The sequence below is a fragment of the Rhinatrema bivittatum genome, chromosome 6, assembly GCF_901001135.1.
Source record: "Rhinatrema bivittatum chromosome 6, aRhiBiv1.1, whole genome shotgun sequence".
In the NCBI taxonomy this organism is placed as follows: Eukaryota; Metazoa; Chordata; class Amphibia; order Gymnophiona; family Rhinatrematidae; genus Rhinatrema; species Rhinatrema bivittatum.
Window position 1 is genome coordinate 352,869,087 of NC_042620.1, and position 121,554 is coordinate 352,990,640.

Genomic DNA, 121,554 nt, shown 5'->3' on the forward strand with positions numbered 1-121,554 from the left:
AATTGAAACATTCCTGTTGCTGTTATAATATACAGCAAGGGTTTGGGGGTTGGGTTGTGGGTTGTGGGAGGTAGGGGGGGGGGGTCCTGTTTTTCTTGTTACCACAAATGTTGTTTTCAGTGACGTTGGGAGCGGGCGCAGAGTTAACCCGTACCCAGACGGTTGTTTCAGTGTATTATGTGAAAAGTTAATAAAAATTGTTTCAACATATATAGCAAGGTCTAGCAGAAGGCGTTTTACTGACATACAGTTATAAATACAAGCATCTACCATATTATTCTCTGCTAGAATACACACTGTCAAGATGCTTAACATCAACATCAGCTTGTAAGTAGCATTTTACAGGGTACAGAGTTTTCCCCATACAGTTTATGACAGTTACAGAAGCAAGTTCCTTATCGGCAGCTATCTCCATCACACAGCCTCTGAAATTGGAGGTGAGGTGGGTCAGCAGATACATTTAACCAGGTCCCTGACACTGTGTCATTCCTTAGCTGGAAGCTCATTACTATCTCTACGTCAATTAAAAAAAAAAATTACAAAACTAAAAGTCAAGACTATTCACGCTGTACATGATTGGCCTAGTACAAATCACAGTACGGATATGAGCAGGTAACCTGATGAAGGCAAACAATAGTGCATTGCCTTCAAGTTGGCCACATCACCTTCAAGTTGGCCAGATCACCTTCAAGTTGGCCAGATCACCCCCCCCCCACACACACACACACACAAACACACACACACACTCTCTCTCTCTCTCTTCCTCTCTCAAATCTGTTGGTGTCCTTTGACATTATTACTTTACCTTATATTAAAAGTGGCTGATTATCAATTTTGTGATGTTAATCTGGGGATAGGGAAATACCTACAGTACCTGAATGTAAACCGATGTGATCGAATGTCGGTATATAAAAATAATACATAAATAAATAAATAAATAAATAAAAATAATCCACTTATTGATGTCCTGTGGACTCTTCTGTATACAGGAAAGGAAACAATGTGCCCAAATATTGGAAAGAGACAGCTCGTTCTACAATTGCAATAAAAATTCGAAACATTTGAAATCGATGCAAAACAGTTTGCATAGCACGTGCTGTAGCTAGCCTATGGCCATAGGTGCCAGTGCAGGAAGGGCATCATAGTGTGATGCAGTAATGCCGGCCACCATATGCAGTTATCCAGGGTACAGGGGTCAGTTAGTATTGGAGGAGCACATACTCATGGCTTTCCCCATGTTTCCATTTTTAGCCTTATTGAGGTGTTATGCCCGTCGGTTGCAGATGGCTGCGACCTCTCATGCTCACCTCTTTTTTCCCTGCACTGTCAATCCTAGGAAAAATGGCGGCCTCCGCCAGCCAATGCCAACCTCCCCGGGTCCCCGGGACAGCGTGGGCACTGCCAACTGCCATCTTGTTTCCGGAATCACCTAAGACACGCGCGCGCGCACGCAAGGGCCTCCTTTGTACACATCATGGCGGGAACCTCGGGGGCATCCCCTCCGGATGATGTCAACTCGCTGCTGTACTTAAGCTGACCAGCCCGTTGCTCTTACGAGTTAGCAAGGAGTTCCCTCGTTGCTGAATCCACTCCATTCTTGAACTTCAGTTCCAGATTCTCTCCTGGCGTAAGGATGCTCTGGATACCCGCTCCTCGGGGGCACTTCTGTGTTCCTAGCTATCCGCTCCTTGGAGGGCCTTCCTGCCTTGGACTTCTATCTGTCTCGCTTCTCGGGACACTCTCCTGGAACTCCTCTTGTGAGTACCTTTCTACAGACTCAACTGTTGCGCCCGTCGGTCGCAGGCAGCTGCGACCTTTGCTGCTCACCTCTCTTTTCCCTGCACCAGCGATTCTGAAGGCCATGGCGGCCTCAGCCTGCAAGCGCTGCCTTCACCGGCGTCACCGAAACAGCGTGGGCAGTCCCGTCCTCCATCTTGAATCGTGGATTACCTAGGGCACGCGTGCACGTGCACGCCAGGGCCTCTCTTATTCACGTCATGGCGGGAACCTCGGGGGCATCCCCTCCGCATGATGTCACCCGCTAAATGTATTTATGCCATCCAGACCATGCTTCCTACAAGTTAGCAAGGACTTCTTTCCTGCTTATTCCACTCCTTTGGAGATGCTTTGCTTCACTACTCTGAACTGGTTCCTGAACTCCTGGACTTAGAACGCCTTAGGTACCCACTCCTCGGGGGCCTTGTTACGTTCAGGCTATCCGCTCCTCGGAGGGCCTTCCTGCCTGGAGAATCCATTTATCCTTGTTTGGGATCCTGCCTGTTCAGCCTTGTGAGTGCTATTCTCACTTCTACCATCTTACTGATGGAACTGCTGGTGTACCTCGTGCCTTGGGCCACTACCATGGTCATCCCAGCTACCTTTCTACACTATGGAGTGAGTACCATCATCTACACTGCTCTGCTGACCTCCTGTACCTCTCTGAACTACTACTTGCTGATCCTCGGCATATCCGGTGCTGTGGGCCACTACCAGATCTAACCTGAGAGGTGTGTCATCAAGAGAGGAGTTTCCTGGAGAACCCTGCTCTGTGGGCCACTACCAGGGATATCATCATCGAGCAGCCTTACTAATCTGGACTGTGTTTTCTCTCCATGCTGTGGGTACTACCCACGTTTCCAGTATAATAAAGCCTCTTACATCTGTGTCTGTCTCAGCTGAGGCCATGCCTATCGTAGTGAGTCCCCACAGGGCTCCTCCCTGTGGGTGGAGTCAGCTCTCACTATGATCCAGGATCCACAACCATACCAGATTATAACATCAATGATACCAGCTTACTGAAGCTTCTCTACGGTGTACCCCATACTCCGGGCCACTACCATCCCTTCTTCAGTAGAAGTTGATCCTGCATACCCTGTGTCACTGGGAAGTGCCATTCCACCTACGAGATCCACTTCCAGGTTCCTGCACCTGACTACCTCACTAGCATCATCTTCAGTACAGACATCCATGGCGTACAATGCTCCGCGGGCCACTACCAGATCTGCATTGCTGAGGTAATCTCTATTCATCTACAGGGGCTTCCTGGCCACTACCAGATCTACACTTCTGAGATACCTCTACTAGTCCGAAGGGACTTCCTGGCGTACCCCACTCTGTGGGCCACTATTGGACCTCTACATCAGTGACATCATCCTGGGTTTACCCCACTGCTCAGAACTGTATTTAATTGCATTTCCCGCTCTGCGGGTTCTGCCTTCCTTCCTTCATAATAAAGTCTCTGCCTAACAGCTGTGTCCTGTGCTACTGGGACCACGCCTGCTGACGGTGAGGCCCACAGGGCTCCTCCCTGTGGATGGAGACACCTCGCACCTCGGCCCAGGGTTCACATCCTTACAGAAACATAACAGGAGGGAAAAGTTGCATCGACAGCTGCTGTGAAGCATAAGGATGGCCAAACAGGAGCTGGAAGAAGGGGTGGCTGGGTTCTGAGTCCTGCTGCTATCTCCTCCTAACCTCCACGCTGCTTCTCCTGGGGGCAGTACATATAAAGCTATCTCATGCATATTCATTATAGATATCCTGAAGGTCAGAATAGCTGGGGGGTTACTCCAGGACAGACTTGAGAAACACTGGTGTACAGGGCAAAAGTGCACTTTTTTAACTTGGCCATAGGTGCCAAATTGCCCTGCTACGAATCTGTGCATAGCTGTTCTAATCAGAACGTGCCAGTTTATAAAGGAAAGTAATAGCACATAAGGCTGACATACATTCAGAAAGCCTGAGCACGACTATATAGCATACTTTAAACAGATATAGAGATGGCTGTTGATGCATTATTCATGAAGTTAAACTTTGAAGCGTGGGTGTATATATATAGGCAGATGTAGGAGAAATTACCACAGCATGTTTTAGACTTCCACAGAGCATTGATGTTTAAATCGACCCATGAAAGTGGCCTCTTAGGGAAATATTACACAATAGGAACTTTTAAGGCTTCCACTGAATAAAACTCTGCTCTGTTACCGTGATATGCCCTGTATAATAAGTGTGTGCTTACTTACGGCACTGCTGGGCAGAGCAGGTCTGGGATATGTGTAACATTAGCAGCTCTTTTTCTATCCACTATTTTCCAGATCCTGCTGGCTGTCTGGGAAACTGACACTGCAGAGTCGAAGCCGTGGACCTGCACTGATCCAAAGTGATAAATATAGAACCAGCTATTAAAACAATTTTGCAAGCATTCAACAAGGGGGGGGGGGAGGGGGGGGTCAGAGTGACTGACAAGCACATATTGCCCTTAAAATGTAATGTCAGATGCTACTCGAAGCGTGAATGCTACGAACTGCTTTCTTGGTCCAGGTAATTCTTCATTTCTTTGGAAGCTGCAGAGATATTGCTGCAGGCTGCCGAGGATCGTAATTAGTGCTACGGGTTTCCCCTGTTTGGGTTTTCGCCATGTGAGGGAATCGAGGTTTCTTTTGACCCTCCAGCTCATCTTTACAAGGTCAGAAAGAGAAACGCACGCAGCTACTTCTGCACCCAAGAAAAGCCAAAGGTACTTAAATGTTCAGGATCTGCCGAACATAGGGAATAGCTGCATTGTCTGACGGTACCTGTAGTTATTAGAGAGTCTGTATCGATCAGGCCAAGTTGTTCGGAACATTATCATGGCTGCTTGCGGTAGTACCGTCAGAGTTAGGGTGGGAAAGCGCATTGCCGCCGGCTCTGCTTTCCTTTGTGCTAATTGTACGATTTTTATTCTCTCGAAGCCATGGAAAGGAATTCCACCAGTGCCGTGGCCGATGACCACCACGCCAATGACCTGTACAAACCAGTAAGTGCTGGAGGGGGGGGGGGGGTGCTGGAAGGGATCCCCTTTCACTCCTGTTTGTTGGCAATTGTAAGTAATTCGTGAGGGAAGTTGCATTTGACCAGCAGCTTCCTGCTAAAACTGTCCTGGCAGATGGAACACTTTATTATTGATTTATTTATCTGATCTATAGTCTGCCTTTCAAAATTGATTAGGTCCAGGTATTTCCCTGTCCCCAGAGGGCTTACAGTCCAAGGGAGGGGGGGGGAGGGGTGCTGTTTACTAAAGGTTTTCTCCCATTCTGTGTCTCTGGGAAAATTGCTTAGTAAATAAGGTCCTAAGTTTGTACCTGCGGCAATGGAGGGTGAAGTGACTTGCCCAAGGTCACCTGTAGGAAAAAAAAAAAAAGTCATTTGGCTGAAATGGAATCGTTCTCAATGAATCAGTGATGAAGCAGCAAGTTCATTTGTAGGGTATGGTCTTATTTGTGCTTTACCCAACTGTACGCAACGGTTTGCTGAGGAAGGTACACAAGAAAAAGCAGACTTTTCCTTGGTCAGGGAAAAGTAGCTATTTGAAGAAGGTTAGTGTTGAAAGTTTGCCTCCAGTAACCACGGGATTATATTAGGGTTTGAAGCAGTGGTCAAGAGAGATACCTAGGGGACAATGTAGTAAAGTGCATTAGCACTGGCCCTTAATGAGTTAATTAGCAAATCAGTTTTGTGTGAAAGTGTTAAAGTTAGCTCAATAATGTGGATGTTTTCTCATAAACCTAACTGCACCTCCTTGAGGTGTAGTTAAGGTTTTAGCATTAATGAACCTGTGCTAACTTTTGTGCATTTTAGTATGAGTTCATTTTATATGTGCTAATGGGTAATGAGCTGTTTTGCACAGTATGTATCTCGTTACCTCACTAGCATAGGTGTTGGCATTAAAACTCACAAGCACTATTCCCTCTAAACGGCGTGCATGCACAGCCACACACGACTGATCTCACAGCTGCATGCAGCTTTTACGCCCCCACGCAGGAAGACCGGCGGGGCCATGGTGGAGACCATCCCACCACAGCCCAAAGAAAAGAAGAGGCCCCAAAACTCTGGGTGCTCCTCTTTCTTCCTGCTGCTCAGTCCCAGAAAAAAAAAAAGTCGCTAGAGCCGCACAGGCAGGAAGGAGGAAGAGCATTGGCCCATGTGCAGAAAATGAGCAGTGTCTGTGGCAGTGCCACCATGGATCCCATCTCGTGGCAGCCCAAGAGGAGGCCCAGAGGGGAGAGGGAAGCTGAGGCCCTGTAGAGAGAGAGAGAGAGAGAGAGTGTGTGTGTAAGTGTGAGAGTGAGTTGAGAGCCTTTGTGTGTGAGAGACAGCATGTGAGAGTGAGAGCCTGTGTGTGTGTGTGTGTATGTGTGTGAGGCAGCATATGAGAGAGACATGTATGAGAGATAACATGTGAAAGTGTGAGCCATATGTGTGAGTGAGACAGCATTTGTGAGAGTAAGTGTGAATGATGAAAGAGAGACAGAATGTGAAAGTTAGAACCATGTGTGTGTGTGAGAGAGACAGTATATAAGAGTGGGAGCTAGTGTGTGTGTGTGTGTGTGTGTGTGAGAGAAAGAGAGAAAGAGCATGTGAGAAAGAGAGCATACAAGAGCTTGTGTGTATGAGAGAGAGCCTATGTGTGAGACAGCATGTGAGAATGGGAGCCTGTGTGTGAGACAGCATGTGAAGTGAGAACATATGTCGAAGAGAGAGAGAGGCAGTGGGTGAGAATGAGAGCCTAAATGTGTGTTTGAGGGAGGAAGGAAAGATAATAGGTGGAGAGAGAAGAAATAGACCCTGTAAAAGGAATTGGGAAAAGACCAAGAAAGGGAACATGGGGGGAAAAAATGCCTGGGATCAACCGATTAGAAAAATAAGACCAAACAACAAAAGAAAAAAATATTTTGAATTTTTAGAACTTGGCATATGTTATCTTTGGGAATATGCATTACATATTTGTATTTTGTTCCTTCTTCAGTATTACACTGTTCAGAGTCTGGTCTCTTGGGCTTGCCATTTTATTTTTGTCTGCATGTTTCTGTTTCTAATTTGTAGTCCCTTATTCTGTATTAGGTAAGGCTCTGCCTGTGTTCTGCATGGGTAGCTGAGATGCAGTATTCTGCTGGCATGTAGTTTCTCTGTAGGGCTTTGTAGCAGTCTGGCTTGTTCTATTAACCTCAGTAGGTGGTGTATTAGTGTTCTAGGGCATGGTATCATATTTGCATTGCTGCCATGTCATAGATAGGGCTGAAGCTGTTTGGGTCATGTGATAGTGTTGTTATGGTATGGCAAGGTTCTAGGTGACTTTTTTTTTGTTTTTCTCAGGGGTTTGTGTTACTTCTTAAAGTGCCTGGCAGTGAAGGGTTTGCAGTTACTGAGATGAATGTGTGTGTGGAAGAGGAGCAGAACTGAATGAGTGCAAATGTTCTTGAGAGTCTGGGGAGTGAATGAAAGAAATGAGTGAGTGTGTGTGTGTTTGTGAGAATGAGCATATGTATATAAGAAAGAGTATGAAAGTGAATATGCAAGTGTGTTGGGAGGTGGGGTGTTTGTGTGTGTATATGAGAAAGTTTGTGTGTAGACTGCTCAAGCCTGTATTTGTCAATAGGCACTTTAGGCTTGTGCCTGGGGCAGCAAGCTGGCTGAGGATTTGCTGCCTCCTGGCTGTGCTGTATCTCACTCAGCAGAGAACACCTTCTGATTCCTGCTCCAGCCCCTCCTCTCTCAGCGCAGAGAACAGGAGGGGAGGGGTAACGCTGGAAAAGACAGAGCAAAGAAAAGCTGCTTTACTCCCTATTCCACACCCTTCCCTACTTTTCTGTGCAGGCAACTAGAGGAGAGGGGTGAGGCCAGCGCACACAGCAGGGAGCAAAGAAAAGCCACTCTGCTACCTAAGGAGCCAATGCAATACAGTATGCTCAGCCCAGCGCACTGTATAACTCGCACGCTGATGTGGGTTAAATAGGCGCTAATCCACCCCTAATGCAATAGGGGGATTAGCGCCTATTTAACCCGCGTTGGATGCGGAGTGAATGTAATAGCGCTCAGCTATTAACGCCTGCCTGGAGCAGGCGTTAATAGCTGAGCGCAGGTAAAAGAAGTACAGAAAAGCAGAAAAAAAAAACGCTTTTCTTTACTTCTTTTTTAAATTAAAAAATAATAAAAAAAAAAAAAAACTCGACAGACTTGCGGGTGCCATGCGTGCGTTGGGAAAGCGGGCACTGACTTTTCAGTGCTCGCTTTCCGCGATTTATATTGCATTGGCCCTAAAGCAGTCCCTGTCTTTCAGGGAATATGAGAAGAGGAGGTGAGCCTGGAGCAGATACAGCAAAGCAAAAAAGGCTGCCCCTTAGACCTTATGCTCTGTTTTCCCTTGTCTGGGGAGGGGGGCGATAGCATGAGCAGTGCCTAGGGGCTGCAAAATCATAAATCCATCCCTGTTGCTGCTACTAATGTTCCTTCTAAGGACTGGGTTGCTGTAAGGATAAAATGGATAATGCTTTTTGCATCAAAGAAAGTAGTGCTCACAGGGTAATGATCAACCTTTTCTGCTCATGAGCAAAAGGTTTTGTACACAGCAACCCAATCCTTAGAGGGAACATTGTTCACAAGCTAATCTAACCAGAGTTAAAAGCAGAATTAACATATAAACTAGATTGCACAAACCAACAGTGCTTTAAACACGGGTTAATGCTTGCAATCACGGTAGTACACTTTAGTAGGGATGTGCATTTGTTTTCATTTGCTAGTTTAAGCTCATTCATTTTTTATGCACATAAAATTAATTTTTTGTGTGTTAAGTAAAACTCACGCACATAAAATTTCAGTTTTATGCATGTAAAATAGCATTTATATGCATAAACTACTGAAACAAACTGAATAAAATGCTGGCAAAAAAAAAAAGCTGAAATGAATGAACAAACCAAACTGAAAATGTCCTTTGCACACCCTTATACCTGATTACATTTAGGCTGCAGGCTGCGTGTTGCTATCAGTGCAGACTGCATTTGCACACCAGGGCTGTGTTGTGCTGGTCTAAGCTGTTCTAAATTGCCCGTTGCTTTGTTTTTAGCTTCCTAGAAGTAAACACATCCTAGGGGGTTGACGTAAGTGTAACAGTGTAGTGGAAAACCCGGCTGCCGGGGCGAATTCTGTGAGCAGGGATTTCCTCCTTTAGAGGAGCGGAGGGTAAAATGCAGGGGATCTGGTGCTGATAGGCACTAGGGTAGCAGGATTATGCAGACTGCCCCACCGGTTGTTGATAGTAAACGCCAGGACACGTGAATTTCGGTGGTGCAGTATTAACATATACAAGCACGTGTGCCTTACTGCACTGGCACTCCAGAGCCAGATCAAACAGGATTGCTCCAGCGTGAAAGAGCAAACATGGCACGGGAATGAAGTACAGCTGACAGGAGGAAGCTGCCTTATTAGCTGACATACAGTAGACCTAGTAAACACCTGCAACACTACAGTAAGTACCTTTCACCCAGCAATTTTAGCCCTGCTAAACAGAGGTGAAATGTAGTGGGAGACTTAAGAAGAGCAAACAGCGTCCCTGAAAGATCCTGGATCTCTGGAATCATTGTCCTGATTTTTTTTTTGTAAATAGTCTGCGACAGGGGTCTCCTGCTCCAGTCATTGAGAGCTGCTTAGCAGTCCGGTTTTCAGGGTATCCTCCATGAAAATCGTTAATTGTATTTGCATGCACTGCCTAGGTTGTATGCAAATAGAATTTATGAATACTAAGTACTATATTGATGTGTTTAATTTATGCTGGGATGTATCTTTTCATGCTGATTGACTTACTAATATGAACTTAATGATTCATCAGAGTATATTATAAACATATACTCAATCAACAACACCCATCCTAAACTCATAATAATCCAGCCTTTTCCTAAGCCGCCTTCTCTTACAAAGGGCTTGGAGTTACAAACTAAATACAGATTTCTAATATTTTCAACCAAAAAACCCTCCCAAATGCCGAAAACTCATTATGGGCTACTTAAACCCTCCAATCACCATAAATAAATCTAACTCAGACTAGCAAAAAAACCCAGACCCATCTCAGCCAATGAGGGGCTATGAGGATTCCACTAAGGGAATGGGAGGATATGCGTAGAGAAGACCCTTGCCCCAATGGTAGGCAAAGGCGTCCAAGGCTGTTTCACTGTCTGTCCTGTACAGGGAGCATAACTGAGTCACCTTTTTGTTGCCGGGGGACACGAATAGATCCATATCTGGACTCCTCCAGAGACAGAAGATCCGATTCACTACCCCCTGGTCTAGGGACCATTCGTGGGGTCTGAAGGCATGACTTAGTCTGTCCACTATCATGTTCTCCGTTCCAGCCAGATACATGGACCTGAGTACCGCCCTGTGGGACCGGGCCCAGAACCAGATCTGGATTGCTTCCTGACAGGAGGTATGATCCAGTGCCTCCCTGCTTGATGACATACCATATTTATTTTATTTTTATTTATTTATAGGTTTTTATATACCGATAGCCGTTTGCACATCGTATCGGTTTACAGATAACTAAAACTTTTTGACAGTGTCATTATACAGAACTTTTGGCACTGCCATTACATAGAACAGTAAACTTTGCATACAAGAGATAAACATCAACAAACAGTAACTGGGTAACTATCTACAGGGAACGACGGTTCTTCAATTGGGAGCAAATGAGGGAAAATTAACAAGAGCACATAGTGACGGTAGTACATGGAAAGCATTGTAATCAACTCAGGAGGTCATAGGGGAGAAGGTAAATGAGAGAAAAAGTCAGCAGAAGCACATTGTAAAGGGTGATACAGGGAATGCATTATACACAGCTTAGGGGGTCATCAGGAGGATGATTGTATATATATATAGCTACTAGGTTGTCTGTTTGGATCAGGACAATTTTGTTGGACAGCCAATCTCTGAAAGCCCACAGAGCGTACCTGATTGCCCGAAGTTCCAGGAAATTGATTTAACCCCATGTTTCCTGAGTGGATCCAAGGCCCTGGGTGCGGAGTCCCTCTTCATAAGCTCCCCACCACAGGGTGGACACATCCGTGGTTAGGACAATTTGGATAGGGGGACTGTGGAAGGATATTTCCCCTTCCAAATTTGAGAGTGCCCGCCACCAGGACAAAGAGTCCCGGAGAGATGGGGTGATTCGGATGTGATCCTGGAGGCTCTGCATGGCTTGGTACCACTGCGACCTCAGGATCCATTGGGCTCTGCGCATGTGCAAATGTGCCCAACAGCCTCAACGTGTGCCGAGCTCAGACTTGCTGGCTCTGCTGAATCACTGCCACCATGGACATCAAAGTGACCACCCTGGAACATGGCAGGAAGGTTTTTGCCTGAGCCATGTCTAGCAAGGCTCTTATGAAGTTCAATTCAGGTGACAGGCTGAGATGGGACTTCAAGTAGTTGATGACGAACCCTGTGACTCCAACATCTGAATGGGCAAGGCATGGACCAAGTGGCTCCTGCCTGAGAAGTGCTCTTGACCAGCCAATCATCCAGATAAGGGAAAACATGCACCCCCAGTCTGCAGAAGTGCGCCCCCACCTCGGCCAGGCATTTTGTGAAGACACATGTTGTGTGGCCGATGCTAGCCCGAACAGCAACACTCTGTACTGGAAGTGCTGTTTTCCCACTACAAATCTGAGATACATCTTGAGACTTGGGAAGATCTCGATGTGAGTGTACGCATCCTTCAAATCGAGGGAGCACAGTCAGTCCCCTTTTTGTAAGAAGGGAATCAAGGGCCTAGGGAAACCATCTTGAACTTTTCTCTTTTTTAGAAACTTGTTTAAGGCCCTCAGGTCAAGGATGGGGCTACTGCATCCCTCACCTTATCTCCAAAGAGATTCTCTCCCATACACGGAAGTCAGCAAGTCTTTCCTGTACTTCCAGTCGTAGATCCAAGGCCTGCTACCATGCCATTCTGCAGGCATCAGTTCCCGCTGCAGAGACTCTTGTTGCCGTCTCAAAAATATCATAGGTTGAACGAACCTCGTGTTTTCCGCACACCAGACCCTTGTGCACCAGTGACATGCGGGTGTCCTGTTGCTGTTTAGACCGCTACTTGGCCACCCCCTGTACCTGCTTCCAGAGGTCCCATGAGTACTGGCTCATGTGGAGCTGGTAGGAGGCAATGCAGGCAACAAGCATGGCTCCCTGGAACTCTTTCCTCCCAAAGAGTATCCATCGCCCTATGATCCTTCCTCGGGGGCACCGAGGAGTGGGTCCGAGAGTGCATGGCCCTCTTCAGGACAGATTCGACTATCACCGATTGGTGAGGCAGCTGATGTTTATTGAATCCGATAGTCTTCTGGATGAGGTAAACCCCATCTGCCTTCCTGTTTACGAGAGGTACTGTGAGGGGATGTTCCCAAATCCACAGCAGCAACTCCTTAAGAATCTCATGCACTGGGACCGCCACAATCTCCTTAGGATCCTCCACAAACTGGAGGATTTCTAGCATTTTTTTTTAATTATTTTATTTTTATTGAAGTTTCAATTCAAAATACATTGAAAACAATGTTTACAGAAAAAGTAGAAATATATCTCCCTTCTTACTCATAATTTTAAGAAATATACCTATTACATATTATAAGAGTAGTGGGAGAACCAAATATCAAAGCGGATACAAAGGAAATATAAGTCCTTTTAAACATTTATCTGAAACACCGTGTCATGCAACCATTCTCATTTAACCAACACCTTTTAGATTATTTAGAAGTGCGAGTCTAAGTATGCACGTAGTTGTTCTGGCTCGGAAAAAATATATCTACCATTTTGATATACCAAAATGCACCTCAAGGAAACCTTAGATAAAATTTAGCACCCTGTGAGATCACTTCACTCTTCATTAATAGAAAATATTTTCTTTTTTCCTGCATTTTCTTAGTAATATCTGGAAATAGTCTTATTTGGTAGCCATAAAAGAGCTGGGTTTGATTTCGAAAGGATAATCTTAATAGATTATGTCTATCTAAAGATTGTATAAAAGTCACTAGCAATGTTGCGCTGGTTTCTATTTTACGCTCATAGGATTTTTCCAATATATCTGTGAGATTATCTGAGGAAATATAGTCCTGTTCTTGCTGTTTCTTTTCTTCTTTTCCAGGCAAATAAAATATTTTAGAGATCACTGGAATACTTATTTCTGGAAAGCCTAAAATATTGATGAAATAACTTTTAAGAAGATCCTTTGGTGCCATCCATTTTGTTTTAGGAAAATTAAAAAATCTTAAATTATTTCTCCTTAACTCATTCTCGAAGAAATCCATCGACTTTGTTACCAAAGTCTCAGATTTTATCAAATTACATTGTAACTCTTTCATACTCTTAATTTCTGTTTCCACCTTGTTCAAAGAGGTTTCCATCAGTTGAATCTTATTTTCCAGCCTATGTGTCTCTTCCATATTTTGTTTACCACATTAGTTAGATCATTTATGGCTTTATTCATTTTTGTAAGTGCTTTCCAAATTTCTTCGAGGGTTATTTTATCTGGCATTTCCAATGAGGTATTCACAACTACTTGTATCTTAGTCTCCTTACATCCCCTCTCCAAGAGGCCATCCTTGTCTAAGTCCAAACGCCGCGCTTCATCTTTATTCCCCCTGGAACCCGAAATCAACGGGCTCTCCAAAAACAACGGTATTATTCCGTCTCTTCTGTGGGTGTCAGCAGATCTTAAAGCAGCTTGTATCCTCGGCGTTAGTATTTGTTGTTCTGTCCCCTCTTCATCCAGAGGCCTGTATGGCAGGGATGGAACTGTTGGTGCTCTGGGACTGAATGACGCTTCTTCGGCCATAGCATCCGATGACTGCTCTCCGCCGTTGATACTAGCGGCCCCACTCTCCGGTGTCTGTTGCATGGTCCGGAAAACCTCCTAGGTCCATGTTTGTCGTAGAGAAACATTGGGAGTAGAGGTAAGGTTGTCCCGAATCCTTGCTTTTCTTTTAGTGTGTGGCATCAGGAAAATAGAATAGGCAATTCAACAAAGGTAAGGATTTCAAGATTACCGTGGAGCTCTGGGGTGTTTCCGTGCTCACGGTATGGCAGCCATCTTGGTTCTCCAGATTTCTAGCATTTTATGCCTGGAATCCTCGTCCATCAACAACTGAAAAGGGATGATCTTGGCCATTGTCCACACAAAACCTGCAGAGGTTAAGTCCTCTGATGGAGACTTTCTTCGTTCCTCTGGAGGAAATGGCTCTGAGGGAAGATCCTCCGAGTCTTCAGAGGAGGAATCTGCAGTATCATTCCCCAGGGGTCATACGGAGCCTCATCCTCACTGTAGCCTACAGGGGAAGGGGCCCTAGGTGCTCGGCCTTTACCAGAGGCATAGGCACCGGTAGCACCAGTGCTGGCCCCGGCAAAGTTGGACAGGGGGGGCTACAGGCCTCAGTGTCCCTGCCAGTCTCAGTGGAGCTTTCTCCATGGAAGAACTGGCAATGACCACCGTATTGGTTGGGGGAAGCATCGGTGCCCTGCCAGGCATTGATGGCATCCCGGGAATCAATGCCAGCTGGGTCGGTAGAGCACCGATGAGCACAATGAGCCGCTCCAACAATAGGTCCAGAATGGATAGTGCTGGCATCTGTACCATTGGTGCCACAGGCCCAATGCCCTGCAATGCTTGTTCCACTGCCAGCTTGAATCGCCACTCCAGCTCCTCCTAGAAAGTTGCCGATGCCACCACTGACTGGGAGGCAGGAGGGGTGGCCAGATCTTCCTTTGGATCCCTGAGATAGACCAGTGACTGGCACCAGGACTGATGGAGACTGTCGAGGATTTGCACTTTTCGCTGCAGGGTCGCTTTGGGGGGGATCTTGGCATGAGCTGGCGTCTCCCCGATCTCGGCACCATACATTGAAGGTGACCGGTGCTGATGTTTTCTCGGCTTCCCTCGGTGCTTGGCCTGGTCTTTCCTAGGTGCTGAGGTCAATGACAATGAACCCGACGTTCTCAACCTTAAAGAAACCAACATGGGCATGTCTCCGATGTCCCTATCTGCCAGCGGTGATAGAACCGAAGGCCCCGCCGATGTCAATGGTGTGGTGACCATCAGTGCGGCTCCAAGGTCCATCGGTAAAGATGCCGTTAATGGCTCGGACTTTCTTGACCTGAAAAGTTTCTCCATCTTATTGAGTCAAGTGCGACATCCCTTGGGGTCAACTGCGCGCACATGCAGCCCCCAGGCAAAGGACACATATCTCATGGGGGTCTGTGATGGACATGGTATTGAGCACTGGGAGCATTGATTAAAACCGGATAAGGCCATGACAAATGAAAAGAAGTAATTCGTGAGCGGTGATGGCAAGCAGTTGAAGCCAGTGAGCACTGAGGCACCGCCGCCATGGGGGAACAATAGTGAATGAAACTTCTCCCAGGACAAGCAGGATGGTAGTCCTCACATATGGGTGACATCATCAGATGGAGCCCTGTCACGGAACACTTTTGTCAAAGTTTCTAGAACTTTGACTGGCACACTGAGCATGCCCAGCATGCCACTAACCCTGTAGCCACCAGGGGTCCCCCTTCAGTCTCTTTTTTTTCTGCACAGCAGTTGCCTTGCGGTTTAGGAGCTCTGTGAGAAATTTCTCACAATTTTCCTCATGGAACTATTTGAAGTTTATCTTCCTAAAAATCCCTCAGCGAGGTCCCCCATCATGCTCCATTCCCTCCAAAGCTCGGTAAGTGCTTTTTCCAGTACTTGTGGTCGGTTCCCGGTGGCTTACTGCTTCGGTGCCCGACGGTCACCGATTGCGCACCCATCAAATTTTTGTCATAGCAACTGGTTTTAGAAAATGCCCCGAGTGTCCGAGGACCATGTCCATAATGGACCTACATGAAGCCTGTGTTTTGTGCTTAGGCCTCTCGCACGACATTCGCCGATACCCTAGTTGCGCACAAATGACCCCCAAAGGCCATCGCGCTCGCCTGGACAAAATGGAGCAGTTATTTCCTTGAAAACGCACTGCTCTATCGACGCCAGTTCAAGCACCACTGACCGTGGAGGGTCCCTCGACCTCGGAGACAATTCGCCAGGAGCATCATGGTCAGGTTGATCGTCTGTCACCGACTCCATTGAGGACATCGGCATCATCGTCCTCGGTGCTGGGGAAAGACCGGACCGAGCACCAAGAGAAACATCGACACTGGCACCGACGGGCGTCCCGACCAGTGCAAGCACCAATCCTGCAGCGGCATCGACTTCCATCAAGCCGCCTGCAAAGAGGGCCCAGGGAGAGGAGCCCCCATCCTCCTCTGGACACGGGACCCCTAGGCCCCCACAGATACCGATGCTGGGTCTCTGTGGAAGCTCCGGTGATGCCTAACCTGCCTCCTACCCCGATTGCTGTGCCACCCAGGCCAGCTTCCCGGGAGGAATTGGATCGCATGGTCCAAGAGGCAGTTCTGAAAGTTTTATGAGGTTTCCAATTGCCGCCGGCGCTGGCCCCCATACTGGCCCCGGAACTGGTTCCCTCGATGTTTGCACCACTCCTCGAGCGCCTTGATACGCTCATCGGTGCCTTATCGACTCCTCTGCCACCGGACACGCTGGCATCAAGTCATCCATCGAGGCCTCCACAGGTCCTGATTCCAGTATCAGGTTCCTCGAAGGAGAAAGGATCGATTCCCGGCCACGTCTCTCCACGGGAACCGTCAATCCCGGAGCCCATGCCAGGGCTATCGGGGCTACCAGTACCCAAGCGCACTTCATCTGCCCCGGTGCCCTCGATGCCAGCACCGATTCAGTCGATGCCACTGCCGCATCCATCGATGCCTTCCCGCCCTCTTGGCTTTGGCATACTTCCTCCTTCAGGAGTTCCATCGGGAGAAGGGGAAAGTCCCTATAATCATTGGAACGATGCATCCTCAGATGATTCTTCACGAACGTCTGAGGACTTGCTCTCAGAGCCTTCACCACCGGAAGAAAGGCGAAGATCTCCTCCAGAAGTCCTCTACTTTGCCAGTTTTGTCAAAGAGATGTCTGAGACTATACCATTTTCACTGGTTACAGAGGAAGACTCTCGCCATAAGATGCTGGAGGTCTTACAAAAGAAATAATGCTCCAAAAGAAATAATGGCAATTCCGGAGCATGAAGTTCTCTTAGACCTTATGCACCGCCTGTGGGAACATCCAGGTACGGTACCTCCAGTCAATAGAAAGACAGATGCTACCTACCTGGTACAACAAACCCCAGGTTTTCAAAAAGTCAGCTGCCCCAACACTCGGTAGTTGTGGAATCAGCTCAGAAAAAGGCTAAATGATTGCGTCCACGTTATCTGCTCCTCCCGGGAAGGAACAGAAGGCGTTGGATGTGTTGGGACGAAGAGTTTTCCAAGGGTCCATGTTGATATCGCGAATTGCAGCATATCAATTATACATGACCCAATATACCAGATATCTCTGGAAACAAGTCCAGGAAATTACGGAGACATTGCCTCAACAACAACAGGAGACTTTGTCCTCCATCCTACAAAAAGGAATGGAAGCAGGCGAACATGAAGTCAGAGCTGCCTACAATTCTTTTGAAACAGCATCCAGAGTCTCAGGAGCGGGCATAAGTGGTAGACGCTGGGCCTCAGATCTATGCCCAGAAGTGCAGGACAAACTGGCAGATCTACCCTGTACTGGAGACAACATGTTCAGGGATAAGATCCAGGACGCAGTGACCCAATTAAAGGACCATCATAAGACCCTGTGCCAGTTGTCAACTCTCTCCTCAGATGTTCCCTCCGTAACCCGCAGGGTCACGCATAGGGAACCCAAGAAACAATTCTACAAGCCACGCAGATATTACCCTCCTGCATCCTGTGCACGACCGGCTCAGGAACCTCAGAGGGCACATGTGTGCCAAGCGAGAACATCTAGACCACAGCCAGCTCCACAAGCTGGCCCTGCAGCTGGATTTTCTCTTTTCCAGAGAGCAGCAACCATATTCCAGTGGGGGGGCTGCCTTTGCCATTTTGCAACAAATTGGCATCCAATTACCACGGACCAGTGGGTATTGTCCATCGTAGTCCATGTTACCATCTAAATATTTGAAAAATACCCCCGGACTTCCCACCCAATCCATCCTGGAGCTGGGACGACCACACAGGAAAACTCGAGTCAGAGCTCTCAACCCTCTGTCAGTCAGAGCCGTGGAACCGGTTCCACCGAATCAGCAAGGAAAGGGGTTCTACTCCAGATATTTCCTAATTCCAAAAAAGACCGGCGGCCTCCGGCCTATTCTGGATCTCTGTGCCTTGAATACGTTCTTTGCAAGGAACGGTTCAGAATGGTATCCCTGGGCACCATGCTTCCACTGATAACACCAGCTGACCACACCCACGGGGGGAAGTCCCGTGACGGGCCACAGGTCAGGATCAGCTCTGGACACACAAACACAGATAGTTCTTTATTTAGACAGTTTGAGAAGCCACCAGAGGTGGCGGTAACGAGTAGAAGATGTAGCCCGGCTGGGCTAGTATTCCCCAGGGCGCTGGAACAGCGGTTTTTCCAGTAGCAGTGCTGTAGTGGAGAGAACTGAGAAAGTGAGTACAATAGAACATTCACAAAGTCCCAAGTATGGAGAAGCCCTGAGATAGGGAGAGCTGGCCCTCGAGGAGCGAGTACCAGATCCCTGGAGGTAGAGAGACTTGTTGGCAAAGTACTCACACAGCGGTTCCACGTAAGAGATGGCACTGACGCTGGAATGGGGGCAGGCCCTCGAGGAGCGAGTACCTGGTTCCAGGGAAACAGCTCTGAGGAGTAGATGACGATAGTACTCACTGATGGTGTCTGTAGCGAATTCTTCCAAGTAGAAGAGGAGATAGATGCAGGCAGCGAGTCAGGGAACATGGGCCCTCGAGGAGCGAGTACTGGTTACCTGATAGCGACCTGAAAGAAACAAAGAGGCCCCCAAGGAGCGGGTACCCCGTTAGCAGAAAGATCCAATACTAGTTGGCAGGCAGAGTAGCTGGGTACGGAGAGCGAATCCCATCCGTAAGATTCCCCGTGCTAACTCAGCGGCTAGTAATAAACAGTAGGCTTAAATATCCGGGCAGTGTGACGTCATCATAGGGGGACGCCCCTGAGGAACGCGCCAATGAGGAAATAAGAATGAGGGCTGTGCGGCGCGCGCTCTAAGGTACCTGGACAGCATGGCGGGAGGCAGCGCCCAAGCTGGTCTGGGGACGCCGGAGAGGATGGCAGCCGGATGCCACGGCAGCCAGGCATCCATCACGAGGAGGAGGCGTCGCAGACAAGGAAAGGTAGGCGAGGTGAAGCCATCGGGCAGCGACTGTCGCAACAGTACCCCCTTCAAAGGGCAGTCTCCTCTGTGGGTACCAGGTTATGGTTTCCAAGGATACGAGAGATGAAACTGATGGAGCATCTCTTTGTCAAGGATTTAGCCAGAGGCTCCCAAAGAATTTTCTTCGGGGCCAAATCCTTCCCACGAAAGAAGGTATTCCCAAGTCTTGCCTTGTCTTCGGACATCAAGAACGGCTTCGACCTTGTATTCTAGGTCATTTTCTGCACTAATGGGAGATGGTTCCTGAGACTTGGAAGAGAACTCACTGAAAATGAGTGGTTTCAAAAGTGAAACATGAAAAGCGTTGTGAATGTTTACTCCAGGTGGTAGCTTCAGACTGTAAGTGATGTTGCCAAGATGTTGGAGGATTGGAAATGGTCCAACGTAGCGAGGAGCAAATCGAGTGGAGGGTAACTTCAGTCTAAGATGCTTAGTGGAAAGCCAGACTTTGTCTCCAGGTTGAAAGACAGGCGCTTTGGAATGGTGAGCGTCATAAAATCTTTTGGCTCGATCACTCGCTTTGAGTAGCATTTCTTTCGTCTGAGTCCATAATTGATGCATATCATCAGCAGTGGATTGAGCTGCTGAGGATGTCACTGAGAGTTTCAGTGGAAGTGGCGGTGATGGTGAACGTCCATATACCACTTCAAAAGGTGTTGATCCAGTGGATGATGCTGGATGAGAATTAGTGGCGAATTCAGCCCATGGTAACAGTTCGGCCCAGTTATTCTGACGGCAACTCACATAGGCCCAAATGAACTGTTTCAGGGTCCTATTCATCCATTCTGTTTGGCTATTTGATTGAGGATGATAGGCTGATGTATAATCTAGAGAGATGTCAAAGAGCTTGCACAAAGCCTTCCAGAATTTTGCCGTAAACTGTGATTCTCGATCCAAGACTATGTGCTTCGGTAGGCCGTGAAGGCGAAAGATGTGGGTTATGAAGAGCTTCGCAAGCTCCAAGGCTGAAGGTTAGCCAGGCAACACCACGAAATGGGCCATCTTGCTGAAGCGGTCAACTGTGACCCAAATAGTATTCATACCTCCAGAGAGGGGAAGATCAACTATAAAGTCAGTAGCGATATGTATCCAGGACTGTTCCGGAGTTGGAAGCGGTTGCAGCAATCCCCACGGTTGGCCAGAAGTAGGTTTGTGCTTGGCACAGTTGGCACAAGATGCTACGTAGGAGAGCGTATCTTCCTTGATAGTTGGCCACCAATAATACTTCTGGAGCTTCAGCAGGGTATGGCGTTGACCAGGATGGCGAGCCAGCTTGGAATCGTGTGCCCAATAGAGCACTTTCTTCCTGAGATGTTTAGGCACGATGGTTTTACCAGCGGGCACAGTATGAGTAGCCGCCAAGATGACTTTCTTTGGGTCGATTATATGCTGAGGTTCTTCTGGAACATCCTCCGAGAGAAAGGAGCATGACAGGGCATCAGCTCTGGTATTCTTGTCTCCGGGGCGATATTTCAGCATGAAGTCAAAACGGTTAAAAAATAAGGACCATCTGGCTTGTCTATGGTTAAGATGTTGCGCATGGCGGAGATACTCTAGATTTTTATGGTCCATAAACACGGTAATTTGATGTTGAGCACCTTAGAGCCAAGGCCGCTATTCCTCGAATGCTAACTTAATAGCCAGGAGCTCTTTATCTCCGATCCCATAGTTCTTCCCTGCCGGAGAGAAACGTTGCGAGAAGAAAGAGCAGGTACATAAGGATTTGGAGTCTCCGGTCTGGCTCAATACAGCCCCCACACCGACATCAGAAGCATCGACCTCCACGATGAATGGCTTGTCGGGGTCTGGATGACGCAGGCATGGTTCAGTGGAAAAGGCAGTCTTTAAATCCTCGAACGCGGATATAGCCTCCACAGACCTTTAGAAGCGTTGGCCCCTTTTCGGATCATTGCAGTTAAGGGCACAGTTAAAGAAGAGTAGTTCTTTATGAAGCTTCTATAGTAATTAGTAAACCCCAAAAATCATCTCAGGGCCTTCAGGCTGGTAGGTTGAGACCAATTTTTAATACTCTAATTTTTAGGGATTCATCTGGAAGCCATTTTTAGACACAATGTAGCCAAGAAAAGGCACAACATCCTTATGGAATTCACACTTAGATTGGCATAGAGCCGATGTTCTCGAAGTCTTTGTAGTACTTGTTTGACGTCCTCTAGATGAGTAGACAGGTCCTGAGAAAATATCAGGATATCATCTAGGTACATTAAGACACTCTTGTACAACAGGTCCCACAAGATGTCATTCATCATGTTCTGGAACACAGCAGGTGCGTTGCACAGACCGAAGGGCATTACTAAGTACTCGAAATGAACATTCGTCGCCACTGCAAATGTGAACTAAGTTATAGGCCCCGTTCAGGTCAAGTTTCGAGAATATCTTGGCAGCTTGAAGCCGGTTGAACAGCTCTGAGATTAAAGGCAGGGGATATTGATCTTTGATCGTGATCTCGTTCAGACCTCGATAGTCGATACAAGGACATAAGGTACAGTCCTTCTTCCCCACAAAGAGGAGACTGGAGACTTTGATGGTCTAATGAATCCTTTCTGTAAGTTCTCCTCGATGTATTTGGACATAGCCTTAGTCTCTATTGCAGAGAGTGGATAGACACGTCCTTTAGGAGGTTCAGTGTTCAGTTTCAGCCTTATGGCACAGTCGTAAGATCTGTGTGGAGGAAGGATGTCAGCAGCTTCTTTGGAAAACACATCAGCGAATGATGCGTATTGAGGCTGCAATCCTGGAATCACTGGAGTTGTAGGCATGCAGAGGACAGGAGAAACCTCCTTAAGGCACTTGCTATGACAACCTGGGCCCCAGCGGGAGAGCTCCAAGGTGGCCCAGTTGAATTGAGGCTGATGCGATTGCAACCAGGGTAACCCCAGATAGGGTGCATGGCCTTCTCTAACACAAAGAAGGAAATTAACTCAGTATGGAGGGTTCCGGTGCGACAGGTCACATCACCCGGCAAAGGCTCTCCATTGATAGATGATAAGAGCAGTGTAATCTTCAAAGTGACGAGGGGAATCCTCAAATGTTCCACTAGGCGTCGTAGTATAAAGTTGCCTCCTGCCCCTGAATCCACCAGGGCAAGAGTTTGAATTTCAGACGGTCTGCAGATCAGGGAGACTGGGAGAGAGAGCGGAGGAGAGGGAGTAGTAAGGCCTAAGAACAGTCCTCCTGCAGGACTTAGGCCCGTCCGTTTCCCGGATGAATTGGGCATGTTGGGACATCGTGACCAGCTTGTCCACAGTACATACACAGGCCATGCCTCTTCTGAAGTCTTCTTTCTTTTGAAGTCAGGTGACTGCGACCAAGTTGCATCGGTTCCTCTCCACTGGCGACAGATATTGGTGGAACCATCTGAAGTGCAAGTTTAGCACAAACCTCCTTCTGAACCGGTCCTTTACTAGGCTTGAGTTCTTTCACCTTATCACGAAGCCGGTGGTCAATTCTAGTAGCCAAAGACAATAGTTCATCCAGCGAGTCAGGTGTCTCACAAGCGGCCAGCTCGTCTTTCAAGTGAGTATCCAGTCCTCTGAAGAAGAGGGATTTCAGACATTTAGAATCCCAGCATAATTCGGTAGCAAGAGTCTTGAACTCTATTGCAAAATCAGCCAGTGGTCGATTGCCTTGCTTCAGCTCCACCAGGGCAGAACCAGCAACACTCACTCGAGCAGGATCATCGAAAATGGATTTAAACAAATCCAGAAAGCCGTCAATATCCTGCAGAATTGGATCCTTACGTTCCCACAGCGTTGAGGCCCAAGACAAGGCCCTTCCATCAAGATAAGATAGAATATAAGTAGTCTTGGCGTAGGCTGTGGGGAAGTGAGAAAGCTGTAATGCAAAATACATGCAGCACTGGTTTAGGAAACCTCTAGTTCTTTGAATCTCTCCAGAGAAACGAATTGGAGCAGCCAGAGGTACCATAGTCTATATAGTTACTTCAGGTAACTGACCTTCATTATTGGAAGCAGCACTTTGATTCTTCTGTGTGTGCAGCTGATGAAACGCAGAAGTGAGTTTCTCCAAGGCATCCTGTTGTTCAGCAATGCACAGGGCCAGGCCGGGAATGGCCTGCAAGGCATTGAGCTGGGCCGGATCCATGGAGTTAGCAATCTGTTATAGTTAGTGAGGTTTTGGGTGGACCCTTGGACACTGTGGCAGCTGACCACGCCCACGGGGGGAAGTCCTGTGAAGGGCCACAGGTCAGGCTCAGCTCTGGACACACAAACACAGATAGTTCTTTATGTAGACAGTATGAGAAGCCACCAGAGGTGGCGGTAGTGAGTAGAAGATGTAGCCCGGCTGGGCTAGAATTCCCCAGGGCGCTGGAACAGTGGTTTCTCTGGTAGCAGTGCTGTAGTGGAGAGAACTGAGAAAGTGAGTACAAGAGAACATTCACAAAATCCCAAGTATGGAGAAGCCCCGAGAGGGAGAGCTGGCCCTCGAGGAGCGAGTACCAGATCCCTGGAGGTAGAGAGACTTGTTGGCAAAGTACTCACACAGCGGTTCCAAGTAAGAGATGGCACTGATGCTGGAATGGGGGCAGGCCCTCGAGGAGCGAGTATCTGGTTCCATAGAAGCAGCTCTGAGGAGTAGATAACGATAGTACTCACTGATGGTGTCTTTAGCGAATTCTTCCAAGTAGAAGAGGAGATAGATGCAGGCAGCGAGTCAGGGAACATGGGCCCTCGAGGAGCGCGTACCGGTTACCTGATAGCGACCTGTCACAAGGTAGGAACAATGGATGGCCCGCGGCATTTTTAAGGATGGCGCCGACTGTCCATTGCTCCTACCATGTGACAGGGGCTGGCCAATGGCACCGATAGCCTCTGTCACATGGTAAGGGCAAAGGGCCATCGGCGCCATTTTGTTTACTGGCAGCCGATGGCCCGAGAGAGAGAGATCCCTCCCGGGACCCTCGCTGGACCACCAGGTACTTTAAGAAAGTTTTTGGGGGGTCGGGAGGGTGGGAGATGCTAAAGAACTAGATTTAAAGGGTCAGGGTGGGTTTGGGGGTTGTTTTTGGGTGCCCTTTCTTCTCGCCCCCCCCCCCCAAACGATAAGAGAACCCCATGAAAATTTTGTGGGGTTTACCTATCGGTTTCGGGGACCCCCCAATATCTGATGAGTTTGAAAATATTGTACGATATTTTCAATCATAAGAAAAACAATTCACATCCCTACCCCTATCTGATTCACATCCCTACCCCTATCTGAAAGAGTAAATAACCAATTCACATCTACTTGTTCTAGACCTCTCATGATTTTAAACACTTCTATCATATCCCCCTTCAGCCGTCTCTTATCCAAGCTGAAAAGTCCTAACCTCTTTAGTCTTTCCTTATAGGGGAGCTTTATCATTTTGGTTGCCCTTCTCTACCGCAACTATATCTTTTTTGAGATGCAGCGACCAGAATTGTACACAGTATTCAAGCTGCGGTCTCACCATGGAGCGATACAGAGGCATTATGACATTTTCCGTTTTATTCACCATTCCCTTTCTAATAATTCCCAACATTCTGTTTGCTTTTTTGACTGCCGCAGCACACTGAACCAACGATTTCAATGTGTTATCCACTATGACAACTAGATCTCTTTCTTGGGTGGTAGCACCTAATATGGAACCTAACATTGTGTAACTATAGCATGGGTTATTTTTCCCTATATGCATTACCTTGCACTTATCCACATTAAATTTCATCTGACATTTGAATGCCCAATTTTCCAATCTCAGAAGGTCTTCCTGCAATTTATCACAATCTGCTTGTGATTTAACTACTCTGAACAATTTTGTATCATCTGCAAATTTGATTACCTCACTTGTCGTATTTCTTTCCAGATCATTTATAAATATATTGAAAAGTAAGGGTCCCAATACAGATCCCTGAGGCACTCCACTGCCCACTCTCTTCCACTGAGAAAATTGTCCATTTAATCCTACTCTCTGTTTCCTGTCTTTTAGCCAGTTTGTAATCCACGAAAGGACATCGCCACCTAGCCCATGACATTTTACTTTTCCTAGAAGCCTCTCATGAGGAACTTTGTCAAACGCCTTCTGAAAATCCAAGTACACTACATCTACCGGTTCACCTTTATCCACATGTTTATTAACTCCTTCAAAAAAGTGAAGCAGATTTGTGAGGCAAGGTCTCATCTATATACCTCTCTGTCTGCCTCAGCTTCTCCAGGTCTGCCACTCTACCCTCCAGAGATTGGACTTGTTCTCTGAGAGCCAGGAACTCTTTGCATCACATGCACATGTACAATTTCTCACCGCCGGATAAAAAATCATACATGTGACACTTGATGCAAAAGACTGGGAAACCCCCCTCTTGCTGCTGGACTGCTGCCTTCATCTCAAATTTGTTCAGTTCCTACTTAAGTTTTAGATTGCTATGGGAGCAGGAATGTGTCTAATTAATGTCCTTTAAATGTATTAGTGAATTCACTCTATGTCTGGTAGTGGCGTACAGGGGAATGATCAAACTCTCAATAAGATGTTTTGTTTTGTTTTAAAGTGGCACCTGCCTATAAAGTAAAGGATGAGCTAGGGGTGGGAGGGTTGGGAGATACAAACAGTCTAACTTCAGTTAGTCAGCCAGAGTGACTCACTGCTCTCTTGATTAACAAATGTTGGTACCTAATCAAACCAAATCACACTACCTCAACACCTTTCCAACGTGAGTTACTGAACTGAACTTTTCAACCTTTTTACTTAGGTATACACTGCTCCTAGCTTATTTCTAGCTTCTGGCTACTTTTTTCTTTTGTTTTTTTGTTTTTAATATACAAACACTCTAACTTTTGCTTACTAGCTGCCTTACAGACTATTAAAAATAAACACACTAACTACTGCTTATTAGCTGCCTTACTGACTGACTATTAAAAAATACAGACAGTCTAACTTCTGTTTATTTGCTGCCTTACTGACTATTAAAAGCACAAACACACTAAACACACAAACACACAAAATAATATTCCCAAATAGTTAGCTTTGCCCCAATTCTTTTAAAAAAGAAAATGTCCCAAGCAAAAACTTACTGATTCCTTTCAGCCACCAGCAAGGTGATCCTCTCCTCTCAGTGCTCCCACTGGAAAGCAGAGTTGCTTACCTGTAACAGGTGTTCTCCCAGGACAGCAGGATGTTAGTCCTCATGAAACCTGCCTGCCACCCTGCAGAGTTGGGTTCGCTTACGTTTTATTATTTTATTTTTTGCTCGTACTTTTGCTACAAACGAGACAGAAGGGGGACCCCTGGTGGCTGCAGGGTTAGTGGCACGCTGGGCATGCTCAGTGTGCCAGTCAAAGTTCTAGAAACTTTGACAAAAGTGTTCCGTGACAGGGCTCCATCTGATGATGTCACCCATATGTGAGGTCTAATATCGTGCTGTCCTGGGAGAACAAGAATTACCAACAATGCTGAAAAACCTAAGGAGCCTAGGGGGAGGAACCGAGAGGGATCTGGATTTGATAGAACATGAAAAAAAAAAAATCAGGTGAAATTTTCAAGAAAAAAGCCAAGAGCTCACTTAACTGAGGCAAAAGCTCCGCAGAAAAAAAGAAACTGAAGAGGGACCCCACGTGGATGTGTGGTATAGGGCATTCTGGGCATGCTCAGTGTGCCTAGTCAAATTTCCAGAAACCTTGACATAAATTTTCCGTGCCAGACTCCATCCAATGATGTCACCCATGTGTGAAGACTACCATCCTGTTTGTCCTAGGAAAATGCTCCCTAAGAAATTGCCATACTGGGCAAAACCAAGGGTCCATCAAGCCCAGCATCCTGTTTCCAACCGTGGCCAATCCAGGCTACAAGTACCTGGCAAGTACCAAAATACTAAGTAGATCCCATGCCACTGATGGCAGTGGCTATCTCTAAGTCAATTTGATTAATAGCAGTTAATAGACTTCTCCTCCAATAACTTATACAAATTTTTTTTAGCTACACTAAATGCACTAATCACATCCTCTGGCAACAAATTCAAGAGCTTAATTGTGCGTTGAGTGAAAATATTTTTCTCCAATTAGTTTTAAATGTGCTACATGCTAAATTCATGGAGTGCCCCCTAGTCCTTCTGTTATCTGTAAGAGTAAATAACCAATTCACATATACCCATTCTAGACCTCTCATGATTTTAAACATCTCTATCATATCCCCCCCTCAGCCATCTCTTCTCCAAGCTGAAAAGTCCTAACCTCTTTAGCCTTTCCTCATAGGGGAGCTGTTCCATCCCCTTTATCATTTTGGTTGCCCTTCTCTGTACCTTCTCCATTGCAACTATATCTTTTTTGAGATGCAGTGACTAGAATTGTACACAGTATTCAAGGTGCAGTCTCACCATGAAGCAATACAGAGGCATTATGACATTTTCTGTTTTATTCACCATTCCCTTCCTAATAACTCCTAACATTCCATTTGCTTTTTGACTGCCATAGCACACTGAGCAGACGATTTCAATGTCTTATCCACTGACACCTAGATCTTTTTCCTGGGTGGTAGCTGCTAATATGGAACCTAACATTGTGTAACTACAGCATAGATTATTTTTCCCTATATGCATCAACTTGCACTTGTTCGCATTAAATTTCATCTGCCATTTGGATGCCCAATCTTCCAGTCTCGGAAGGTCCTCCTGCAATTTATCACAATCCGCTTATGATTTAACTACTGAATAATTTTATATCTTCTGCAAATTTGATTACTTCACTCATCATATTCCTTTCCAGATTATTTATAAATATATTGACAAGCACCGGTCCAAGTACAGATCCCTGAGGCACTCCACTGTTTACCCTTTTTTACTGAGAAAATTGACCATTTAATCCTACTCTCTGTTTTCTGTCTTTTAACCAGTTTGTAATCCACAAAAGGACACCGCCTCCTATCCCATGACTTTTTAGTTTTCTTAGAAGCCTCTTATGAATGAATTTGTCAAATGCCTTCTAAAAATCCAAATACACTACATCTGTTGGTTCACCTTTATCCACTTGTTTATTAACCCCTTGAAAAAAATCAAGCAGATTTGTGAGGCAAGACTTGCCTTGGGTAAATCTAAGCTGACTGTGTTCCATTAAACCATGTCTTTCTGTATGCTCTGTGATTTTGATCTTTAGAATAGTTTCCACTATTTTTCCTGGCACTGAAGTCAGGCTCACTGGTCTATAGTTTCCCGGATCATCCCTGGAGCCCTTTTTAAATATTGGGGTTACATTGGCCACCCTCCAGTCTTCAGGTACAATGAATGATTTTAATGATAGGTTACAAATTTTAACTAATGGATCTGAAATTTCATTTATGAGTTCCATCATAACTCTAGGATGCATACCATCTGGTCCAGGTGATTTGCTACTCTTTAGTTTGTCAATCTGCCTACTACATCTTCCAGTTTTGTAGTGATTTGGTTCAGTTCATCTGAATCATCACCCTTGAAAACCATCTCCGGAACCGGTTTCTCCCCAAAATCCTCATTAAACACAGAAGCAAAGAATTAATTTAGTCTTTCTGCAATGGCCTTATCTTCCTTAAGAGCCCCTTTAACCCCTTGGTCATCTAATGGTCCAACTAACTCCCTCAGAGGTTTCTTGCTTCGGATATATTTTTTAAAGTTTTTATTCTGAGTTTTTGCATCTACAGCCAACTTCTTTTCAAATTCTCTTTTAGCCTGCCTTATCAATGTTTTACACTTAACTTGATAATGCTTATGCTTTTTCCTATTTTCTTCAGATGGATCCTTCTTCCAATTTTTGAAGATTTTTTTTTGGCTAAAATAGCCTCTTTCACCTCACCTTTTAACCATGCCGATAATCATTTTGTCTTCCCCCCACCTTTCTTAATGCATGGAATACATCTGGACTGCGCTTCTAAAATTGTATTTTTAAACAATGTCTATGCCTGTTATACACTTTTAACCTTTGCAGCTGCACCTTTCATTTTTTTTCTATTTTCCTCATTTTATCAAAATTTCCCTTTTGAAAATTTAGTGTTAGAGCTGTAGATTTACATATTGTCCCCCTTCCAATCATTAGTTCAAATTTGATGATATTATGATCACTATTGCCAAATGTCCCCACCACTGTTACCTCTCTCATCAAATCCTGCGTTCCACTAAGAATTAAATCTAAAATAGCTCCCTCTCTCGTTGGTTCCTGAACCAATTGCTCCATGAAGCAGTTGTGTATTCCATCAAGGAATTTTATGTTTAGTATGTCCTGATGTTAAATTTAAACAGTCAATATTGGGGTAATTTAAATATAAATTTGTAAACAAGGAGAGTCAATACAGTAACCCAATCGGTAAACTGTAGAAAGTAAGGGCAACTGAATTAAATTTAAATTATAGCCTAAGTGACGGTGTCATCAAGCCAGACGTTGTGATTTTAACCCAAAACCCAACTGGTCTTCTAATCATTCACCATCACTGTAAGAATTATATTTATTAATTGAAAAATATATTTTTTTGTTTTTTTATATTTTTTGCTGTGAAATTAAACGTCTGTCATAAACTTTCAAAAGCAGTCTTTAGTAGACATACAACTCCAATGACCATATGAAGAAGAGTTAAGTAGCAGTCTCTCTGTGTTTATATTTTGCACAGAGAGACTGCTACTTAACTCTTCTTCATTTGGTCATTGGAGTTGAATGTCTACTAAAGACTGATTTTGAAAGTTTATGACAGACGTTTAATTTCACAGCAAAAAAATATAAAAAAATATATATATTTTTCAATTAATAAATATAATTCTTACAGTGATGGTGAATGATTAGAAGACCGGTTGGGTTTTGGATTAAAATCACAACGTCTGGCTTGATGACACCGTCACTTAGGCTATAATTTAAATTTAATTCAGTTGCCCTTACTTTCTGCAGGTAATTGAAATATCCCATTATTAATGCACTGCCAAATTGGTTAGTTTCCCTGATTTTTCTTAGCATTTCATCATCTGTCTGATCATCTTGGCCAGGTGGACGGTAGTATACTCCTATCATTATACTCATATCCAACACACATGGGATTTCTACCCATATAAATTCTACTGCACATTTACTCTCTTGTATGATCTTTATCCTGTTGGACTCTATACCTTCCCGGACATAAATTGCCACACCCCCACCAAGTTGATCCTCCCTGTCATTGCGATATAATTTGTACCCTGATATAGCACTGTCCCATTGGTTATCCTCCTTCCACCAGGTCTCTTTGATGCCAATTATGTCTGTCTCATTCTATTCTGGCACTGGCATACAGACTTTTCAAAGTGCGTTTTTAGTTTTATATTAACAACCTGCTTTTCAGTTGATATGGATAATTTGGAATTCTTTAGCTCAGGTGATTCTTTACTAATAGGTAGGCACATGGACTGCTTTTGCTTTTATTGGAACCTCTCTGTTGGGATGCCCTAGCTCTCCTATTTCATTAGTATCTTCAAAGTTACATTCCTCCGAACCATGCACTGCTGAGTGACTGTCGGCTTTCCCCTGTTATGGTTTGTGGGTATGTGGGCCCTTGGCCCAAGATGCGAGTTGTTGCCACTTGTGGGGAGGGGCCCCACAGGTCCACACTGTCGGGAGGTGAGGTCAGACACAGCGGGGAGCTCTGGGTGAAGCTATGGAGAGGTTCCGAGGAGCCAGGAGGGTACCCCAGTAAGGAGGTAGGCTAGAGGCAGTACCTGGGCAGGGACCCCAAAGGGGAAGGCACCAGATAGGCTGCAGAGCAGGAGGCATGAGACTGGCCATGCAGGAGGTACTCTGGAGAGGCAACCCCAAGGGGAGGCACTGCGCAGCGTAGAGGATGGTGATGTAATGCCATAGGCCAACCTGCAGAACAGGGAAGCCCGAGCCAAATTTCTACTGATGACGTATGCACAGCCCCGAAGAACGGAGGAGTGCTGGCATAGAACATAAGAACATAAGAAAATGCCATACTGGGTCAGACCAAGGGTCCATCAAGCCCAGCATCCTGTTTCCAACAGTGGCCAATCCAGGCCATAAGAACCTGGCAAGTACCCAAAAACTAAGTCTATACCATGTAACCATTGCTAATGGCAGTCTCAGTATAGTATGTAGACGCGGCCCTGAGGAGCGGCGAGGCATTGACTGTCACAGAGAAGCAGGCGAACACTACCCCGAGGAGCAGGGAAGCTCTGGCAATCACTTGAGTAACACGTAGGTGCGGCACCGAGGAGCGGGGAGGTGCAGAAAGACTTTTACAGGACACAGGCAGCATCCTGTTTCCAACAGTGGCCAATCCAGGCCATAAGAACCTGGCAAATACCCAAAAACTAAGTCTATTCCATGTTACCGTTGCTAGTAATAGCGGTGGTTATTATCTAAATTAATTAATAGCAGATAATGGACTTCTCGTCCAAGAACTTATCCAATCCTTTTTTAAACACAGCTATACTAACTGCACTAACCACATCCTCTGGCAATAAATTCCAGAGTTTAATTGTGCGTTGAGTGAAAAAGAATTTTCTCCAATTAGTTTTAAATGTGCCACATGCTAACTTCATAGAGTGCCCCCTAGTCTTTCTATTATCCAAAAGAGTAAATAACCGATTCACATTTACCCGTTCTAGATCTCTCATGATTTTAAACACCTCTATCATATCCCCCCTCAGCCATCTCTTCTCCGAGCTGAAAAGTCCTAACCTCTTTAGTCTTTCCTCATAGGGGAGCTTTATCATTTTGGTCGCCCTTCTCTACCGCAACTATATCTTTTTTGAGATGCGGTGACCAGAATTGTACACAGTATTCAAGCTGCGGTCTCACCATGGAGTGATACAGAGGCATTATGACATTTTCCGTTTTATTCACCATTCCCGTTCTAATAATTCCCAACATTCTATTTGCTTTATTGACTTCCGCAGCACACTGAACCGATGATTTCAATGTGTTATCCACTATGACGCCTAGATCTCTTTCTTGGGTGGTAGCTTCTAATATGGAACCTAACATTGTGTAACTATAGCATGGGTTATTTTTCCCTATATGCATCACCTTGCACTTATCCACATTAAATTTCATCTGCCATTTTGATGCCCAATTTTCTAGTCTCACAAGGTCTTCCTGCAATTTATCTGCTTGTGATTTAATTACTCTGAACAATTTTGTATCATCTGCAAATTTGATTACCTCACGTGTCTATTTCTTTTCAGATCATTTATAAATATATTGAAAAGTACGGGTCCCAATACAGATCCCTGAGGCACTCCACTGCCCACTCCCATCCACTGAGAAAATTGTCCATTTAATCATACTCTGTTTCCTGTCTTTTAGCCAGTTTGTAATCCACGAAAGGACATCGCCATCTATCCCATGACTTTTTACTTTTCCTAGAAGCCTCTCATGAGGAACTTTGTCAAACGCCTTCTGAAAATCCAAATACACTACATCTACCAGTTCACCTTTATCTACGTTTATTAACTCTTTAAAAAAAAGTGAAGCAAATTTGTGAGGCAAGACTTGCCTTGGGTAAAGCCATGCTGACTTTGTTCCATTAAACCATGTCTTTCTATATATTCTGTGACTTTGATGTTTAGAACACTTTCCACTATTTTTCCTGGCACTGAAGTCAGGCTACCTGGTCTGTAGTTTCCCAGATCGCCCCGGAGCCCTTTTTCAATATTGGGGTTACATTAGCCACCCTCCAGTCTTCAGGTAAAATGGATGATTTTAATGATAGGTTACAAATTTTTACTAATAGGTCTGAAATTTCATTTTTGAGTTCCTTCAGAACCCTGGGGTGCATACCATCTGGTCCAGGTGATTTACTACTCTTCAGTTTGTCAATCAGGCCTACCACATCTTCTAGGTTCACCGTGATTTGGTTCAGTCCATCTGAATCATTACCCATGAAAACCTTCTCCGGTATGCGTACCTCCCCAACATCCTCTTCAGTAAACACCGAAGCAAAGAAATCATTTAATCTTTCCGTGATGGCCTTATCTTCTCTAAGTGCCCCTTTAACCCCTCGATCATCTAATGGTCCAACTGACTCCCTCACAGGCTTTCTGCTTCAGAAATATTTTTAAAAGTTTTTACTGTGAGTTTTTGCCTCTACAGCCAATTTCTTTTCAAATTCTCTCTTAGCCTGTCTTATCAATGTCTTACATTTAACTTGCCAACACTTATGCATTATCCTATTTTCTTCTGTTGGATCCTTCTTCCAATTTTTGAATGAAGATCTTTTGGCTAAAATAGCTTCTTTCACCTCCCCTTTTAACCATGGCGGTAATCGTTTTGCCTTCTTTCCACCTTTCTTCATTTCTGGAATACATCTGGACTGTGCTTCTAGCATGGTATTTTTTTAACAATGACCACGCTTCTTTTACCTTTGTAGCTGCTCCTTTCAGTTTTTTCAGTTTTTCTCATTTTATCAAAGTTTCCCTTTTGAAAATTTAGCATGAGAGCTGTGGATTTGCTTACTGTCCCCCTTCCAGTCATTAATTCAAATTTGATCATATTATAATCACTATTACCAAGCGGCCCCACCACCGTTACCTCTCTCACCAAATCCTGTGCTCCACTGAGAATTAGATCTAAGATTGCTCCTTCTCTTATCAATTCTTAAACCAATTGCACCATAAAACTGTCATTTATTCCATCCAGGAACTTTCTCTCTCTAGCATGTCCCGATGATACATTTACCCAGTCAATATTGGGGTAATTGAAATCTCCCATTATTACCGCACTACCAATTTGGTTAGCTTCCCTAATTTCTCACCATCTTGACCAGGTGGACGGTAGTATACTCCTATTACTATAGTCTTCCCCGACACACAAGGGATTTCTACCCATGAAGATTCGATTGTGCATTTAGTCTCATGCAGGATGTTTATCCTGTTGGACTCTATGCCATCCAGGACATAAAGTGCTACACCGCCTCCTGGGTGCTCCTCTCTGTCATTGTGATATAATTTGTACCTCGGTATAGCACTGTCCTATTGGTTATCCTCCTTCCACCATGTCTCTGATATGCCAATTACGTCTATGTCATCATTCACTGCTATGCATTCTAATTCTCCCATCTTACTTTTTAGACTCCTGGCATTAGCATACAAACATTTCAAAGTTTGTTTTTTGTTTGTATTTTCATTCTGCTTTTTAATTGATAGGGATGTTAGAATTTTTTTAAGTTCAGGTGAGTTTTTAGTTACAGGCACTTGGACTACTTTTCTTATTATTGGGACCTCACTGTCAGGATGCCCTAATTCTAATGCATCATTAGTATCCTTTGAAGATACCTCTCTCCGAACCATGTGCTGCTGAGCGACTGTCAGCTTTCCCCTTTGTTCTAGTTTAAAAGCTGCTCATTGAACACAGCTCATTTGTTTGAAGGGCGATATCCACCCATACAAATCTGTTTTCAGCAGTTCTGGGCATAGGGTGAAACAGAGACGTTCGAAATCCATATTCTGTGTGTGTTTCATCACATGCGCATATCTGCCCAGAAAATAGAATTATACGGGTCGACATTGCCTTTCAAACAGCTGCCTGTGAAGTTTATTTACATGTTCTTATATATCTGTTAAAAAAAAAACCCCCGAAGGGCTCTGAAAAGCTCTGCGTGCCGAAGAGATCAGTACAGTTCGAACCACAACGCTAAGTGGTTTCTGTGCATAGGCTGCTGCTAACATTTACTCGGTAAATGCATAATGAAAAGTTGATCTTTTAAATGCGGTTGGCAGCCCCGGGGAAATGCTGCGCCAATTTGCAGCGCGCAGCGCGTGTGAGGTTTGTGAGGCCATAGAGGCGGCCATCAGTGGCTAGAGAGGCCGCATCCGCCCGTCTCTCAGGAGCACGGCACAGCGCCCTCAAGCACCAGGCAGAGTCCGGAGCGGAGCGGCATGAGGCAGAATCCACTTGCAAGAAGGCTTCCAGCTTTCCTCTCCCTTTCTGCAGGAGCGATGCCTTCTGAACAATCAAGCAGCTGTGATGTAGTTTCTTTATTTCTAATAATCGGCATGCCATGAGGGCCTTACGTGATGTGAGCTGCCCCTCAGCACTCCACGTGTTCCTGTCATTCAAAGCGCCGCTGTAAACAAGAAAGGACAGTTCCAAGCCAGGGTAAACTAAGTTCTCCCAGTAAAAGTATGCACCCACACGGGAAAAAATAGCTGCCGGCCAGGTGGGACGGGATAGATCGAGGAAGGCAATAACTGCGTTTAATTTTAATGGAGAAAAGGGATCTGCAGATCCGTGTGGGTACTTCTCCCCCCGAGCAAACCTGAGAGGGAATGAGAGGCATGCTCGTGTTTCCCTTTAAGAACTGGTGCAGCGTCCCCTGGTAAATGTACCCCGTGGAGTTCGCAATTATGCAAGCAGTGCTGAAAACTGCTCCCAAAACTTGGCGGAACTTGAAGGAACCACATTGGCCCCAAGTTACCAGGGCCGGTGGAAGCACTAGGCGAACTAGGCGATCGCCTAGGGCGCCGAGCATTAGGGGGCGCCGAGCCGCCGATGGCCGCCGGTGCACCTCATCCCATCGGTGGCTGAGCGGTGAACTACTGCTATGCTGTGTGCCGGATACACACAGCAAGAAGATCAGCAGGGCCACTCTACCACGGCCCGAAGAAAAAGGTTGCGTCTAAACGTGCAGATGCTCCTCCTCCTTCCTGCCCACGCGGCCCCGGAAGAAAAATGTTGCCGGAGCCGCACGGGCAGTAAGGAGGAGGAGCATTAGCCGCATGCAGAAGAGGAGCAGCGCAGCCCGAGAAGACCAGGGCTGCTGCAGAGCCCATCCTGTGGCGACCCGTAAAGAAGAGGCCCAGAGGTGAGAGAGAGGCTGAGGGCCTGTAGAGTGTGTATGTGTGCGTGTACGAGATGAGTTGAGAGATTGTGTGTGGGAGTGAAGACCTGAATTTTTGCAGAGAAAGCAAGTGAGAGCCTCTGTGTGTGTGAGAGAGACAGCATGTGACAGTGAGAGCCTGTGCTTGAGCAAGACAGCATGTGGGAGTGAAAGAGAGCCTGTGTGTGTGTCAGACAACATGTGCCAGTGAGAGACTGTGTGTATGAATGATTGTATGAGAGAGAGCATGTGGCAGTGAGAGCCTGTGCTTGAGTAAGACAGCATGTGGGAGTGAGAGTTAGAGAGCATGTGCAAGAGAGAGACTGTGTATAAATGATTGTATGAGAGAAAGCATGTGAGAGCCTGTGTGTGTGTGTGTGTATGTGTGTGTGTGTGTGTGTGTGTGTGAGAGAGAGAGAGAGAGAGAGAGAGAGAGAGAAAGCATGTGAGAATGAGAACCTGACTGTGAGGGAAGAAGACAGATGGAGAGAAAAGAAATAGAAAAAAGACAATATAAAAGGAAATGGCAAAAAAATAAGAAAGGGAAGGTGGGGAAAAAAAAGCCTGTGACCAACCAATTAGAAAACTAAGATCAGACAGCAAATGTAAAAAAAAATAAATTACTTTTACTGATTGGCACATGTAATCTTTGGGAATGTGCAAGAATAGCACTTTCTCTATGCGGATCTCACAATGTAGGAGATCAACATGTAGGAACTGGAAGCCCACGGGGCCTGCACAGAGGAGGCAGCAGAATGGGCTTCAGTGCCAGTAGCTGCAATCAGCACCTCCCCAATAGCCACGCGGCAGCAGTGACAGTGGCAGCAGAGAAATGAGAGAGGCTCTGAGGTTGCTGGCAAAAGAAAGAGAGGGGGTTTCTGCCTTTAGTGTGTGCATGTGTATGAATGGGAGTCTGCCTGGGGGTGTATGTGTGTGAATCATGGGTGCCTACCTGAGGGTGTGTCTGTGTATGAGAATGAATAAGTGTCTTCCTGGGGTTTGTATGTGTGAGAATAGGTGCCTGCCTGTGTGTGGTGCATGGGTGTGTGAGAATGAATGTGTGCATGCCTGGGGGATGGGGAGGGAGTGGTGTAAAAATGAATGGGAGCCCTCCTGGGGTTCAGTGTGAGATGACTGGGAGCTTGCCTGTGTCTGTGTGTTTTTGTGAGAATGATTGGGAGCTTGCCTGGGTGTGTGTGTTTGTGTGTATGTGAGGGAGCCAGTGAGAATGAGAGCATGAGTGTCTATGAGAAAATCCAGGGGAGTAAGAGTGTGTGTGTGTGTGTGTGGGGGGGGGGGGGGCGGAGGGAGAGAGAGTGTCTTACAGCCTGAGAGTGTGTCTGTGAGAGCGAGAGGTTATGGTGGGTATAAGAGCATGAATGTGTATGTATGTGACAGTGTATGTGTGAGAGAGAATGGACATGTGAGTATGTGTGAAAGAGAGAGGATAACCTCCTAATCCTCGACAATATCAGGGTGACTGGGAATCAAGAGCTCCCATGTATGGACAGCAGGGGCTTTTTAAAATCCTTATTAGATTTAATTATTGTGTGTTATTTGATATATGTGCTGTTTCGAAATATTTTGTTGGTGTTTGGGAAATTGTAAAAGATGTATGTGATTTAATTAATAGAAATTCTATTTATCAGTAGTTTTAAAATATTATTTTATTAGTATGGTTTTACTGTTATAACTGATGCTTTATGTTTCTTGATTTTATTCTTTTATGAGGAATGGTGGTTCTGTTTTTCCATTGTTAATACACAGAGTCTGGCTTCTTGGGATTTCCATTTCAGTTTTTTCTAATTTGTGCTCCTTTATTTTGTATTCTGTATTTGGTGAGGGTCTGTCTCTGCTCTGTATGTGTGACCATGATGAGAGATTCTGCTAGCATGTAGTGTCTGTATAGGGATCTATAGCAATTGGGTTTGTTTAGTTTCCTCAGTAGGTGGTGTATTGGTATTCTTGGACCCAGTGTAATATTTACCCTTGCTTTTTCACAGGTAGGGTTATTGTTGTTTGAGTTCTTGGTGTTATTACTGTTATGTTATGATGGGATTGCAGTATAGATTTTGAGTGTCTTTTTTGTGGGGTTTTCTGTTAGTTCACAATGTGTCTGGCAGTGGAAGGTGTTTGTGCTGCTGTTTCTGTGAGGTGACACCAGAATTTGAAAATATCTTTTAGTATGATGAGCTGTAAGGGAAACATCCAAGCTCCATTGTTTGGGGGAATTTCAGTGGATGCACAGAGATACAGAACTGGAGGTGCAGGATTTATATTGGCATTCTGTCCCTTGCTATATATTCCAGACTTCACTCTCATAGCCACATAGAATTAGTTGAATGAGGCTATCAAATAATTTTATAGTAGTTTTACTAGAAGTGTGAAACTGGCCGGCTTTTTCAAATTATGCAGAAGACCCTTTGGACTTTTTTATTAATACTTTTTTTTATAACCAATTTTAAAGCAGGATCCATGCTATAGAGGTGGGTGTGATGAAGAAATGCCATTTTGGCTCCCCCTCCCCCCCCAAATTCTTCTGTCTAGAGACACCACAGATTTTCTGTGACCTTAAGCATTAGTACAAGAAGGATTATGGGGGGATGCTGGAGAGGCACACAAATGCATTGGCCCCCGGGTGCTGGAGACCCTTGGTGCGCCACTGGGTGCGAGTCATATGGGGCCGCAAGCGGTGGCAAAGAGGAGTGGAGATTTGGCGGGCCACAAGCAGTGCCCAATCTGCTCGCGACACAGTCAGCGGGCGTGATCGAGAATGAGGTAGGAGTCGGGGCCGAGACCAGGGGGTGGCGGTGCAACCGGGGGGGGGGGGGGGGGGGCACAAGGGAGAAGGCTGGCCTAGGGTACCCAGGGGAAGATTGGCCTATCGGGGGATCGGGCTTCCCTCGGTGGGCCAGTCTAGCTGGTCACGTGGTCTTGACCAAGTGGCTCTTCCTCAGCCCAGCCTCAGCGCCTCCCAGCCAGCCCCTGCCGGAGAGAAGCCAGTGGGGGCCGAAGAAATAAAAATCAAGGCCGGCAGAGGCCAAAGAAAAGAAGATCAGCCAGCCCCTGTGGGAGACCAAGCCGGCAGGGGCCGAAGAAATGAAGATGGGAGCCTTCCAGCCAGCCCCCGCCGGATCCCAAGCCAGCAGGGGCCGAATAAATTAAAATCGAGGCCGGCGGCGGCGGAGGCCAAAGAAAAGAAGATGCGCGCCGCCCAGCCAGCCCCCGCTTGGTCTCCGGCGGGGGCCGAAGATATTGAAATTGAGGCCGATGGAGGCCGAAGAAAAGAAGATGCACGCCGCCAAGCCAGCCCCCACTTGAGGCTGGCTGGGAGGCGCCCATCTTCTTTTCTTCGGCCTCCGCCGGCCTTGATTTTAATTTCTTCGGCCCCCACCGGAGACCAAGCCGGAGGGCCGAAGAAATTAAAACCGAGGCTGGCGGGGGCCGAAGAAATTAAAATCGAGTCCGGCGGGGGCTGAAGAAGTGAACACTGCTGCTGCTAACCACCGCCGGAGACCAGCTGTTCAGCTGGGGGCCTTAGATCAGAAGGGTGCTTCTGTGTGTCTGTGAGAAAGGAACGGTGCTTGTGTGTGTGTATGTGTGTATGTGTAAATGTGAGAAAGGAATGGTGCTTCTGTGTGTGTGTGTGTGTTATGTATGTGAGAAAGGAATCTGCCAGTTTAAAAAAAAAATGAAATGTGATAATACATATACCTCAACTTTTGTGCTGGTAGTGCAACTTTTGAAAAATTGGATGAAAGATGGAATTACTGAATTTTAAGCATCCCTCTTCTGGAAAATAAAATTTAGCAAAGTGGGTAGAGACAAATACTAAAGCAAAAAAAAATTAAACTATTTAAAATATTCATCTCAGCAAAATCACAAATTTAAGATACTGATGTCAGGTGGGGTTTGGGTTTTTTTTTTTAAAGCATAATTTAAGCATGAAGACTAGAATAGTTCCAATCTGAAATGGTTTTGCTATTTTTTTTTATGCCTTTAGAAAATGTATATTTTTAAATGACTAAGACTGGAATCTTCCCATTTAAAAGGGAAGCTGACTAAGGATGTCTTTCGGTTCCATATCTCCCACATGAATAATCATATGACTGATAGTTTGAAGAAAGACACTTGCTTTATTGCCTGAAAGCGTAAAACAAGAGGAGCTGTACGGTGTGGGTGGCTGTCCCTTGGGAGGACATAACCTGAAGGAAGGGTGTCATTTTTCCTTCTGATAGGAATGTGTTTTCTTATTTAATGGTTGGGATCATCACTTTCACTTTTAGTAAAAGTGAAAAATGCTGCAAGTCTGAAAGCAAGGTGCTTCTGTGAGAGTGTAATGTGTATGTGAGACAGGGAGAGTGCTTCTGTGTGTCAATGTGTGTGTGCAAGAGAGATGGAGCATGTTTTTGGCTGGCTTGTGGCTGTGAGAGAGGGCATGTGTGTGATTGAGCCTGTTTGTAAGTGAGATAGAACATGTGTGTGATTGAGAGCTTGTGTGTAAGTGAAATAGAGAGAGCATGTGTGTGATTGAAATCCTGTGTGTAAGAGGGAGCGAGAGCATTGTGTGATTGAAAGACATTGGCCAGAGAGGTGACGTGTGTATGTGTGAGACTGATCAGGGAGATGACTGGTGTGTGTGTGTGTGAGAGAGAGAGAGAGAGAGAGACTGGTTGGGGAGATGATTGGTGTGTGAGAACAGAAACTGGTCTTGAGGGTATGACTGGTGTGTGTGTGTGAGAGAGAGAGAGAGACGAGATTGGTTGTGGTCCCTAAGGAAGAAGACCGTGAGGACAGCTTCAGCAGCTGCTGCTGCTCCTGGTATGTGCTTTCAAGGGAAAGGAATAGGACAGTTGCTGGAGAGGATAAGTAAAGGTGGCTTTTTAAGTTCATTTTTCTTGATTGACTACCATTTTAATTATTGGGTAGCATGTGATGTTTGAAATATTTTATTGGTGTTTGGTAAAGGTTTCAAAATTTGCTTGAGTCTTTAATTATTGGATATTCTATTCATCTATTCATCAGCTGTTTTGAAATTATTTTATTAGTATGATTTTATAATTATGATTCATGATTTATATATCTTGATTTTATTGATTGTTTCATGAGGAATGGTGACATTTTTGTTTTGCCATTGTTGCACTGTATAGAGTCTGGCATGATACATTTTACAGTTTAGTTGTTGTCTGCACATTTCTATTTATACTTTATGTGGCTTTATTCTGTATTTGGTGAGGGTTTGTGTTCTGCATGCAAAGACTGAGAGGAAGCATTCTTTTAGCATGTGGTTTCTCTGTAGGGATCTGAGTAGCTTGGCCTGTTCTGTTTTCCTGATAGGAGGTGTATTGATATTTTAGATTCTGGTGTAATATTTGTGGTATTCTTTTTCATAGGTGGGGTTGTTATTCTTTGAGTTTTGGAAAATAGTACTGTGTTGATACGGGAGGACCATGCCGAAATATAGGGGTGTGTACATATATATGTAAATTACATATGTAAATTATATTGTATATGTAATTGGGTACCCATAGGCCAGTATGGAGAAAAATCCCCTGGGCCACTATTTTCCCTCAATCCGCCCCTGAGGGTGCCAAATCCCCTTGCACCGGCCTGGCCGCAACGTTCTCTGTAAAAGTTCCCCCCGCTGCCCCTCATGTCCGGGATGATGCTTCTGGCTAGAACTGAAACGTTGGCATTTTTACCGGGAATGTAAATACATTTATCTGCAGGGGCACTGCACTTTTTGTTTGACATGCCAGGGGCAGAGACAGGAATATGAAACCGGTGCAGAACATTGCGTACTGTGTAGGACTCTCGGCTAACAAAAGATGGGGGGGTGTTGTGTAACTATTTCAGGGGAAGAATAATGAAGAGAGGCACAAGGATTCAGAGGAAGAGAGTGAAGAGGGGGAGCCAGCAGTGGTTAAGAAAACCTGGGCGCAGAGAATGGAAGAAGTGAAAAAGTTCATCTGGAATCCGGAGCAGAGAGAATTCATGGGCCGGACGGCTGAGAGCTGGGGTAAGATCCACAGAGACTACATAGGTTGGCAATAGCCATAGGCTCCGCCTTTTAGTTTGCTTAGTTTAATAAGCAAAACGTTTGCTTTTTGTTAATAGAAACATGATTCATTTTTTTTCTCTTTTCAACGTGACAAGAAAACAGCTGACATCTGAAAATAGACATAGGAGGGTGAATTTTCAGCAATGTACGCACGTACTTTTCAACTTGTACAAACTGTCCTGATATTCAAAGCAGAAGTATTGCCAGACACTTACGGGATTTGGAGCTCAGTGGGGGGGGGGGGGGGGGGGGGGGGAGGGAATGGGGTTCCCTGAAAATGCAAGGGAGCGGGGAGACCTCCACCAAGGATGTATGAGCAGGGGTGGGGGATCCTCTCCAAAGACATCACATCTCTTCTAATGTCATGCTCATCTTGTCTAGTCTATGGTGTACGGTCCCAACCATTCCATCCCGCTGAAGAGACAGAGGTTTGCGGGCCAGCACTAGGACAGCGGTATTCAAGAGACTTGTAAATGTAATCAGGGGCCAGGCTCTGTGGGCCTTTGCCCAGCCATGCCCCGATTCAGTATGTGAGTACTTTAAGTCGTCTCAAATGCTGGCATAACATACGCCTCTTGGCTTTACATGTACATTTTTGAAACTTAAAATGTTTGGAATGTTTTTTTAGGAGCTGTTGATTTATATATTGTGAAGGACTGGATACAGCGTGTTTATTTTTGTAGTGGTGTACTTTGATTTCTACTATGTAAACCGCCTTGAGGTTTCAACCGTGCCTCAGAAACATCTTCTGGAACCTCTCTTTTAACTGCAGCGAAAAGTACAGGCATGACCAAAACTCTACTTAGGTAGCTTCAACCAGTCTACTGTGTGTAATCCCTGTTTTTATTTGCATATATCCTGGCAAAAGGGGTCGAGTTTCAGAGATCATGCAAAATGTTTTGGCATGAAGGTGCTAAATTATTTCAGTGTGCACACTAAAATTGCATTTAATGTTCTCTTCACTAAGATAATGATATGCAGAATGTGTTTTTGCTTAAAAAAAAAAAAAATGACCACGTTTTTTGACAGCAGGAAAAGCACAATTTAGGAAGTAATACCGGTTGCATGACTGGCATTTACCATCTGTGACTACTTTGCACATGCACATCACTGCTTTTCTATGAGCCCCTCCCCCTCAGTCCCAAAATATAGAGAAAGGAGGCGAGCTGCATGCAGAGATTGGCGAGTGATTGAGCCAAGGCATGAAAGATTTAATCATGGAGAAAGGGGAGATTCTTGAAGAATTTGGTTTTCTGTCTTGTGCTTCTTGTTTTTTCTTCTGTATCTTTTCCTCTTGTTTAGTCTTTGTCTTCTAGTGTGCTTATGAGGTTGTGTCTGTCTGCCAGTTTATTTATTTTACAAAATGTATATGCCGCATCATCTAAAATTCTGAGCGGTTTACAGTTAAAACATGCATAATAATGTAACAAAACTACATACATTACTACATCATAAAACCACAGTAAAATACATAAAAACAAGAAATACAATTTAAAAAATAAAATTAATTAAAATGAAAATAAAATAAAAGTAAAAATGACCACATTTACTCACATAGCAAATATTCCTGCCAGTCACATAGCTGATAAATATTCCTGCCAGTCATATATTAAAAAATGCAGTCTCAAACAAATGTTTTAAGTATGAATTAAAGTTTACAATAGAATGATGACAGTGGAGAGCAGGGAGCAAGGAAGGGGGCGAGAAACAGTCTGGGTACATGGGTGTGCCAGGAGTATGCAGAGTTGATGTGGCCGGGGATGCAACCCATGCATTTGACATCTAGTGGGCACTTTCCAATGACCTGGATTGGCCATTGTTGGAAACAGGATGCTGGGCTTTGATGGCCTTTTGGTCTGACATGCTGTGTTAATTGTAGAGGGTAGCAATCTCTGGGAAGGCAGCCCTGAGACAACAAGAATCCTCTCTGCTTTCAATGCGACAGCAGCCATGTGCTCAAGCTACTGGGCTGACTCCCAGCAAGGACAGGGGAGGCTAACTGAGCAAGGAAGAAAAGAGAGATGTCAAGTAGAGACAGGGCCGGTGCAAGGGGATTTGGCGACCTAGGCGAGCCTTCTCCCTTGCGCCCCCCCCCCCCCCCCCGGTTGCACCGCCACCCCCTGGTCTCGGCCCCAACTCCTACCTCATTCTCGATCATGCCCGCTGACTGTGTGGTTTTCTGGGTCGCGAGCAGGTTGGGCACTGCTTGCGGCCCGACAAAGCTCCACTCCTCTTTGCCACCGCTTGCAGCCCCATATGACTCGCACCCAGTGGCGCACCAAGGGTCTCTGGTGCCCGGGGGCTAATGCATTTGTGTGCCTCTCCAGCATCTCCCCCGTAATCCTTCTTGTACTAATGCTGAAGGTCACAGAAAATCTGTGGCATCTCTAGACAGAAGAATTTGGGGGGGGGAGCCAAAATGACATTTCTTCATCACACCCACCTCTATAGCATGGATCCTGCTTTAAAATTGGTTATAAAAAAAAGTGTTAATAAAAAAGTCCAAAGGGGCTTCTGCGTAATTTTAAAAAGCTGGCCAGTTTCACACTATAAAATTATTTGATAGCCTCATTCAACTAATTCTATGTGGCTATGAGAGTGAAGTCTGGAATTTATAGGAAGGGACAGAATGTCAATATAAATCCTGCACCTCCAGTTCTCTAACTCTGTGCATTCACTGAAATTCCCCCAAACAATGGAGCTTGGATGTTTCCCTTGCAGCTCATCATACTAAAAGATATTTTCAAATTCTGGTGTCACCTCACAGTAACAGCAGCACAAACACCTTCCACTGCCAGGCACATTGTGAACTAACACAAAACCCCGCAATAAAGACACTCAAAATCTATACTGCAATCCCATCATAACATAACAGTAATAACACCAAGGACTCAAACAACAAAAACCCTACCTGTGAATAAGCAAGTGTAAATATTACACTGGGTCCTAGGATAACAATACAACATCTACTGAGGAAACAAAACAAACCCGATTGCTATAGATCCCTATACAGACACTACATGCTAGCAGAATCTCTCATCATGGTCACACAGAGCAGAGACAGATCCTCACCAAATACAGAATACAAATTAGAAAAAAATGAAATGAAAACCCCAAGAAGCCAGACTCTGTGTCTTAAGAATGGAAAAACAGAACCACCATTCCTCATAAAACAATAAAATCAAGAAACATAAAGCATCCATTATAATAGTAAAACCATACTAATAAAATAATATTTTAAAACTACTGATAAATAGAATTTCTATTAATTAAAATCATACACATTTTTTACAATTTCCCAAACACCAATAAAATATTTCGAAACAGCACATATATCAAATAACACACAATAATTAAAACTAATAAGGATTTTAAAAAGACCCTGCTGTCCATACATGGGAGCTCTTGATTTCCAGTCACCCTGATATTGTCGAGGATTAGGAGGTTATCCTCTCTCACACATACTCACATGTCCATTCTCTCTCACACATACACTATCACATACATACACATTCATGCTCTTATACCCAACCATAACCTCTCGTTCTCACAGACACACTCTCAGGCTGTAAAACACTCTCTCCCCCTCCACCCCCCCCCCCCCACACACACTCTTACTCCCCTGGATTTTCCCATACACACTCATGCTCTCATTTTCACTGGCTCCCTCACATACACACAAACACACACACCCAGGCAAGCTCCCAGTCATTCTCACACTGAACCCCAGGCAGGCTCCCATTCATTTTCACACCACTCCCTCCCTATCCCCCAGGCATGCACACATTCATTCTCACACACACAGACCCCCAGGCAAGCACCAATTTATTCTCACACACACACATACACCACACACAGGCAGGCACCTATTCTCACACATACCAAACCCCAGGAAGACACCTATTCATTCTCATACACAGACACATTCTCAGGCAGGCACCCATGCATTCACACACATACACCCCCAGGCAGACGCCCATTCATACACATGCACACACTAAAGGCAGAGACCCCGTCTCTTTCTTTTGCCAGCAACCTCAGAGCCTCTCTCATTCCTCTGCTGCCACTGTCACTGATGCCACATGGCTAATGGGGAGGTGCGGATTGCTGCTACTGGCACTGAAGCCCATTCTGCTGCCTCCTCTGTGCAGGCCCCGTGGGCTTCCAGTTCCTCTATGCTGATCTCATACATTGTGAGATCCGCATAGAGAAAGTGCTACTCTTGCACATTCCCAAAAATTACATGTGCCAGTCAGTAAAAAGTAATTTATTTTTTTTTCCATTTGCTGTCTAATCTTAGTTTTCTAATTGGTTGGTCACAGGCTTTTTTTTTCTTCCGCCTTCCCTTTTTTGTCAATTCCTTTTATATTGTCTTTTTTCTATTTCTTTTCTCTCCATCTGTCTTCTTCTCTCAAACACACAGTCAGGTTCTCATTCTCACATGCTTTCTTTCTCTCTCTCTCTCACACACACACACACACACACACACACATACACAGGCTCTCACTCTCACTTGCTCTCTCTCATACAATCATTCATACACACAGTCTCTCACTGGCACATACTGTCTGACTCTCACACACACAGGTTCTCTCTAATACAATTATTCATACTCACAGTCTCTCATTGGTACATGCTATCTGAGTCTCAAACACACAGGCTCTCTCTCACTCCCACATGCTGTCTTGCTCAAGCACAGGCTTTCATTGTCACATGCTTTCTCTCTTACAATCATTCATATACATAGTCTCTCACTGGCACATGCTGTCTGACACTCGCACACACAGGCTCTCTTTCACTCCCACATGCTGTCTTGCTCAAGCACAGGCTCTCACTGTCACATGCTGTCTCTCTCACACACACACAGAGACTCCCACATGCTGTCTCTGCAAACATTCAGGTCTTCACTCCCACACACAGTCTCTCAACTCACTCTCACACACAATCTCGCAACTCATCTCATACACGCACACATACACACTCTACAGGCCCTCAGCCTCTCTGTCACCTCTGGGCCTCTTCTTTATGGGTTGCCACAGGATGGGCTCTGCGGTGGCTCTGGTCTTCTCGGGCCGTGCTGCTCCTCTTCTGCATGCGGCTGATGTGCCTCCTCCTTACTGCCCACGCGGCTCCGGGAACATTTTTCTTCCGGGGCCGAGCGGGCAGGAAGGAGGAGGAGCATCTGCACGTTTAGACGCGACCTTTTTCTTCGGGCCGTGGTAGAGTGGCCCTGCTGATCTTCTTGCTGTGTGTATCCGGCACACAGCATAGCAGTAGTTCAGCGCTCAGCCACCGATGGGATGAGGTCCACCGGCGGCTCGGCACCCCCTAATGCTTGGCGCCGTAGGCGATCGCCTAGTTCACCTAGTGCTTCCACCGGCCCTGAGTAGAGAGCAGAGAAAAGAGGGGAGGGCTTAGCAGCAGAGAAGAGGAAAGAGGAAGCGGAGATGAGGGGAGGGGAAGGAGCACAGCAGAAGGTTGACTAGGAGAGAGGAAGAGAAGGGAGGGAGTGCAGCAGGGAGGAGAATAGGGGAGAGAGGAGAATGGGGAAGAAGGGACAAAGTAGAGAAGAAAAATTTAGGAAAGGGGAAGAGGAGGAGAAGAGGGGAGGAAAAGTAGCAGAGAGAAGAATAGGGAAGAGGAGAAAGGGGAGAGAGCAGCAGAGAAGAGAAAGGGGGAATGGGAGAAAGGCAGGGAGAAAAGGGGGTGAGCATGGCAGAGATGAGAAAAGGAATGAAGAGAAGGGAGGGAGAGGCAGGAAAATAGAGGGGAATAAGTGATGGAAATCAGCAGAGAAAATGTATTGAGGAAAGAGGCAAGGAGAGGTGAGAAGAGCAGGAGGAATACGGTAGCGAGGAGGAAAGGGGGAAGAGGGGAGGGAGAGAAAGAGAGAGGAGGAATTTAGCAAAAGGAGAAGGATAGAAGAGGGTAAGAAGCAAAAGGGGGAAAAAGGGGCCAAAGGAGAGGCAGATGAGGGGAAAAGGGGGGGAGGGGTCCAATGAAACAATGGACCAACCCTCCATTATGTCATTTGAAATTGGCCCACTATGGAAAATAACTGAGGTTTCAGATTTTGCTGAGTGCACGGAATCAGAGAGAGAGCTTAGGATGGTGTAACCATCAGAGCAGAGCAGAGCGGGACAGACAGGAGATGGTGTAACCAGCAGAGCAGAGTGGAACAGACAGGAGATGGTGTATCCAGCAGAGCAGAGAGGAAAAACAGGAGATAGTGTATCCAGCAGAGCAGAGAAGAACAAACAGGAGATGGTGTAACCATCAGAGCAGAGCAGAACAAACAGGAGATGGTGTATCCAGCAGAGCAGAGAGGAACAAACAGGAGGTGGTGTAACCAGCAGAGCAGAGCAGAACAGAGCAGAACAGAGATAGTGTAGCCAGCAGAGCAGAACAAACAGGAGATAGAGTAACCAACAGAGCAGAGAGGAATAAACAGGAGATGGTGTATCCAGCAGAGCAGAGCAGAACAAACAGGAGAAGGTGTATCCAGCAGAGCAGAGAGGAACAAACAGGAGATGGTATAACCAAAAGAGCAGAGTGGAACAAACAGGAGATGGTGTAACCAAAAGAGCAGAGTGGAACAAACAGGAGATGGTGTAACCAACAGAGCAGAGAGGAACAAACAGGAGATGGTGTAACCAGTAGAGCAGAGCGGAACAAACAGGAGATGGTGTATGCAGCAGAGCAGAGCAGAACAAACAGGAGATTGTGTATCCAGCAGAGCAGAGCGGAACAAACAGGAGATGGTGTAACCAGCAGAGCAGAGCGGGACAGACAGGAGATGGTGTAACCATCAGAGCAGAGCAGCACAAACAGGAGATGATGTATGCAGCAGAGCAGAGCAGAACAAACAGGAGATTGTGTATCCAGCAGAGCAGAGTGGAACAGACAGGAGATGGTGTAACCAGCAGAGCAGAGAGGAAAAACAGGAGATGGTGTAACCAGCAGAGCAGAGTGGAACAGACAGGAGATGGTGTAACCATCAGAGCAGAGTGGAACAAACAGGAGATGGTGTATCCAGCAGAGCAGAGTGGAACAAACAGGAGATGGTGTAACCAGCAGAGCAGAGTGGAACAGACAGGAGATGGTATATCCAGCAGAGCAGAGCAGAACAAACAGGAGATGGTGTAACCATCAGAGCAGAGCGGAACAGACAGGAATTGGTGTAACCATCAGAGCAGAGTGGAACAGACAGGAGATGGTGTAACCATCAGAGTAGAGAGGAAAAACAGGAGATGGTGTAACCAGCAGAGCAGAGTGGAACAGACAGGAGATGGTGTAACCATCAGAGCAGAGCAGAACAAACAGGAGATGGTGTATCCAGCAGAGCAGAGAGGAACAAACAGGAGGTGGTGTAACCAGCAGAGCAGAACAGAGATAGTGTAGCCAGCAGAGCAGAACAAACAGGAGATAGTGTAACCAACAGAGCAGAGAGGAACAAACAGGAGATGGTGTATCCAGCAGAGCAGAGCAGAACAAACCGGAGAAGGTGTATCCAGCAGAGCAGAGAGGAACAAACAGGACTTGTTATAACCAAAAGAGCAGAGTGGAACAAACAGGAGATGGTGTAACCAAAAGAGCAGAGTGGAACAAACAGGAGATGTGTAACCAACAGAGCAGAGAGGAACAAACAGGAGATGGTGTAACCAGCAGAGCAGAGCGGAACAAACAGGAGATGGTGTAACCAACAGAGCAGAGTGGAACAAACAGGAGATGGTGTAACCAACAGAGCAGAGAGGAACAAACAAGAGATGGTGTAACCCGCAGAGAAGAGTGGAACAAACAGGAGATGGTGTAACCAACAGAGCAGAGAGGAATAAACAGGAGATGGTGTAACCAACAGAGCAGAGAAAAACAAACAGGAGATGGTGTAACCAGCGGAGCAGAGCGGAACAAACAAGAGATGGTGTAACCAACAGAGCAGAGAGGAACAGACAGGAGATGGTGTATCCAGCAGAGCAGAGAGGAACAAACAGGAGGTGGTGTAACCAGCAGAGCAGAGCAGAACAGAGATAGTGTAGCCAGCAGAGCAAAACAAACAGGAGATAGTGTAACCAACAGAGCAGAGAGGAACAAACAAGAGATGGTGTAACCCGCAGAGAAGAGTGGAACAAACAGGAGATGGTGTAACCAACAGAGCAGAGAGGAATAAACAGGAGATGGTGTAACCAACAGAGCAGAGAGGAACAAACAGGAGATGGTGTAACCATCAGAGCAGAGAGGAAAAACAGGAGATGGTGTAACCAGCAGAGCAGAGCGGAACAGACAGGAGATGGTGTAACCATCAGAGCAGAGAGGAAAAACAGGAGATGGTGTAACCAGCAGAGCAGAGCGGAACAGACAGGAGATGGTGTAACCATCAGAGCAGAGAGGAACAAACAGGAGATGGTGTAACCAGCAGAGCAGAACGGAACAGACAGGAGATGGTGTAACCATCAGAGCAGAGCGGAACAGACAGGAGATGGTGTAACCAGCAGAGCAGAGTGGAACAGACAGGAGATGGTGTAACAATCAGAGCAGAGCAGAACAGATAGGAGATGGTGTAACCATCACAGCAGAGAGGAAAAACAGGAGATGGTGTAACCAGCAGAGCAGAGCGGAACAGACAAGAGATGGTGTAACCAGCAGAGCAGAGCGGAACAGACAGGAGATGGTGTAACCAGCAGAGCAGAGCGGAACAGACAGGAGATGGTGTAACCAGCAGAGCAGAGTGGAACAGACAGGAGATGGTGTAACCATCAGAGCAGAGCGGAACAAACAGGAGATGGTGTAACCAGCAGAGCAGAGTGGAACAGACAGGAGATGGTGTATCCAGCAGAGCAGAGTGGAACCGAAAGGAGATGGTGTAACCAGCAGAGCAGAGCGGGACAGACAGGAGATGGTGTAACCAGCAGAGCAGAGTGGAACAGACAGGAGATGGTGTAACCATCAGAGCAGAGCGGAACAAACAGGAGATGGTGTAACCAGCAGAGCAGAGTGGAACAAACAGGAGATGGTGTAACCAGCAGAGCAGAGTGGAACAGACAGGAGATGGTGTATCCAGCAGAGCAGAGTGGAACCGAAAGGAGATGGTGTAACCAGCAGAGCAGAGAGGAACAAACAGGAGGTGGTGTAACCAGCAGAGCAGAGCAGAACAGAGCAGAACAGAGATAGTGTAGCCAGCAGAGCAGAACAAACAGGAGATAGTGGAACCAACAGAGCAGAGAGGAATAAACAGGAGATGGTGTATCCAGCAGAGCAGAGCAGAACAAACAGGAGAAGGTGTATCCAGCAGAGCAGAGAGGAACAAACAGGAGATGGTATAACCAAAAGAGCAGAGTGGAACAAACAGGAGATGGTGTAACCAAAAGAGCAGAGTGGAACAAACAGGAGATGGTGTAACCAAAAGAGCAGAGTGGAACAAACAGGAGATGGTGTAACCAACAGAGCAGAGAGGAACAAACAGGAGATGGTGTAACCAGCAGAGCAGAGCGGAACAAACAGGAGATGGTGTAACCCGCAGAGAAGAGCGGAACAAACAGGAGATGGGGTAACCAGCAGAGCAGAGCAGAACAAACAAGAGATGGTGTAACCAACAGAGCAGAGAGGAACAAACAGGAGATGGTATAACTAGCAGAGCAGAGTGGAACAAACAGGAGATGGTGTAACCAGAAGAGCAGAGCATAACAGAGATGGTATAACCCGCAGAGAAGAGCGGAACAAACAGGAGATGGTGTAACCAACAGAGCAGAGTGGAACAAACAAGAGATGGTGTAACCAGCAGAGCAGAGAGGAACAAACAGGAGATGGTATAACCAGCAGAGCAGAGTGGAACAAACAAGAGATGGTGTAACCAGCAGAGCAGAGCGGAACAGCAGGAGATGGTATAACCAGCAGAGCAGAGTGGAACAAACAGGAGATGGTGTAACCAACAGAGCAGAGCGGAACAAACAGGAGATGGTATAACCAGCAGAGCAGAGCGGAACAAACAGGAGATGGTGTAACCAACAGAGCAGAGCGGAACAAACAGGAGATGGTATAACCAGCAGAGCAGAGCGGAACAAACAGGAGATGGTGTAACCAACAGAGCAGAGCAGAACAAACAAGAGATGGTGTAACCAGCAGAGCAGAGTGGAACAAACAGGAGATGGTATAACCAGCAGAGCAGAGCGGAACAAACAGGAGATGGTGTTACCAACAGAGCAGAGTGGAACAAACAAGAGATGATGTAACCAACAGAGCAGAGAGGAACAAACAGGAGATGGTATAACCAGCAGAGCAGAGCGGAACAAACAGGAGATGGTATAACCAGCAGAGCAGAGTGGAACAAACAGGAGATGGTGTAACCAGCAGAGCAGAGCGGAACAAACAGGAGATGGTGTAACCAACAGAGCAGAGTGGAACAAACAAGAGATGGTGTAACCAGCAGAACAGAGCAGAACAAACAGGAGATGGTGTAACCAGCAGAGCAGAGCGGAATAGAGATGATTTAACCGGTAGAGCAGAGCAGAACAGTCAGGAGACAGTGGCTGAAACCAGGGCTGACCTCTTACCCTGAAATCATTTTCCTGTGGGTGCTGTGGACTTTGCAGATGGCCAGTATGTTCTACTTTTTTTTTGATTAGACATTTTGGGTATGTTTTTGAAAAAAAATTTGCTGCTTGTGAATTATATCAAAATTCCAATGGATTTGTTTGGCTAACTTTTAAGTTAAACAAAACTTGACAGAGGACACTATAGCTTTCTTTCATTAGGCTTAACCATATGTTGGTAACAGCCTTATTGGTAAATATACCGTTTTTAATTTTTAATTTTTTATTCCTTAATTTACTTAAAATTTTTAATATTTCTTGTTAGCCATCCATTAGTGATATCCCTCAACCGGTAGCATTTTAATAATGTGCTTGTTCCAACCTCGCAACTATGGATGGACTTTACAAGAGAGGATAACCTCCTATTAAAAAATACCTAAGTATAAAATAATGTCAATGCAGGCAATTTATGGAGACCATGCAAGAGAGAGCTAATTCTATAAGGACAAGCACAGTCACGGAGTATAGGACCTGGGAGCTGCCATGGCCTTCTCCTCCTGTTCCTGTTGTGTGTGTACCTGAGCCTTTTTCCTGGTTCCATATTGATTTAGCTGCTTCATCTTGACTTCTTCTTCGTAGTCAGTCTTCCCTTCTTCTGTCTCCAGCATATTGTCTTGCTCCTGTGGACCCGTGTCTTTCTTCTTCCTTTGCTCCTCGTTTCTTGGATTGGACTTCTGACTTGACCTCAGACTGGACCTCGATGCTGCTCGATCTCTGCCTGCCTAGACCTTGGTCTGTACCACAACACTGCTGGACTGCTGCCTGTGTCTGACCTCAGTCTGAGCCGACCTTGTGGTTCGCTGTCTGTCTTGAGCGCGGCTTATCCTATCTTCACCTTCTTCTCTGTGCTGGCCTGTCACGACCTTCTCGCAATGAATCTTCATCTCCACAGAGGCTCGCACTTAAGATCGGCTGACCCTGGCACCTGAAGGCTCAATCTAAGGGGAACATGGGCTGGTATTGGCGAAGCTCCAGTTGGGCCTCTGCTTCAGCCAGCTCCACCTGCCGATGGTGGGGACCTGAGGGGCTTCTCCCTGCAGGTGGCACCAACTCCCCCTTGATCTAAGGGTCCACATTGGCAACAATATCATCTGCAAGGTTACTCCAAGACGCATCAACAGTAGTCCCACAGCATCAAAGTCAAGCTGTCATAGTTTTCCAGAATAAACTGTATGTGACCTGCTGCTCTACAAAGCTACTGGAAAGAGCTGTAACAATTAACAATAAATAAGCTGGGGTCAGACACAGTAATTTACCATATAATCTAGAAGATTTTGTCAATAATCCTTATCTAAATAAATCTTTCAAATATGAAAGTGTTTTTAAAAAGTGCATGAAATATAACTATCGAGTCCTTCTGCCACTTGCTGGAGGAGGGAAACATAAAGCCATCCTGTCTTGCTCTTCTAAATTATCGGGCAGATTTCAATCAACGGAATAGTGGCACAATGCACCTGCATGCGTTTAGCCACTTTTTGAAGAGAAATTGTTTATTTTATTTTTCTTTAGCTCATGCGGTTTCGTTGATAAGTCAAGGCAAGTTACTTGGCTTGGATCTCCTTGAAAATTGCCTACCGGTAGCCACGTCCTTTGTCTCTCTGTGCAGTCGGGGGTTCTGGGGGAGAAACAAGATACCTGGACAGGAATTGGAGAATCCAATTCTATACAGCGTAGTTTTCTCTCCCCACTCAAACACGATCCTGGGAATGCGTAAAAGTAGCTGCATTGTGAAAGAATGCTGCGACCAGGGAGCTTGTCACCTTGGTCACTTTAAAAATTGCCTCCTCATGCATTAAGGGCCAAATTTGTATTTTGTGTAGGAAAAGGAAAGTCAAAACGCTTGCTAGTCAATTTGCTGGCAAAATTTTGAAGGCCTGCATCTTTTCCCCCAGTGAATTAATTTCTTGCGGATTCTGGAAGGGAAAATATTCCACAAGAAAAAAAATATTCTGCAAGAAAAGACTTCTGCAAAAAGTGCTGTGGACCTATGTCCTATTCTTACGGTTAGCATTTTGCTCCATACAGAGCAAACTATTCAAGGGAGCGAGAATGGGGGAAGAGTGGCCTTTTGGATATGACACTTCTCAGTGAGGAAGAGGAATGTGTCCTAGATGCACGGACCTCTCCTTTCTGTTATTTATAGTGAAGTTGTACTGGATGTATATTGCCATTGTAGGCATCCACAGAAGCATGGGCACACCTGCACACCTTGCTGCTAGAGCTCTCATCTCATCCTTGGGCAGAAACCACTCGGATGGCACTCTTGCAAAATCAGAGCTACCAAGTTTAATATGGAACCAAATTGTCTCCTTTCTAAGGACAGATATTAGGGAAAATGTTCATAAAACAACTTGATCTGTCACACACATGCACATTTTATCAAGATGCCTTCATTGCTAGGACAAGTGGTCAGGAAATCATATCTCGCATCCTACCATGGAAGCCATATTTAAAAATCAGTTATGGTATGAGCTCTGTGAAATGGACAAGGACCCTTTGAATTAATCTGCAGCTCCACTCTGGTGGTCATCCCATACCCCTCGCATGATTTATATAATTTCTTCACTCATCAGAGGGCAATGGCTGATGTGGCCCCTCCCTGCAACCTGCAGCTTGTGCTCCAGAGCCACTGGGAAGGAGGTGTAGCAATACCAATAATTAACTCGAAGAGGAGACTCCTCCTCCTACGCCACTCTGTAAGTACGTCTCTTTGTGTCTTTATACTGGATGAAAATTTGTACAAAACATAAACTGAGGATTGGTAATCTATTTATTTATTTATTTAGCACTTTTATATACCGATTTTCCAGTAACAGAACTATAGACCAGTAACAGAACTATAGACCAGTGAGCCTAACTTCAGTGCCGGGAAAAATAGTGGAAACTATCCTCAAGATCAAAATTGTAGAGCATATAGAAAGACATGATTTAATGGGACACAGTCAACATGGATTTACCCAAGGGAAGTCTTGCCTAACAAACCTGCTTCATTTTTTTGAAGGGGTTAATAAACATGTGGATAAAGGTGAACCGGTAGATGTAGTGTATTTGGATTTTCAGAAGGCGTTTGACAAAGTCCCTCATGAGAGGCTTCTACGAAAACTAAAAAGTCATGGGATAGGAGGCGATGTCCTTTCGTGGATTACAAACTGGTTAAAAGACAGGAAACAGAGAGTAGGACTAAATGGTCAATTTTCTCAGTGGAAAAGGGTAAACAGTGGAGTGCCTCAGGGATCTGTACTTGGACCGGTGCTTTTCAATATATATATCAATGATCTGGAAAGGAATACGATGAGTGACGTTATCAAATTTGCAGATGATACAAAATTATTCAGAGTAGTTAAATCACAAGCAGACTGTGATACATTACAGGAGGACCTTGCAAGACTGGAAGATTGGGCATCCAAATGGCAGATGAAATTTAATGTGGACAAGTGCAAGGTGTTGCATATAGGGAAAAATAACCCTAGCTGTAGTTACACAATGTTAGGTTCCATATTAGGAGCTACCACCCAAGAAAGAGATCTAGGCGTCATAGTAGATAATACATTGAAATCGTCAGCTCAGTGTGCTGCAGCAGTCAAAAAAGCAAATAAAATGTTAGGAATTATTAGGAAGGGAATGGTTAATAAAAAGGAAAATGTCATAATGCCTCTATATCGCTCCATGGTGAGACCACACCTTGAATACTGTGTACAATTCTGGTCGCCGTATCTCAAAAAAGATATAGTTGCAATGGAGAAGGTACAGAGAAGGGCAACCAAAATGATAAAGGGGATGGAACAGCTCCCCTATGAGGAAAGGCTGAAGAGGTTAGGGCTGTTCAGCTTGGAGAAGAGACGGCTGAGGGGGGATATCATAGAGGTCTTTAAGATCATGAGAGGTCTTGAACGAGTAGATGTGACTCGGTTATTTACACTTTCGAATAATAGAAGGACTAGGGGGCATTCCATGAAGTTAGCAAGTAGCACATTTAAGACTAATCGGAGAAAATTCTTTTTCACTCAACGCACAATAAATCTCTGGAATTTGTTGCCAGAGGATGTGGTTAGTGCAGTTAGTGTAGCTGGGTTCAAAAAAGGTTTGGATAAGTTCTTGGAAGAGAAGTCCATTAACTGCTATTAATCAAGTTTACTTAGGGAATAGTCACTGCTATTAATTGCATCAGTAGCATGGGATCTTCTAGGTGTTTGGGTAATTGCCAGGTTCTTGTGGCCTGGTTTGGCCTCTGTTGGAAACAGGATGCTGGGCTTGATGGACCCTTGGTCTGACCCAGCATGGCAATTTCTTATGTTCTTATGTTCTTAGAATTACTAATCAAGTCGGTTTACATTCTAAACAATAACAATGACACGTTGATGTCTTACAATAAACAGGTAGTTATAACTTGGATACAGATAAATGGGGTTAACAACATAATGTAAAAATAACGGAGCCTAATGTAGGCTGGAGAACAGATGCTAGGCATAAGGTTAGGTTTTTAATTTTAGACTGCATAAAGATAAATAAATAACATGAGCATTCTCTAGGGGGTTACCAATGAAGGGATCATTGGATGGAATTCAGCTAGCTGAAGTTATAAGAATGCTTGGTTGAGCATTCTAGTTGAGGTATCCTACCTGTGCATTTGTCTTGTGATAGTCCTGTTTAGAGGGAGCAGCCAAAGCACCCTGACCATTAGATCTCATCCCAGGTTACATCTGGTTGCTGCAGGAGGGTTGAGAGGGTTCTTTGTGCCAGCAGTGCAGATCTGATGCATTCAGTACAGCAGTGAGCCCAATATAGTTAAGTTAGTGGGTTCAGATGCTTGCACGGCTGTGTACAAATGTCCATTTGCAAGTGTGAATTGACATGCAGTTTGGCTATAGTGCATGTGACAGTACAATTTCTTTGTGTTTCATGCAAGTGATGCCAGCCAAATTGTTGCATGTTCACACTGATTGTTTATTGGTGGATCATCCATTATACATGCATATAGTGGTAGGTGTCAGCCAAGGAGTATATGTTTTCTATTTAATACCAAGATGGGAAGTGAGAAAATCCATTCCATGTCGTGTCGATGTTCATGTTTTTCAAAGTTGTGCAAACTACACATTTGGACATCATTAGTTATAGTGTTATCACTTTCATTATTGTTCTTCTTTCATCATCATAATCATTATCATCAGCATCGTTTTATTTATGTAATGGGTGTATTACACAACACACTTATTTATAAGTATAGACATTTTACTTATAATTTTGACAATAAGCAATGAAAGCATAAAAGATTAGATTATGCATTAAGAGTGTGTACAAAGTGTTACGACTGTCGCTGCCCGATGTCTCCACTCCGCCCTCCTTACCTCTTTGGTGGCTCCTCCCACGGTTGATAGACGTCTGGCTGCCACGGCGTCTGCCTGCCGTCCTCTCCGGCGTCCCCAGTCCGGCTTGGGCGCTGCATCCCACCATGTTGTTCAGCTGCCATAGGGCGTGCGCACCGCGCAACCCTGCTTCTTATTGTTTCTTTGGCGCGAACCTCAGGGGCGTCCCCCTGTGATGACGTCACGCATCCCGGATACAAAAGCCTACTCTGTTTGCTAGCTATTCGAGTTAGCAAGGGACTCCTTACGGATGGGATTCGCTCTCCATACCTAACTATTCTGCCTCTCCTTAATTGGACTTACTCTATTGGGGTACCCGCTCCTCGGGGGCCTTTCTCTTTTCTTTCAGGTCGCTGTCTGGAACTGGTACTCGCTCCTCGAGGGCCCATGTTCCCGGACTTGCTGCCTGAGCTTACTTCTGCTTGGAAGAATCCGCTGCCTACACCATCAGTGATTTACTATCTATATTCTCTCAGAGCTGTTCCCTGGAACCAGGTACTCGCTCCTCGAGGCCCTGCCTCTATTCCAGCTTCTGTGTTACCTTCTGGGAGAAACCGCTGTGTGAGTAATCAACCGCTGTGTGAGTAATCAACCAACGAGGCTCTTTACCAGAACCCTGTGTATGCTCCACTATACTCAGTATCTCAGTTTCTCTCCACTACAGCACATCTTTTGAGGGATCACTGTTCCAGTGTCCTAAGGGACTACAAGCCCAGCTGGGCTTCATCTCTACTCACTACTGCCACCTCTGGTGGCTTCTCAACTCTGTTTAATAAAAGATAATTCTGTGTTGTGTGTCCTAAAGCTGAGCCTGACCTGTGGCCCCTCACGGGACTTCCCCCCGTGGGCATGGTCATCTGCCACAGCGTCCAAGAGTCCACCCAAAACCTTACAAACAATAACACAAAGATACTTCCCCTCACAGTTTTCAGTGTGAGTTTTACATATCTTGGAAAATCGGAAACACAGCACTGGAGATCAGGAACAGGTCATCAGTCACTTTAATATCCAACAAGCTTTAATTCTGAACTGTTCTAACCAGTCTGTCTTGACATTGGTCAAGAAAATTAACATAAAAGACCAAAGTCCCAGTTTCTTCACTGGGCTACTCCCATATGTTCTTGTCTTTGTTGAAGCATCAACTGTCTGTGCTAACCATATCAGCAACGGTGAGGTGTGGTTAGGTTTCTGATGTCCTGTTTTCCCTGGTATCTGCACAGTTAGCCTCATGAGTAACTGCTCATTAATATACAGTGGACCCTTGACTTATGAACTCAATTCGTTCCAGAGGGCTGGTATTAACTCAAGTTGGTTGTAAGTCAAGACTATTTTTTCCATAAGAAATAATGGAAATACCCATAATGTGTTCTGAACCTCCCAAAGCACCCCTTACCTAACATTTTCATAATAAAAAAGGGTTGTATAATGTGCGAAATTACCAGAAACACCTATAGTTTTCCTATTGTACTCACCAAAAAGTTATAAAATGTGCCTAGCCCACCAGAAACAACAGTTTCATACTGTATGCACCATTCAAGTTGACATCTTTGGCTTGCAGGAAGGGAGGAGGGGGAGGATTCCCCCTCCCCACCCCCTCAGACCAAATCTCTGGCCTCCAAACACTCATTTCCTCCTCCCAACATACTCATTCCTCCCTTCCTGACACCTTGCTGTAGCCAGCTGAGTGCTACACTCCCTTTCTGCTGCTGCACAGAAGCTTCCTTGGTCACCAGTGATGCTGTTGCTTGCTGCAATGCCGTGCCGGGTCTGCCTATGTGTTCCTGTGAACATTTGCAGCTCTGGGTGCGCCTGAGATGGACAGGCCTCATCGGCAGCAGCAGCAACCAATCACTGCAACAGCAGAGCAGAAGTCCCACCCACCAAGCCCAAAAAAACACGATTGACAGGAACAAAAACACCCAATTAGAAGTAACCGCATGCACGAGCGGATACACATGACCTTGGCTGGCATTCAGATTGTAACTCAAGACTTTGGTTGTAACTCAAAACTAAAATTTTGGTTGTAACCCAAGTTGTTCGTATGTCAAGCCGGTTGTAACTCGAGGGTCCACTGTATCTGATCTCATGACTTGTTTCTTGTTACAAGCAAGCTAAGAAAAACGGCATATTTATTTTCATAACTTATAGGCCTTATGTCAAGCAATTACATTAGTTATATTAGTGATTATCTTTTTTCCACTAATTTGTATCACGTGACAAAGTTCTTCACATTAAATAATGCTTTCATAATTTTTCCACAATTTATGACACGCTTTTCCAGCAGGAGAATTGAAAGCGAGTTAGACAGTTAAGTAATAGATATAATGGGTCACACAAAAACAGGTATCAGTATAGTTCATTGGCATTTAAAAATGAGATTACTCAAGGAGTATTCAGCAGATCCAAAGTAGTACAAATACTTCCCTTCTATTTATTGTGTATCTGTCACTGTGTCCTGCTTGGTCTCTTCCTTTCATCTCTCTATCTCTCATGGTGTTCAGTATGGGCACTGTATGAGTTTATGCAGGGTTTTAGGAAGGAGTTAATTACTCCCTCTCTTATGCTTTTTTTTTTTTTTTTTTGCATCTATACCATTTCATGCTGCTCCTGCAGCTTCAGGAGCAGCCACAGCTCCAACCAGAGGATGAGAGGAGAACCCCCATCTCACCAAGCAGCAACAGCAAAGAGGGACACCCAAGCACCCCTCACCCTAATTATCATCCTTTCAGCCCTTAAAAAAGTGTTGTTTTTACTTTTTCTTTTGATATTTTGTAAATAATTATATTATTTTATTTGTAGTCTGTGGTGTCAGTTCGTGTACGAACAGGGTTTGGTTGTGATGCTTTGTGTAATGTGAAGGAAGAGTGTGAGTGAAATATACGTGCTACAATCTTTTGAAACAGGGAAAAGTTATTAAACAAATATTCTGACAGTAATAAAGAGGATGTGTCCAAGTTCATTTTCTTATTTTTCACCAAGGAAACATATGTTAGTGCAATGTCATACAAGGCAACTGCACAACTGCAGTAACACTCCAGCCTGGAGTATATCCTTTCTCTAGTAAGAATAAATATATTAACTGGATCATGAAGATAAATAAAAGGAACATATGCATTTTGGGTGACTTGGTCCTTGCAGGCTTGGTCCTGTGCAGGCCATGCCGTTAGTGGGGCATCTATGATGGCTCGTCTTTTTTTCTTGGCCTTCACAAACAGTTTCTGTTTTGCTGAATGACTGGTTTTATGACAGCTGCTATTTGAGTTTTTGGCTGTGTTTGTGGTGCAAAGGCCAAAAATATAGGAAAATATGAGACTGTAATGACTTTAAAGAGATTCCCCAGAGACATGGGATCAAGGGTTCTCAAGTAGTCCCAGATGGTTAAACTTTCTTTGGTATTAGAGCTCCTCTAGCTGTCCAGTCGGTGATTATCTGCTCCTGAAGATATGGATTTTATCCTCCTCATATGTGACTCTTAGATAAAAACACTGTGAAACCCTCAAAAAATGGTTTCTTGTTGGCCGCAAGCCCAATCCACTAGAACCCCTTGGACCTTGTATAGTTTTAGCCTATGCCTGATTTTTCAAAAGCTTGACGTTGTATTTGTTTTTTTTATAGACCTTAAGCAGTTTCAATAGCAGATTTAATAAATGGTTTTGCTGTTTTAATTTTTACTTTTATGCTCATGCTAATTTTCCTCTGGACCAAGTCTTTTCCACTGCTTCTACATCTGTTTTCATAATGTTTGCTTTAGGTGACACGTGCTCGATTGTTAACTCAAGGGAGGTTGAAGTAGCCGGACAGGGGGATTATTGTGTGGGGTTTTCAAGAGATGAAGTTGCTGGGCAATGACTGAGGTTCAGTAGCTCCACTCAATGATAGCACAAGCTTTTTTCCCTGGCAGTCTTGAAGAACCAAAAGGTCATCCCTCCTCTGCTCACTTTAACTCATTCCCTCTCAGCAGGACTCTGAGACGATTATTTTAACATTTATATAGCGCCCTAAGTCAGGGCTCTGGACAACAAATTGCATACAGGTAAACAAAAAGTTTAATAATTTAAGGGGCCGATGCAGAAAGGTGCATTGGCCAATGCAGTGCATTGCCTGCACTTCAGTGCTCATTTTATGAGTGTAAACTTTACTGCCGATGTAGCAAGGAGTTTTATGCTCACAAAATGAGCATTCTAAAATGGGAGTAAAACTTATTGCCCTCGCAAGGAAATCCCATGCAAATAAGGCATTAAGCATCACTCCTCGATGCAGAGCAGTGTGTTGGGGCTGGCTGTCATTTTGTTAGTGCTGGAAGGTTAACTCCAGGTCAGAGATGGAGTTATGTTTTCAGTGCTACTGCACTGGATCGGGGCGGGCTGGGCAGAGACTTCGGGCACGGTGCCGGCCGAGAACGGTTCGGCGCAGGCTGCTCGATCGGCACCTCGGAGGAGGGGTTCCGCAGCCACTTTTCTGAGTTACAGTAAATAAATTAAAAAAACCCATCATCAATGAAGGTTAAAGAACAACAGGAAGTGAGGGCCCCCGCATCACTTTTCTTATTGTTTGCAGTGGGGCTGGAAGTGGGAGAGAGGAACGCTCTCATGTGTCATGAAAAGAGAGAGAGAAGGGGCGGCGGAGGAGGGAGGGAGGAAGACGCATCCATGTGCTGAATAGAAATGGTTGGGGAGGGGATGGTGCAGGATACGGGCACGGTGGACTCCTGAGCGGTAACCGCCTAGAGAAGCAAGTACGATCAGGTTGGACTGGGCAGAGACCTCAGGCATGGTGCCGGCCAAGAACGGTTCGGCGCAGGCTGCTCCAAGCCCAGATTGGCAGCTCAGAGGAGCTAGGCAGCCACTTTCCTGAGTTAAAATGTGCATTTGGCCAATATCAAATGCACATTTTACAGTTTTTTTTGTTTATTTTTTAAATCCTGATGCATTTTCCTAACATTAGTTTACTGCATCGGGAGTTAAAAAAAATGTAACGCTCAGCTTATTGCATCGGTACCAACAACAATAGGAGCTCAAGTGACTTGGCTAAGGTTACAATTCTGCTGACTCCCATGCCATTATTCTGACCTGTAATATAGTGAAACGTTTTCCATGGCCAAAATGGTATCTGTAGAGAAATGCTTCTCAGCGTGTCTCCTTCTATCTAGACCTTTAATGACAGGCCCATGCAGTTTCTGTTTCTGAAAATTCCCATCAGCATGAAATGCAAGGGGGAAGAGTTCACATCTGCTTTCTTGAGGTTTGTTCTGGAACTGGGATGATAATTCTCTAGGGTAATGTTTACATCACAGCTTTGTTTTATTTCCTAAGTCGCTTCTTTTTATTCCTAGCTTCTGCTCTCCTGAGACCGAAAATTGCAAAGTGCGTAGGATATTAGTAATGTGAAAAAAAAAATCCAAATGTAACATCAAAATACAAGTCTGCACGCTATATCCCAAAAATACATTCAGCTACATTTTATACTGCTTGCTTCTTTCCAAAGTATGCAGCAGATGCTGGGAATGAAAAGAAATATTACAGAAAGCCAATCAACTGATTATTGCCAGAGAAGTTTTCAGAACCATTTTAGCATGCCAAAAATTAAATTTGTTAAAAATCCTCCAGTAAAGTAATTGGCTAGAGATAATGCCAAGTTTAAGCTAACAAATGTTTTCAGATGCAAAATCTTGGAACTACAACCAGTCGTTCTTCCTCATTTGACTGCAAAATCATTTATAACGGAGCAGAATAAAATGGAAAAGTCTTCTTTTATGGTAGAAAGGTCACTGATGCAGTTGCTAAAATGAGGATTTCAGACATGTTAACATTTGCGCAGCAGCAGGAAAGATATGCAAATTGAACAACCAGCTTGCCTCGTCCTGCTGAGCCAGTTGCTTGCTAATCTGTTGCAGAGAGCTGCTACCTGTGCTCTTCACATCCATCCTTGTTGGCTCAAGTATTGTAAGAATCAGAGGTGGAAATGGCAGGGCCTGACATGGCTTACCAGTGCAGGTAGTGGAGGCCATCCTGCTAATGGATTTTGGGCACGCTTGGGAAGGATATGGAGGGCAGTAGTAGGAAAAGGATAGGAAAAGTCGGTAAAAGACACAGGACAGGAGACAACTGGTGTTGGGATGTGCATCTACCCAAGATGGACGAATCTCAACTGGGCAAACTGGATGGGTCATTTTGGTCTTTATCTGCCATCATTTACTGTGGTACCATGTTACCAGGTACCCAAAAGTAAAAAAAAAAAAAATAGATGAAAAAAAGCAAGCAAAAGGCAGCTGTCCCTGTGGCTCATGCACAGCACTGCAGCTTTGGGGATCTAAGTTTGAACATCAGGTCCACTGGGGCTGATCGGGCTCAGGTCTGGGGAGGGAAGACGCCTCAGATGGCCCATGAGCGATGCTGAGGTTGCAGCTCAGGTGAGGTACCTCAGGTTGGTGAGGGTTCCCAGAATTGCATGGGCATGCCATCTGTGGAGGGCGATGAAAAGGAAAAGGGCAAAAGGGCAAACCCCACCCCGCCCCAAAACCCAACAATGCGATTAAAAGCCTAAGCAAATACAGGGCGTGGCTAAATAGCGGAATCACAATATTTCACTTTTAGAGATTTTCAAATGTCCCTCCCTGATGATGACCCTTTTAAGATAACTTCTGGAGGTAGTTCTCTGCCACGTACTGGCAAATATTCACTGGCAAATATACAGTATGAGCCAGATCAGTCCTGACAGCCTAAGCCAGTTCTGATTTTCCTACCTTCCCTTCCCCACTGTCTTCTGGGACTCGTCCTTCTGTCATTGGCTTATCAGGAAAAAGCCTAGTGTGCACTGGAATCTGATTTTAGGCAGTCAGGACTGACTTGGCATGTCAAGGCCAGCGGGGGTGGGGGGGGGGAGAGAATCTTTCAATGGAAGGAACCCGTCTTCAGCCTTTTGCTCACCTTCATCACTAATGGCGCTGGCTGGAAAGCACGCTACAGCACCTTGCTGGAGTGATGGCCTTGCCGTGAGTTGTAGCAATTAATTCCAGGGAACTCGAAAGCCAGGGCCATTCTTGATGCGCATCAGATGAGATTTTACGAACATCCGGGGGGGGGGGGGGGGTCATTATTCAAACAGCCCGCCTGAATTAGGTAGCACAAATGCAGGTGAGTTACAAAGCACATTTAACGCGGGCAAGGACATATGCTTGGAAGTTCCCCCGCAGATGAGGAAGTGTAGAGCAGCCCTGTTTTACCTGTGGCAAGGACTTTTCAAATTGCCCGCATTATATGTGCATTTCTCAAAATGGTTTGATTACTTTAAAACGATTGGATTTGCCAGAAGCAATTCCGAGGTGCAAGAACTTGCTTCTCCCTTACAAAACTGTTTTATTCCCTCGCTAAGACAAACGAATGTTTCTTCGCTGTTGCAAGGCGGAAGGATGTTTGCTGCCTCTGTACTAACAAAAGCCTCGTGTCTGATTTGCAGGTTTGATTCTCCTCTTTTACCTCTTTTTCTATGCATTTCTTGCGGGAATGTTCTCCTTCTGCATGTACGTCCTGCTGCTCACCTTAAGTCCCTACACACCGACCCAACGGGACCGAGTGACCCCTCCAGGTAGGGAGCGCCGAAATCTCCTCATTCATCATGAGGGCCTTTCTTGTGCTGCTGGGAAAGGATTTGCCAGTCCTGTTGTCGTTGCAAACATGAAGCGCTTTCACACTGCTTTTTTCTGTCTTTAAATGGTAAATTAGCTTTGCCAGAGTTTCATAACAAGAGTGGTTATTTTATTTATTTATTTTTAACTTTTATATACCGACATTCTTGCATTAAATGCAAATCATGCCGGTTTACAGTGAAACAGAAAAAGCAGGAAAAAATTCCTTAGTTGAATACAATGAAACAGCTTAGTTAACAAAGGAAACATAAATATAAATTTTTACATATACACAAAGGTTTGCACGAAGGGGTGCACAAAGGGGAGAGCCCCTTTGTCGCGCCCCTTCGGAGCGCGACGCCTGGTGTTGAGGCTGTCTTAACTGTCCAATGTTAGTGACGTCATGGGGGGGCGGGTCTAATGATCGTAGCACTTACATCGCTGCTTCTTTCCAGTTCCAGGTGAAGATCAAGCTGTTTCCTTCACTTCCCCTCCCATGACTGTGGGATGACATGAACCGTACTAAATTAATGTATTTCGATGTAGTCACAAAACACTACAAAGCTGAAAGGCAGTCATGGGTGTGCAGAACTCTTACTCAAGTACACACATCCTTAACTCATGAAGGGTGCTAAAGTTTTAAACATGTGCTCCTTCCTTCATAATTTGCATTTGTATTCTAACTGGCACACAGCCAGCTGTCCTCTGCCCCCCCTAGGTTGAGAGCAGTTGACAGGGGCTCCCAGATGGGACCGGGCAGAGGGATGCTAGCACCTACCCCAGGCCCCCTCCACAGCAGGCAGCTCAAGCTCTGGATAGCCCTGCCCTCTGGGACCACACAGTTCACTGTTTAAGAAGAAAAGGGGCAACGCAAAGTGACTTGGGGGTAAAACTGGAATTTTCTCTCACTGTCGGTTTTTTTGCTTCGTTAATTCCCACATCAGTTCACACCGCGGGTTGTGGGTAGCTGAGGAACGACCGACCTAAGAGTTCCTCCCTGCTGCCGTCTCATGCCGAGCTCTCAGCTCCCCAAAGGTCGTCGCCTTCTCGGCTGTTCCCACCTCAGTTTTGGAGTTTTTCCCCTCCCCGCGTAGAGCATGTGTTGTGATAGAGAAGACAGGAGTCTTTAAAGCACACCTCCTTTTCCAATAAAAGTAGCCTTAAGAATGTAGACCCTTGAGAGAAAAGATACAGATGTATAAAGATGGGAGGAATAGCGTGGCCGGGCGTGGAAGAGAAAAGTCTGGAGGTTTGTTCTGGAATTGGGATGATAGTTCTCTAAGGTAAGGGAGCAGGCGTAAGTTCGCGCTGGGTAATGCGTGTATGCATACTCGGCCAATCACCCAAGGATTTTCTAAAGCTCGCTTTGAAAATCTTCGGTAAAGTCTGCATCTCCAGTGTCCTGGAAGGAATAGGAATTCTAAATTAGATTTGATAGTCGCCTTGGAAGGCCCAACAGCATTCAGACTTGCCAAATACTGTAATTACTTTTGTTAGTAAGCTGTTTTCTTGCTGTCAAAAGGCTTACTATCCTTTGAGAGATTCTCTTTTCCTCTCAACCTCCTTGCTGTCAGGTTCAGAAATACAGGATCAGGATGAAGGATTTGTCCTTCTGACAGAAGATCTGGATTTAGTGAGGAGTAAAATGGTTTGGAAGGAGGCCGTAGGGCTTCCTCAGTCAACATGGAGCAATGAGAATTGCCCGCAAGTGATGCAGTCAGATCTTTTGGGTGACTCGAGGGATGGCTGCCCATAGTAGGAATATGTACAAAGCGTTAATCTCCCATGTCTGTGCTAGAGCACCTGTTGCTTTGGCATGATAATCGTTGTGCCTTCTGAAGAGTCTCGGAAGTATTTTATTCTGGAAGGTGGCCGTAATGTCCCTTTGTAAGGCTGTACGACGAAATGGTGCCGGCCGGCCCTGAGACCAGTGCCGTCTTGAGGTCACTATGGCGCCAGGGCCAGCCGGTGTCCTTTTCCAAAACACACTAGTGAGGCATTAGTGAGTGGGCACCGCTCCTGCCTCTTTCTCTATTCAGGACCTCCACGGGAGTGGTGAAAGCCAGGATGGACCCCGGCTCTGACAAATGTTTCAGGAAGCGGAAGGGGGTCGGAGGGCCCCCTGGAAGCCTTATTTTGCCTCAGTTTTCTGTTTTGGAGGGTTTTTAAGGTTTATTTTGGTTCAGCAAATGAACCAAACTAAAATAAACATTAAATGAATGAAACCTGAACTTTCCCACCAAAAATAAAAGAACCCTGAAACTGCACATCCTTACTGAAGCGTGTTTTTAATATTGTCTGTGTTTTGCAAATCTGAAATATTTCTTTATTATTACTATTACAAAGATTTGTTTCTTGGTGTATTTTGAGCATGGCACAGGATTACAGAAAATGTGGCACACAAAATGATGCATGAAACATAATACATGCTCTCAGCACCACACACAGAGACTATAGTGTGGATATATAACACATCAGAGCAAATGGTAGAAAACCAGTAGAAAAAGGAGAGGTGATAGGATCAGAGGTATGAGAGAGTGTTTTTCGCTTGGCAGTCAGGGGGATGCCACTGACTGAGGAGGGTAAGCTTGGCAAACCAGCCAGGTCTTTACTGCATGGCAGAATGTCAGTAGCCTCTGATGAGAGAGCACGCTAGAGCCCGGGGATGAATGAGGAGAAGGCATGCGTATGGGACTGGGCCAGCCTGGAGTCTTTAGGCAGAAGAAGTTGTAGGAGTGTTTATTTTTTTGGATCTTAATCTGCAGGAGGGTTTGCAAGGGAACAGGCAATCCTTCATGTAAGTTGGGGCTTGATCCTTTATTGACTTGAAGGCAATGCAGAGAGCTTTGAGTAGAGCCTGGTAGGGGACTGGCGGCCAATGTAGGTTCTGGAGAACGGGCTAATGTGTCCCTGTAGTATTCATGCCATGGTGTTTTGCACTAACTGTAGACATTTTAGCAGTTTTTATGGGAGACATACTGTACATACAGTGAGTGGCATTACTGTAGTCAGGAAAGGAGGCGTACCTTGATTAAAGTGGCCAAGCTATGGTTTTATTTGCTTTAGTCGCAGGAGATGGTAGAAGGCATTCTTTGAGTTTCCATGTTTAGATTGAGATCTGCATTAGTTTTAAACAAATGCACTTTTTGTAATGAAAAAGTCGATTTTCAGTTCTTTATGAATGGAATGAAACAAAAATCGACTTACCTGAAAATATCCAACCCGCCCCCCCCCCCCCAAGACAAAACAAAAAAAAAAACCACAAGATCTCCAAGGAACTTCCCACCGTCTCCCCCTGGAATTAAAATGGGGCCTCCTCGGTCCCCCACTTGCCTCTTCTGCAGGGTCTTGGTCCCCAGTCTCCTGCCTCGCCTGCTTCCGCTGCACAATGGCGCAGGGCAGGCCCTGAGGCCGGCGCCATTTTGTTTTATGGCTATAGGCTAAGTGGAGGTTGAGGAGGCCCTGGCCCTGGCCCTGGCTGTCTTGTGGAGGAGGGAGGGAGTGAAGGAGCCAGGGAAGGCCTTGGCTCACATGAGGCAATGAGGGCAGCAGCTGAAAGGGGGGGGGGAGGAGTGTTGACCCATGAGGCCCCATTTCGGTTCATTTTTATGTTTTAGGGTTTTTATTTTAATGTTTATTTCAGTTTGGCGAATGAACTGAACTGAAATAAACATTAAATTAACCGAAAACCAATTAAAACAACCCAAAATGAAAAAAAAAAAAAAAAAACCAGACCAAAACAAAATCCCTAATGTTAGGTTTGATAGCCAGAAGGATACCCAGGCTTCGGACTTAACATTTTCAAGATCCAGGTTTTAGCTCTGGTTTTGGTGGGATTTAGCTTCAGTTTGTTGGAGGCAGCCCATTTTCAGATTTCTGTAAGGAAGTTGTTAATCTTTTGTGTGGCTGTGCTTCTCTCAATTCTCAATGACATAAAGATTGGAGCTCGGACTTCCTGATCACCTCAGTCAGTGGCTGGAGGTGGATGTTGAACAGAGTTAGAGAGAGAGGATGGATCTCTGTGCTACTCCGCAGGATGGGTGTTTGACAGGAGGAGAGGAGTCACCCAAAATGTCCTGTTGTGTTTTGCCCGTTAGGATTGACCAAAACCATTTCAAAACTGGACCTGTTATACCAATGCCTGATCCTCTATTTCAGGAGTTGATGAAAGGCTTCGTTTTCCATGATTTTGGCCAAGAGTGGGGTATTTGAGATGGGTCTGAATTTGTCCAATATCTTGAGGTCTAGGGAGGCTTTCTTGAGGAGTGGGCAAGCAGTGATCTTTTTACCACAGCTGGTATGAAACCCTTAGTTAGAGAGTGGTTCACCAACTGGGCAATCCAACTAGACAGGCCAAGTTTGGCTGCTTTGCCTAGCTAGACAGGGGTTGACATTGGAGATGATCTTTATAATCTGGTGATTTGAGACTTCTTGGAAATGAGACAGTGAGACACTAGTCCAGTGTTGGTTCATCTGGTGTCCAGGTGTTTGAATCGTCTATTGGATTTTCAGGATTTTGTCAGCAAAGTGACACACACAATTTTTGCCTTTGTCAGTGGAACGTAGCAGTCTGTCATGCTGCGCATTCAGTTGCAGGAAGAGGTTGTAGATTCTGAATAGTTCTTTTGTACTGTTCTGTCCATTGGCAATAAGTGATGAGAAATAGGTTTTCTTTGCGAGAACCATGGATCTGCTATAGTTTGTTCTGCGTTGGTCCCATTTCGGCCTGTCTTGTTCAGTGACTTTTTTTAGGCCAGTTTCTTTCTAGGCAGCCTCTCTTGTTTTAGAGTGCGAAGCTCGGTGGTGAAGCAGGCCAGAGATTTCTGCTGCTTGTGTACACAGAGTTTCTTTGTGGCTGATTTATCTAGGGCCCCTGATACTTCAGAGTTGCACTGTTGTACCATGTTATCCACCTTGGGTTATGGTGAGATGGAGGCTTTCTTGAAGTAGTCCTGGTGCTATGTTCTTGACGCTGCAGGTTGGTTTCACAGGTAGACGTTGTCCATGGTGATTCTGTGAGCGGTTCAGTGTCAGTGTTAGTAGGTAATGATCTGACCTGGATAATGTGGTGGGGTGTAGCCCATGTAATTGCAACGTAGATGGGTACTTTTTCACATGTGCTTTGTAGCGGATTTTCAATGTGAAACTAGACTGAATTAGGCCTGGTAAAAAGCACCCACATAATTCTATTTGTGCAGGCATTGAGGGCAAGTGGGGGTTAAAATAGCCTGCACACTTTTGAAAATCCAATATTGACAGCTGTTTTCCTCTCCTGACTAACCCCCGGCCAGGAGCATCTCTTTTTAGCATGGCTAAGATTAGCTCTGCTGTGGAAGTCTGTGTGCACTTCAAGCTGGGCTCAGCAGGGCAGCTTTTCATCATGACCCTCTTTAGGTCTATAACTGGACAGCAACCTCCGGATTTCTTTGGGACAATGAAAGAACATAAGAACATAAGAATTGCCATACTGGGTTAGACCAAGGGTCCATCAAGCCCAGTATCCTGTTTCCAAGAGTGGCCAATCCAAGTCACAAGTACCTGGCAAGAACCCAAACACTAAATAAATCTCAAGCTTCTATTGCTTATTAATAAATAGCAGTTTATGGATTTTTCCTCTGGAACTTTTCCAAACCTTTTTAAAATCCAGTTACACTAACTGCTGTAATCACATTTCCTGGCAATGGATTCCAGAGCTTAACTATGCGCTGAGTGAAAAAGAATTTTCTTCGATTTGTTTTAAATGAGCTACTTGCTAACTTCATGGACTGCCCCTGGTCCTTCTATTATCTGAGAGAGTAAATAACTGATTTACATTAACTTTTTCAAGTCCTTTCATGATTTTGTAGACTTCTTTCATATCCCACCTCAGTTGTCTCTTCTCCAAATTGAACAGCCCTAACTTCCTTAGCCTTACCTCATAAGGAAGCTGTTCCATGCCTCTTATCATTTTGGTTGCCCTTCTCTGCACTTTCTCTAGTGCAACTATATCTTGTTTGAGATGCAGTGACCAGAATTGCACACAGTATTCAAGATGCGGTCTCACCATGGAGCGATACAGAGGCATTATGACATCCTCCATTTTATTTTCCATTCTCTTCCTAATAATTCCGAACATTGTTTGCTTTTTTGACTGCCACAGCACACTGGGTTGACGATTTCAATGTGTTATCCAATATGACACCTAGATCTCTTTCTTGGGTTGTAGCACCTAATATGGAACCTAACATTGTGTAACTATAGCACGGGTTATTTTTCCCTATATGCATCACTTTGCTGTTGTCCATGTTAAATTTCATCTGCCATTTGGAAGCGCAATCGTCCAGTCTTGCAAGGTCTTCCTGCAATTTATCACAGTCCGCTTGAGATTTAACTACTCTGCATAATTTTGTGTCATTCGCAAATCTGATCACCTCATTCTTCGTACCCTTTTCCAGATCATTTATAAATATATAAACAAAAAGTCTGAGTGTGTCTCCAGGAACATTTCCTACTGGGGAACTGGTAGAATTGCTTAGATTTGCAAAAGATGTTGCCCTGCTTCTAAGATTACCAAGGCTTTTGGGGTGTCTGGAGGTTTACACTGGAAGAAAAATTCTACCCATTTTCTTTTTCACAATATTATCTAGAACCTGTGCATCTGAAACTAATTTTTCCCAGACATTTTGAAATTTCAGTAATCTTATTCCTAACTGTGTTATTGGGGAAATTATTTCAGATTTAGATAATTTTATGGGCGTGACTGCTCCTGTTCTCTGGTGGTCCTGGTGTTAAGAGACATGCTTGCCTTTGAAGTCTGCTGGAGAAGATTTTCCTGCAGAGAATTGACTTCTGTATGGTGAAAAAGCTGAACTCACTCTGAGAAAATCTGTGTTTATGAATGCTTTCTCTAGGTTTATTCTGGAGAGTCACCTGAACCTTATTTTTCAGTAGTGGCCTGGGTAAATGTTTCCCTTCCAATGGAATGCCGATTACATGTAGTTTTAATGAAAAATCAGCAGACTGGTTTCTAAGCCACTGTGCTCTTCTGTCTGCTACGTTAGCTGCTATAGCTTTTGCAGAGTGATAATATCGTACGTAGTGCTGCTAGGAAAGTCACTAACAGGCCGATTCAGTAAAGTCCGCGGGAGAGCGGGCAAACGCCCACTCTCCGGCGAGCGCACAGGCCATTCACCTGTGCGCGCGATGCAGTATTTAAATTAGGTCCGGCGGTAGAAACGGGCAAAAGGAGGCGCTAGGGACACTAGCGCATCCCTAGCGCCTCCTTTTGGCCCGGAGCGGCAGCTGTCAGCAGGTTTGACAGCCGACGCTCAATTTTGCCGGCATCGGTTCTCGAGCCCGCTGACAGCTACAGGCTCGGAAACCGGACACCGGCAAAATTGAGCGTCCAGGTTTCGACCCAACAGGCGCCGGCCGACTTAATATCGCCATGATATTAAGTTGGAAGGTGCACAGAAAAGCAGTTTTTACTGCTTTTCTGTGCACTTTCCCGGTGCCCGAAGAAATTAGCGCCTACCTTTGGATAGGCGCTAATTTCTGAAAGTAAAATGTGCGGCTTGGCTGCGCATTTTACTTATTGAGTCGCGCGGGCATACCTAATAGGGCCATCAACCTGCATTTGCATGTTGAGGGCGCTATTAGGTTCGGCGGGTTGGACGCACGTTTTCCGCCCCTTACTGAATAAGGGGTAAGGGAAAACACGCATCCAATGAAAGGTTAACAGTGCGCTCTGTTGGAGCGCACTGTACTGTATCGGCCTGTAAGAAATTAAACATAGATACAATTAGTAATAAGGATAGAGACCGATTCCATTTCCTGCTCCAGATCCTGATTGCATTCCTCTGGATACATAAGCAGACGATCATGAAGTCTGAATGTATAAACTATATTTTTTTCTTTCTAAATATGAATGCATTTTGCGATCGGTGGAACCTTTTAAAGCAGAAGCTCTCACAGGGATTGTGATTCGCTTAGACAGACCACTGTAATCCCCTTACCTTAGAGTTCTCCCTGTCACAGGCTGAAGAGAAGGGAAAAACTGCCTGCAACTCCAGATCAGGATTCTCCCATGGAAGGCAGCAAAATGCTGCAAGGCCCAAGGGAATCACACCGACAGTTTCTCAGTAAACACTCCACATACAATGGGCGGTGTTCCAAAACAAAAATAACTTTTTACCAAAGCAAAAATAACATCTTGCAGTATACTATAAAGCAGGGTTACTTAGCAGGAAAACTGGGCCCTCCTCCTGCTCCACGTCCTCCCTTCAAACCCCTTTTTGGAACTCAGAAGTCTATTTCTTTCTTAAGGCGTTTCATATACCCGCGCTCCAAATGTAGATCACAACGCTTTACGTTATTAGGGTTCTTATTCAAGGTCAACAATCATATGCGTTACGTTAAAGTTCATTTTTCGAATTCACCACCATTCCAGATCATAATTATGTATCAATCCTCCTCTCCCACTTTGAAAGTATGGCCAGATCCCTGGTTGGTGTCTTCATTCTTCCAGGTAAGCTGTCCTGCCCCCAAGACCTGGGTAAAAATGCTTCCCAGATTTCTCCAGGCAGATGGACCTCTCCAGGAATCCTTCCTCCAACCGCTTGGGAGAACAACAACCTCTCCCAATGGAAAGGAAAAGCAAAGCCAGGAGATCCACAGGGCCCTGCTCCCTCCACCAATAACTCCTCGGGCCCATAGGCAGGCGGGAGTGGCAGCGTCCTGTCGGAGAGAACACTGCCAACATGTTGAGGGCCCCACCCCCAAGGTAATTAAACTCAGCAGCGACATCATCCCTCCCCACCCACAGCCAGCCACCCCTCCATACTCTGGCCATCCAGCTAGCTCCCTGTCTCCTAGCCAGCTAGCCTTCAGTAAGTGGACAATCCCCCCACCCATCACCTTGCTCCCATGCTTGCTATCACCGCCGTCACCGGGACAGCTGATGCCTTCCAGCACCGTGAAGCTCTCAGTGGCTGTGTTAGAGCCCAGACTCCCTCGTTGTTCTCAAAGTCTTGCAGTCTTGCAAGGACAGTGAGGCAGGCTCATCAGCTCGCTGTCCTTGGTGAATCAGCACTCCTGGCCTCAGAAAGCACTGAAGGCCGTTTCCGACCTGTTTACTGTTCTCTTCCTTTTTTTTTTTTTTTTAATTCTGTGAGGAGGGTGTGTGGCACAGGACTATTGCTAGGCTACCTGCATCCTAGGCCACTGGACGCAGGTGGGGGGGGTGTACATCCTCCGATGTTACAGCTGCGCGGGAGCTAACTTTCGCCGCTATAGAAACAGCAGCGTCATGGCATGCTGACGCCCAGCCTGCTCGCCCCTTCTGCTGGCCCTGGTTTTTTTAGTTTATTATTACATTTGATTGATCAGCCTTTCTTCCATCAAAGCAATGTACAGTGAAACTCACATAACTATATACAATAAAAATACATAAAGCATAAGGCAAATAATAAAAGCATCCTTAGACTCAGTAAATACAAGAGAGTACATAAGCCTTAAGCATCTGATTATAATAAAGAGGAAAGCTGCCCCACACCTTTATCACCAGTATGCAAATTGAGCTCTGCCCCTCTCTCTGCCTGCACTCCCCAGCCCCGCCCCTCGCCCTCTGTATTGTCCAGTCCACTCTCTCCTACCTCATATGGAAATTGAGCTCCGCCCCTCAGTGCACTCTCTACTACCACATAGTATACCTGAGCTCAGGTTGCGCGCTCTACTGCCCTATGTCTCAGTTACACACTTCCTACACTTTGCAGTGTTTCCGCATCCTTGGACGGGCTTTTACTACTAGTACGCAAATAATGATAAAAAGATCCTACAAAATCATAGAGCATTGCATAACAGTGAAGCAGTGAACTACTGCAGGACTCTCAAGTAACCTAAACTTGAGGAAAGAGCCAGGTCATGAGGCCTTCTGTCAACTTACAAACGTCTTTCTCCCAGCGTAGACTGAGAGCGGGAGCGTTCCTCAAGCTGGCGGCTAGATAAGAGAAGCCAATCTCTCGGCTTTCCTGTCGTCTACTTTCTTTGGGATACGGTGGGAAGAACGAAGAGAGCAGCCAGGTTGATAGGGGATTGGAAGGATAGCAAGATAGGGAGGGGTACCCCAGTGTACAGCCTGAAATGTAAGGCAGCTGATTTTAAATTGGATCCAGTAGGACAGGTAACCAGTAGAAAGAGTGTAATGGAGGGGAGGGCATCACATGGCCATATTTCTTTTTCCCAAAAATGAGCTTAGCAGCAGTGTTTTGTACTATTTGGAGTCTTGCAACCAAATTTAGAGAAAGGCCATGATATAGGGCATTGCTGTCATCAAGATGGCGTAGGTGACATGTCTAAAAACGGTCTCAAACGACAAACAAGTCGCAGAAAATAATAGGACCATTGCACTAAATTAGAAATTGGAGGAGAAAAGTTGAGGGGTAGTGACAGCTTCCTTGAGTTGAATTTGAGTATCTAATATCCCTGGGGGCACCCAGGGCCCTGCTCCACGGACCAGTGAACAAAAACCGAAACGGGACACATGGTGAGAGCAGTGGGGGGGTCTCAAATTTCAGCAGGGAGCAGCCGTTCCTCAGCCACTCTGCAGCTACACAAGACCCAAGGGATCCTGGGGGCCTGGGAGTATGTCAGAGGAATCCATTCCTGATCTGTGTGGCCCAGCAGTACACGGGCAGTTTCTTTTAGGAGAACGAGTGCTCCCTGTGGTGCAAATCACTTGGGCTACACCGAACATGTTGCTTTAAAGAATTACAGTGAGCATGGAATAGAAAAAATACAATTCGGAGCAACATGTTTTCACGTTTTCATGAGAAGGCATGGGGGGAAAAGAAATGTCTGACCATAGTGTGCTTGGGGTTTCCAGATGAAAAGCACTGGTTTGTTGGCAGCGGAAGTTCGGACTGCGTGGCTGGGGGTCCCACTTCTGCTGTCGAGTGGTACCAGGAAGCTCCCTCCTCCTCCTGCCCCCACCCACCCTCAACATTTCCCCCCCCCCCCCCCAAGGGCGGCAGTAATCAACAGCTCAAGCTGTTCTCTTCTGCGGCCAGGGCTGGGTTGAGAATGCCTCCAGCAGCGCAGTGCAGTGCCAGAGGCCTGGCAGCGCTCTCGCCTTTCTCTCTGTGAATGTGTGCATGTACGCAGAGCTGTAATCACAGCTGTATGCCTGACTGTCAAGGCACCGTGTGGAAATGTGAGCTCTCAGATTTACATAGGTTAAAGGAAGACCAAAACTCCATTCAGTCCAACTTTTTAATCAAACGCTCATTAGGTGGTAATTCAGAAGAAGTGTTGCTGTTTCTGAGGTAAAACATGCCTTCCTGATCTCAAGCACGGCAGTCTGCTTCAGTCCCTGGGTCAGCACTAACCCCTCGAGTTTAATTACATCCTCCTATCCGCCAATCTCTTTTTCCGCCAAGAACTTGGCCAGTTTTCTTTTGAAGTTACATAACTTTATAACCATAAATTCAGAATCCTTGTCCTCTGAAAATGGTGACATCTATTTCCCTTTTGTCAGAATGCCTTAGACACATTCTATCAGCCTGCTAAACCCTAAAGTGTCTACAGTGAAGATACTTTGCATTAAGGGCACTCACGTTTCATGAAGTGTTGACTTTGGTCTTTGTGCGCCTGGTGTGGCTCAGGTCTTGGGCAGTGCTGTGGACCAGCACTGGAAAGATTTGTCTCCTGGAGTGGCACAAAGGTTGGGGATCTCTCTCTCTTTCTCTTTCTGTCTGCCTATTCCAGTTATGTGCAGAATGACATTGTTACCTGAATTGCATCATGAGACTTGGAGCTCTTGCAAGCTAAGGTGACTGCCTTCATGCCCCATTTCGTTTGTTATTTAAATGTATGTATGTATTTATTTATTTATTTATCAAATGAGGCATTGGAAAATTCTTCAAATATCTAAAAGATTTCAAATGGCGGGTGAGGGTTTTATTGTTTATACTTGGTAGTTTGTGAGACTTTATCTTTAATATTTTGATTGCTAAGCATATCCAAAAGTTGTTAAAGGTCTGAGATTGGAGTGATTTTTACAAGATGTCTGTTTTATATGGCAGGAGTGATGATCAGACCGTATACAAATGGATTTCAGTTCGCCTTCAATGCTTCAGAAACTAGCACGTGGTCATCGCATGTGGAAAGCATGCATGACTTTCTTGAAGGTAAATAATTCTAATGTTTTAAAGAGAAGAATCCTGGCAAACGTGATGTGAACCTTCAGAGAGAGGAAGTGTGATGGGAAGGTACCTGGTTAGTAATGCAGTCTTTGAAGCTGAGATACTGCACCTTTCTTAGGATGGGATGTCTAGAGCAGGGATGGATTGCAGGCAGGTATCAACCCAGAACCCCCCTGCCCCCAGGGAAATGCTGCTCCTATACCTTTTCCTCTGTCCTGGCAGTGAGCCTGCGTTTTTAAAAGGCTGGGTCCGCTTCAACATGACTGTCCCACTGGGGGATGCCCATGTCTCTGAAAGTCCAATCCACCCCTGCTCTAAAGGGTAGATAGCACCTGTCCAACGGGATATAGCAAGGGGACCCGCCTCAGTGAGAAAGGAAAGCCATCTCGGATTGGTGAAAGCTAGATAACTCCTTTATGGTGAGATATGAAAAACAAGACAAACAAATCCTTAAGGAAGGGACATATAAAGCAGAGAAACGTTCTGGTTGGGATGTGAAGAGGAGATGTTGAGGTCATTCCTGAGAGGATACCTCCTTAGTAATGGAATCGGAAAAGCAGCTCCTCTTACATAGGGGAACTCTCAGGTCTCGTTTCTGGTGACAGGAACTCATTGAAAGGGACCATGCCTGCCTAGTCATTAAAAAAAAAAAAAAAAAAAAAAACAACCCGCTCCTTTTCACATCTTTAATACTTACTCCCGGAAAGGATAGGAAATCCTTTATAAATAGCATTGGCCTCCCACTACAAGAATGCATAATAATTCCAAAGGTGTTTTGGTTTAAGCGGGATCTCCGTCTGGGTCTGAGCTTCTTAGCTGCTGTCTAAGCCATGTTGAATTATTCCTGGTACAAACAGATAACCAGGGCTGCATGTTCTGGTTTTATAATTAGAGCCAATTGATTAATTTCTAGAGGAGAGGTGAGACGGAGGGACAAACAGAGACAAATACAGTCCCTCTGAAGGTATAAATCATGCGCTAAAACCAAACCTTTTTCCAGCGGCAAGGAATTCTGAAACAAGAGGTCATGGCACGAGACTCTAAGGCAGCGGTTCTCAACCTGTGGGTCGTGACCCCGGCGGGGGTCGAACGACCAAAACACCGGGGTCGCCTAAAGCCATCGGAAAATACATATTTCCCGATGGCTTTAGCCGCTGAGAAGTCGCGCTACCGTCTGCAGCAGCGCTATTCAGCTGGAACGCACGCCGTTATGGATGCGCGTTCCAAACTGAATGCCTGCGCGCATGCGCAGACGTGATTGCATCATCCTTCCGGGGCTTAAGGGGCGGGGGAAGCGGGGGGAACGCTCCACAGTCCATAGCAGCGCATTACATGTGTCCGGCGCTTGCTGACGTCATCAGTGGGCGGACGCAGCAAGCGCCGGAGGACAGAAGCCTAGGAGGCAGAGAGGCAAGAGGCGGAGAGCCAAGAGAGCCTGCGAGACAGCCTACTGGTGTAAAAAAAGTTAATAATGTAAAAACAGTACACACACCATACACACAATACTGTGTAAGTGTAAGGTGCTTTGTGTGTAATCATTACACAGTACACAAAGCAGCTTACACTTACACAAAGCACCATACATTTAAAAATGTGAACTACATCGGTCTTATACTATAAGAGACCACTATAAGATGTAGTTCACACTGTTCCCCAATGTATAATTATGTTTGATTTGTAGCAATGAGAATACATAATGCATATCAGGTATTTACATTCCGAATCATAACTGTAGCAAAATTACAGTTTTGAAGTAGCCACCAAAATTATTTTTTGGTTTGGGGTCACCGCAACATGAGGAACTGTATTGTGGGGTCACAGCATTAGAAAGGTTGAGAACCACTGCTCTAAGGGGTAGAGCAACATCAGAAAATATTTCTTTAGGGAAGAGGGTGGGGGCGTCTCCCGTGGGTTTCCAGCCTCCCGGGGGAGGCGGCTGAGGTTCAGTGAATTCACGAAGGCCTGGGAATAGAGCAAGAGGCTCCTTGGCCGTGTAGAAAATGCATTGATGCAACTGTAGTGCATGGCATTCTAGCGGGAGGCAGACTGGGCAGGCCGGACGGGCCTCACCGTCTCTATCCGCTGCCATCTTCTGCGTTTCTCTGCTCTTACCGCAAATGCTGACCCCCCCCCCCCTGTTTTGTTTGGCTTCAGCGTACAACGACAGCCTGCAGGCGGCGAAGAACGTGGAGTGCACCCCGGGGAGATACTTCCTGCAGGAAGGAGCGGTGATGGACGAGAAGAAGGCTTGCCAGTTCAAGCGCTCGTTCCTGGAAAACTGCTCTGGGATTGAGGATCCAACCTTTGGCTATTCTGAGGGCAAGCCCTGCCTCTTTCTAAAGATGAACCGGGTACAGAGACATTCAGTTTATGCAAAGCCCTTTACTTATACCAAGGAGAAATGATTATTTTGTTCTTTACTGGTCCCAGCAGTTTTCTCCGTCTCCCGTGGGTTTCCAGCTCAGTTGGAACTGAGCTATGCTGCCATGAACTTTGATTTGTAACTACCTGGGGGAGGGGGGGTCTCCCTATTATTTATTATTCCTCTCCAGGGTTGCCAACTGTAAGTTAATTTACTGACAATACAAATGGAGCAAAAAAAATATAAATAATATAGCAGTAAGGTCTGTAAAAATATTTTCACGAGTAAAGAAATATCACGGGTGATGGATCCTGTGCAGCACTCAGCAGCTGGGGCCTTCATCCTAAGTGGTTCCGGTGCTCCGGGTTTGACCTCTCATGCCTTGTGTGCAGGCTGCATCTGGACTGTGAGCAGGCGCTGCGCCATGGTCCTCTGCAGCAGTGCTCACCGGCTGGGATATAGGGTAAGAGCCTCGGAGACTTTATGATTGCTAGTCAAGTTGGTCCCGGCCTGGCCTGCGAGCAGAGCCATATCAACCAGTGGCCAGGAAAAACTTGTTGCAAGCGGTCCTATGCCTGAAACATAGCCCTGGATGCTCCCGGTGGAGGCAAAGGGAACCCAACGGTATAAGGAGGAATCTCAGCATAGCAAGGCGACAGGTAAAACGCTTGTCCATAAAAAAAAAAAAGTTATCACGTCAGTAAAAAATATTGCAGTAAAATAAATTCTCATTCGTTGGCAACTCTATCCTCCCTCCCGCCTAGCCCAGCCCAGCCATTACAGTGGCATTCTGTAGCCAGACACCACAGCCTGCAGCTCCCTCCAGATTCTGGCTGATGTGGACCCTAGGATTGGCCACCAGGTGTCACTGTTGAGTGATGGCTAGGCCTCCGTCCCCTGGAGGGCGCCGTGAACATTGCCCCTGCAACATCTCCATGCTCACCTGGCCCAGGGAACAGAAGCCAAGTCTTGCACATGGCAGTGCACAGCGTTTGCCACTCAGCCGTTGGGCAGGCCCCATAAAATATTATTTTCAACGGCGTTGTCTTTAATGTTGCTATGGAATATGCAGTATTTTCTGTTTCAGCAGTTTTGCTGCCTGCTGGATTGTGCGTGCTCTGATTAGCTTCTTATTGCTATGATTAAATTCTTCTATACGCTACATTTCTGTTATATGTCCGCATGTTAAAAAATTGCCTTAACACGTACACGGTCTGCACAAATGTTTTCAGTGTTAGTTAAGTTAATAATTTGTCATGGATACTATTAGCACCCTAACAATGGGGCAGAATTATTTATGAGTGAAGGCTGTGAAAAGGAGTTTTCACTTTAGTGTACTGAGAATCGCGGTGCTGCAAGGAATAAAGTCCTTGAACCCACAGTCTGATCTTCTAGGCACCTTCCAACCATTTGTAAAACCACGAGTTGGAGACTCTTAGACACGTCACCCTCCCGGGCAGTCTGCTTACGTGACATGCAGATCCCTTCTTGGCAAGGCTGGGTCGAGGATGGGTTCTTTAAAGCCCAGCAGGAGTCACTGGATCAAGAGTGGCGCCTGCAGCGTGCCTGACCCCTGCCAGCCCCCCTAACCCGAGCCTCCGGTGCCTGAGCCATGGGTCCTGGCCCGGCGAACAACGTTTGTTTAATGAATTATGTGTATTGTGATTTTATGTTATAATTTCCTGCTCTTCAGCTTTTTGTGCATATAAGGAAAATCCGAGTACAAGTATTGACTGAGGAGTGGCACGTGCAGAGGAATGTAAAACGGAAGAGCCGGTGATGTTTGTCAGAAGAATTAAAGCATTTTGTTTTTATAGATTATAGGTTACCGGCCAGGGCAGGGGATTCCGGTCTCTGTCTCCTGTGAGGTTCAGGTAATTATTCACATGAGACTGAGGAACGGTCTGTAACAATGCTTTGGGCTGAAGGTTTTCTTACACACTGTAGCTTTGGGCTGCGGTCCTGCATGGTTATTGAACTACATTTCTTGGGTTTATTTTTACAGTTGCTTAGGCTTTTGTTGTTGATTGGGACCCTAAAGTATTAACCCAATCTATGGCAATCCAGAAATGTGATATTCAGGTATACAGTGCAGGGGACGCACACCTGCAGCCCTTCCATATGTAATCCCCTTAAATACGTTTGAAGGGAGGCTGAAATTCCATGACAGCATGGCGCATAGTTATAATTAACTTCCCTTTTTTCGCCTTTGCCCCCTCTCTCTCTTTCTCTCTCCTTCCTCCATGACCTTGCTGCGCTGCAACGTCCAATTGGTAAAAATAAAACTCCAAGAAGCGACAGGGTGTGGCTGCAGGTCAGAGCTCGGCAGCAGGGGCAGGCTGCTTTCTGTGGCTTAAATGACATGCAGTCCATTCACAGGTCAATGTTCAAAGGCTATGTCCGGCTGGCTGTTAAAGTTAGCAGAACAAACCCCGAGGTTTCACATTCCCCCTCCCCCCCCCCCTCCCCGGTCAAATCACTGACTGCACGGAATTTACCTGGGGTAAGAAGAGGCAGCATGGTGTGGGGGAGGGGAGGCACCTGGGGCAGGTTAAACGCAGGTCTGAAGTTACCCAGATAACTTCTGCAGGTAACTTGCTCCAGACTCATTCAGAGCATGGCGCATAGCTATAATTAACTTCCCTTTTTTCGCCTTTGCCCCCTCTCTCTCTTTCTCTCTCCCTCCTCCATGACCTTGCTGAAAGCAGGCGTAACTTTGCGCGCACCGGCCGGCTGCCCCGCTCTGTGTTCCGGTCCTGGGGGCTGGTCCGGAGGCCTCGACCATGCCCCCGGGCCCGCCCCCGAAACACTGCGGCACGCCCCCGAAACACCACGTCGTTTCGGGAACGCCCCCGAGACTCCCCCTCCCCGCCCCTTTTCCAAAGCCCCGGGACTTACGCGTGTCCCGGGGCTTTACGCACACCGGCGGCCTATGCAAAATAGGCGTGCAGGCCTTTTAAAATCCGCCCCTATGAGCACAACCACGTTACACACGTTTGCAGGCTCTCAGCCCCGGACTACCTTAGCACAGCCATTTACATTCACAAAATCCAGTCTTATGCATGTGTATCACTTTGAAAAGGACCCCTTAAAAGTGCATTTTTGAAAGCACAAAGCTCAGGAAGGTTGGATAGAGCCAGGCAGGTGACGGGACAGGATTTCAGCTCTTACATTCCTCCCATCTGCTACTTTGATGAAATGAGCTGGTGAAATTGTTCCTCATAATTCAGACCTTCATTGTTGCTGGTTTCCTTTGTGGCAGTCTCAGCAAGAAAACAGGGGTTCTGGTCCCCCATTCTTACCTGGGGAGTGGGGAATGGGGGTGGTCTGAGGGATGCTTACATCACCTTGGCCTGCCCTGCATCTCTTCTGTAACAACAGTTTCTGTTGTCAAACTGCAGCCTTTCATCAGTACCAACACTGTATTATTTAGAGGCTCCTCCTATGTGCAGGTAATGCTGCATATCTCTCACACACACACACACACTCACTCACTCATAGAACTGTGGCGAGCAGGTCCAGAGCTGTCACCTCAGCATTTCTTAGGCCCTCCAATGCCCTTGTACAGAATGATGCTGTGAACCGTGACAGGACATAAGAACATAAGAAAATTGCCATGCTGGGTCAGACCAAAGGTCCATCAAGCCCAGCATCCTGTTTCCAGCAGTGGCCAATTCAAGTCACAAATACCTGGCAAGTACCCAAACACTAAGAAGATCCCACGCTACTGATGCCAGTAATAGCAGAGGCCATTCCCTAAGTCAACTTGATTAATAGCAGTTAATGGACTTCTGCTCCAAGAACTTATCCAAACCTTTTTTAAACCCAGCTACACTAACTGCACTAACCACATCATCTGGCAACAAATTCCAGAGTTTAATTGTGCGTTGAGTGAAAAAGAATTTTCCCTGATTAGTTTTAAATGTGCCACATGCTAACTTCATGGAATGTCCCCTAGTCTTTCTATTATCCAAAAGTGTAAATAACCAATTCACATCTACTCGTTCAAGAAATCTCATGATCTTAAAGACTTCTATCATATCCCCCCTCAGCCGTCTCTTCTCCAAGCTGAAAAGTCCTAACCTCTTTAGTCTTTTCTCATAGGGGAGCTGTTCCATTCCCCTTATCATTTTGGTAGCCCTTCTCTGTACCTTCTCCATCGCAATTATATCTTTTTTGAGATGCAGTGACCAGAATTGTACACAGTATTCAAGGTGCGGTCTCACCATGGAGCGATACAGAGGCATTATGACATTTTCCGTTTATTCACCATTCCCTTTCAAATTATTCCCAATATTGTTTGCTTTTTGGCTGCCACCAGGACCACTTCCACGGTGCTTTAAGAGCGATGAGGTCCATGGGCTGGATCGGTGGTAGGGGCACAGTCACTCCATTGTGGGGGGGAGGAAGGGGGAAGAGTGAGGAACTGCAGGGGATGGACGTGACAACCCTAAAGCCTCCCAGTGCATGTGTATTTTCCCTAAAAATGTCTGCATGTGGGGGTTGGGAGAGGGACAGAGGAGGATGCCTGGCCCTGCCACCATTAACCTGACCCTCCATCTCCTCTCCCCAGTTCCAGCACCACCAGTTATACCAAGAAAGTAGGTTGTGATATGATTGGCAGTAACTTTTAATTTTTGTCTTTGCTTTTATTGTAGAAAAGTGATGAAAGTGATCTGAAAGCCATAAACTTCTATCCAGGGAATGGAACATTTGACCTTATGTACTTTCCTTTCTATGGCAAGCTCACACATGTAAGTACTTTCGCGGTTTAGTGGATTGTGTGCTGTGCATATCAAATACTGCGTATCCGAGATGCATAGCGAGGTATCCAAGTCCTATTAAAACTATACCAACCATTGTCTTGTGGTTTGGTCATTTTATAAGCAAACACTTTGCCGTCGGTCATTTTGGCGATGATCTTTTGCAAAGACAGAAAACAAGGGAAACCTAAGACAGTAGAGTAGCTGTGATGGTCTTGTTCACAGCTTAAAAGAGAACGGAATTGTACATCTATGTCCTCCCTTCCCATTAACAAAGGCTCAGGAGCAATCCCCCACTGAGAGCGAGAAAATAGGAGAACATCTCATCTCCAGTATTAAGCGTTTTTCTGCAACACGTGGTAGAAGAGCGACGATGCAGCAGTTGCCCCCATCTGTCTGTCCAGAGACGTGATAACCTTCAAGGTGAAGCCCAGCCATGGGCCTGGAACGTGCCCCTATTCAAACTGATGTCACCTAATGTGGCGGAGGTAGTCTTCCCTAGGGTCATGGTGGAAAGAGTGGAAAAATCCATGCAGAGGTGTGATTTTTACCTCCTGTTTCTAATGTGAAACCAAAGTTCTGGTCTTTTTTTTTTTTTTCTGATAATAAGTGTCTCGTGCCAGGGTTCGTGCCAGGTAGCTGCTTGGGCGTGGCTCTGCCGGTGCCCCTCGGTCCTGCCCTCTGGCGCCCCTTTGCTCTTCTCCTCGCTTTTGCTTGCGTGCTTGGATTTTAGTTAATTTGTGGCTCGTGCTTGACTTCTTGGGACTGGAAGGACTGGAAGGAGAGCAGAAAACGTGTAAAGATGCCACCTTCCCCAGACCTACAAAGTAAAGAAAGCTTTTTTCTGTGCACTGCCCCTTTTACTCCTGTCTCATGATATTCCTACAGCTTTTGTTTTATTTTTTTACATTTTTTATTTTGCAAATTTTTCAATCTTCACAGACATACAATTAAATGTCTGACAATATAGGCACAAAAATATAAATTGTGACAGTATACACTTCTTAAATACATATAAACATTTTTTTGAAAATAAATCAATCAATACTAATTTCTTTACTGTCGAACTACAGAAGAAAAAGGTATACTGCCTATAATATTACTTCTATACTAGTTGTGGAGATCCAAGATTAACATAGAGCAATATCAATTACACTTACAGGTCGATCCAGTAAGGCCGCGGTAGAAACAGTGCGGCAGTGTCAGGTGCACCCTTCCTCCCCGCACGCACAGTTCTCTTCACTAACTCCCCGATACTCTCCTCTAATCGCATGCAAATGCATGCCGCGGCTTTAAAGCGGTAGGGAAGGGTTATGGCCGCGTAACCCATTTTACTGTATAGGCGCTTAATACAGCGCCTATACAGTAACCAGGGTGCGACGGTACCTGTCATTTCAAATGTCATTTCAAATGGCATTTGGAATGACAGGTACCAGGAAGTGTAAAAAAACACGAAAAGTCTTTGTTGCTTCGTCGCTGTGTCTCTCCTCCCGGAGCAGGGCGCGAAAGCAGCCTTGCTCCGGGAGGAGGTGAGGCACAGCGGCGAAGACAGACGGGAGAGGAGAAAAAGCAGAGCCGAGCAAAGCGAAAGCGTGCATCAAGCCGGCGAAATAGACCTGCGAGCAGAGGCAATAGCAGCGGTTCGGTAAGCCTGGCACCCTCCTTGATGTAGTACGTCCCGGATGCCCCCCCCTCCCCAGCGCGCCCGCCACTACCCCTTTCATCAGCTGCATCCACTGCGACCTGGCAGTCCCGTGAGGCCTACAAAAAAAAAAAATCCCCGGCTCCCGCGCCCCCGCACTGGCCCGCCGACTCTACCCCTACCCCCCCCCCCCCCCCCTCCCGATCGGGCGGGTAGGCGGCGGCGAAAACCAAAGCAATTTTTTTTTTTTTTTTCAAAAAGCAACATCACACATTGCATAAAATAATTTCTCCAGCCTTAAAGCGACTTACTTTTGGGATCTGTCAAGTAAGTCGCAAAAGTAACTTACTTTTCTGAAGCCATCACGATCGTAGCTCAAGACGAAGATGGCCGCCTGCACGGGGGAAAGCGTGCAATTGGCCGCTGAAGACGTGACGTCACGTCCTTCAGCGGCCAATTGCACGCTTTCCCCGTGCAGGCGGCCATCTTCGTCTTCGTCCGGAGGAGCTAAGATCATGTTCCTGATGGCTTCAGAAAAGTAAGTTACTTTTGCGACTTACTTTTGGGATCTTGACAGATCCCAAAAGTAAGTCGCTTTAAGGATGCAGAAATTATTTTATGCAATGTGTGATGTCGCTTTTTGAAAAAAAAAAAAAATTGCTTGGTTTTCGTCGCCGCCGCCTACATGCCCGATCGGGAGGGGGGGGGGGGGTTTAGTCGGCGGGCCAGTGCGGGGGTGCGGGAGCCGGGGATTTTTTTTTTTGTAGGCCTCACGGGACTGCCGGGTCGCAGTGGATGCAGCTGATGAAAGGGGTAGTGGCGAGCGCGCTGGGGAGGGGGGGGCATCCGGGACGTACTACATCAAGGAGGGTGCCAGGCTTACCGAACCGCTGCTATTGCCTCTGCTCACAGGTCTATTTCGCCGGCTTGCTGCACGCTTTTGCTTTGCTCGGCTCTGCTTTTTCTCCTCTCCCGTCTGTCTTCGCCGCTGTGCCTCACCTCCTCCGGGTCGCAGTGGTAGCATGGCGCTGTGAGGGGGGCGAAAGGGTATATACCCATGAACGGATTTGAGTGGGAGCGCTCTGTGAAGCGGGACATGCCCGTGAGGGGCATAATGGGTGGATGCAGCTGATGAAAGGGGTAGTGGCGGGCGCGCTGGGGAGGGGGGGGGCATCCGGGACGTACTACATCAAGGAAGGTGCCAGGCTTATTGTTTTATTGTGTTTGAGAATCTTAAGCGGTGTCGATGGATTTGTTACACAGTCCTAACTCCTACTAGGGGGAGGCGGTAAACTAACAGGTTAAGGCCGCGGCAAAACAGCGCGTTCCTAAGGAGATAATATCAGCGCCCGTTACAGTATCGGAGGGGAATAGCTAATTCCTTCATTATACAGCTTTTTTGTTCATTTACATGCTGGGTGCGGAAAGGGTTAGGTGTTTATTTTAGGAAGCGCTAAGGACGCGTGAAACTGGAGACTGTATGGCTGGATGGCCTTACTCGTCTGTATTGTGCGCTCCCAGCACGTTACAGACGGGCAATCTTTAACTGCACGTTACTGTATCGACCTGACAGTTACCAAAAAAACCAACACGCCAATACAGTAAAGTGTGGCCACAGTTACCCTGCTTCTAACCCGCTTTCTACTCACAATTTGGCTGCGTTAGTCCAACCCGCGATTCACTATCCCCTTTAACCCATCCTTACCGCCTCTTTAAATCAACGGGTAACCCTTTCCGCCCGCGGCATGTATATGAGATGTAAACGATCGGATTAGCTATTCCCTCCCATACAGTAACGCGCGGCCCGATTATCGCTTTTTAAACCTGCAGTTTTGCCACGCGTTTAACCTGCTAATTTACCGCCTACCCCTACCTCTGCATTAGTGTGGAGCGTCAGGCAAGCCGAGATGAAATTTCACAGGCCACGGAGCAGCCCCAGCCAGCCCTGGCCGTGTCCATCTTGGATGTCCAGCTGGGCGCTCAGGTCACGGCGTGTGACGTCAGAGGTCACGGCGTGCACGCATTACCTTTTAGAGAATAGGGAGCCATGGGGAGCGCCCGATCCACCCCGGGCTGCCGAAGCCGCTCTTGCCGCCGCCGGCTGCCCCGGGAGGAGGGGAGAGAGGACTGGGGCTGCTCCGGAGCTGTCAGCGTGGGAGATGGACGCGGCCAGGGCAGGTGAGCGGGGGCTTGCAGAAAGTTTGGGGGGAGTTAGGGGGGGAGTCAGGGGGTGGCTGGGGCTCAGGGGGAGGATGGCCTGGCCTGTTGAGAGGAAGGAGTCCTGGAAGGGAAGGAGTTAGGGGGTCAGTCAGCCCTTCTCCTGTATCCACTTCCTGGTACCTATCATTTCAAATGTCATTTGAAATGACAGGTACCAGCGCACCCAGGATACTGTACAGGCGCTGTATAAGCGCCTATACAGTAAAATGGATTGTGCTTCATGGATGCGCGTTGGACGTGCGTTGGACGCGGCTAGTATTTGCATGCAATTTTAATACAGTATCGAGCAGTAGATGATGCGGACTGTGCGTGCGGCAAACGCGGGTGCACCCGGCACTAACGCACCTCCTCCTACCGCTCCTTACTGTATCGGCCTGCAAGAAAGTAAGGCAGTTTAATTATTTTAGCTGTTTCTAAGCTAACCAGGCATTGTTTGACCTTGTCCTGTGTCTAGGGTCCATTGATGTGATTGAACAAATTTTTCCAATTGTTCAGGAGCATAAAATATATATCTATTTCCTCCAGATCTCAATACACATTTACATAAGAATCTCCATGTTGTCTAGCTAACGGTATCACATTAAGAAAGCTCTTCCTGTTTCTTTGGGTGTCTTTTGAAACATCCGGATAGATCCAAATTTTATGATTTACATAGGGAGTGGAACGCTTTTGTAGAAATTTTTTTATAATAACATCTCTGTCCATAGGTAACAAAAGTTTAACCAACAGCGTGCCTCTCCCCTCAACTTGTTCTTCTTGAGGAGTTTCTAGAAATTCTGTAATATTCAAGATGTTTTCAATGTTCCTTTCTGTGTTCCATTTCCCTCTTTCAGACCTGATACAAAATAGGCTTTACTTATCTTTGGGTGTTCTTCAGGCGGTATCAATAAGACTTCCTTTAAGTAACATTTAAACTGTTCTTTTGCAGAAATTAATCTGCATTTTGGGAAGTTCAATACCCTGATATTGTTGCTTCTAAATTCGTTTTCCAAAATTTCAATCCTTCTGTTTAATACCGTTTCACCTTTTATTGTCTCATTCTGAACAAAAATTAAAATTTCCATTTTTTCTTCTATCTGTACTATTTTTTCTTTCTGACCACTCACAGTTGTTTTTAAATTTTCAAAAGAGTTTTGTGTACCTTTCAAAATGTCTGTGATAGACATTAATGAGTTTTGCAATGTCAAAATAGCAAACCATAAAGATTCTAGTGTAATGTTATTGGGTTTTTCCAAAGGTTTCAGTACTGGATAGGATATCGGGTTTACCACAATATTTAGCTCTTCAGGGTTCTGGACATCTCCGACACCTTCCCAGGGTCAATTCCTTCCCCTCCTTCGGCTTGATCACCTACGAGGGGTACCTCTCCCCCCACTGGGGTAGATGTTCTCGATTTCCCTTCTATCGCAAGGCCTACGTTGTCCCCAGCAATGCTCACACCGAACAGAGGTATCCGTTTTAGGGTAAGGTCTGGGCTTGCTGCTTCTGCTGCCTTTGCTAGGGGGGAGGGTGTCAACGGTGCTCCAGGGCTTAAAGTTGTTTCACCCGTTAATGATGCCGTCTGCTCAACAGTCGTCACAAGCATGGGACTCTCTGGAGGTTTTCCTGCCAGTGAATAGAACCTCGCTATCGTCGTCTGCATCAAGGCAGGGGTGGTGGTGCCTGAGGTAATCTCCCTTATCCTGCCTTTTCTTTTTGAATGAGGCATGTTGTTGAACATAAGAACATGCCATACTGGGTCAGACCAAGGGTCCATCAAGCCCAGCATCCTGTTTCCAACAATGGCCAATCCAGGCCATAACCTGGCAAGTACCCAAAAACCAAGTCTATTCCATGTCTCTGTTGCTAGTAATAGCAGTGGCTATTTTCTAAGTTAACTTAATTAATAGCGGGTAATGGACTTCTCGTCCAAGAACTTATCCAATCCTTTTTTAAACACAGCTATACTAACTGCGCTAACCACATCCTCTGGAAACAAATTCCAGAGTTTAATTGTGCGTTGAGTGAAAAAGAACTTTCTCCGATTAGTTTTAAATGTACCACATGCTAACTTCATGGAGAGCCCCCTAGTCTTTTTATTATCCGAAAGAGTAAAAAAACGATTCACATCTACCCGTTCTAGACTTCTCATGATTTTAAACACCTCTATCATATCCCTCCTCAGCCATCTCTTCTCCAAGCTGAAAAGTCCTAACCTCTTTAGTCTTTCCTCATAAGGGAGCTGTTCCATTTCCTTTATCATTTTGGTAGCTCTTCTCTGTACCTTCTCCATCGCAATTATATCTTTTTTGAGATGCGGCGACCAGAATTGTACACAATATTCAAGCTGCGGTCTCACCATGGAGCGATACAGAGGCATTATGACATTTTCCGTTTATTCACCATTCCCTTTCTAATAATTCCCAACATTCTGTTTGCTTTTTTGACTGCCACAGCACACTGAACCGATGATTTCAATGTGTTATCCACTATGACGCCTAGATCTCTTTCTTGGGTAGTAGCACCTAATATGTATTTAACACTTTTCTATACCGACCTTCATGGTTGATGACCATATCAGATCGGTTTACATCGAATTGGGGAATTGTAACAAAAAATCATTTGAACAGGAAGAGCAAAGTTACATTCAACAAGGATAGTAAACTTGGAAGCGTAGACCGCTGGAAAAAAAAGGCCTACTGAGGCAATAAATAAAGAGTATAGATGAATCAGAAGTAGTTAATTAAGTCCTTAAAGGTAGTACATAGAGCCATTATTTATTTATTACCAGTTAAAATATTATTACTTTATTTAGCACTATGTTAAATTGTCAACCAGTTATACTGTTCCATATGTTATACGGTTCCATGTAAAGCTCCGCTCTCTGTTGAGCAGTTCTTCGTTTTATGTAAACCGGAGTGATTTGTAGTCCCTACAAGAACTTCGGTATATAAAAATTAAAAATAAATAAATAAATAAATAAATAAAATTGTTCATGAAGTTGTACGGTTGTCTAGTGTGGAACCTAACGGTTGTCTAATATGGAACCTAACATTGTGTAACTATAGCATGGGTTATTTTTCCCTATATGCCTCACCTTGCACTTGTCCACATTAAATTTCATCTGCCATTTAGATGCCCAATTTTCCAGTCTCACAAGGTCTTCCTGCAATTTATCACAATCTGCTTGTGATTTAACTACTCTGAACAATTTTGTATCATCTGCAAATTTGATTACCTCACTTGTTGTATTTCTTTCCAGATCATTTATAAATATATTGAAAAGTAAGGGTCCCAGTACAGATCCCTGAGGCACTCCACTGCCCACTCCCTTCCACTGAGAAAATTGTCCATTTAATCCTACTCTCTGTTTCCTGTCTTTTAGCCAGTTTGTAAACCACGAAAGGACATCGCCACCTATCCCATGACTTTTTACTTTTCCTAGAAGCCTCTCATGAGGAACTTTGACAAATGCCTTCTGAAAATCCAAGTACACTACATCTACCGGTTCACCTTTATCCACATGTTTATTAACTCCTTCAAAAAAGTGAAGCAGATTTGTGAGGCAAGACTCGCCTTGGTTAAAGCCATGCTGACTTTGTTCCATTAAACCATGTCTTTCTATATGTTCTGTGATTTTGATGTTTAGAACACTTTCCACTATTTTTCCTGGCATTGAAGTCAGGCTAACCAGTCTGTAATTTCCCGGATCTCCTCTGGAGCCCTTTTTAAATATGGGGGTTACATTAGCTATCCTCCAGTCTTCAGGTACAATGGATGATTTAATGATAGGTTACAAATTTTTACTAATAAGTCTGAAATTTCATTGTTTAGTTCCTTCAGAACTCTGGGGTGCATACCATCCGGTCCAGGTGATTTACTACTCTTCAGTTTATCAATCAGGTCTACCACATCTTCTAGGTTCACCGTGATTTGGTTCAGTCCATCTGAATCATTACCCGTGAAAACCTTCTCCAGTACGCATACCTCCCCAACATCCTCTTCGGTAAACACCGAAGAAAAGAAATCATTTAATCTTTCCGTGATGACCTTATCTTCTCTAAGTGTCCCTTTAACCCCTTGATCATCTAACAGTCCAACTGACTCCCTCACAGGCTTTTTGCTTCGGATATATTTAAAAAAGTTTTTACTGTGAGTTTTTGCCTCTATGGCCAACTTCTTTTCAAATTCTCTCTTAGCTTGTCTTATCAATGTCTTACATTTAACTTGCCAACATTTATGCATTTTCCTATTTTCCTCTGTTGGATCCTTCTTCCAATTTTTGAATGAAGATCTTTTGGCTAAAATAGCTTCTTTTACCTCCCCTTTTAACCATGCTGGTAATCGTTTTGCCTGCTTTCCACCTTTCTTAATGTGTGGAATAGATCTGGATTGTGCTTCTAGGATGGTATTTTTTAACAATGACCACGCCTCTTGCACACTTTTTACTTTTGTAGCTGCTCCTTTCAGTTTTTTTCTAACTATTTTCTCATTTATCAAAGTTTCCCTTTGAAAGTTTAGCACGAGAGCTGTGGATTTGCTTACTGTCCCCCTTCCAGTCGTTAATTCAAATTTGATCATAGTATGATCACTATTGCCAAGCGGCCCCACCACCGTTACCTCTCTCACCAAGCGGTAAGGAAATTTTTCTCTGAGTTCGATTCAGGAGCTCCAACGCCACGTCCTTTCACTTCTGCGCCATCTTGGATCTCCCTACAGCTTTTATTTTAAATAAAATCACAGTTCATATGAGGAAAAACAAAACAGATCAACAAGCCGAGTTCTACCAAGGCATTTTCACTGAGTCAGCTGATTTGCCAAGAGCTGAAGAACTGACAGAACTTGCGTTACTAACTCAAGGCTTTTCTCACATTCACTGTGTCTAAAGGGAAAACAGCTTCATAAATCACCCCCTACTGAAAGAAAATATAAAAATCTTTATAAGGAAGGGGCACTTGCACGTGAAAATGTAACAAATATAGCGCGTTGGGAGAAGACAAGGAGATGTGCCAACATTTCCCTCTTTGGTACAGAAATCTGCCTGTGGGAGGGTGGGACAGAGAGCCACACAGACACGATGATCTTGTAAGGCCTAGTTTCTCAGTAGGAGACATTTAGGGCCAAGTCACTAAAGCTGTTTCCTCATTTTGTGACTGTGGAACCAAAAAAGAAAAGAGTAATAAACCGGGCCCTTCAGTAGACTTTGCAATAACCCCCCCAAGAGACAGCAGAAGGGCCACACAGGGCCAGGGCTAAGATTTCGGCGCCCTTAGGCAGAGTGCCATGGTGCTGCCCCTTTCGCGCTGCGTCAGACCTAAAGCAAGCAGAAGGATCTGCTTTAGCCTGGATATTTGGCGCCTTCAAAAGCTGGTGCTGTAAGCAGTTGCATGAATCCGGGCCTGGAGCCAGGAAATGGAAAATTTTACATTTCAAAGATTTGTTTTTTGTTTCTGCTTTAACTGCAGAATTAAAATAAGGTTTTCAAATTCAGTTCATGAACATATACTGTGAACGTATTAGTTATTCTATGTTTGCTCTTTTGTTATCACTCAATAAACAGATAATTACAAAAAAAAAAAAAAAGAATTAAAATAAGGTGAGTACAATCTTTGTTCAGCTCACATTCTCCAGCGTAAATATAAAAACATAAACTATAGTGGCAGAGAAGGACCACATTCCCTTCCTAACCTCTGGTTTTACCTTCAGGATTAAGATAATATGATTACAGAATTCAAAGTCTACGATGTACAGCATAACGGTTTGTCTTATGGCTTGATTTGGCCTGCTATATCAGGCTTTTTATTTTTTTTAATTTGCTGTAAAGGATATTGGGGCTGGCTTGGAGGATTTTTGGATCTTCTCTTCAGTGGTTTACTCCCATGGGTATGTTTCAGCATCCCTCCAAATTGTGCATGCCAGGGGACCCTTCTTGCTGTATGCCGGCTAGCCAAGCTTGAATGATGAATTCCTCTTTTACGTTTACGGTTGACATTTTTGCTTTGTTTGTACATTTTCAGCCAAATTACACGTCGCCTCTGGTGGCCGTGCAGTTCACAGATGTGAAGAAGAACCGTCCCGTGGGCATTCAGTGCAAACTCCACGGCAAAGGCATCGTGAATGACCATAGCAATGATCGCTTCCTCGGAAGGATCTTCCTCACGTTGAACATTGGGGTATAAGGGAGACCCCCAGCGCTGCTTTGGGAACCTTTTGGGGATTTTACTCCATCGGTTGCAATCGTATCCTCTGCCCATGTGAAAACTGTTAAGCCTGACCAGCCGTTTTGCTAAGAAAACAGCCAATAGAGTTTCAGGCCCAAGTGAAGATGCCACTCCCCCTCCCGGCCCGTGCAGCGTTCCAACAGTTGACGTAGTGTTGATAATAATAATAATGCTCATAGGAGCCTTTACGTTCTCCCCTTCTGGGAGTGCAAATCAAGATCCCCAATCGATGTATTTGTGGAGCTACCAAGGGAGCTGTCATGTGGTGGGAAACGTCCCCAGTGGTGTCAGTCAGGAGCACAGTTATGGTGTAGGATATCATGAGTCACGCAACCTTCCTAACCCGGACCAGAAAGCTCCAGTGTGTGCTCTAGTGTTTCTGCCTTGTTTGCCAACAGCTCGCAGTTGCTTTCCTGAGAGATTAGGAATGATGGTCTCTAAAAGTGCTATTATCGATTAAGAAAGTGAGGATTTCTAGTTGCCAAAAGCAGAACTGAAGCGCTTTCTAGTGTGCTGAAACACCTCACGTTAAACGCTATTTTCCTCAGTGTGTTCTCGTAACAGACGTCAGCAGTGCGCTCTGCTGCCAAATCACAGGCCTCATGTTGAAAAGCAGAGCGCGAGCCTCCCTCCTGCTCCCCTCCTTCAGAACAGAAGTGCAGCTCTGATAGGTTTTCCGGCCCGGAGCGCAATAGTCTATCAGATAAAACTCTCACTTGTAAAATTAAATTAAAAGTGCCGAGTAAATGAGCCGTCTGCACAGTTTCTGTCCTGCATTACTAGTTGGCTAGATAGGAAAATTGTGCCCCACACTCCCAGTTCTTTTTAATACATGGAAAATTGATGCCAGTGATGTCTCTGCTGGAACGGTTGCAAATGTTTTGCCCTGGAGATCGAAAATGCCCCTTAAAGTTTTGCTTGCCATATGCTAGGTTTAAAAAAAAAAAGGTTTTCATAATACAGATTTTTAGAGATCTGGTCTAAAAGTGGTGTTCTTGGCTCTTAGTTTATTTGTTATAATGTTTGGATGAAAATTTGCCCAGGTCTCTTTTGGTTATTATTGGTTATTCTCCTCCATTATTGGGGCGCCGTGCAGGCAACATGTAAACAAACAACTCTCCCTACACTGCTCCTTAGAAAAGACCACGGCAGGTCTCTCTAGGCAGGGGGATGCATACAGACAGAAAGATGTTTGCCTTGGGCTTTAGTTTTCTCTCTGTCTGATCACCGCAAACTTCTTAAGGCCTGACTTTATAAGGATTGTCTTGTGTTCTGTGCTGGTGGGAAGAGTCTTCACCACATGAAATGCTCGTCAGGCTTTACACAGTCTGGACTTGGGCCTGTGGCCCAGTAAGCCTCCAGCCCCTCAGCTTCTCCTCGTTGCTGGCACCAGCATCAGAGGACCAGGATGCCCACAGGGCCCTCATGTCATGAGAGAGCCAAGGATTCTACAAAGAAGGGAGAAAGATTTAGGAACTGGATATTTCTAAATGGCGTACACGTGTACACATGAATGTTAGACATTATGCTCCATTATGCAGATGTTATGTATTTGCCTTCCAAGGGCCACTCAGCAAATGTACTCTTACCATCGGTTAATTCAGCAACAGCACGAGGTAATAGGGTTTGTGTCATTTTATGGACAGTGCGAGGTGCCTTGCAAAGACTCCCACGTGTTAACCATGCAGCCTGTTCACAGAAGGGCTCTCAGGTGCCAGGGTAAAGCCTGAAATCAGGGGAGCTCTGCGGTGCTGTGTTTGTTTCTGTTTCTTGTATCCTAATCAGGTGCACCGTTTTGATTTTGCAGTATCGCGTAATAAAGGAGCCGGCAGACCGAGGACATAAGGTGACATTGTATGGGTTATAAAAGGGAAGGGCACCAGCCGAGCACACTGTCCCGGGTTCTGTCACACATGGGTAACATTTCTTCTCACCCACAAAGTAAAAACTAGGGAACGGCCTTTCCAGCTGACAGGGGAGAGAGATGCGGGCAAGTTGTCACTGGAAGTAAGTACCTGGCACTGTTGCTTTAAATAAATTGTAACACAAAACCAGTTATAATAAATGTACAGCAAACGTTAAAATGCAATGTTTTATTCACAACAATATGGTTTTATAGGCTGGGAAACTGGTTTTGCTGAGCAGATTGGAAAAAAGAATTAAAAAAGGTCAACATCCGTATAGTGTTTCTCCCTAGTACTCAGACTTCTGTGGCACCAAACCTTGACCTTTGCTTTGGGCAAGGATCCATCAAAAGAAGTCCTGGATGGGTGCACCCCCTCCCCTGGCTCCTAGAAAAAAGAGAACAGACTGCTAATGTAGGCCTCTTGTTGTTGACGTGCCTGGAATTCATTGTTACATTTTGTATTCCTGTTTATCTAATATCGGTGTGGGAAAAGCCCTTTTGGATTCGCTTCCTGTCAATCAGTATTCTTGCTTTTTGCTGTCACAAGGGTTTTAGGGTAAAGGTGATGCCTCATTGCTGTGGTGCATTCATGCATAGGATCTAGGCCTACGGATTTTGACACACCGCTGTCTCTTTGACCACGTCCTGTTAAATTGTTCCTTTCGCTGGCACGAGCAGACACTAGAATGGTTGCTTCTGCCAAACTCTGTGCGGCGTGCCGTGATTAGAAAGAGAAGTGTCGGTGCGCAAAGGTTGGCACCAGTGGTGAGGGCAGTGGAAACACAACCCTGACGTCACCGAGGGGGGTTGTGGCTCGGGACACAGCCTGGCACAGGCAAAAAACCAAGAGGCCAATGTAGGAAGGTGTGTTTGGCACAGCACACAGTTTTACTCGCCGCTGTGTGCACGTTTTTGTGTGCAAACGTTACTGCCCCTGTGGCGAGGAGTTTTGCGTACAATGTGTGCATAGAGCTGTGCGCTTCGGCGAGTGCCCCCGTGGAAATCCACCTCCCTGCATGCAGACAGGGGCATAGGCAGAGTGTGCCTTTCCTTAGCCCTGGAAATTAACTCCTAGTCAGAGGTGGAGTCAAGTTCCAGGGCTTTTCCTCCATCCCTGCGCTTTTCCTGCTGCCCCAGAGGCCAGATCTTGCTCCCTCCCTGGACGGGTCTCGGCCAGGAGCAGGCCTTGCCCCTGCCATGCAGGTCCTAGGGTTTGGGTGGCTGTAGACTCCCCAATTCCCCACTGAATGTCAGTTTCAGCAGTAGAAACCAGAAAGAAAAAGGAAGCGGCATAAAAATATCCCCCCGCCCTCATCCTCCTCTGAGTTAAACTGTGCGCTTGGGTTATGTGAAAGGTTGGAGCATACTTTTTTAAAACTCCTGATGCATTACCAAACCATTTACTAAGGGGCGGTTCTATAATGATGCAGGGTGAGGTGACTGCCTCAGGCGCAAAAATTTTGGAGCGGCAAAATGTGTCATACAAAACGCTCCTCCTCCAGTGGCTGCCTCACCTTGTCACCAGACTCATCTAGCACGGTAAGAGACGAGCCCCGCAGCGCAAGTAGATGACGTTCCGTGGGCTAGAATAAATGCTGAAGAACTGAAGATGCCCTGTGGGCCAATGGCAGAGTCCAGCCAGCTAGCAGCAAAGAAGGGAAGGCCGTGCAGGCTGCCGGCAGTGAAAATGAGAAGGAAGCCACGCTGGCCGCTGACAGAGTCCATCCCCATCGGCGGCGAAGATGAAAAGGAGGCTATGCTGATTGCTGGTAGAGTCCATCTCACTGGCCGTGGCAGCGAAGATAAGAGGGAGGTTGTGCTGGCCGGCAGGAGTAACAAAGACAGGCACAGCAGGAGAAAATGAGGCCTCCGCTCTACAGCCTGCTGACTTTATCCGCCACCAGAAAAAAAAAAGGGAGACACAGCGTATGTGAGCATGTATATGATTGAGAGAGCATATGTTGTGTGTGTGAGCATGTGTGAGCATCTCATGTATGAAAGAGAATGTGCGAGAGAGTGTGTGTGTGTGAGAGAGAGGAGAAAGTTCCCCCTCCCTGCCCCATGCACTAATCCATGGGACAATCTCAGGGTGATTGGAAATCAAAAGTTCCTAGGTAAGGAAAATGGGATTTTTTTATCTTTATTAGTTTTAATTATTGGGTGTTATTTGATGTGTCTGCTATTCTGAAATATTTTATTAATATTTGGGAAAATTTATAGAATGTTATATGAATTTTAATTATTGGCTCTCTTTCTGTTCCTCAACTGTTTTGAAATATTTATTCCTTTTGTTAGTAAGTTTTTACTATTATGATTGAATGCTCTATAGTCCTTGATTTGTTTTGAGGACTGGTGATGTTTCTCTTTTTCCCTTGTTGCACTGCATACAGAGACTCTGGCTTATTGCAGTTTCCAGTTCAGTTTTGGTCTGCATGTTTCTAGCTATGCTTTATGGTCTCTTTATTCTTTGTTAGGTGAGGGTCAGCACATGTGATTCAGGTGAGGTTTTCTGCTGGCGTGTAGTTTCTGTGTAGGGCTCTATCGCAGCCTGGCTTGTTCCGTTTTCCTAATAGGAGGTGTATTGGTGTTTAAGGCCTTGTGTAATATTTGCAGCATTGCCTTTTCATAGTTAGGGTTTTTATTGTTTGAGTGCTGGCAGTTAGTGCACGTTTAGTATGAGAGGTTTAAAGTATTATGATTCAGTTTATTCTTGACTTTCTGAGGGCAAAACCCCCCACACCCAACATGCATTACAGTGCCACATGCATTCCAAATGAGATTTTTGCTTTTTTGCAGGGTTGTGATATTTTTACCTCTGAAGACTTTCAATGTCCTTTTTAATGTAAAATTTATTATAAATGCAGAATGTTTGATTGTGTGGGATGAGGGGTGGCGTGGTCACAAGGCAGTAAAATTCGCTTAGGGTGCTTAAAACCCATGCACCGGCCCGGAGAGAGTGTGTCACACAAAGACCCCCCAACCATTCATCCCACTTCTCCAGGGGAGGCAGATCTTAGGGTTCCTGAGAGTGTGGCAGGGTTGCCAGCTTCCTGGAAAAGTTATCACTGCCATTCTGTTACTCTTCTGCAAACTCTGATCCCTGCTTTTTCCCTTCCACGGCATCTGAAATTGCCAAAATGGCCGGACTACAAAGAGAGCCCCCTCTTGATGATGTGATCTGTGCCATGCTGGGGGAGGGGGAGGGGGGGCACCATCTTGTCCCTTGCCTCAGGCAGCACATTGCCTTGAACTGCCCCTGCATTTGCTTTTGCATTGCGAGTGAAATTTGTATTTTTTACATTGGGCCCCAAGTCACTTAAACCTCCAAAAAAAAAACAATAAACCTCAGCAGAGTAAGCATTGCAATTTCCACTCAGATCAGGAGCCTAATATCTAAAGTTTGGGCAGATAGTGATACCGAGAGCAGTGCTTCAGTTGGAAACTACTTTAAAATAGCAATATTATATCTACATATATATAAATAAACCTTTTTTAAACAAGGGGCTACATCAGATGCTCCCATGGAATAACTGCAAGTTGCCAGCTCTGTAAAGAAGACGTAACTGAAACAGTTTCCCACTGATTAATCACTAAATTGCCTTCCCACTTTGCCATTCGAAGAGCTTTGCATGTTTGTATTAGGAATGACAAATGAACTCAGGTTCAATATTTTCTGCATGGTAATGCTGCTGATACAATATTTATTCTGCCGTTCCTGTCAGAGATGTGTGCAGTTTGCATTAGCATTGCAACGGAAAGTGATACCTGAGGTTAGAGCAGACCAAGAGATCACACAGGTTAGGTCATTAAAATGAAATTCTTTACTCTATTTGTAGACTCCTAAATAATAAAGTTTTAAATATTTAACCGATTTAGCACCTACACAAAATTGTTCCAGTAAAAAGGCTTTTTTTTTTTGTGATGCTGATAACAAATACTATTGGGCTCTTATGTCCCAAGAACAGAAAACCAGTAAAAAATGTAACAGCTGCTAAGTGCTAACAAAATGCTTTTTATTATCTGTCTTGTATTTATTTATTTAAGAGTTTATATACCGCCAGTTACAAAACACGTTCTAAGTGATGTACAACCTTTTACACAAACATATGACTTACAAACAAACTACCACAGAGTCAAAAGCAATTCTTGTGTAAACTTTCTCTCTGAGCTGAGAACTTCCGCATGTGGGTCCCTGGCCATAATGACCAGCCTGTCAGTCCCAGCAGCTCTTTACCTTTACTGTCTTGGGTTCTGTGTTCTCCTGTGTTTATGCCCTAGTTTATATCAGCAGATGGTTCGGTCTCTGTGCTTAGGTTTACCGCAGGGGGGCCAGAGACGGATTCAGGACTTTGCCGCCCCAAGACACTGTTACAGGATGGCAGAAGGCTGTTCTCTGGTGAATGAGATTCAGCAGAGCTGGAAGGCAGCAAATCGTAGCCAGCCTGCGGCCCCTAAACGTTTGCCACCCTAGGCGCAGGTATAATGGGTGCCTACTGACAAATCCTAGGGCATCAGGTTGTCCGATGACAGTTCAAACTAGCTGAGCCTCTTGGGGATAATGACTCCTTCCCCGTCACAAGATCAGTTGTCCATCTTGATACGAAAGGTATCCTCCCGTCTGATTCTGCACCAGAGGAAATGAAGATGGCCATTCCTTGGCTTCAAGCAATTTTCCAAGGCTGTCCCAGGTCTGAAGTGGCCTGAGCAGTTTTCATTCTCCCAGACACCTCTGTTGCTTCTGTACAGCTGCAAAGCTGTTAGCAGTTTGGCCAATGGCTGTGGCCTACAGTACATGCAGCCCCCACATAGCAGAACAGAAATGCTGACAATAAGGTAAGGTATTTTATAATTTTATTAATATTTTCTATGTATAACAACTGTCATATATGTACACACTGATATGATGATTACATGTATATATATGTATATATATCTATATATATATATATATCTCACACATGTGTTATGAATGCCTGTGAAAACAATTGTAAATTTCACAGAAATTCAGGGTGAGAATATGTTTTCTTTTGGAAGGATTTACCTAAAGATCTAGTGAACAATGTGATATTCTTCTACCACATGTGGAGGCCAGCTTTGGAGACAAGTGTGCTGTATGTTTAACACAGATGCAATCAGAGCACCACCGAATCTGACAGCAGATAAGGAGTGAAAGACCAACAGGCTCAGGCTGTAATGCAGAGTTTGGGTGGCCCTATCTGTCAGGGCCCGTTGAACCTAGGTGTAACGCAGACATTTATTTATTTATTGATTTTATATGCTGTCGTTCAGTATTCTATCATAATGGTTTACATAATCATGAATTGATAAAACAACTAATTATATACAATAATAACATAAATAGCAGATAAAACAATAAAATAAAATAAATGATAAAATAAAATATAAAGATAAGGAATAAAATAAAACAAATGTCTTAAAGCCTTAATTAAATCTTAGACAATGATATTATGCCTTCAGATCTGGGGAAGGAGAAAAAGACAGCTGCTGCTATTTCAGTGGCTCCAGTTGGCCAAGACGTGGCGACGAGGGTGATCCTCAGAGGAGATGCCCCTGTCAGCAGGTTAGCGAGGATCCCTTGTACACGTGGGCATGCCATCTGGGGAGGAAATAGTGGCAGATACCATAGAGAGAGGAACACAAGGGGGTGGGGGCAATGGCACAGACCCTCCTTGATTTCCAGGTCATTCATTTATTTTAATTAGGAGCCATTTCAGTGGCCAGGTTTCGACTCCCACTGCTTTCATATTAGCCATTTCTTTGATAAGGCAGTTTCCAGTTGATATTACTAGGATGCCTGCTCCCTTTTAGTTGGGTTTGCATTAAAGTTCCTGAGAAGAGTTTAGTATGTGAAAGCTCCTCCTGCTTGCATTCATAGTGAAAGGGGGAGGAGGACTAAAAGTAAAGCCAAGGCCCCCGTTAGTCTGGCCCCCTCCTCCCCAAGAGCTCCATGCAGGGAGCACACACCATCACCAGTGAGCTGCATTAGCCGAGTGGGCTCCAGGGAAAATAGTCACATAAACAATGGTATAGCTGTAATTAAAAAGGTCTTTCTTTATTCTAAAAAAAATTGTCAAATCAGAAGAATAAAAGTTGGCAAAAAAAAAAGAAAGGAGAGGAAAGAGGAAACCAAAACCAAGCAGATGAAATGTTCAAGCAATATCGATAATGCTGGTGCCTTCAATGAGTAAGAAAATAGTAACCAGCAAGCCTAATGTGATTTCTCATTCTGCGCGTGTTCAAAAGTCAGTGTGGTTCCACAGTGGGAAAGATGTTCTCCCTAGGATACCAGAAAGAGGCCTTAGGAGGAATGAGTACAGCCCCAAGCCTGTGCCCTCTTATGGCTCTGGGTTTTATTCATTAACGGAAGCTGTGCCATGACATTGTTGGTAGCACTCACTGCGCCTGATGCAAAGGACTTTTTCCCCATTCCCTACAGAAAACAATTAATCTTTCTTTTGAATAAGGCCCATTCCCTGTACGTACCCAGCTCAGTCCAAACTCCTGGGTTTATGTATCCCTGCCAGCAGATGGAGACAGAGAAAGTTTCACTGACACTGCTTGATAAACCCCAGTAGCACCTGCAGTTGCTCAGTATTTCTCTGTCTCCAGCAGAGGGTGCTAAACCTGCAGTTTGGTGCAGTTTTTTTCTTTGAGCCTTCCTCCCGGGCTTTTCTTTATTTTTAGGAATCCTAGTGGGTTCTACCCCGACCGGTTGAGGCGGACGAGCCGGGGGTGGGTATCCTTATCTGTGCGCCAGTGGGGTGTAAATCTGGTTGTCCAAATCCCTCCCCTTCACGAGGCCGTTGAGGCTGCTGCAGGCTCCAACTGAGTTTTGTTTCCTTAGACTTTATTTTTTATTTATAGGCTCTTTGTCTCAATTGGTAAAGTTTTACTTTAAAAGAAAAAAAAAAGCATTCTGTAAGGCAGCAGAGCACAGCATGCACAGTTTAGCAGCAAGGAGGGCTGGATTTGCAAGGGGGGCTGATTTTTGGGAGTTTTCAGGTAGGCTCTGGGTCTCCCCATGTCGGGATGCTTCTGCCCTCCATCATTGCCCGCAGTGCCACTTGCCGCACATGTGGCTCTGCCTGATTGCACCTTAATAGTTGCGCTGAGGGTGGGGAGGGCTCCGACGATGGCCCTCCAGCTGCTGAATTGTGTCGCAGGCCAGACGATTCATTGCCAGCTTTAAGCCGGGTTTTGGAGTTAGGCGTTACTTCCTCCCCAGCCGGCACGGGAATGGTGGCCATTTTGGATTTTTTGCCGGCAGGTCCTGTGCCGTTGGGGAGATTGGGGGAAGGTCCTCCGCATTTGTCACCGGCCCAGTCTGACTTGGGAAATGATCAGCGGGGGCTGGAGGAGGAGGAAAGCTCTTTGCTGCCAGTTTCTGGCTCATGCCCGGGAGGGGCTGGAGCAGTAAGACCTTTTTCAACTGACTTTGTTTTATTGCTCCATGATGCTTATTTGGCCACACAGCAAGCTGTTGTGGTACCTAGACATTTCCAGCCCCTACTGGCCCAGCCCGAGGGGGGGGGGGGTGCTAAGGCTGGTTCCAGTCAGGCTAAGTCGGCAAGACTAAGAGTTCCCCCTGTGCAAAGGTTGTTAGGTCCACCTTTGGGGGGCTGCTTGGGGAGAGATGAGTACGAGGAGTCTGACGACACTCCCAGGGACACATGGGATGAGCCTAACCAGGGGGCTCTAGTGGGTCCAGGTGATCCAGCAGCCAGGAATGCGGGTCATGGAGACAACCCGGTGTTCCCGGGTCAGATGACCCGAAAGCGGTGCTCCTTTTTAAGCAAGAAGAACTGGATGCCTTGCTCCCTTTGGCCTTTCAGGTGTTGGGGGTCAAAACGCCCTAGCAGGACCCAGATTTGGAGGGAGAGGACCCAGTCATGGATGGGATAAGGGGCCTTCCAAAGTTCTTCCCATACCACAAGTCGGTTAAGCGGCTTCTTGAAGCTGAATGGGGGGCTCCCGATTCTGGCTTAAAAGTAGGTAGGACCATGGGGAAGCTCTATCCTTTAGCTAAACAGGACAGAGTTTTTTTTTCTCCTTAAGGTTGATGCTGCGGTATCTGCGGTCACTAAGAGAACCACTATCCCTGTGGTAGGTTCCGCAGTGTTAAAGGACGTGCGGTATCGTAAGTTAGTAGTGCACCTCAAGCGGATTTTTTAAGTCTCAGCCTTGGGTTTGAGAGCGGCGATTTGTACTAGTTTCATGCAGCGTGAGTGCCTCCACTGGGTGCAACAGAAGCAGGAAAGCCTGCCGAAGTCCGGAGAGGATGCAGACTGGCTGAGCGGATCAAGGCCGCAGTGGCTTATGGGGCGGATGTTCTATATTATCTGGTTAGTACCTCCTCTAGAGTTATGGCTCCGGCTGTGGCGGCCAGAAGATTACTCTGGTTGTGAAACTGGGCAGCGGACATGTCCTCCAAAGTACAGGTAGGCTCGCTGCCCTTCAAGGGTCGGCTTTTGTTTGGGAAAGATCTTGAGCATCTGATACAGTCACTCGGAGATAATAAGGCCCCCTGCTTTCCCGAGGATAAGCCTAAAGCCAAACGTTTTTTTCAGGTGCAGTCTCGTTTTCGTTCAGATAGAAAATCTGGGCCCTGGTTCTCAGAGGCAGTTCTCTCTTTGAGGTTAGTCCTGGGGGCAGTCCTTTCGGGGTACCCGAAGGCCGTTTCTTGGAGCCACTCGAGGGTCAGCGGCCGGAAGTAAGCCCTCGCAATGAGGCGAGGCTGGTCCACTCTCATTCCTATTATAGGAGGTCACTTGACTTAATTTTATGACGAGTGGACCAGAGTTACACAGGCCCAGTTGGTTCTCAGTGTGGTAAGAGATGGCTACGCTTTAGAATTTGCTCGGCCTGTTCACAACCTGTTCCTAATTTCCCCCTGCGATACTGGGAGTAAGCAGGTAGAGGTACAGAAAACCCTGGATCGCCTTCAACGCCTGGGGGCTGTAATTCTGGTTCCCGTGGCCAAAGTTCACACAGGGAGATATTCCATCTATTTTGTGGTCCCCAAAAAGGAGGGCATGTTTCGTCCGATACTCAATTTAAAGTAGGTGAATGCAGCGCTTAAGGTGCCGTGATTCCGGATGAAGACCTTGCGGTCCGTGATAGCGGCAGTCCGCAAGGGGGAGTTTCTAGCTTCGCTGGATCTCACGGAGGCCTATCTGCACATTCCCATCCATCCGGCCTTGCAGCATTTTCTCTGCTTCATGATCCTGGGACAACATTTTCAGTTTCAGGCCCTTCCCTTTGGGCTGGCCACAGCCCCGTACACTTTCACCAAGGTAATGGTGGTGGTAGCAGCGGCACTTCGAAACTCCTTCCGAGTTCTGGTGCACCCATATCTGGACGCCTGGCTTATAAGGGCAAAGTCGGAGGCCCTTTGTCACCATTCGGTCCACAAGGTTCTCGAGGTTCTCCATTCTCTCAGTTGGGTAGTGAACCTGGCAAAGAGTCATTTGACACCGATGCAGTCCTTGGAGTACCTGGGTGCTCGGTTCGACACTCTGGTAGGCAAAATGTATGTTTCAGAGGAGAGAGTACTGAAATCGCAGACTCAGGTTTGGCGCTTGTTACTGTTACGTGTGCCCAAGGATTGGGATTATTTGCAGGTCCTGGGCTCGATGGCTGTGACCCTGGAGTTGGTGCCATGGATGTTTTCCCATATAAGGCCATTACAGAGGGCACTTTTGGCTTACTGGCAACCGGTTTCCGAGGAATTTCAACTGCCATTGCCTCGCAAGGGTGTTGCGAGAGAGAGCCTTTCTTGATGGCTTTGGACTTCCAACCTCGTCCGAGAAGTGGACCTCGAAGTCCCGAATCGGATGATAGTTACTCCCGATGCTAGTCTGGATGGGGGGCAGTTTGTCAGCATCGCTCAGTTCAGGGTACTTGGTCCGTGAGAGAGTCTGCGTGGTCTGTCAACTGGTTGGAGACCAGGGCGGTCTGTTTAGCCTTGTGAAAGTTTCTGCCATTGGTAAGAGGTCGATCAGTGAAGGTTCTTTCAGACAATGCGACAACAGTGGTTTATATCAATCGACAGGGTAGAACCAGGAGCCAGGCAGTAGCTCAGGAGGCACAAGAGTTCATTTTTTGGGTGGAGAGGCACCTAGAGTGCATAACGGCGTTCCACATAGCCGGGGTAGAAAACGTTAAAGTGGATTTCTTAAGCCGGATTCAGACCAGGCGAGTGGGAATTGTCAGAAACCGTGATGTAACTTATTTGAGATCGGATTTAATGGCGACTCATCACAATGCCAAAGCATTTCAGTTCTTCAGTTGGAGACGTCAGCATGGGGCCGAAGGCGTTGATGCTCTAGTTCTGCCTTGGCCACAAGGAGTTCTTCTTTATGTGTTTCCCCCCTGGCCATTAGTGGGCAAGGTGTTGCTTCACATAGAAAAACATCACAGAGAGGTGATCTTGGTCGCTCCGGAATGGCTGCGGCGTCCATGTTTCGCGGATCTGATCAGCTTAGCAGTGGATGGGCCAATTAGCTTCGGTCATCTGGCAGGCCTTCTTCGTCAGGGCCCCATATTTTCAGACCAGGCTGTTCACGTTTGTCTAGCGGCATGGCTTTTGAGAGGTGCCGGTTAAGGTGTAGAGGTTATCCAGAAGTGGTCATAGCTATTTTGTTACAAGCCAGAAGGAAATCCACAAATATGGCTTACATTAGTGTATGGAAGGTGTTTGAGTCTTGGTGCTCTCTTAATGGAGTGCGCGCTCTCAGGTCTTCCATTCCTGAAATTTAGTCCTTTCTTCAGGATTGTTTTATTAAAGGCTTATCTCCTAGCTCACTTAAAGTTCAGGTAGCGGCCTTTGGCTGTCTTCGTTGCAAGATTGAGGGTTCCACTATTTCAGCTCATCTGGATGTTATTAGGTTTTTTAGAGGGACAAAGAATTTGCGTCCTCCGATTAGAAAGCTCTGACCATCTTGGAATCTTAATCTGGTCCTCCGAGGTCTGTGTGCGGCTCCCTTTGAACCTCTGCAGAGAGTGACACTGAAGGACTTGACTCTCAAAGTGGGTTTTCTAGTTGCTGTATGTTCCGCGAGAAGGATTTCCGAGTTGCAGGCTCTGTCGTGTCGGGACCCCTTCCTTCAGATTTCAAATTCCAGGGTTTCATTGAGGACAGTGCCTTCCTTTTGTTGTGCCCGTTGGTCACAGACGGCTGCGACCTCTCATGCTCACCTCTTTTTTCCCTGCACCATCAATCATTGGGAGAATGGTGGCCTCCACCAACCAACGCCGATCTCCCCAGGATGGCGTGGGCGCTGCCAATCACCATATTCTGGCATCACCTGTGTGTGATCACCAGGTGTGCAGGACCTCCTTATGTATACGTCATGGTGGGAACCTAGGGGGGGTCCCCTCCCGATGACGTCAGCTCACTTATGTACTTATACCGACTGGCCCATTATTAAGATGAGTTAGCAAGGAGTTCTCTCATTGTTAAATCCGCTCTAACTTGGATCTTCTGTTCCATATTCTCCTCGAGGCATTCGGACGCTCTGAGTACCCGCTCCACAGGGGCTCTTCCGCATCTTGGCTATCCGCTCCTCGGAGGGCCTTTCTGCCTTGGACTATCCTGACCCGTTCCTCGGGTATCTCTGCTGGAACTTCCTTGCGTGAGTACCTTCTTCATCTCTTTCAACATTGCTGAAGTCTCCACGATGTACCTCGTGCCTTGGGCCACTACCGTTCTTCAGCATCTCGATTCTACTCATGCTGTACCTCAGGGTATTGCTCCATCTATGCAAGATCTACGGTTTGGTTCCTGTATCACAGACCTCTGCATCCGTGGCACCTACAGTACAGTTTCCTCGGCATACCCCGTGCTGCGGGCCACTACTGGATCTACACTCAGAGGTATCTCCATCAGCTTGCAGGAATCTCCTGGTGTACTCCACACTGCGGTCCATTACCGGATCTTCTTATATACAATACCATCTTGACTACTTTATCTGCTCAGAACTGTGTTTGTTGCATTACCCGCTCCTCGGGTTATGCATTATCTTTTCTCCTTAATAAAGTCTCTCTCACAGCTGTGTCCTACGTTGCTGAGACCATGTCCACTAACGGTGAGGCCCCGGGGCTCCTCCCTGTGGGTGGAGACATCTCTCACCTCGGCCCAGGGTTCACAACTTTCATCAAAACCATAAGATTGCTAACTCCATGGACCTGGTTCAGCTCTCAGCCCTTCAGACCATCCCTGGCCTGGCCCAAACGTCTTGCCGAACAACAAAGGACACTAGAGACTTTAGCCAACGCCTTTAATCAGCTCAACTCTCAGCTGAACTCTACAGGAATGCCTGACAAGACACTCTCCTCACCAACAGTGATGCTTGCACGTTTCTCCGTTCCCTTGTCAGCTCCTACACGCTTTACAGGTGATCCCCTGTTATGCAGGGGCTTCTAAATCAGTGCTGCATGCACTTTTCGCTTCAACCTACCTACTTCCCAGACGTAGTCTCCAAAACTACATATATTCTATCTCTGCTAGATGGAAAAGTCCTGGCCTGGGCTTCACCTCTCTGGGAACATAATAACCCCATACTCCAGGACTTGACAGGATTTCTCACACTCTTTCGTTTAGTATTCGTCGATCCCGCCCGCAAGACTGTTGCTGGATCCGCTCTCCTGCACTTACAACAAGGTACTAAGCCCTTGACTGATTATGTTATTGAGTTTAAAACCTTGTCCTCAGAACTACATTGGGTCCTGGTGTGCCTACGGGCCGTCTTCCTGGAGGGTCTCAACCCTTGCGTCAAAGACGAACTAGCAGCATGTGAACTTCCCGATACCCTGGACTCGCTCATTGATCTCATTGGACAAATCGATTGCTGTCTGCGTGAATGCTCACAAGAGGTAAAGAGTTCTAGGAGAATGTCATCAGGAGCTTCTCGCCCTTGCCAGACCACTCCTACACCCAATACTGAGGAGGAGGAGCCAATGTAGCTAGGACGGAGCCACCTCACATAGAAAGAGAGACGTTATTGAAAGAGACTTGGCCTCTGCATGTACTCCGGACAACCAGGTCACGCAATACCTTCCTGCCCTATCTGTCTGGAAAACTTACAGACCTAGGATCCGCTGGAGGACTCTTCCTGGGTCTAACTTCTCCGTCTCCTCCATTGACCCTTCCAGTCTCTATTATTTCGGATGCCCTCGAATTCCACACGCTAGACCTTGTAGATTCCGGGGCCGGTGGGAACTTTATACTCCGCCAACTCATAGAGCACCTACAAATCTCTACAGTTCAGACACCCACTCTACTACTACTGTCATCCATACACGGCGAGCCTTTAGCTGGTGAGGTCTCTTTTACTACTCAGCCGCTTCGCCTCCGCACTGGGTCTCTGCATTCTGAGATCATTACATTTCTAGTCCTGGATAAAGCTATACATCCGGTGGTACTCGGAATACCATGGCTTCAAATTCACTCACCCCAATTCATTTGGAGTACCATGGAACTTTCTCAATGGGGAAAAGCCTGTCATGGAAGATGCCTAGAGGCAGTGACTCCCATGCCTTGCCTGACTACTACCACCTCTCTTCCAGACCTACCTCCACAGTACCAGTCCTACCAGGATGTGTTTTCTAAACAAGCAGCGGACACTTTGCCACCTCACCGATCCTTTGACTGCACCATCAACTTAGAATCTGGTTCCAAACCTCCTAAAGGAAGGGTATACCCACTTTCTTTATCCAAGACAAAGGCTATGTCTACCTACAACCAGGAGAACTTGGCAAAGTGCTTCATACGGCCTTCAAAGTCTCCGGCCGGAGCCGGATTCTTTTTCGTGGGCAAAAAGGACTGATCCCTTCACCCATGTATAGATTACCGAGGGTTGAACGAGATCACCATGAAGGACCACTACCCACCACCATTGATCTCCAAACCTTTTGATCGGCTCCAAGGATCCAGAATATTCACAAAGCTGGATCTCAGAGGAGTATATAATCTTGTTCGTATACGCCGGGGTGATGATTGGAAAACAGCATTCAATACCTGCGATGGCCATTTTGAATACGTGGTCATGTCCTTCGGCCTCTGTAACGCCCCGACAGTATTCCAAAACATGATGAATGAAATCTTCAGAGACGTTGTATGACTGCGTAGTAGTATATTTGGACGATATACTAGTCTTTTCCTGGGATCTCCAGACTCACCATTTGGACGTTTCCAAGGTTCCTCAGAGACTCTGAGATAACCATCTATAAGCCAAACTAGAAAAGTGTGCCACCAGGAGTCCATTCCATTTCTAGGATTATGTTAGTCGGGGGTTCCAGATGGACCCGCATAAAACTAAAAGCATTCGGGACTAGCCTCAACCTACTGGCCTAAAGGCCCTATGCCGTTTTCTAGGATTTACCAACTACTATAGGTCATTCATTCATCACTACTCCATATTGACCATGCCTCTTACTGCCATGACACGCAAGGCAGACAGTCCCTCTCAGTGGTCCCGTGAAGCCATAACAGCCTTCCAGAAACCTAAAAAAGCCTTCCTTTAGGAACCATGTCTTCGCCACCCTGATCCTCGATGACCTTTCGTAGTCGAGGTAGATGCCTCAGACATTGGAGTTGGCGCTATCCTCAGTGATACTCATACACTATCCTCAGTGATACTCATACGCTCCACCCATGCTCTTTTTTCTCTCGGCATTTCTCCCCTGCCGAGCGAAACTAAGGAATAGGAGATAAAGAGTTACTTGCAATCAAGTTGGCATTTGAGGAGTGGCACTCATGGCTCGAAGGTGCTCAACACTAGATAACTGTTTTTACTGACCATAAAAACCTTGAATATTTGCATCATGCACAACGCTTGAACAACAGACAAGCTCACTGGTCGTTGTTTTTCAACAAATTCAATTTCCTTCTGAGGTATCGCCCAGCAGACAAGAACACCCGCGTGGATGCTCTTTCCCACTCATTTACACCAGAAGATATCCCGGACACTCTGAGGCATATCATTGACCCTACTCGGGTGCTCCTCTCAGCCACACACACAGTTCCAGTCGGAAAAACTGTGGTACCCCGGGTGCTCAGGAAGAAGATCCTCAGATGGGCTCACGACTGATGTCTTGCAGGTCATCCTGGGCAAACCCGAACTCTGTCCATCTTGGAGAGATACTATTGGTGGCCTTTGATGAAAGAAGACGTCCGGACCTGTGTAGAATCTTGCTCTACGTGCACCAGACAGAAACCATCTGCTGGTCGTCCCTGGGGCCTTTTCCAACCTTTGCCCGCTCCTAGCGAGTCGTGGACACACATATCTATGGACTTTATCGTCGATCTCCCTGTGACTAGTGGTAACAACACCATATGGGTCATCGTTGACCGGTTTTCCAAAATGGCACATTTTGTGGCACTACCCGGACTACCTGTGGCTCCTGAACTTGCAAAACTTTTCATCCGTCATATATTCTGTTTACATGGCATGCTTAAGCACATACTCTCGAACCGGGGAGTACAATTCACAGCCAAGTTCTGGAGATCTCTCTGTAAGAAATTTGATATTTCTCTAGACCTGAATTCTGGCTACCATCTGCAAGCCAACATGCAGACCGAAAGGATGAACCACACATTAAAGCAGTTTCTCCGGGCTTATGTCAACTCCAGACAGAATGATTGGGCCGAACTGCTCCCCTGGGCAGAATTTGCGCTGAATTCACACCCTTCAGCTTCTACAGGTTCTTTGCCCTTTCAACTTGTCTATGAGTGCCAGCCTTTACCTCCGTTACTGATGCCCTTATCAGTAACCTCTCCAGCCGCTCAAGCTTCAGCACAGGAATTGCATCAGCTGTGGGAACACACAAAAGAACTTCTTCAAAAGGCTGGACAACAAGTGAAGAAGTTTTATGAAGCCCATCACAGAGCAACTCCACAACTACAGCCTGGGGATAAGGTATGGCTAAGTACCCTTTTCATTCATCTCAAATTTCCTTCAGTTTGTTTTGCACCTCGGTATATAGGGCCATTTCCTATACAACGTCGCCTGGGTTCAGTCACGAACCACTTGCACTTTCCATCATCACTAAAAATCCACAATGCCTTCCACATCTCCATGCTGAAACTGCTCATCTTATCCAAGTTTTCGAAGAAGACACCTGAGCCACAACCTCTCTCTGCAGAGGAAGACATAACCTACCAGGTAGATGACATCCTTGATGTGCGGATGACATCCTTGATGTGCGGAGACATTATTTCCTGGTAAGGATTCGGACCAGAGGAAAATAGCTGGGAACCCGCAAGTAACATACTTGACAAAGAACTAATCAGGCAATTCCATCTGGCTCACCCCAGAAAGCCGAAACCCCTGGGGAGGGGCCCTAAGAAGGGGGGTACTATTGCACCGTCGGTCGCAGATGGCTGCGACCTCTCATGCTCACCTCTTTTTTTTCCTGCACCTTCAATCATTGGGAGAATGGCGGCCTCCGCCAACCAACGCTGACCTCCCTGGCGTCCACGGGATGGCATGGGCGCTGCCAACTGCCATCTTACTTCCAGTATCACCTAGGTGCACGCTCGCAGGGCCCCCTTATGTATACGTCATGATGGGAACCTCGGGAAAACTGAAAGTGGACAAAGCCATGGGGCCTGATGAGGTTCATCCCAGGATACTGAAAGAGCTCAGAGATGTGCTGGCGGCTTTGCTGAGTGACCTGTTCAATAGATCCCTGGAAACGGGAGTGGTGTCGAGTGATTGGAGAAGAGCGGCAGTGGTCCCTCTTCACAAGAGTGGGAGCAGAGAGGAGGCTGAAAACTACAGGCCGGTTAGCCTCACCTCAGTGGTTGGAAAAGTATTGGAGTCACTGAAGGAAAGAATAGTGAACTATCTACAAGCAGCAGAATTGCTGGACCAGAGGCAGCATGGTTTCACTAAGGGAAGGTCCTGTCAGACAAATCTGATAGACTTTTTTGATTGGGTGACTAAGGAATTGGATCGAGGAAGAGCGCTCGATGTCATCTACTTGGATTTTAGCAAAGCTTTTGATACGGTCCCGCACAGGAGGCTAGTGAATAAAACGAGAAGCTTGGGAGTGAGTGCCAAGGTGGTGGCCTGGATAGCAAACTAGTTGAAGGACAGAAGACAATGTGCAATGGTACATGGAACTTACTCAGAAGAGAGAGCAGTGATGAGCGGAGTGCCGCAAGGGTCGGTGTTGGGACTGGTCCTGTTCAATATCTTCATGAGCGACATCGCGGACGGGATAGAAGGTAAGGTTTGTCTATTTGCGGATGATACTAAGATCTGCAACAGAGTGGAGAGAATGAGACGGGATTTAAGGAAGCTGGAAGCCTGGTCGAAGATATGGCAGCTGAGATTCAATGCCAAGAACTGCAGAGTCATGCATATGGGGAGTGGAAATCCAAAAGGAATGTATTCAATGGGGGGAGAAGGGCTGATGTGCACGGAGCAGGAGAGAGACCTTGGGGTGATAGTGTCTAACAATCTGAAGTCGGCAAAACAATGTGACAAGGCGATAGCTAAAGCCAGAAGAATGCTGGGCTGCATAGAGAGAGGAATATTGAGTAAGAAAAGGGAAGTGATTATCCCCTTGTACAGGTCCTTGGTGAGGCCTCACCTGGAGTACTGTGCTCAGTTCTGGAGACCGTATCTCCCAAGGGACAGAGACAGGATGGAGGCGGTCCAGAGAAGGGCGACCAAAAAGGTGTATGGTCTTCATCGAATGCCTTATGAGGAGAGATTGAAGAATCTAAATATGTATACCCTGGAGGAAAGGAGGAGCAGGGGTGATATAATACAGATCTTCAGATACTTGAAAGGTTTTAATGATCCAAAGTCAACGACAAACCTTTTCCATTACAATAAAATCAGCAGAACCAGAGGTCACGATTTAAAACTCCAAGGGAGGAAGACTCAGAACCAATGTCAGGAAGTATTTCTTCACGGATAGGGTGGTGGATGCCTGGAATGCCCTTCCGGAGGAAGTGGTGAAGACTAAAATTGTGAAGGATTTCAAAGGGGCGTAGGATAAACACTGTGGATCCATAAAGTCTCGAGGATGTAAATGAAGAGAAGAGGCATGGGGGTGGCTTGCGGGAATGATGGCTACTTCCTGGTGATTAATACCCTTATTCAATAAACATACACACGGTTAATGAGACTCCAACATTGCTCTATGCTTCAACGGCAAGAGGAAATGTGGGACAAAGGATTTTCTCTCACAAATAAGCGTGGGAGTAGCTTGCTTGTTGCGGTGGTTACTACCCCTAACCAATTAAACCTGATACTTCACATTGAATACATATACAGTGCATCTCACTGCTTCAACGGGAGGGGGAATGAAGATAAGAGGATTTACATTCAGACAACTACCAACTAGGATTGAATTGCATAGTCTGGGAAAACAAATAAGCGTGGGAGTAGCTTGCTTGTTGCAGCGGTTACTACCCCGAACCAATACTTCACTTTGAATACATATACAGTGCAGCTCACTGCTTCAACAGCAGGGGGATGAAGAAAAGATGATTTATATTAAGACAACCAACAAGGACGAAATTGCAGAGGCTGGGTAAACAAATTAGCGTGGGAGTAGCTTGCTTATGACGGCGGTTACTACTCCTAACCAATTAGGCTTGATACTTCACTTTTATGCAGCTCCAGCACTGCTCTCTACATCAATGGCAGGGGTGGAACGAAAATTAGAACCAGAAAGTTCCCAATAAGGGCTCTGACCTCAGTGGTCAGAGTAGCAGATAAGTATGAGAAAAATAACTGAAAGCTTGCTGGGCAGACTGGATGGGTCATATGGTCTTCTTCTGCCGTCACTTCTATGTTTCTATGTCAGCCCGTTAGTGTACTTATATCGACTGGCCCATTGCTAAGACAAGTTAGCAAGGAGTTCTCTCGTTGTTAAATCTGCTCTAACTTGGATCTTCTGTTCCAGATTCTCCTCATGGCATTCGGACGCTCTGAGTACCCGCTCCATGGGGGCTCTTCCGTGTCTTGGCTATCCGCTCCTCGGAGGGCCTTTCTGCCTTGGACTATCCTGACCCGCTCCTCGGGTATCTCTGCTGGAACTTCCTTGTGTGAGTACCTTCTTCATCTCTTTCAACAATGCTGAAGTCTCCATGGTGTACCCCGTGCCTCGGGCCACTACCGTTCTTCAGCATCTTAATTCTACTCATCCTGTACCACAGGGTACTGCTCCATCTATACAAGATCTACAGTTTGGTTCCTGTATCACAGACCTCTGCATCCGAGGCACCTACAATACAGTTTCCTCGGCATACACTGCGCTGCGGGCCACTACCGGATCTGCACTCAGAGGTATCTCCATCAGCTTGCAGGAATCTCCTGGTGTACCCCATGCTGCGGACCACTACCGGATCTTCTTATCTACAATACCATTTTGACTACTTTATCTGCTCAAGAACTGTGTTTGTTGCATTACCCGCTCCTCGGGTTATGCATTATCTTTTCTCCCTAATAACGTCTCTCTCACAGTTGTGTCCTATGTTGCTGAGACCACGCCCACTGACGGTGAGGCCCACAGGGCTCCTCCCTATAGGCAGAGACATCTCTCACCTCGGCCCAGGGTTCACAACTTTCATCAAAACCATAACACCTTTCTGATGAAGGTGGTTTCGACATTTCATGTGAACCAGACAGTGGAGCTTCCAGCTTTTCCAACTGGATGCATCCATTCCACATGCGAAGGAGCTCAAGCTGTTAGACGTTCGGCGGGGTCAATTGCGCTATCTTGAAGTGACGAATAATTTCAGGTCTGACCACCTTTTTGTTTTGTGGAGTGGCACGAAAAGAGGTTTCAAAGCTTCTAAGCTACTATTGCGCGTTGGTTGAACGAGGCGATTGGTTCCACTTACGTTACTTGCATTCGTGAGATTTCGTAGGCCTTGTGTGCTCATTCTACATGTTCGCAGGGCAGTATCATGGGCGGAGGTGCAATTGTTGTCCTCTCAGGAGATTTGCAGGGCAGCGATTTGGAAGTCCCTACATACCTTTGCTAGGCACTATCATTTGGATGAGGGAGATACAGCTTATCCTGTCTTTGGCGAGAATGTTCTGAGAGCGGGACTCTCCAGGTCCCACCCTGAGTAGGGGGCTTTGGTACATCTCAGGAGTCTGGACTGATCCGGGTACATACAGGGAAAGGAAAATTGGTTCTTACCTGCTAATTAACATTCCTATAGTACCATAGAGCAGTCCAGAACCTGCCCAGTTTGGAGGGGGTGGAGAGCTCAGCTGTAGTATTGTTCTTATGCATATAGACTTGTTTAAAATAGTTTATTTGTTCTAACTTTTTTTTGATTAGTTGTTTTTGCAATTGAATTTCAACTTTCGGCTTGGGTATTGATCAATACTGAGCAACTGCAGGTGGCACTGGTGTTTATGAAGCAGTGAGGGTAAAACTTTCTCTGTCTCCATCTGCTGGCAGGGATGCATAAACCCAGGAGTCTGGAGTGATCCATGGTACTACAGGAATGAAAATTAGCAGGTAAGAACCAAATTTTCCTTTGTGCGCATCTGGGTGAGAAAACCACGTAGCAAAGCTGAGCGTCTTCTGCTGGACTGCACCTCTTTCACTGCTTTTAATGGCACTCAAGGCAATTCCCGCATTTGCAAGCCTGCATTAAAATTTACATTTTAAAATGCACTGCAATTAAAATAAACATGGGTTGCAACTGAGCCATATGCTCACTGCAGTGAAGTTGGAAGGTGTGTGTGTGTGTGTGTAGTGCCCCCTTTCAAATTTCCCGCACTCCAGCCAAATCTCATCTGGCCACCACTTTAATAGCTACAACAATACAAGCATTAATAATCCTTATTTGTTCACTAGACTCCAGGATTAGCTGGCTGGAGTGAAAAACAAAAACAAATCCCCATCTTTTAACCTTGAACAATGTGACAGCAATAGGGGGGCTAGAGGACAGAGCAAAGGGCACATCTACCCATATAGAAGAGCTCTCCCCACACAGGGCCTGACAGGATAAGGCCCATTCAGCAGAGAGGGCACTTTTACCTGCAGGTGTGCGTGCACATGTTTTGCTGGTCAAATGTTACTTCTGCTGCAGCAAGGAGTTTTGCATCCAAAAAATGTGTGTGTAAAACTGCTTAGGGCCCTCACGTGGAAATCTCATGCAACCGAAGGCATTAATGATGCAGAGGTGCACCAGCTGAGCTCAGGTATTCTTAACACTGGAAATTTTACTCCTGGACTGAGGCAGAGTAAAATATCTGGCGCTAGCGTTAATCTATGAGCAGAAGCACTGGGACCTGTAATCAGGATTTGCACCAGAAAGCATAGTTTCTGCACACACACACAAAAAAAATGCTCCCTGCCTTGAAACCATTTTTGTGCATATAAATCCTATTTTATGCACACAAATCCAGTCTGAGACTATCCCGCTCCCCCCGAGTTAGAATGTGTGATTGGCCAGTGCTGAGTGCACATCTTCCATTCAGCGCAGTCTTAACTCCTGCTGCATTAGCAAACCATTAGCTTCCCACGTCAGGAGTTAAAATATTTTTGTAACCTGCACATTAAGAAGACCATGTGCTGAGTTTTGGCTTAAAGTTTAACCTACACCTTCTAACAGCAGGCCCATAGACAGGAAGCTATTCCAGAGTTAGAGGATAAGGACTCTTATCTAATCCAAGGGGGGGGGAGTGAATTTCTATTCCTAAGGTAGGAACGGGCAAGGAATCAAAACTGAATTATGAATTATAGCAGAATTTCCCAATCCTGAAGCTTCACCTAACAAGTCTCCTTTTTGGGGAGGCATCAGTTATGAATATGCATGAGGTTTCTATGCATACTTATCGAGGGTAGTCTGAAAACCAGATCTGTCAGGCGAGGTAAATGTTCTATCATGTATATATGGATGGAGGGTAGGAGAAAAATGCAGGCAGGAGGGCAGTATAAATATCAGTAAGAAATCCCTCCTCCGGGGACAGGAAACCAAGCTAGGATCCAACCAAATTAAACCCATTCAACTAACATTGTAATCAGATTACATCTAGATAATTGAAAATGATGACTGCTATTCTTTTCTTAAAAAAAATAAAATAAAATAACATCCACAAAGCCCCCTACTGACCATGCATGCTGACCACTGCTGAATGCAAGTTTATCATAGATTGGGGTTGACCTCCGACACCTGTATCATTTCTTTTTTGCATTATTCGCATGTCAAAACTGGAATGACTTTAGCACTGCACTGAACCTGTTAAAAATTAGAGATGAGGGCTGGGGGGTAGAACTTTTAGCTGAGTATCCTCAGAACACGGCTGGATTTCTAACCAACACCATAACCTGATCCCAAGCCAGTCAGCCCAAGGAAAACAAACCAAAAGGGAGCAGCCTCCCCTTGTATGGATCAAATCATTGCAATGCAAGACTCAGCCCCTCCCCGTTCCCTGTGCAACCTCAGCTCGCCGACAGATGCTCTCCAACTGCAGGATAAGACAAGCCAACAATCTTATTCTTTTATTATATTTTAATAATTACAATGCCATAAACATAAGAAAAGGGAAGAGAATAAAAATACAAAGCAAAGAAAGAAAACAAATTACAAGAAAAGACATCATCTCCTAAATCGCCATGGACCACAATCAAGAGGGGTGGACTTTAGCTACAAGTAATTTAAAGAGAAAGAAAAAGCAATAACTTGCTATAATCGGAGAGTATACACTTTAACTAATAGAGCTATCCAGTGCTAAAGGAGATTTCTTCTGATCTCAGGAAGGAAAAAATATCTATTTCCAGCATATGAAACAAAACATTTACATGGATATCTGAGAAGAAAAGTGGCACCTACAGAAACTACTTCCTGACGCATTGCAAGAAAAAAGTTTCTCCTCTCTTGGGTAGTTTTAACTAGATCCGGATAAATCCAGATACAGTTCCCACAGAGCTTTGCGAAAATGCAATTTCAAAATCAGGTTCAAATCCTGCTCAACCAATAGAGTCTGTCTTTCCACAGCCTCTTCTGATGAACTTTCTAATATTGCAGACCCTACTAATGGTAGTTCTGGTGGGATAGGATGGCAAACCTCTTCTCTTCTGCCCACAGTAGAAAAAAAAGTCTCATTGATTGGTGGACAAAACCCAGCTGATAAAAATATTTCATTGAAGTTCTTGGTTTTTCAGAGTTTCTCGAACAGGAGTCCCAAGAAGCTTAGGAAAGCTTAAAAACCGCAGGTTTAAATGCCTTGAAGATTTCCAACTGTTCTGTCTTCCGATGAATACATTTTTATCTTGAATTAAAGCTGAATTTACTTTTTGGATTTCTTGTTCACGCTTTTCCATATCACCCACTCTAGATTCTATTTCTTGAAGCCTCTGACAATGGACTTTCCGAAGTTCAGAAACTGATTTTACTAACAAGCCAATATCAGAAGCACAGCTGGAAATTGCAGTCTGCTCTCACTAGGACAGACCATAGAGAGTCTAAAGAAATGTGAGCTGATCTTACCAAGGGTTGTAGAGAGGGAGAAGAGAAATCATCATAGGCAGCTGCTGATGCAGAAACATCCAAACTCGGCATTTCTGATTTCCTTCCATCTGAATGTTCTTCAGAGCCAAGCAAAACTATTCCAGCTGCAGCTTCCCCCACCGGAGAGCAAACTGCGTCATTTTCTCGCACCGACTCCGGCGCGGCAGTGAAGGAAATGCTCGGCTGTGGTGGAATGGAATGCTCCAAGGGACCTTTCTCATCCAGAGGCGCCTGCGCTCCTTCGCATGACTCCGCAATGGATCCGAAACCCTTACTTTCTTCCCATAGTTGGCACAAGATGGAGTCTAGCGTTTGCTGGCCAGGGGTAACCTCAGGCAAGGAGGGATATTGCCTGGGTCTCCCCTTTCTCGTCGGAGCTCCAGAAACGCTGCTGCCTAGCAAGCCGCCATTTTGACACTACCCCCTCATTTTATTTTTTTTTTGCATCAGACAAAACAAGATATAAAATGTGTTCTGTACAGGTACATGTGTGCGGTGAATGTTTTCTACTTTGTAAAAACTGCAGCACAGAATAGGAACTTGGCCCTGATCATTCTATTGGCAGTGTTGCTCTTGTGTTTCTCCCTTACCTGTTAACTGTGGACCCTGAAGCCCTGGGTAGGCAGGGCCAGAGCATTGCTGGATAGCAGGCTGGGGGTGGGATGGGAAGGTTTGTGGTAAAGCTGTCGCTGCCTGCCGGCTCAGTATTAGGAAAAAAATTGTTGCTGGGAGTGGGGAATCACAGCAATGACTTCTTTGTTCCCTATGTAAAGCACACGAGCGCTATGCCTGCTTACCTCACCGCATTCACTTGCTCCGCATAGCATTGGTTTATTACCACCGATCCGTAGTTTAAACAAAAAAAAAATGGACTGATCCCTGTACAAAATAAATAGTGCACTAAGTTTAAGGCCAGTCACCGTTAGATAGATGTGGACAGTAAAATTGTCTTTGTTCTACCTAAAAATTATTCACATGGTCAACCAATTAGCAAAATTACAGCTAAGAGCTTAGTAGCCTTATAACCTTGAATGGTGCACTGGCAGCAGCAACAGAGGCGCTAGAGTACAGAGCATCCATGACATCTGCAAACTGTACATCTGCTTCTATAGAAGAGCTACATCATAGCTTAGCTGCTTCCCTCACCCAGATAGGAAGTTATCCCAGAGCTAGAAGTGGGAGGATGAGGCCTTGAATCC

The 121,554-nt window shown here is 45.8% G+C and overlaps 1 protein-coding gene across 5 annotated transcripts; it reads left to right on the forward strand.

The window, feature by feature from the left end:
* Nucleotides 1-4,238: 4,238 nt before the first annotated feature.
* ATP1B4 (ATPase Na+/K+ transporting family member beta 4) lies at nt 4,239-97,225 on the forward strand. 5 transcript variants are annotated; one of them, XR_003857592.1, is made up of 10 exons: nt 4,239-4,320; nt 4,731-4,795; nt 41,788-41,950; nt 65,397-65,525; nt 77,625-77,729; nt 79,899-80,095; nt 81,924-81,980; nt 84,765-84,860; nt 94,728-94,949; nt 95,496-97,225. XR_003857592.1 is itself a non-coding variant. In XM_029607841.1 (9 exons), the coding sequence occupies exons 1-9, from the start codon at nt 4,269-4,271 to the stop codon at nt 94,887-94,889; spliced, it is 1,026 nt and encodes a 341-aa protein (XP_029463701.1). In that variant the 5' UTR covers nt 4,239-4,268; the 3' UTR covers nt 94,890-97,225. The 5 variants fall into 5 exon arrangements, 4 of the variants coding, with proteins under 4 accessions (XP_029463701.1, XP_029463703.1, XP_029463702.1 ...); XM_029607841.1 differs by having other exon boundaries at nt 94,728-97,225; XM_029607842.1 differs by lacking the exon at nt 4,239-4,320 and adding an exon at nt 4,327-4,516 and having other exon boundaries at nt 94,728-97,225.
* Nucleotides 97,226-121,554: the final 24,329 nt, after the last annotated feature.

Bases quoted from the DNA above. Each gene is read 5' to 3' on its own strand.
- ATP1B4 (XM_029607841.1), top strand. From the start codon at position 4,269: ATGTCAGATGCTACTCGAAGCGTGAATGCTACGAACTGCTTTCTTGGT. The intron at 65,526-77,624 runs GTAGGGAGCGCC...TTTATATGGCAG, and splicing joins GGACCGAGTGACCCCTCCAG to GAGTGATGATCAGACCGTAT. The intron at 81,981-84,764 runs GTAATTATTCAC...CTTTTATTGTAG, and splicing joins CTGTCTCCTGTGAGGTTCAG to AAAAGTGATGAAAGTGATCT.